Here is a 141,271-nt window from a genome sequence, read left to right as displayed (position 1 = left end):
CCGTGTTCCGTGCTTGAGGAGCATTATCCTGTGTCCTCCTCGCCCCTGTCCTATGAGCTAGGAACTACGCGTCCCCGATTTTACAGGTGGGGAGGCTCTGAGAAGTTAAGTAACTTGTCTGAGGTCAGAAGGTGAAGGAGGCAGGATTCTCACATGGAGACCTGTCAGAGGTCAAAGCCTAGTCTCTTAACCTCTCCACCGAGCCACCTTTGTGGTTGCCCAAAATGCCCTCGAGACAGGACTAACTGCTTTTTTGAAGTCCTGTTGTAACGTTCGCTGAGCACAGAGGCATGGACCAGGCGTTGGGCTTAAAGCTCGTCGGACGTTGTGGCACATTCGAGACCCCCTGTCTCCTAGGACAGATGTGGGAGGAAACGGGGTCTCCGAGAGGTTACCCAGCTTGTAAGTGGTGGAGGCAAGAGTTAACCCAAGTCCGTGAACCCCTGAACCCGCCCTCCCACCTGTCGTGAGCCCCCTCTGCAGTTTGCCGTGTCTGGAACTAGGGTGACATTCATCGCGGAGCCTGGAGATGCCCGTACCTAAGAATCTGTGATTTCTTTCTTTCTTTTTTTTTTTTTTAATATTTATTTCTTTTTGAGAGCTCAAGTGGGGGAGGGGCAGAGAGAGGGGGGCAGAGGATCTGAAGCGGGCTCTGCGCTGACAGAGGCTCGAACTCACAATCCGCGAGATCATGACCTGAGCTGAAGTCGGGCGCCCATCCGACTGAGCCACCCAGGTGCCCCAAAAATCTGTGATTTCTAAGCCGGTGGTGATTTCTAAGCCATTCTGCTTTGGAGCCGGGAGTAGCTATGGGAAGATAAGACACACGGGGCCTGGGCGAGCGTTACTTCCTCGCTCGGAGATCGTTTGGATGAGAAGTGAGACCCAGGTTGCTTTTAAGCACATTTTCCTTTTCTCCCCTCCCTCCCCTTCCAAATTAGGGTGAAGGCTGCCGAACTGTCCCCCTGGCTGGACATGTGGGGTTTGACAGCTTGCCCGACCAGCTGGTGAATAAGTCAGTCAGCCAGGGTTTCTGCTTCAACATCCTGTGCGTGGGTGAGTATTTCCATAGCAGGAAATTCTATTACAGAATATGGATCCTTAATGGCTGGATGTGGCTTTGCAGGTAATTAGGTTAAATACTGAGCCATTCTGATCTATTTGCAAAAGTGCTTTCCCAACTTCTTCCTCTTTTATCCCTCTGTTTGCTTTTGTAAGCAGCCGGCTTGTGATTATATTTTTCCCTGGCCAGACCAGAAGGCGTGGCCGTACCCTGGGGGAAACTGAGCGCTGTGACACCCTGTGGAAATGTGGTCAGGGTGCTGGCTGGCTCAGCTACAGCTGTCAAGTTCCTTTGGACTGAGAAAACCGGAGCCGGACAGAATTTGGGTGGCGGGGCAGGTAGTGGCTGTGGAAGGGTGCCTGCCCACCAGCTGTGGGCAGTGGGTTGGGGCTGTCTGTTCCTCTGCAGCCCTGTTGTGCTTGCCACAGTTGGAGCTCAAGTTCAGGGACCATACAGCCGAGCGCCAAGTTCTTTTATTCTCTTATAGCCTCTCTCCACCTGGACCTTTAGTCTCCAGTGTGGGGACCATGTCTTCTTAGTCACTTCGAATGTGCCAATCACAGCACAAAGAGAGCTCAGGAGCACAGCACAAAGAGAAATGAATGAATGAGTTAAGCCCACAGGAACCACTCGTTATCCCTGTCAAACACTTCAGCATGGTAGCAATTTGAGTCCTTACCAGGACTCTGCGAAGTGAGCAGAGGGAGCGAGTGACATTTGTATCTTCACGGGGCAGGTGGAGACCCAGACATTTGGGGAGGATTAGAGAGTCAGGGGAGGCAGCCCGGAATAAGTGGCGGAGCCAGGACAAAGCCCCAGGTCTGGCCCACCCCCTTGGCCCCTCCCACTGTTTCTCGAACTGCGGGGGGCGGGGGGGGGTGGGGGGGGGACGCGGCATCCTTTGAGAATACAAAGGCACTTTGGAGCCGAGGAGCAACAGCTCCTTGACAGTCTCTCAGAATCTCTCCTTCAGACCTTAAAAAAATCCCAAATTTGCAAACACAATCACAGCATATAATTTTCACTCCACAGTGCAGTAAAGTGTACCTGCGTATTTTCAGCGACCTACTTCTAAACCTTAACTGTTGTGTAAATACCACAATAGAGTCCGTTTTCCCGCTGGTTGGTACACTCACACACTTTGGCTAATTGCTCTTTCTTATTTTTGTAGCGAGTGTATGGGGAACTCATTCTCATTGAGGCTCTGAACCACTGCTGAATTGGATATTTTACTCTTTTAATGTAGTCTAAAGTTCTGTTTTCTTTCTTGTTTTTTATTATTTATTTTGAGAGAGAGCGAGAGAGCGCATGAGCCCGAGTGGGGTAGGAGCAGAGAGAGAGAGAGAGAGAGAGAGAGAGAGAGAGAGAATATTCCAAGCAGGCTCCGTGCTGTCAGTGCAAAGCCCGACGCGGGGCTCGATCTCATGAACCGTGAGACCATGACCTGAGCCGACATCAGAGTCAGACGCTAAACCCACTGAGCCACCCAGGCGCCCCTAAAGTTCTGTTTTCTGTCTAAGCTCATTCATTTTCTAGGACTTGTTATTTTTCTTTTCCTCTACCCTTAGCACCCTTTGTCAGATCGTTTTCTGTAGGTGAGTAACTGCCCACTGGAAGATGAAGAGAGAAGAAGGCCACTTCTCAGTATGGACGACAGGCAGTCAGCTAGGCTCACTCACTAGCCGAATGACTCACTCCCACACATCAGCTTGGGAGCCCGTGAGATGGAAATGTGTGCTTTGCAGAATGACGCGTCACGGGCCTTTAGAGTCCGCAGCGAGGCCATTAATTCTTCAAATGCCAGAAGCCTGCTCGTGGTTATGATGAGATGCTGTTAGGAGAAGGACACAAAATCAACAGAAGCCACGGTGATCAACCGCAAGGTGCTATCACATCCCATATTAGCACTGCCAAACCTCTCCAGTCTTTGGCTCTTGGCCAACTTATTTCGCATAATATTTGATTACTGAAAGATTTCCGCACAAACATATTGGACTCCCTTGGCATTCCTCCCAGAGCTCCGTATGACCTGTACTGAAGTTGAGGAGATGAAAGGTGAAATGACAGGCCCGCCCTCAGCAGCCTTTCAACCGAGTGCAGTTGGGTGGGTGAGTAAAGCTTCAGGAGGGAGGCCATGTAAATCAGAACGGCTCTCCGAGGGTGAGAGGTGAAGGGCAATGGGATCTGGGGACCACGGGCTCCCCTAGGGCCCAGAGGAGGAGGCAGCCGAGCTCCAGGCAGTGGGTGGGAGAAATAGTAAACCCCTGTCCTCCAGTTCCCACCCAGGTGCTGGACGGCTACAGCTGCTTCCGCGTACACCTGCTGGGGAACCGCCCCAGACCCTTCAGGAGGGGAGGAGTCGGAAAGAGACCCTCGCCCCCGAAGACCCACCCCCTCTCTTTCTTTCCCTGCTTGCCAGGTCTCGGAAATAGCCCTACGAGCCCCTCTCTTGGCGCCGCAGGCGCCTGCCTTGAATGCCCCCAACCTGGCCTGGGTTAAGTTCATTCCCCATCCCTGATCCCAAACAGCCTGGGATTCATGCATCCTGCTCTCTGTCTGTGTTCACAACCCCGTCATTGCTCAGAGAACCCACAATTTGGGCCAAGGTCACGTGTGGTTTAGAATGGCTCTAAGGCTGCAATCTCAGCTCAGCCATGGGGCCGGGTACTGTCACTGACTTGGTGAAGGGTCCGCAGCTTGACCGCCGAAGGTGACCTTTTCTCTCGCGGGACTTTCCGTGGCCATTCTGTCATGCTTACCGCCTGTGCATAACTATCAGGTTTACTCCCTTAATGACTGTTATAAAATGATTCCGTTGAGGCATAGACTATATGCCCCCAAAGGATTTTCTCTTCTTTTTTCATAGGGCATTTTTAAAAACGTTTATCTATTGGGGCGCCTGGGTGGCTCAGTCGGTTAAGCGTCCGACTTTGGCTCAGGTCATGATCTCAACGGTTCGTGGGTCTGAGCCCTGCTCAGGCTCTGTGCTGACAGGGCAGAGCTTGCTTCGGATCCTCTATTTCTCTCTCTGCCCCTTCCCTGCTTACGCTCTCTTCTTTCTCTCTCAAAAAATAAGTAAACATTTTTTGAAAAGTTTACTTACTTATTTTTGAGGGGTGGAGGGGCAGAGAGAGGCAGACAGAGAATCCCAAGCAGGCTCTGCGCTGTCAGTACGGAGACCGACGCGGGACTGGAACCCACAAACCGTGAGATCATGACCTGAGCTGAAGTGGGGTGCTTAACCGACTGAGCCACCCAGGCGCCCCATTTTTTTTTTTAGATACTTATTTTTATTTTGGGTTGGGGAGAGTACGAGCAGGGGAGGGGCAGAGAGACGGCGACAGAGGATCCGAAGCGGGCTCCGCACTGACAGGCTGACAGCGGCGAGCCGGATGTGGGGCTCGAACCCACGAACCACAGGATCATGACCTGAGTCCAAGTCAGACGCTCAACTGACTCAGCCACCCAGGTGCTGCACAGTTATTATTTTCAGAGGGCGAGGCACATGCGTGTGGGCATATCATGACTCCCCTCGAGCAGATTTTCTATGCTGGGCGATCATTACTGAATGGGATGAGGTTCCCCTCGCCCTCCCACTCCCCTGACCAAAAAAAAACCCCGCATACTAGTCGCTTAGCTTTGGAAATTGCAAAGGTCCCATGATCCTAGCTAGATACAGTACAGGAGGGCATCCGAGGAGCCGCCGGAACCAGCAGTACCCATGTTCTGGGGCCCGTTGCTTTGCACTGCTGGGAAAGAGCTCCGAAGAGACACAGCCTTCCGAATGTGCCAGCAGCAGGAATGCCTGTGAGGAGTGCAAAGAGTCATAATGATAATATTTACTTTGAAGCTGCTCGGGATTCCAGGCTCAACTTGGCTGTGTTGAACTTGGAATGGAAACGCTCGAGAGAAGCAGGATTGAGGCTCACTGGAGAGGCGGGGAGGGACAGCTAGCCTTCTGTCAAGGTCAGGGGCCGATGGCGTCACGCGTTCATCTCTGGGAAGGGCAGCCGCTCACCTGTCGAAGGCGGGCTGCGAGCCGTGGTGCGAGAGCGTGCAGCAACCCTCTCTCGGGGGAAACGCCGCTTTGGTTTGTAGCCTTTGCCCACTTCAGCTGATTTGAAGGTGCCAACGCGACGTGGTTGCACGAGGGGTTGGGACCGTCTGCAGGAAGCTGGGGGAGCAGCGCGCCCCTGTCGGCCAGGCCTCGGCAAGATCAGGAAGGAGAGAAGATCGGGAAGCTCACAGAGCCAGGCATGACCTTGTCCTTGTCCGTAGGCTCCCTAGAGTTCCTGGAGGGTGTCCTTTTGAACATCACCTCCTTGTTGAACTCCCGGGCCGCTCTCTTGGTTTATTCCAGTATTTGGAGCTGGCAGGCACTTTAGCTTCATGTGACCCTGAGCTCCGTGTGAACAGGGACTGTGGCTGTCCTGTTCATCGCTGTCTCTTTGGCCCCTTAAAATTGCGCGTGGCTCCTATTAGAGGCTCCGTGAACATTGGTCCAGGGACCAAACGAACCCCACCATGGCACGCCTGCGGGACGCACGGAAGGCATGTGGGTCAGAGGTATGGGCTCCAGTGTCAGACTGACTGGATTCAGTACCGGCTCGGTTATTTACTACGTCGTGACCCTAGACCAGCTCTTTCCTCCACATTTTACAGATGAAGAAGGTGAGGTGCGGAGAGACCGAGGAGTGGGGCGAATTCACGCGGCTGGGAAGCGGCTTGGCTGACTCTTATTAAGGGCAAACGGTAGTAGCTCTCATAGGTTTATTGTGGGGAATGGATAAGAAAATAGAAGTATCCCAGCAGGTGCTTGGCACATAGTAAGTGCTCCAGAAACCATAGCTATTATCATTACTCCAACCTGCTCATTTTATGGAAAAAGAGACTGGGGCCCAGAGAGGGGAACGCCCTTGGCTGGGCATCCGCCGACGACCCGGCTGGGACTCTGCATTTCCTCGCTTGCAAGGACTTATTTACACAAGGTGCCAGAGGACGCAGATATTAGCGGCGGATGAGGAGAAGGGCTAAGTAGAGAGGTCGACATCGGACGATCCCAGAGGGTATAGTTTGCGACGGCGTATGTCACACTACGTGTTGTAAACTGCAACTCTTTTCTAAAAAGCCTGGTGTTTCCAGAATACCGTCTACATTCAGCCAAGTGAGATGGAATCCTCCTGGCCAGTGGTGATGGCTTAAAAAGGGCTCAGAAACCCTGCCGTCTGTACGAGGAGGGAGGAGGAGAGAGAAATGGACCCCTCGGGGCTCCTGAGTTTTCCTGCTGGAATCTGCCAAGTCCCCACCTTCCTGCAGGGGTGTGGAGGCGGCTGACCTGATCTTCCTCAATGCTGGGCCCAGGGCAGCGTGGGAGGAGACAGCATCCTAGGCTCAGGCTGGGTCTGCGCCAACCATTAAGAGAGACCCCCCCCCCGCGCCCCCCAGGTTCCACAGTGATGGGAAATGGGAACGGGAGCGCTCGATAGCCGTGGCACCGGCTCGCTTGATTTTCTGCCCTCTTCTCATGTTGCATTTATCACGATTCCCTGGACACCCGCGGGTTCTTTTCTTCCACTCATCGTTGGGCATCTAATTTCCACAGCCCTTTCGTGCTGGCAGGCATTCGGGTGGTCATTTGTCCTGCTGCTCCTCCCTGCTGCCCTGCCCTGCCCTGCCTGGCCGGCCTCCATCCGTCCAGCTGTGCAAACAGAGCAGCCGGCAGGCAGTCTGTACCTTGCTCCTGACGCCTCTGTGTGCGCCCTGGTTGGGCGCGCCTGGGAGTGCGGGAACATGCCCCATCCTCCGGTCTCTTCGAATCCTTAGGATGGGGGGTGGGGGGCCAAGGAGCCAGCTCTGGGTGCGGGGGAGTCCAGGCCCACCACTCTAGGAGCTGCGGGGCATTCAGCAAAGAGCTCACAGAACAGAAGGGGGTGGAGGCGCGGACGCACATGGAAAAGTCATCAGGCACGCACAAAGATGGGCTCAAGGGGTGCCTGGGTGGCTCAGTCGGTTGAGCGTCTGACTTTGGCTCAGGTCATGATCTCATGGTTCGGGGCTTCGAGCCCCGCTTCGGATCCTTTGTCCCCCTCTCTCTGCCCCTCCCCCGGTGGTTCTCCCTCTCCCGGCTCCCTCCCTCCCTCTCTCTCTCAAGAATAAATACATAAACTTAAAAAAGAAAAGATGGGCTCAAATGTAGCTTGAACAGCAGCGCCCGGAGGGAAGGTGATTTAAGGGTGAGCTGTGTTCCCTCCTCAGAGGTGCCACACCCCCACCTTGGGCGGGGATGGGGGGGGTGATACATTCCGGTGCTTGGCCAACTCTGTCACCTCCCATTGCAAAGGCCCCACCTCACCAATTTTTTCTTGAGCCCCAAATACTTCCTGTTCCTTTAGGGAGGAAGAAAAAGGGGCCTCTTCTGGGAGAATCTTTGCAGCTAATAGGTATAGCAGACCTTGGCTGGAAACATGATCTGTGTGAGGAACCAGTTTCCTGCACCCTGGCAATCAACCACGTTAGTCAGACCTGGCTGTGGAATTGGGCTGGGGGGCTGGGGAGCTGGGCTGAGCTGAATGTTCTTCTTGTTCTCTCTCTCTCACCCAATCTCTGCACACACAGAAAGCTCTCTCATCGTTGACAGATACTTGAAAAAGCACGTCCTGCATTCAGAGCTCATTATTCATGATAGAAGGCATGTAAGATGGCCTCCTCCCAGAGGGTGGGGAGCAGACGGGCCGTTGTGCATTTATACACACTGTAGCTCCAACCCTGGCCATGGACCCCCCCCTTGCAGATTTGGACCGTCGGTCACAAAAGGGCGGGGGCGATTTGCCAGGCCAGGACTTGCCCAGTGCTGACCCACTGCCCCCTGGGGAGACATTGCAGGGGTGGGGAGGAGGGAAGGGGAGCAAAGGGTGAGGATACCGGAATAGCAGGGTGGTCTAGGTATTCCAGAGGCAATCCAGGGTAATTAGCTACTGACTCTTCTATTCCTGGCATTCCTGAATCGCCGGGCGTTGGGGCGGAGGCCCAAATACAGTCTGGATCCATGGAGATGATAAGGGCCTGTAGTACCCGGCCCACCTTGTGGCCTCATGGGACATTCTTGCCCAACTGCCATGCCACCAAGTTTCCCCCAATGTCTTCTTTCCCTGAAGACCCCTTAGCTCCTGGCAGTGGCTCGACATCCCCTCCAATCCCCCAGGAATGACCTCCCGAATGCTTTGCTGGTCCCCACGGCCTTTCCCCGACTCGTCTCCCTGGTGTGAAAGTCAAGACTTGAGATTCTTGTGGTTTAATTTATTAGTATTCTGCAGCCTGTTAGTTAAACAAACACATGACGGGTTTGTTTGAAATTGAAGGAGGAGAATTTGTGGCCTGCTAAATTCCCTCCCCATTAGCTAAAAACGCCCCCCCCCCCCTTCCTGGGGTACACGTCTGGGCATCCTCAGAAGATAATTTATTTGACAAGGGACCACTGTCCCTTTCTTTTAAAATCGAAAATAGCCCTTTAATTTTTCTTACAAAAGCTATCTGTGTTCCACATAGCCAACCTGGAAAATACACAAAAGCATTTAAAGGGAGAGATGAAAACCGAGCGTAAGCCCAGCACCCAGTGGTAGCCCTTGGTAAGAGTATATTGTATTTCCTTCCGGACTTTTCCCAGGTATAACCCTACCTCTCCATCACTGCCTGTACGTAGTTTCTTTTTCTGACTATAAAAGCAATGCGTATTAACCTTCAAGTAACACAAAAGTAGGAAGACTAAAAGGAGAATTACCCCAATGCCACTACCCTGAGATGCTACTGGCTAATACATCCCAGGGCTGTTGAGATCATGACCCGAGCAGAAATCAAGAGTCCGACGTTCAACCGACTGAGCCACCCAGGCGCCCCTGGTCTGTATAGTTTCCTACGCTCTTCATTTACTGTCTCATCGTGTACATGTTTCCATGTCAATGAAAAGACATCCAAAACCTGATAACGGAATGCGTGCAGGGTCCCTGTGTGAACAGACCGTCATTTATCCTTTTGCTTTTCAGGAGAGACAGGGTTGGGCAAGTCGACCCTCATGGACACCCTGTTCAACACCAAGTTTGAGGGGGAGCCAGCCACCCACACGCAGCCGGGTGTCCAGCTCCGGTCCAACACCTATGACCTCCAAGAGAGCAACGTGGGGCTCAAGCTCACAATTGTGAGCACAGTGGGCTTTGGGGACCAGATCAACAAGGAAGACAGGTAAGGAAAGCCATGGGGTGTGGAGGCTGGTGGGAAGCCACGGGGAGGCCCTCCCCACGGGGTCCTTCCTGGATGTCCCCCCCCAAATGGTGTGTGCAGGCTGCCGACGCAAGCGCCGCCTCCCCCCGGGGTCCCTGTTTACATCAACCATTCTACTCGGCCCGCTTTGCCAAAAGAAGGGTGTCTTTCCAGTATACGTGGGTGAGGTCTCCATTCCATTGGGTAGACATGCCGGGGCACTGCCATGCCCTGACAACCTAAAATGGAATGACTTTGTCTCTGCCCTTGAGGCAGTCACAGGGAAGGCTGGTTTTGAGCAAATAAGTTCCATCGAGTGCGATATGCTTTGTAAAGGACAGGGGACAAAGAGCTGAAGGTCAAGTTACCATGCGCACATGAAGGAGAGAAGAGTCAGTTCCAGGTGGGGACGTCAGGGAGGCCTTCACGGAGGAAGTGCCCCCTGAGCTGGCCCTTGAAGGATGAACTCTTGCCAGACAGACAAGGGAAGGGAGGGAAGGGCAGTCCAGGCTGGGGGGACTGTTTGTACAGAGACAAAGAAGTGTGGAAGAGGGGCGCCTGGGTGGCGCAGTCAGTTAAGCATCCGGCTTTGTGTCAGGTCATGATCTCACGGTTTGTGAGTTCGAGCCCCACATCGGGCTCTGTGCTGATAGCTCAGAGCCTGGAGCCTGCTTCCCATTCTGTATCTCCTGTCTCTCTGCCCCTCCCCGCTCATGCTCTCTGTGTCTCAAAAATAAATAAAACATTAAAAAAAAAAAAAGTGTGGAAGAACATTCTAAGGAACTGTCACTTGCTCTGTTTGGCTAGCTCAGAGGCAGGTTTACTGTGAAGCTAATGAGAGTTAAGCCTCGGGGCCCCCTCTTACACAGGCCCTTCCAAGGCCCTGTGACTGACTTGTAGTCATAATGTTGTTTTGCCTTTCTTGGGGGGCCTTTCCAATCGTGTAAGCTTTAGGTCCCACAGTACCTGGGTCTGCCCCTGGGCTAGTGCTTGGCGTGAGCTCGAGGAAAGTAGGGGGAGATGAGCCTGAAGAGGTCAACAGGAGTCAGATCATGGAGGAATTTCTAGAATGTGCAGACGTGGAGCCATTGAGTTTTATGAAGTAGAAGGAGATAGTCCGACCTTTGAAGAGGACCCTTCGGAAGGGGATGGAGAGTAGGAAGACCAATTAGGAGACTGTTGGACCAATCAGATCAAGGCCAGAGGTGACACAGATGCCGAGACAGGGAAAAAAAAAGAGGCAGATTTGGTAAATACTGAGTAGGTAGAATCACCAGGACTCGGCAGAGACCTGGTGTGGGGTTGTGAAGGCAAAAGAAGAATCTAGCATGAGGCCCAGATTTCTGGCTTTGGAGAGTCTACCAATGGTGGCGGTGTTCAGTGAAAGAATTAATATAAGAGACCAAGGGTCTAAAACAATCAGCTGTGTTTTAGACATGTCGAGTTTGAGCTGTCTGGGGACCGGGAGACCTGATGACCTCGAGGCGGAGGCAAGGGAACATACAGGGTTAGAGGTCAGCAGAGGGTCTGCACTGGAAATAAAGATTCGGGTTATCAAGGTATAGGGAGCTGTGTTCCAGCCACAGAGCCACGTAAGACCATCCAGGGATCAGAATGCTGGGCTAAAGACGAACACCTTAGGATGTTGACTGAGCAAACGGAGCAAAAGACATTCTGCAGAGAGACTGAGCGGGGGTTGTTACCAAATTTGACTATGATGTTCATATCAGCTTTATTCAGAATGGCGCGCGAGTGAGGGGTGGGGTGCCTCAGAGCTGGGGGTGTGAGGAGGGCTGGGGGTCTGGCACCATCTGGATTTAACTAGATGTCACATGGTTATCACACGTACCTGTCTCGGAAAAGGCCGTTCATCACTTTGAGAAGGGTCTGCTCGTCCTTTGAGGATTCTCTTGCTTCTTGGATGAACTGGATCCCCAGTTCTCCGATTTCTCTCTTGTTTTTAAATTTGTTTTTTCACGTTTATTCATTTTTGAGAGACAGAGACAGAGCACGAGCGGGAAAGGGGCAGAGAGAGAGGGAGACACGGAATCCGAAATAGGCTCCAGGCTCTGAGCCGTCAGCACAGAGCCCGACACGGGGCTCGAACTCACAAACTGCGAGATTCTGACCTGAGCTGAAGTCAGACACTCAACTGACTGAGCCACCCAGGTGCCCCACTCCTATTTGTCCCTTAAAGCTCCAACAGCCATATTCATTTCCTTCTAACGAACAAATAGATTTAGCTTCTTAGTGATTGAACCGAATTTTGGTTTCCATTTGAAATTCTAGGGGCGCCTGGGTGGCTCAGTCGGTTAAGTGTCCGACTTCAGCTCAGGTCACGATCTCACGGTCCGTGAGTTCGAGCCCCGCGTCGGGCTCTGGGCTGATGGCTCAGAGCCTGGAGCCTGCTTCCGATTCTGTGTCTCCCTCTCTCTCTGCCCCTCCCCCATTCATGCTCTGTGTCTCTCTCTGTCTCAAAAATAAAATAAACGTTAAAAAAAAATTTTTGAAATTCTAGACGGACACACCTCTGCTTTTTATGGGTTTGCTTATTGTGCTAATCTTGTTTGGTTGAGAATAAATTGGACCCTGGGGAAAAGGGGATATTTTGGGTCATCTCAGCTGCAGACTGCTCAGGATCTTTTCTATTAAATTTCTGGCAAGTCTCAGTAACACACATTCAACATATCTTTTTTTTTTTTTTTTTTTTAAGTTTAGTCATTATTTTGACGGAGAGAAAGAGTGCAAGTGGGGGAGGGGCAGAGAGAGTAAGCCGGGCAAAGAGAGATTCCTGAGTGGGCTCTACCACCAGCACCGAGCTCGACGCGGGGCTCAAAACCACAAACTGCGAGATCATGACCTGAGTCAAAGTCAGACGCTTAACGGACTGAGCCGCCCAGGTGCCCCCATTCAGCATGTCTAACATTGGAAACAGCCTTGGTAATGATGGTTTGGGAGGACCGAACCGACTACGGCACTTTAGAGGCTAATCTATTTCCGTTACACTTGTAATATCCTCATTGTTTTTCCTGATTATAAACATGATACATACTAATAGAAAATCAAATAATGCAAACTCGAAGAAGTAGAAATGAAAAGCCTGCCAGAAAGTGGGCTGGGGCGGAGTAAGATCCGCCCAGGGATGGAGTAAGGGTGGAGTAAGATCCAGGGATTTGTAATAAAAAGCGGTGTTTTCTCCATACTGACGGGGCCATCTGGGCACAGATATGTCCGTGCAACCTCATTAAAGCAGAACACCAGAATGCCATACTTTACTCAGGGTGCATGGTCAACTACAAAGAGCAGTGATTCAGGCCACATCCTGGGGAAAGCCACTATTTAAAAGATGTAGGAGCAGGGCACCTGGGTGGCTCAGACCGTTGAGCATTTGGCTCACGTCATGATCTCATGGTTCATGAGCTTGAGCCCCACATGGGGCCCGCTGCTGTCATCGCAGAGCCCGCTTCGGATCCCCTGCCCCCTGCCCCTCCACCACTCACGCTCTCTCTCAAAAATAAAGATTTAAAAAAAAAAAAAAAGATGTAGGAGCAAGAGGGAGATTGAGCCAGGCTAGAAAAAGGCGTGCTTAGGAACTTTCGCTTTGCTCTCAGACCCGAGTTCAGATCCCAACTTGCACTTACTAGCCCAGAGATCTTGGACAAACATTTTGTGCTGCTCTCAGCCTAATGTTGTGGCTGGTCCGGCCCCTGTGGTTCTTACGCTAACAAGATGCCTTCAGCAATCACCATCAGGAAATTTGAGGACCAAAAAGGTTTATTATTCACAGGTCCTCGTTCTGCTTTTATGTAGATGGGGGGTTTAGGCCCAGGCTTTGGTGGGCTCGCTCTAGATCGGTGACTTTAAAACATAAGATCGTGAATTTAAAGCGCTGGAAGAGAAAAGCGAATGGCCCAAATGGTCACATACGGAAATCAACCAAGATTTCTGAAACAAAGGAGCCCGGTAGGGGGTGGAGGGCGGGCGCGGAGGGGTGGCTGGCTCTTTACCTTTAGGTGGCTGGCAACCCGTGTTTTTTCGAGATAATCATTCATCTCTGAAGTGGATGTCTCCAGCACTTGCATTGCAAAAAAGAAACACCAACTCTCTGGAGCTTACACTGCAAGACGCTTCCATTCTTTTTTTTTTTTTTTCTTTTAGTTTTTTTGTAATGTTTTTATTTATTTTTGAGACAGAGAGAGACAGCACGAGCAGGGGAGGGGCAGACACAGAAGCCGAAGCAGGCTCCAGACTCCGAGCTGTTAGCACAGAGCCCGACGCGGGGCTCGAACTCACGGAGTGTGAGATCATGACCTGAGCCGAAGTTGGATGCTTAACCGACTGAGCCACCCAGGCGCCCCAAGACACTTCCATTCTTTAGGGCTCAGTTTTCTCACCTGTAAAGTGGGGATGACGATAACACCAGTGCCTACCCTAGAGGGTTGTGGTGAGGCACAGTTGACAGGTCTGGTGTGCAAAATGCTTAAACAGTGCCTGGCACAGTAACTCAAGAACAGAAGATATTGTTATGATCATGACTTTTATTGGTAGAAGAATCGAGGGAGAGTTGTACCATGTAGCATCTGGGGAGGGAATAATAAATGGAACTGAAAAATATCCACTGGGTTTGGCAACACGAAGATCACTAGTACATCAAGGAATAACAATTCCAGGGAGGTTGTGGGTAGAAGTTCAATTGCCATGAGTGAATGGAAGGTAAGTAAATAAAGGCATCAGAATAGCAGAAAGAGGGACGCCTGGGTGGCTCAGTCGGTTAAGTGTCCAACTCTTGATTTCGGCTCGAGTCATGGTCTCGCGGTTCCTGAGTTGGAGGCCCGCGTTGGATCCCCTGCTTGGGATTCTCTCTCTCTGCCACCCCTGCACCTCTCTTGTGCGCTCTCCCTTTCTCAAAATAAATAAATAAAACTTTAAAAAAAGTAGCAAAACGATAGAACAGGGGCGCCTGGGTGGCTCAGTCAGTTAAGCATCCGACTTCGGCTCAGGTCATGATCTCATGGTCCGTGAGTTCGAGTCCCACATCGGGCTCTGTGCTGACAGCTGAGAGCCAGGATCCTGTTTCAGATTCTGTGTCTCCCCCTCTCTCTGACCCTCCCTGTTCATGCTCTGTCTCTCTCTGTTTCAAAAATAAATAAACAAACAAACAAAAAAAAGCAATAGAACAGAAAAGTGAGACCAAAATCGAGTTCATGTTTACGTGGGAATTTGCATATCTAAGTCAGCAGGGAATGGATGGGCTATTCAGGAAATTGTGCTGGGAAAATAGGCCATCCGGGCTTCTCTTCTCGGTGGCTCAGTCAGTTAAGCTTCCGACTCTTGATCTCTGCACAGGTCATGATCTCACTGTTCGTGAGTTCGAGCCCCTTGACGGGCTCTGTACTGAAGGTGCAGAACCTGCTAGGGCTCGGTCTCTTTTCCCCTCCCCCCTCAAAATAAATAATCTTAAAAAAAAAAAAAAGAAAATAGGCCAGCCTTTAGGAAAAAATAAAATGAGACCCTCCCACACAAACACTGGCCACAAAAATAGATTCCAGTTGGATTAAAAACAAATTCTAAAAATATAAGAGAAAATATAGGAGAATATTTTTATAGCTTTAGGGGTAGAAAATGCTTTTCTAATTGTGACACAATCCAAAAACCATATAAGAAAAGACCGACAGATTTAAACTTACTAAAATTAAAAAACCACCCTTTGTATTGAAAGATACTATAAACAAAAGTAAGAACAGACTACACACGGGGAGGAGATAATTGCAACCTATACCACAGACAAAGGATCTTTCTCAATTGTAAAAAGAGCTACAATTCAATGAGACGCAGGTAATTGACAGAAGGGGCAACGTAAATGGCCAATTAACATATGAAATGATGCTCACCCAAGGTCACTTTAGGGAAGCGCAAAAGGAAACCATGAAATAGATCTTTCATCCATCAGATTTGCAAAAAATAAAAGATGATAATGCAATGGCTGCTAACACCAGCTGATTTCATTTATGTTGCCGGGAATGTAAATTGATACAGATTTTTTTAGAGGGCACATATGGTGAGATCTGTCAAAATTTTCAATGCGAAAACCTTATCCTCCAGCAATTCCACTTTTAGGTATACGGCCTAGAGAAATGACTGCACACTTCATGACAAGTGTATTCACTGCAGCGCTGGATAGGGGAATAAAAAAATCTTTTAAACACTTTAAATTTCCACCAACAGAGCCACGAAGTGAGCTGTGGTACCGCCGCCCCAGGGCATTGTATTTGGCAGTTGGAAAGAATGTGGTAGGTCTGCGTAGACTCACATGGACATGTCATTAAGTGAAAAGAGAAGTTACAGAATGAGACACAGATCGTGATGCCATTGGTATAAATCCACCTTTCACAATAAGACAGCAAACACATCCCCCACCCCCCCGCCCCGTATGAATGCACAGAAAAAAAGATCGGCGAGGAGAATCAACAAACTGAAAATAGTAGTTACCTCCTAGGAGAGGAGAGTGAGTACATGTATCGGTCACATAGTTAAAAATACATTTAGAACAGAGTGAAGTTTAAAAAAGGGAAGCAGATAAAGTGGGCGTAGACCGCTCGTTTAAAAAGCTTTCCTGGACTGGGAGAAAGAGATAAGGCACTGTCTAGGGGGAGGCAAAGAGGTCAGGGGTGACTTCTTTTTTGTTTTTTAAAGTTTATTTTTTGCAGTCCTCTCTGCGCCCAACATGGGGCTCGAACTCACGACCCCGAGATCGAGAGTCGCATGCTCCTCCAACGGAGCCAGCTGGGCGCCCCATGGGTGATGTTTCTGAGGCAGAGAGAGAGATGGTGATGATGATGATGGTGTTGAGGGCTTGAACAGGAGCAGAAGCTTTGAGGATGTGAGAGAAAGAATCCACAACACGGAGCAACTAAATCGTTGTGGGGGATCTAGCACGAGTTAGCCAACTGGCATACAGTGGGTATTCAGTACCTATCTGTCGAGTGAATGAAATCTATATTGATGGGAAACATAAAACAAAGAAAACCCTTCTGAGTGTTTACCTTTCAAGACCAAATGTATCCATCGAACCTGTCAGCTAGGATGCCGACGACGAGGGTAGACAATAGCCTACGACGTGCTGAGTGCAACGGAGATGAAGGTCTTGATAAAAGAGTGGTTCACATCGTGAGTTATGGGGTTCGGCCCGGGCTGAAGGACATGAGGCCAACAGGGGGCTGACAGCCTGTGAGATAAGAGTGGTCAAGGCCCCAGAGGACTCCATGAGGTGAAAGACCGGGTTTAGGAGGATTGGAGGGGCAAGGGGGTTGGAAAGATGTGAGCCTGTGGTCAGAGAGCGGGGTGTTAGAGGCAGGATGTCTTGGGAGAAGCTGGTCTGGCTAATGGTAAGGCATGGAGTTGGCTGGAGCAGGGGGAGGTGACAGTTGTGAAGTTCAGACTTGAAGGCATAAAGAGGCTAGAGGTTGATGGGTTGTCCGCAAGCACATTGCAGTCACCCAGAATGGGGACAAGGACTGTGGGTCAGGAGACACCAGAAGAGGGTGTCTGGGGGGCGGGGGCCGGTCGGTTAAGCGTCCGGCTCTCGGTTTCAGCTCCGGTCACGGTCTCACGGTTCGTGGGTCCGAGCCCTACGTCGGGCTCTGTGCTGACAGCTCAGAGCCTGCTTAGGATTTTCTCTCTCTCCCTCTTTCTCTGCCCCTCCCCTGCGCGTGCTCTCTCTCTCTCTCTTAAAATAGACTTTTTTTTTTTCTTTTTTAAGAGGAGGGTGGTGTGCGTGTCAAAAGGAGAAAGGGTTTTACACCGAGGTAGAGAGGAGTCCCGGTCCAGGAGTGGCACTGAGGGGCGGCACGAATGCCCACCCCGCTGACCCCAAGGCACACAGGCTGTGGGAGAACAAGCTGCCTGTGCTAGAGACGGCCGCCAGGTACAGATGCCCTCAGGGTTGCGGCATCCTGGGGTGGGGGGGGGGAGCCGCGGAATTAGGTTTCCATTAGGGCAAAGAGGCAGGCAAGTTCTCTGAAAAGGAAGATGACCTAGGCCAACACTGCTTACACTTTAATGTCACACACAAGGCCTTGAGGCTCTTGAGAAAATGCAGATTCTGGTCCTGTAGGTCTGGGTTGGGGACTGACTGCATTGCCAGCAAGCCTTCAGCTGATGCTCGTGCCTGCGGTCCAAGGACCTCATGCCCGAGTGGCAAAGCCGTAGGCAATTGTGTTTATCGTGGCTCAGTGGTGGTGGTGGGGGGGGGGTAGGGTTCAAAGGGCATAGTGGGAGAGTGTTTACAGGACGAGAGCTGGGGTGGGGGGGGGGGGGTGGGGATGAGTCCAGGGAGGACACAGCGGACTAGGGACGGGGGTAGAGGGAAGAAGAGGTGCCTGCAGGGATGGTGATAGACTGAATTAGCTGTTATCACTTTGGGCATTGTTCCAGTAGACTTGACCTTGTGCCACCTTGGTTTTGCTGTCCGAGATGCTTGTGCTCAAGCACGGTGTCTGTGACCAGGCCTCGTGAGTCTCTGGCAGGGGAGGCTCGGATGGCTGTGTCTGCACGGAGGACCGGCACACAGAGAATGCGTGTGCAATGCAGAGCAAGACACCAAAAGATGGCGCGGGATGGAACCTTCCAGACGGGCCAAGGTTTAAGGCGAGTGAGAAGAGTTATAGAGGCGGGAGATTCTGGTGGCAGTGAAGCTAGAGGGCAGTGTTTTTAAGAAGGGACTGGTTGGGGCGCCTGGGTGGCTCAGTCGGTTGAGCGTCCGACTTCGGCTCAGGTCATGATCTCGTGGTCCGTGAGTTCGAGCCCCGCGTCGGGCTCTGGGCTGACTACTCAGAGCCTGGAGCCTGTTTCCGATTCTGTGTCTCCCTCTCTCTCTGACCCTCCCCCGTTCATGCTCTGTCTCTCTCTGTCTCAAAAATAAATAAACGTTAAAAAAATAAAAAAAAAAAAAGAAGGGACCGGTCAACAGTGTCAAGGAGGACGACCACTGAAAAGTGCTCATTGAGCGGTAAAATCGTTAGTTTTCTACACTATGTTTAAGAAACCCAAGGTCATCTGAAAAACAATTTTTTTAAGTTTATTTATTTATTTTGAGAGAGAGAGAGAGAGAGAGAGAGCGAGCGCGCACACAAATGGGGGAAGGGCAGAGAGAAGGAGAAACAGAATCCCAAGCAGGCTCTCGGCCATCAGCGCAGAGCCCGATGCGGGGCTCGAACTCACAAACTGTGAGTTCATGACCTGACCTGAGCTGAAGTCAGAGGCTCGACCGACTGAGCCGCCCAGTCGTCCCTCATAATCATAACTGTTTGAAAGTGAACCATTCAGTGCCATTTAATACATTCCCAGTGTCGTGCAGCCATCACGTCTGCCTAGTTCCAAAACATTCTTATCCCCCCAGAATAACTCCCTTTCCCCTCTCCTCTTATTCCCTGGCAACTGCTATTCTGTTTTCTCTCCCTGTGACTTTGACTATTCTAGGCACACATCTAAGTGGAATCGACAATGTTTGTCCTTTTGTGTCTGGTTTCTTTCACTTGAAGGGTCTTTTCAAGATTCGTCCCTACGGCAGCGCATATCAGTCTGTTCTTCCTCTTAGGGACTCAGTAACATCCCATTGTTTGGAGATCCAACATTTTATTCAGCCAGCCAGCGGTTGATGGCCATTGGGTTGCTTTCACCTTTGGGCAGTTGTGAATAGCTCATTGTTCTTTTTCCGCTCCCAGCTAGCTCCCTTGCCTTCTACCTACTGGAAATCTCCCCTGGACCATTACCTTTGTTATTCCTCTCTGGAATGCTCTTCTCCCAGATCCTTCATGGCTCTCTTATTTCCATTGGTGCAGCTCAAAGGTCACATTGCCAGGGAAGCCTTCCTGGTCACTTTTGTTTATTTATTTATTTATTTATTTATTTATTTATTAGCATTTATTCATTTTTGAGAGACAGAAACAGAGCACGAGAAGGGGAGAGGCAGAGAGAGAGGGAGACACAGAATCCAAAGCAGGCTCCAGGCTCCGAGCTGTCAGCCCAGAGCCCGACGCGGGGCTCGAACCCACAAACTGTTAAGATCATGACCTGAGCCGAAGTCTGAAGCTTAACTGACTGAGCCAGCCAGGCGCCCCTCTCCTGGGCACTTTTTATCGCCATTATCTTATTGTCTTCACAGAACACATCACTATCTGAAAGGAGTAAGTAATAATGTCCAGGCAAGGAATTGTTTTGTGCTTTTGGCCTCCTTAGCTAGCCAGTGAGGCCTGGGGACTCATTCTTAGAATAATGGTTTTAAATGCCTAAAACACGACTCTTATACTAAAAATACAGTTCCCGAAATGTTTTCGAATTGTGACTTAGTAATCCACGTCCTTTATTAGTTCCCAGAATATCTATACACAGGTCCACAACTCTCATCATTTAGAAGGTGTGTAAGTATAAAGGCTATTTTGAGATATTTGCAACAACTGCGATAGGAAATCAACATATCGGTGATTTCCATTGACTGAAATCACACGTGCTCCTCAAATTCCTGTAGCTCGTTACGTACCCTTGTGCCTGAAGAAATTGCTAAGCTTTCGGGAGAGCTTAGTGGCAACGAGGTGGTTCTTTTCCTACCCCAAGTTCGTGGATCCTATGAATTCTATCCATAGGCCCCTTGGAGGTCCGTGGACCCCAGATGAAGAGCCTGTGCCCTAAAACATGAGTGACGATGAGGGGTGGGTTATGTTGGCGATGGGTTTTGGAGGAGATGGAAGAGATTGGAGGGAGGCGGGGAATGACGAGCAAGAAGAAAGGTGCCCTCTCCGCCCCTCCACAGAGCTCGGGTGTGAGAGATGTAGAACTGCCCAGCTGAGAAGGTTTATGAGGGAAGCCGCGTCTTTGAAGGGGAGTCAGGTATCACCCAGGAGAAGGGAACGTTTGTACAGAGACGGTCTCCGGGAGTAAGGGGTTTTGTTTATCATGGACTGGAGACCAGTGAGCACAGCAGAGTGGAGTGGAACGCTTACTCTATTCCAGATCAGCATGCTGGACACCGAGGACACACAGGTGAGTAAGACAAAGGTAGATCACCCCTTCAGGATTAGTCTAAACCGAACGCTGTGGGTTCATTGCCTGGTTTGGCTGGTCTGATCCAGGCACCGCCTCGGGGACCCCTAAGAGCCTGACGCAGGAGCTGAAAGAGAGGCCCAGGGTGTTACCAGGGACTGGGGTGGGGGGTAGAAAAAGCTCAAAATGCACTCTTTCCGCTCCTTTCATAGAACCAAAAAAATCAAGTAAAAAAAAAAAGAAAAAGAAAAGAGTTATATAATGGAGACAAATGAGCCCATCACCCAAAAGTTAATTAGATAAGTCTAAGGGATGCACCACCCCCCCCCCCACTCCTAATTCTCCAAGAACCTTCTAAGGATATCTGCAACCAAGAGATTCTTGGATGCTGTTACCCTTCAGAATGATGTTTGGCTCAGAGGGATCAAAGGAAGAAAAAAAAGGATCTTATTTTTAGATTGTTCTCTGGAGCTCCAGAGATACCTTGCATGGATCTCTCCTCTGTATGTGGCATTCAGAATCTAGGATTTGGTGATTCTCTTTTTTTTTTTTTAAAGCTATTTTCCCTTCTCTACCGGGGGATCTTTCAAAAAGGCTCAAGTTGGGGGCCTCCTGCATGTGGGAAGCGTTGGCTGGTCCCCGCACCCCCTTTGATCACCTTTCCATCAAGCAGTGGGATCTGCAAACTCAGTTCCCCGGGGCTGGATGACAAACCTCTTCTAGCTTGAAGGGAGGAAGCCCCGGACACTGCAGACAGACCGGGAGATCAGAGAGACAGATCAGAGAGACGGGGAGATAAGAGCAGAGGCAAAGCCGAAGCAAAGCTGACCTAGTTAGAGCAGAAAGAGGCTGCAGGGGCGGCAGGAGTGGCCTGGGAGAAAAGAGATGAGCTTCCCAGGACAGGGAGGAGCAGAGGGCTGGCTCTTGTTTAAGACGCCCTGGCAGGACTTGGGGTCATAAAGGGGATTCTGCGTGGAGACTCAGTGAGCTCTGTGTGTGTGTGTGTGTGTGTGTGTGTGTGTGTGTGTGTACGTACATGTGTGGAGGGTGTGGTGGGTGTGGAGGGTGTGGAGGGGAGTGTCTTTACCAAATTTTGTCCAAATGCTTAGGTTTTAAAGTCACGCTCTTGAAGGAAATGAGAACCAGAAAACTATCTGGCCCTCGGGGAGCCTCGTAGGCAGTGCCATGAACCCAGCAAGAGCGAGCAGAGCCCAGAGCCTTCTGCCAACATTCCCTGTCCTGGCCACCCCCTGGGACCCAGCTCCCATACTAGGCGCTGGGGGGAGACAGAGGAAGCAAAGATGGGGGACCCAGTCTGGAGCGCGATCAGCACCCCCCCCGACCCCCAGAGATGCCAGTGAGCGCCACACTGCATCGGGGCCCCATGGGGGACAGAGACGTGCCCGTCGTGGTCTCTGCCCCTCAGAGGGACGCAGTCTATTTGAGGGAACGGTGATCCTCGTGAAGCAAGAGTAAGCAATCTGAGGTCACAGAAGGGGTTTCTGGCAGAGGCGGGGAAGGCCGTGTGGGAGAGAAGGTGGACATTCCATGGCTCCTGAGGTCTGGGAGGGCAGGATTGGGACGAGAAGAGAGAAGTGGGGCATTCCAGAGTGAAGGTACACGGACAGGCCTAAGTTTGGCTCCTGCGCGGACCAAGGAGGTGGCCGGCCCGACGGGATCGGAGGCCCATTGAAGGGAGATGGAGAAACCTAGCAGGATGTGCAGAGTCAGATTACCGAGGGCATTTTAAACTTCTAAAAGGGCCTGGATCAGGGCGCCTGGGGGGCTCAGCCGGTTGAGCGTCCGACTCCGGCTCGGGTCACGATCTCACGGTTCGTGAGTTCGAGCCCCGTGTCGGGCGCGCCGCTGTCAGCCTGGCAGTGTAGAGCCCGCTTCGGATCCTCTGTCCCCCTCCCCCGCTGTGTTCTCCCCCGAATAAACAAATATTAAAAACTAAACTAAGATAAAAGGGGCTGGATCGAAATCCCAGCTTCGGCAGCCGTCACGCCATTTCCCTGCTCCCCCCTTTAGCTACAAGCCTATCGTGGAATTCATCGACGCCCAGTTCGAGGCCTACCTGCAGGAAGAGCTGAAGATCCGCAGGGTGCTGCACGCCTACCATGACTCCCGAATCCACGCCTGCTTGTACTTCATCGCCCCCACGGGTCATTCCCTGAAGTCTCTGGACCTCGTGACGATGAAGAAGCTGGACAGTAAGGTGCGGGGGCAGGGGCGGGGGCAGGTGGCAAATCTAGCTTGCTGGTCTCTTGTGCAACGCGGATGCCAGATTCCGGGAGAGGATTTGTGGCCTCCTCCCCCTCTCCTTCATTCCCTGTCCCTCAGACGGTGTCCCAGAAAGATGGTGTCGTGGACCCAGTGCCCGCGTTGAGTGCTTCGCGATCTGTTTTGCCAGCGCTGGGCGTGGGTTTATCCTGAGCCGTCTTTCGGCCCTGATCCCTCTTGGTTAGGACAAGGCTGGATACAGGCAAGGTGGCCGGCTGGGCCTAGGGGGCTCAGCCCTCGGCAACGGAAAGGTGTTTTTCCTTTGCTCCAGTATTCACTGGCCTGTCCTAGGATCAAACGTGCAAAACTTGACTTTGAGAGTTACTGTTCTCTATGATCCGTAATTATTTCAACAATGACCGCTGTTGCTTGTCAAATCCTCGTCCTATGCCACTCCCGTGTGGGGACCTCATGGAACATCTCCTTGGATTCTCACAACTCTGTAGGCAAACGCTATCATCCCCCATTTACAGAAGGGAAAACTGAGGCTCTAAGAGACTAATGACTTGCCTGTTGTCATATAGCCAGCTCCCGGCAGCATCTAGATTCGAACTCGGATCTGTGACACCAAGTTATATGACCTCCATTCCGGAGAAAGGTGGTGGTGGGGGGGGGGGCGGGTCAGGCACGTCCCGCTTTAAGAGAAACGGGAAAATGTAAGTCCCACACCAGATTGGACAAGAATTCTTCATGTGAAAGGATTATTTCCTTTCCGAAAGAATCGATGCAGGATTCTTTAAAAAAAAAAAATAAATAAAAACAAACATTTCCCCCCTGACACTTCATATGTGCCTGGCACTGGGACCAGTACATGAGATGCAATATTTTATTTTCCTCCTTCCAGTAATCCAGGATGGCAGATACTATTATTCCCATTCACTCATGAGAAAACTGAGGCACAGAGAGCCTAGTAGGTTGCTCCGGGTCAGACAGCTTGTGATAGGTCTACGATTTGGACCTAGCTCTCTCTGACTCCAAGGAGTTTTCACTTTACAAAAGTCTAATTTATATGCGCTATTTACTAGCACCTCAGCGCTAAAAACCGACATTCAGCTATGATCAAAACAGGAGTAATTTTTTTCATTTTTTTGCAGCACCGAGCTCGCCAACCCGTGACTAACTGCCTGCTCTGGATATGTCATCATGCCCTGCATGTCCTGTACAGGGCAGCAGAGAGCCACGCGCTGGTGGCCTGGTGGCTGGGTTGGGTTAAGTAGGCAGCCTTTGGCAGGTGTGTCTATGGGGACCAGGTGAAAAGCGACAAGGGGGATCTGCTCTGCCTGCTGTCCCACCTTGGCTTTGACCTCCCCCCAACCAGCCTCCTGAATAGACTTCAAGAAAGGTGCCTGCAGGGCCGGAAACTGGCGGCAATCTCCAGAGGTTCTCCTAAGGCAAAGTGCTGAGCAGGCAGAGTTCATCTTGCAAGTGTAGGGCTCCTTTCGGGGCCCAAGCACCACCCATGCTGCCGCGCCGGAGCCTGCTGGCAGGAACGCCTGTGGTCTCCGTGTGAACCTGAGCTTGGGTGTGCCCTGTCTCACGAAGGCATGTGCATTTCACGATTCTTTACTTTCCAGCAGCAGAAGCCTTGTGCCTTCTTGGAGTAATTTCAAGGAGCAGGGTTCAGGTGGATTGAACTTTGGGGTGGCCCTGGGCCCTCCCCCTGCTGTCTGAAATCAGGCATGTCTACTTGCTTGCTTTATGCGGAAACTAATCGTGGAACTCGGGCAGTATAACCCTTTTTGCATGAAGACTCGATCAGACTGTAACTGGGAGGGTCTCCTTCATCCAGCCGGGTTGGTCCATAAGTTTGCTGCCAGAAGGGGGCTGGGTGTGCATCTTTACCGAGCTCTGCCCTGCCTCCCCTCCGTGCCGTCACCCGAGTGGGTGGGTCACTGTCACAGTGACTGGGGCTAGCCTGCACTGGATAGGTTGGGACAATTCACTGTTAACAAGGAGTGGCCACCTCCCCCCTCATCAACCACAGATTCTCAGCTGTCATCCTTCTGCTTTGAATCAGCCAAGCAGTGGGGCGCCTCAGTGGCTCAGTCGGTTAAGTGTCCCACCTTGGCTCAGGTCATGATCTCATGGTTCATGGGTTCAAGCCCCGTGCCGGGCTCTGTGCTGACAGCTCGGAGCCGGGAGCCTGCTTTGGATTCTGTGCCTCCCTCTCTCTCTGCCCCTCCCCTGCTCGTGCTCTGTCTCTCTCTGTCTCTCAAAAATAAACGTTAAAAAAAAAAAATGAATCACCCAAGCAGTGCTATTGATATTAAGATATCACACAGCTCGTGAGCTTGGGTCTGAGCTGGTTAAGACTATGGGTTTAGGAATAAGGCTAAACTTGGATCTGGATCCCAGTTCTGCTACTTACCTGCTCTGTTGCCTTGGACAAGTTACTTAGCCTGTCTGTGCCTCAATTTCTCATTGTAAAACGAGAGGGTTGTTGTCAGGATGAGTTGGCTTAATCCATGTACTCAGCACTTAGCAAACAGCACCCATTGTCATTTATTCTCTTGTAACCTGGCTACAAGGGGGCCAGTCCCAGACCATTGGGTTTTGAGCTGTTCCTTCTGACAGCTGGTGGAGGTCCTCTGTCACGCTGCTCTCAGCCACAGATCACCAGCAATGATCCCACTTTGCTCCTTCCTTCCCTAGGTGAACATCATCCCCATCATTGCCAAATCAGATGCCATTTCTAAGAGTGAGCTAACGAAGTTCAAAATCAAAATCACCAGTGAACTTGTCAGCAACGGGGTTCAGATCTACCAGTTCCCGACAGATGACGAGTCCGTGGCAGAGATCAATGGAACCATGAACGTGAGTTCAACAGGGGTTCAACTTTCTGACCGTTTGCTGTTTATTTGTATTATTATTATTTTTACAAACTAGCCATTAGACATCCCTGTCCGTTTTAGTGTCTTCAACTCTCGATCATCTGAGTCTCAGGGGTTTGTGAGGAAGGATCCAGAACCAAAACAGCTCCTCTTCCCTAGTGGTGGCTGCTTGAAAGCCTCAGAGATGTAGAGATTAATTGCCAGAGACCGAGGGAGGGAAAGGGCAACTTCAGGAAGAGTCTGGAGCCGGGAATTTGGACCTCTCCGGCCACCCTCCTCTTTGATGCCGCCTTGGTCTAAGCCAGCCCCCACGGGACCGCCAGAAAGGCAAACGGTCTTCATCTCTGACCCAAACAATGCCATGGCAACCACGGCCAAAAAGTTGGCTTGCTCCCGAGACTGCAGGATAATCCGTACTCGGAGAACGGAGCCCTCTGCCCCCAGGAGGAAAAATGACATATGGCCTCCGATTTGTCTGGTGACTAGAGAAATGTTCTTTTTAAGTCTCGGGGTTATGCTTTGCTTTATTAAGTGTGAATGAATCAAAAAAACCACCCCGACTTGCCATCTTTCCTCTCCTTTCTCATTTCCGCCCCCCGCCCCCAACTGGAGGAATGAGTAACGAGGGACGGCGGGGAGTCCTCGTGCTTCTTTACAACGTGTTGATGCTGTTGCTGTGAAATCTTCAATGTTGTGATTTCAAGGAGACAGCTAATGGCTTTCAGAAAGCCTCTGCTTTGGGAACAGATTTTTTTTTCCCTCCCTGTTGAGAGGCATCAGTTTTTCCTGATGACATAACGCCTGGGTATAGCCAAACTCAGGAAAGCCTGGTAATAAAAGCCGTTTTTAGAAAACTTTTCTGCCGCCGCTGCCCCCAAGTTATCATTATGGCATCAGCTGCCCACCTCCTATGAACTGGCCAACAAATGAGCGTAGCGGGGCGGTAAATCATTGTCTCCGCCTGACTTCCTGCCCATCCGTACACCTGAGATATGTTCGTGACGAGGAGTCCCTCATCATCTCTGACAAATCTGGCCCCGAGAGCGAGGCTCTGTGGCTTGTGATGGGCGGGGTTCTATCCTCTGACCGATCTAAGCAGGAGAAAGAAGGGGGGGGGGGAGGTGAACAGAGAGATGGGTGCTTATTCTCTCAAGCAGTCAGGGCGTGTTGATGGAAGCCAGGCTCTGTCAAGAGAAAACCTGAAAGGGTGCCTGGCCTGCAGAACGAGGGGAGCCTAGAGAGAAGGGTCACGTGGTGTCACTGGCCCTGATGTCCGGAAACGTTCAGTCACCTCAGAGCATCAGGCCCCGTAGATAACGTTCAAACTTGGGTTCCCTGCTGGGGCGCCTGGGCGGCTCAGTCGGTTAAGCGTCCGACTCGTGGTTTGGGCTCAGGTCGTGATCTATCGGTTTGTGAGTTCAAGCCCCGCATCGGGCTCCACGCTGAGGGTGCAGAGCCTGCTTAGGATTCTCTCTGTCTCCCTCTCTCTCTCTGCCCCTGCTGTGTGTTCCCTCTCTCTCTCTCTCTCGCTCTCTCTTTTTCAAAATAAATAAAATAAACTTAAAAAATTATTATTTAAAAGAATTTTTTTAATGTTCATTTATTTTTGAGGGAGCGAGAGAGGGGTGGAGAGGGAGGGAGACACAGAATCCGAAGCAGGCTCCAGGCTCTGAGCTGACAGCACAGAGCCCGACGCGGGGCCCGAACTCATGAACCGCGAGATCATGACCTGAACCGAAGTGGGATGCTCCACCCACTGAGCCACCCAGGTGCCCCTAAACTTAAAAAAATTATTAAAAAAAACCCTTGGGTTCCCTACAGCTACCTACAGGTAGCTTTCAGGCTTGCGGTTTGCTTTGCTAAGAATAAACAAGGTAAAGCGTTCCCCGCAATCTCGAGGCGTCCCCCAAAACGACCTCTCACTCCTTTGCGGATCAGGAGTGACAGTCATTTGGGGCTCAGCTTCAAGGTTGGAAACTTCTCGCGCTCTGAAGCCGCAGTTCTCAGCCACGCTGCTCTGGCTTCGAAGAGGTTCTGGGTCGTTCCCTACAAGCGTGCCAGTGTTTCACTTTGAAAAACTAAATTTGAGCGGCTTTAGGGTTATCCCTATAATAACACCACTCAGCACCCATTCCCCGACATCCCGCTATGCTTTTTTGAGCGGGAAAGCACAGGCCTGGACTTGGGCAATGCCCACGGGAGGGGGGCATGCATGTGAATGCCCCTTGTGAGGGGCAGAAAGGGTGGGGAGTGGCTGCTCTGAAATACATACACGGGATGGCTCAGCCTGCCACTGGAATAGCCGTGTCGAAAGCCCCCAAGGTCTTCGGACAAGCTGTGGTGTACGGGGCCGTGTCATCAGAAACCCGGGCTTGGGTGGCAGGAGGGATGGGTGCTGGCCTTTCAATCCTGGATTTGACTCCAGCCCCATAGCCTCAGCCACCCCAGCCAGTTGTCACGGGGACTGGTTTGAAGGAAGTAGAAGAAGCCTCTTGCCTAAGTGGAGAAGAGTGTGCGGCCATCCCGCCGCTCCCCGCTAGGGATTTTCTAGGGATTTTCACGGCAGGAAATAAGAATAATGAGGTCACAGCCTCCGCCTTGGCTTATGGGTGGGTCTGAGAAACCACTTCAGATTGGGGGTCGGCGAGAGAAGGGCGTTGAGAGGTCTGGCTGCCCACCGCTTTCAACCCTTGATCTGCTAACTCTCAGAGTTGTGGACGTGAATACTAAAAATTGCGGGGCGCCTGGGTGGCTCAGTCGGTTAAGCGTCCGACTTCGGCTCCAGTCGTGAGCTCGCGGTTCGTGAGTTCGAGCCCCACGTCAGGCTCTGTGCTGACAGCTCAGAGCCTGGAGCCTGCTTTGGATTCTGTGTCTCCCCCCTCTCTCTGCCCCTTCCCCAGCCACGCTCTGTCTCTCTCTCAAAAATAAAATGAACATTAAAGAAATTGTGGTTTACGTACACAATGGAATACTACGTGGCAATGAGAAAGAATGAAATCTGGCCTTTGGTAGGAACGTGGATGGAACTGGAGAGTGTGATGCTAAGTGAAATAAGTCATACAGAGGAAGACAGATACCATATGTTTTCACTCTTATGTGGATCCTGAGAAACTTAACAGAAGACCATGGGGGAGGGGAAGGAAAAAAAAAAGCTAGGGAGGGAGGGAGCCAGACCATTAGAGACTCTCAAAAACTGAGAACAAACTGAGGGTTGATGGGGGGTGGGACGGAGTGGAAAGTGGGTGCTGGGCATGGAGGAGGGCACCTGTTGGGATGAGCACTGGGTGTTGTATGGAAACCAAGTTGACAATAAATTTCATATTAAAAAAAAGAATTAAAAAAAAATACTAAAAATTGCTACGTTGTTCAAATTGAAAGTTGTTCTCTGAATGGCTCAAACCACAGCCAGGGGCCAGGAAATAAGCCCAGCTACTTGACTCGGCTCGGTTGGCCATCTGTGAGGTCTTGGGTTTGGCTCCCCCAAAGGCACACGACCCCGTTGAGGGCACGTGGGTGACGTCACCAGTAGGGTCGCAGGGAGACCCACAGCCGGCAGCCTCTCCCTTCTCCTGAGGCGGCAGTGCCATTTCCAACGTTGGCGCGTCCTTTGGCGAGCATCACCAGTCAGAGCCTGAAATGGGAAATCTTGTCCACCCTGGGAGGAAGCCACTCCTGATCGGGTTATTATCAGACAAGGAATAAACGGTCCTGACAGTCTCCATTTCACCAGGCTGAGGCAAACGGTCATCCAGCCTCCCAAGCGTAATGGTTGTACTGGAGCAGGAATAGAACAATTCGTGCCAATTGGATCATCAAACACTTTATTTTTTTAAGTTAGGTTAGGATCCTACTTTTTTTTTTTTTAATTTTTAAAGTTTATTTATTTTGAGAGAGAGAGAGAGAGAGGGCACAAGCTGGGGAGGGGCAGAGAGAAGGAAAGACAGAACCTCAAGCCGGCTCTGCACCCTGAGCGCAGAGCCCGGGGTGGGCCTCGAACTCAGAAACCGTGAGATCGTGACCTGAGCCGAGATCAAGAGTCGGATGCTTACCTGACTGGGCCACCCAGACGCCCCGCACCAAGCACTGTAAAACGTACTGAGAGGAATTTAGGGTAGACACGAGGTGAATCTGAGAACAGACTCCCAAGAGGAGGCTTGAGAGTATCTCTTGGGTTTTCTGGGACTAGGGCTTCTGACACCTGGGGGGCAAATCTGCCCGTGGTTCAGCCACCGCACCAACTTGTGGCCTTCAGAGTCTCCTCCCTGGGCCCCCACGTACAAAGTGTCACCCCCGGGAGTGTGGTTGGTTGGTTTAGCGTCTCCCCGCTCTGCTCGACTTCCTCCTGGTTGTCAAAGCCACCGGGCTCTCAAGAGTGGCAGAAGGAGGGCCAGACAGAGCCCGGCCCCGTGATTCCCTGCCTTTCATGGTTAGCTGGCTTCCAGCGGATGCCATCTAAGCCAGGAGGCAGAGCGCAGGCTCCTGTGGGTGGCTGGGAGAGGCTGGCAGCTAAAGCGCCGTGTCCTTCCTGCCCCCCAGGAAGATTTGGGCCTGGGACTTAGGAACCTAGACAGGTCGCTTCCCCCAAATCATGAATGGGGTGTATGATAACCGCCCAGTAGGGCTGTTGAGACAAGCCAGTGAAATCTGCCTGGGGGCCCTCAGAAGTGATACCCTTGCACATGCTTATCCGGACGGACTTGGATGCCAGTTGCAAAGTGTGCTGTGGGAGGTCTCAGGAGCCCTCTGAAGCTGCCTTGGCGGGGGCTGTGTCTTGGAGCGGGGACAGATAAAATGACAGCGCTGTAAGGCAGAGGGGAAGCAAGTGACCCCGTCATTCTAACTAACAATGTCTTGTGGAGATAAAAATAACAGGCCCAAGGGAATAAAAACCTGACGTTTTTTACGCCTTTATTCTCTTCCTGGTGTTTTTTTTTTTTTCTCCTTTCCTCTAGAACCCAGAGAAGTTCCTCCCACTTGACATGCCCTCCTCCATCACTTTCAGCTGAGAGCCGGGGGTGCGTGAGAAAGATACAAGGCGGTTCTCTTTCTCACCTCCTCCCTCGGTCTAGCCCTCAGGCATCGCCGCCCTCTGGCACTTTTGTGTCACGTGGCTGAAGCTTTGGAACCTCTTCTGTGCAAGAGAGACAGCATTTTCCCAGAAAGTGTTGGAGGGTGGATTTGAGGTTCCCAACATGTCTTGGGGCCCTGAGTGGGAATGAATTGTGCCCCGATGTCCCTCCTACAAAGCCGGGTGGCAGAAGTCAGGGAGGCTCTGGCCCTTGGGCAGGGTTTTCAGGACTTCAGCGCCCCCTGAATTTTTCCAGAATTGAACTGCTTCTTATAATCTGGCCTTGCCCGGCCAAGTTCACCCCAGGGTTTAGAGTGCTCAGCCCATCTGCTGCTCGAACCCCCTACATGGGAGTGGCAGACCAGTGGTGGGCTTTGAAGCCAGATAGACCCTGGGTTCCGTCCCTGGCTCTGGTCCTTACTACGGTGTCTCTGCTGGCAACTGGGCCTCAGTTTCCTTCTCTATAAAATGGGGATAATAATACCTAACTTCGCAGTGCTGTTGGAAAGATTCAATTGTTACTACCTCCTCTGTGAAGCCCGCTTAGATTAAACGAAGTCAGCTGCTCCCTCCTCTGTTCCTGCAGCTCTTGAATCTCTGTTTATAATCTAGACTTCACTGTAGTATTGTTGCTGGCATGTCTTTCTCCCCTACCAGACTGTGCGCTCTCCAGGGGCAGGCTCTGAGCCTTCTCAACGTGGTACTGCTAATGCCTAGCACATAGCAGGGGCTCAGTAAATATTTGTAGAATGCATGAGGAAGCAACTGAGTCCAAATATCTGAGACTGAGGTCTATTTCTCCAAGCAGGCCAAGGAAGCTTCCCCCAGCGGACTTTTACTTGTCTGTGTAAAGCCCTTTTGGGTAAAGCCCCACCCAGGATCACCTGGTTTGTAAACACTATTTTATTCAGTGGCTCCACTTGGCCGGTGGTCCCGGCGCTTGTAACCTGGCCAGCTCCCTGGGAGACAGGGCGCTGTGTTCCCCAAGCTCCACGCTACCAGTTGGGGTCAGCTGCCTTTTCTCTGACCTACAAAACCTTCATCAACCGGACCTAGCTCCTCATTACCCCTGCAAGCACCACGCTCATACCCCTGTGTGTACTTTGTCTTTCTTTCCTCCCTACTATTTTCATGGCCTTGCGACTGCCATTCATGGAGTGTTTATTAAGCACCTACTATGTGCGGGCACGGGACCATACATTTGAACCTTTGGTCATATGCTGTCTTAGACGAGTCTGGGTATGTAATTCAGGTGCCCCCAACAAGATTGTAAGCTCCTAGAGGGTGAGGGAGTGTGTCTTCTACTTCTTTTGCCTCCCTTACAGCACAGTCATGGGCATGTGGGAAAATACTTGTGGACTTGACTTCTAGGCTCAAGAGTTCAGTGTGAGCTCTTGCTCTGGGGAAGGATGAGAACAAGGAGTGTAAAGCTCAGTCACCGGTATGTACCGGTTTCCAGGGGCTCTCACCCTCTGGGAGGGGGCGGTGATCCTAGCCCCCTCGGTCCCCTTGAGCCTCTCTATCCACACGTAGGTGCCTCATCCCACTCCCCCATCTTCCAAAGGCTTTCCCCATCAGCACCTGTGAATTCTGAATAACTAGCTAATCGTTGTATCTGCTCCTTATTCTCCTTGTTTTCCACCTTCGCGTGTTCTGTGTGCATTCAGCCATGTCAATATCACCTGCTGTGAATTTCTGAACAGGAGAAGCCTGGGTGAGGCCTCTTATGCCCACACAGCTCGGAGCTTAACAAATGCCTCTTGGGGCACCTGGGTGGCTCAGTCGGTTAAGCATCCAACTTCAGCTCAGGCCATGATCTCACGTGTTCGTGAGTTCAAGCCCTGTGTCGGGCTCTATGCTGACGGCTCAGAGCCTGGAGCCTGCTTCGGATTCTGTGTCTCCCTCTCTCTCTGCCCCTCCTCTGCTTGCACTCTGTCTCTCACTCAAAAATAAGTAAACGTTTTTTAAAAATTAACAAAAAAGAAATGCCTCTTGATGACGACAGGGAGGGACACCACGGTATGAGGGCCCGAGGCCCCAGAGCCAGGCAGCAGTCGTATGGAGGGACGCTCGGTGCCTTTCCCCTGGAGCTCTGAGCTTTGGTTTGCCTTCTATTGCAGGCGCACCTGCCGTTTGCTGTCATCGGCAGCACAGAAGAACTCAAGATAGGCAACAAGATGATGAAGGCACGGCAGTATCCTTGGGGCACGGTGCAAGGTGAGCGAGTCTCCAGGAGACCGGGACAAGGGAGCCCCTACCGTCTGCATCTTTGCTTGTCTCCAGCCTCTGTGTGACCAGTGTCTAACTTGTCCCGGGTCTCTACCCATTCGGCTTGGGCTTCAAACAGCCACAGGCAAGCTCTGGCCCCATACCTCAATTCTCTGCCACGAGCAAGCTCTGTTTGTCTCTAATGGAGAAAGCGTTCCCAAAACAAAAACAGATGTACGTGAAGCAAGGTAAGGAGCGTGCCAAGGGTGCATGTGTGTTGGCCCGAGTGTACCAGGAGATGTACCAGAATATAGCAAATGATTAACAAACAACCCAGATACCCGTCCAAAATAGATTGGATGAGCCGCAAAGCGTTCCTATAATGGGATATTAGACAGTGGTGACAACGCATGGATTATAGTTACTTCTACATAAATGAATCTCAGAAACATAATGTTGGATTAAATAAATCATAGAAGAATACATGATGCCATTTATATGAATTCCGGAAGTAGACAAAACTAAACAAGATAAATATATTTTTAGGAATTCATACATAAGTGCCAAAACTATAAGGAAAAATGAAGGACGATAAAGCCCAAAGTCGGGATAGTGCTTAAGTCCCGTTTCAAGACCAGGAAGGGACACAAGGTGTGGGTACTATTTCACCTGGGTTGTACATACATTGGTATTCATTTTTACTTCTTTATTTCTGTATATATAGGATTATTTTACAATTTAAAAACTGATGTATTGGGGTGCCTGGGGTGGCTCAGTTAAGCGTCCGACTTTGGCTCAGATCATGATCTCACAGTCTGTGGGTTTGAGCCCCACGTCAGGCTCTGTGCTGATAGCCCAGAGCCTGGACCCTGCTTCAGATTCTGTGTCTCCCTCCCTCTCTCTCTCTCTCTGCCCTCCCCCACTTGTGCTCTGTCTCTCTCTGTCTCAAAAATAAATAAACATTAAAAAAACAAACAAACAAACCCAGACGTATTGTGGGGCGCCTGGTTGGCTCAGCCGCTTGAGCATCCGACTCTTGATTTCGGCTCAGGTCATGATTCCAGGGTCGCGGCATCGAGCCCCGCTGAGCGTGGAGCCTGCTTAGGCTTCTGTCTCTCTCCTCCTCTGCCCCTCTCCCCCACTGGTGCTCTCTCTGTCTCTAAAAAAAGAGCCCAGATGTATTGCATGTACACTCAGGAAACTTCCTTTTGTGGTCTGCCTGACATGTTGTAAGTCGTCCCTGGGGCTAGCCAGTTCTGTGGATAAAGCAAGGCCTAGGCCACTGCCATGGGTGGAAGGTGTCTGGTCCTCCAAGTCTTCAGCTATAAGCTGGGTCTCTGAGCACGGGGGCACCGTGTGCCAGAGGGACGCTGATTCACAGTACACTTGTCCCTGCCACTGAGCAAACAACAGAAAGAGGGTGGGAAGTTGTCCACCCCCATGCAAGGCTGGCATGCTTTAGGGCGCACCAAAGACCCTCCAGTGATAGCTGGATTTTCCATAGATAGGACAAGACTGGTTATCAGAGCTGTGCTAGGTTGTGGTCCTTCTCTGCCATCTGGGGCTGAGATCCTCTGCTAGGAACATTTGTGAATGGTTCCTGGACTCACGGTCCTAACTGGGAATGAGTTTGTGGCCTGAGAGACGGGAACCTGAAATAAAATGAGGAGAAAGCAGCAGGCGTGGTTCCAGTGACTTCGTCCGATTTAGATCACACACACCTGACCAACAAAGGGATTTTCGAAAGTTTTTGTTAGAAGTTGGAGTTCGCTGTCGTGTTCGAGTGACCTGAGAGGTTGCCTGACTGATGTGATTTCTTTTCAGTGTTTATTTGTTTTTGAGAGAGAGAAGCAGAGAGGCAGACAGACAGAGAATCCCTAGCAGGCTCCCCGTGCTGTCAGCACAGAGCCCAATGCAGGGCTCGAGCTCACGAACTGCGAGATCATGACCTGGGCCAAAATCAAGAGTCAAATGCTTAACTGACTGGGCCACCCAGGAGCCCCTGATGTGATTTTGAATGTTAGCCTAGGTTCTATGGCAGCGAGGGGCTTTAGCCCCAAGGCAATGGGTCTTTTTTGATTTTTAAAAAAAGTTTTATTCAATCTCTACGCCCAACATGAGGCTCAAACTCACGACCCCGAGATCAAGAGTCACATGCTCTTTGGACTGAGCCAGCCAGGCGCCCCAAGGCAATGGGTCGTAAGCAGAGGGGTTATGTGAGCCCATCTGAGCTCTGACAAGGTTGCTCTGATGGCCACGAGGCAGTCTGCTGCAACTGTGCCCCACCGGTCGTCCCAGACCCCCTCCCCGCGCCCACTACCCTCTCCCAGGCCCAGTAAGACAGAACCTAGGGTGAGTGTGCCTGTTGGTTGTCTCAGACACCACCGTCCCCACATGGTCAGGCCAGACACTGCCATAGCAGCCCAGTGGAGCCATGCCTGGAGGAGACACGGGCCAGAGGCTGCTCACAGCCTGGCGTTCCAACCAGAAGTCCGCTTTGCTTTGCTTTGGTCTGTGTCTCCATCCTTCTTGGCCACTGCCCTGCATGCAGACCCTTTGCCATATGCCATACTCTTTTGAGGAGGGGGCTCGTTCGTTCAGGCCGGAAAGTGGGGTCCACTTTGTCCTAGCCACGTTGCTGCTGTCAGGCCATTATCCACCCCCTAAAAAACACCTCCTTTGAAGCTACTACCTACCGTCCAGATGGGCCACACCTGCGGTCCACACCCCTCCTTGTCACTGCCATCTACAGATGTCCTCCTTTAGACGTGGCACCTGCTCAGAGCCTTTGCCTGGCCTTTAGATTGCCTGCGTCTGAATCCTAACTGCAATTTACCAGCCACATAACCTTGCCTGCCCTTACCGAGGCCTTGCATGGGCTATTTCCTTATCTGCCTGATAAATTCTGATTCTTCCGTCGAGAGTTAACTTAAGAATTGCCTCTTTAGGGGCGCCTGGGTGGCGCAGTCGGTTGGGCGTCCGACTTCAGCCAGGTCACGATCTCGCGGTCCGTGAGTTCGAGCCCCGCGTCAGGCTCTGGGCTGATGGCTCAGAGCCTGGAGCCTGTTTCCGATTCTGTGTCTCCCTCTCTCTCTGCCCCTCCCCCGTTCATGCTCTGTCTCTCTCTGTCCCAAAAATAAATAAACGTTGAAAAAAATTAAAAAAAAAAAAAAAAAGAATTGCCTCTTTGGTGAAGGCTTCACTCTGCTAGGAGTTCTTAGCGCACCCCCCCCCCCCCGCCCCCTTCTTCTGGGCTTTCACTGTGCCTTGGCCATACACCATGTTGGTAATTTTTTACATTGTATTATATTCGTCTCTTTTCATCTACTTTTTCACTAAACTAAGCTCCTTAGGGCAAAACTCCATGACTTCGTTTCTGAATTCCCGGCGCCTCATACAATACTGGGAACAGAGATGCCGCAAATATGTATTGGGACAGATGGCTGAATGTGCATTCGCCATTATCCCCAAAGCAGTGCAGAGCAAACAAACAGTCCTGTGAGTGTCTGCTCCGCGAATTTGGGTCGGGGTGCTACGGAATGTCTTCCCAGGTATTTTTTGGCCGTCTTGCAATCTTCCCTTACTGTCATCCTTGTAACTCTTCACGGGCGTTTGCAGCGGGAAAGTGAATCAGGAGGCACATTCGCGGGCTCTGCATACGCGAGGTGGAAAGGCGATCTCGCTGTTAGGCGCCTGGCCTGTCGTTTTTGTCCGTTTCCGCTGCTCCTAGCCTGCCTTTCAGTGTGCTTTCAACGCCCCCGCCCCTGCCGTGCAGTTGAGAACGAGGCCCACTGCGACTTTGTGAAGCTGCGGGAGATGCTGATTCGGGTGAACATGGAGGACCTCCGGGAGCAGACCCACAGCCGGCACTACGAGCTGTACCGCCGCTGCAAGCTGGAGGAGATGGGCTTCCAGGACACCGACCCCGACAGCAAGCCCTTCAGGTACCTCTCTGGCCAGCCCAGCCCACCCAGGGGCTGCGGAAGGCTTGCCCGGGAGAATTCACACGGGAGGCGAGACGCGGGTGCCGAGACCTTAGAGCAGCAGGGCTGTCACCTGCCCGGTCCACTCTGTCGCCCCCGCGGCTGTGGCAGAGCAGGCTTGGCGAGCGCCCGGCCCCGGAGGCCCAGAGGACCCGGGGGGGGGGGGGGGGGGGGGCGGGGGGCGGGGGCGGCGGGCAGGGGGCGGGGCGCCCAAGCTCCTTGCTGCGCGCGCACATGCGCACTAGCCGCGGGCAACTCTAGCAGAGGGGACCCCGGAGCCGAGGCTCTTTTCCGCAACGTGGCAGTTTGTGCCTGTCCTCTGACCCACGTCCTTCAGCAGACTCCGACTGCCCCGCTGGGTGTCCAATCCGCTCCTTCCCCTCCTTCCCATTATCAAACCAGGTGGGACCAGGTGGCCGTCATTGCACGCGTATCAGTGAACTTCAGGCCCTTCAGGCGCTGTCCCCAGTGTCTGGCGTTCAGGCGCAAGTTTGGTTTTGACCACCGGGTGTTAATAACCATTGACGTCCGTCTCAAATCAGAACTTGAGGTGCTTTCAGAGAAGAGGACTGTTTTCAAAGCGGTTTGCTATGCCGACAGGAACCACACGCCAAGTATCATCGTCTGATCTGTATGCATGCGGCGTGACATAAGTCCCACATTAAAAAAAAAAAAAATTTCTTTTAATCTTTATTTATTTTGAGAGAGAGACAGCGTGTGAGCAGGGGAGGGGCAGAGAGGGAGGGAGACAAAAATGTGAAGCAGGCTCCAGGCTGTCAGCACAGAGCCTGGCGCAGGGCTCGAACTCACGAACCGTGAGATCATGACCTGAGCTGAAGTCGGACGCTCAACCGACTGAGCCACTCAGGGGCCCCAAGCCCCACGTTTTAAATTATCATGTGGTGCCCTTTATTACAGCTCAGTCCCCTCTCAGGAAATGTCAGGCCGCAATTAGGAAGTCAGGGAGATACTTGCGGGCTAAGAAAGCTTTCAGATGGGCTCCGAGTCCCATCTTTGATTTAAACTCAACGTTAGATATTCCTCCCCCACTACCTCCTTTCCGGAAATTCTCTCTGCCCTGGCTTTTCTAGCACCGACCTGTCTGGTTTGAGTCCTTCTCTCGCTACTCCTTCTTGGCCTCATGGCACGCTCATTTTCTTCAGCTTACTCCTTTTTTTTTTTTTTTTTTAAAGTGTATTCATTTATTTGAGAGGGACAGAGACAGCGCAAGCTGGGGAGGGGCAGAGAGAGAAGGAGAGAGGATCCCAAGCAGGCTCTGTGCTGTCAGTGGGACTCGAAGTCCTGGAGATGTGAGATCGTGACCTGAGCTAAAACCAAGAGCAGATGCTTAACCGACTGAGCCACCCAGGCACCCCCCGAATTATTTTAAAGTGCTTCCAAGCTCCAGGAGTTCTGCTTCCCTTACTGTTCCCTAACTTCCCCCAAATCCTCTGTCCCTACCAGCCCTTCACATTCAGATCCCATCATTTCTTTTTCTTTTTTCTCCTATTTCCTCCATACCCCACCCACCTCCTCTCTGGCAACCACCAGTTTGTTCTCTGTATTGACGAGTCTGGTTTTTTTGTTTGTTTGTTTGTCTTTTTTTTCTTTGATTGTTTTGTTTCTTAAATCCCACATGTGAATGAAATCTCATGGTATTTGTCTTTCTCCGACAGATTTATTTCACTTAGCGTTAACACCCTCTGGCTCCATCCATATTGTGGCAAATGGCAAGATCTCATTCTTTTTGTGTGTGTGTGTGTGTGTGTGTGGCTTTTTTTTGTGTGTGGGAGGCAGAGATCCCATCATTTATTTGGATTGTTGGGAAGTCTGTCCATCATGCAGCAGCCAGAGTGGTCTTTCTCATTTTCAAATTGCCTAAAAAAAAAAAACCAGTCCTCCTGCTTAAAACCCCGCAGTGGATACATGACCAAGTCTGTAACACAGCGTCCAACACCTACTCTCTCCTGTCAGACAGACTCAGGACTTGGCCTAGGCATCTCCCAGTAGACCATGAGTTCCTTGATGGTGGGCATAGTGGCTGTCCGCTCTAGATGTTGAGTGACTAGCATAGTGTCACTTAGTTCTGTGTCTAGCACATGATGGAGTCTCACCAAGTGTTTGAAATAGTTCATTAAGGGGCACCTGGTTGGCTCAGTCAGTTGACCGTCTAACTCTTGATTTAGGCTCAGGTCATGATTTCATGGTCATAGGATCGAGCCCACGTTGGGCTCAGCACTTATAGCATGGAGCATGCTTGGGATTCTCTCTCCCTCTCTCTCTGACCCTCCCCCCGTCAAAAAAATAAATAAATAAATAAACTTGAAAAAAGAAAGAAATAGCTCATGAACTATTATAGCTAGTTAATAGCTCATTAACTATTAACTCTGAAACTGCAGTCAGTTTCAGAGCCAGGACCTGGGAGCACAATGCAGAGGAAGGATCCAGATTAAGAGATGAGAGACCCAGCTTCCGGTCCCTGCCCTTCGCCTGACTAGCCGTGTGGTCTTGAGCAAATCACCTCACCTCTCTGGTCCGGTTTCCTCGCCTGTATAACCAGGGCACAGAAGCAGATGTTCTAAGTCCGGTTCCAAATATTGTGTCCGTTCACCAGGGCTGCCCTGTCCCCCTCAAGCAGCCCTGTGATCCTGCAGTCACATGCTAGGCAAGCTGCCTGCAGCTCTGCGGTTCTGTTTTTGCACCTGTCCCGGAATTGGGGGAGGCTGGGGGGAACCCGAGGAGGATCGCCGGCGCCAGTTTTCATTGAATGGGAACCGTTCCAGAGGCCGGGGGATTAACCTGACCGTGTCTGCAGCTTACAGGAGACGTATGAGGCCAAAAGGAACGAGTTCCTAGGGGAGCTCCAGAAGAAAGAGGAAGAGATGAGACAGATGTTCGTCCAGAGAGTCAAAGAGAAGGAAGCTGAACTTAAAGAGGCGGAGAAAGAGGTAAATGCAACCCTGAGTGCCCAGGAGGCAGGAAAGAGGGGGCTGAGCTTGGGCACAGCAGGGGCTTCTGCCCCAGGGGCACAGCCAGCTAGAGGCTTGCAGCTTCCAGGCAGGAAGGGGTGCGGTATCTGCAGCCCTGCCTTGGCTGGCACCGAGGGCACTGAGAGGAGATCTATGTCTTCTTCTTTTCTTCTTAATGTTTTTTTATTTTTGAGAGAGAAAGAGAGAGGGTGCACCCAAGTGGGGGAGAGGCAGAGAGAGGAGAACAGAGGACCCGAAGCTGGCTGTGCGCTGATAGCAGTGAACCCAACGTGGGGCTCCAACTCAAATGCGAGGTCATGACCTGAGCCGAAGTTGGGACGTTCAACCGATGGAGCCACCCAGGCAGCCCCAGATACATGTCTTTTTGATCCCTCATTCCCCAAGGCCAGGATGTGTTCTCATTCTCTGAGCTACGTAATTCTCTAGAGCTGCACACTCCCATATGGTAGCCACTAGCCACGTGGGGCTATTTAAATTTAAATGAATTAAAATTAAGTAAAATTGAAAACTCGGTTCCTCCGCATTTCAAATGCTCAGTCCTCATGTGACTAGTGGCAATTGGATTGGACAGCCCAGGTACAGAATATTTCCATCACCGCAGAAAGTTCTAGTGGGCAGCGCTGCTCAAGAATCCAGACGTGACCTACCCCCCTCAGAGTCAGGTGCAGACTCATTCTTTTCCCTCTTCCTGGCAGGTCAGAGCTCGGTAGGGACAGGTGATCACTTTCTTGGCTGTCCCACCCCATGCTACCTGCTCTGACGGCCACAGGGAAAGGTGTTCCCAGGCAGTCCTAAGTACCTTGCTGAAAACTACATCAGTGACAGCTGGGGCATTTCCCCGGTCACTTGGATATTCGGTCCCATTTCACATTAGCAGTAAGGGAACATCTGTGCAGCCCTGGCAAGTTTTTAAACTCCGGTTGGTCTATCTGGGTTTTCATCAGGTAAGTCATGGCTGACAGAGTGAAGTTCGTCCTCCAACCATTGCCTTGTCCCCAAGGTCCACTACCGGTTTGCCCGCTGCTGCCCAAGTCAGTGGCCTCAGCTACGGTTTTAGCCATCAGTGACTGCTTCATCTCTCTGGGCCTCGAGACCCATACAGAAGGGAAGGACTGGGGCGCCGGGGGGGCTCAGTTGGTTGAATATCTGATTCTTGATCTTGGCTCAGGTCATGATCTCACGGTTCATGAGACTGAGCCCTGCGTTGGGCTCTGCGCTGGGTGGGAGCCTGCTTAAGATTCTCTTTCTCCTTCTCCCTCTGCCCCTGCCCCATTCGTGCTCACTTTCTCTCTCTCTCTCTAAAAAAAAGTGGGGGGGGGGGCGCCTGGGTGGCTCAGTTAGTTGAGCAACCGACTTGGGCTCAGGTCATGATCTCACGGTTTGTGAGTTCGAGCCCCGCGTCGGGCTCCGTGCTGACAGCTCAGAGCCTGGAGCCTGCTTCTCATTCTCTCTCTCTGCCCCTCCCCCACTCATGCTCTGTCTCTGTCTCAGAAATAAACAAACATTTTTTAAAATTAAAAAAAAAATAAAAGGGAAGCACTTACTTCCCAAGTCTCTTCCCCCTGTCATCTGCTGTGGCTCTCTAGGGTCATCACCAAAGTCCATGGCATGGATATTGATTTTATTTCAGTGTCACTTTCCAAAAGAAAAATGTCACCCAGTAGTTTTGGAGGGAGTTGTGAGGAGATCTCAAAGATGGATGAATGAAAGGCCAAGGAACAAAAGCCAAGTTAGAGCAGCTGATGGGCAGGGCTTCCACCACCCTACCCCAAGTGGCTACTGAAAGCTGGTCTACACGGCAAGCCTGGCACCCACCGGCCCTCACTATGTGGCAGTCCGAAATACCTGTAGGACCTGGAGACCTGGCCCCCTCCGTCCTGTGCTTTGAGTGCTACAGAATCCTAAGTTCTCTCCAAAAGCGAGTGAGGTTATGCTTGGTCCATTCTTAGTATTCAGGGTAATCGATCACATTCTAGTTTGCCACCACAACGGCCTGCCGGAATATTCTTCCCATTCTCCTTTGGGTGTCTGATTCTTTTTTTTTTTTTCTTTTTAATTTACTTAATTTTGAGAGAGAGCACAAGCCGGGAAGGGGCAGAGAGTGGGGGGGGTGCATAGAAGATCCGAAGTGGGCTCTGCACGGACAGCAGCGAGCTCGATGCAGGGCTCGAACTCCCGAACCGTGAGGTCATGACCTATGCCCAAGTCAGACGCTCGACCGACTGAGCCACCCAGGTGTCTCCTGGGTGTCTGGTTCTATTCAGAGCTAGCTGGGTCTCCCCTTGGTCAAAGCTGAGGTCTCTGCACTCATTCTATTTTATAAAATTCTTTTATCTCCTTCCATGTCTGAGGACAAGTATTTTCTCTGACCAGCTTTGGCATTGCGGAAGTCTTCTCTGCAATCCTTGATGATCCTCCTTGATTAAAGGCACATAAGAAAAGGCAGGGGCCCCTTTCATATCGGGAGATCTCACAGTATCATCCTCTAAAGAATGGTTTCACCTTGGACAAATTCCTTAACTTCTTCAACCTTCTGTTTCCTCATGACATACAGATGATAACAGAAAGGCTATTGATACTCACAATTAATATGGCCAGTCATAGTTCCCTGCCCATATTCAAGACAGAAACGTGGAGGTAAAGTGGCAGGAGAAGGGAACTCTCCAGAACATGGTGCCCTTTGGTGCCCTCATAGCAGTTCCTGGCAGAGAGTCTCCTAAGGTCCCAGGGCCCTGAAGGACACCCCCCCCCCCCGCCAGTACCTACCCGCCCCGGGCCGGCTCAGCTGGGAACTCACTGTAAGCAAGGACTGTCCTCAGACTCCCTGTGCCCCCCGCCAGCTGCATGAGAAGTTTGACCGCCTGAAGAAGCTACACCAGGACGAGAAGAAGAAACTGGAGGATAAGAAGAAATCTCTGGACGATGAAGTGAATGCCTTCAAACAGAGAAAGACGGCGGCTGAGCTGCTCCAGTCGCAGGGCTCCCAGGCCGGAGGCTCCCAGACGCTGAAAAGGGACAAAGAGAAGAAAAAGTAAGTGCTAGGCTGCTCTGGGCTTCTGGCTTCTTTCTCCTCCTGCTCCTCCCTCCTCAGTGCAGGGCCTGGAGACAGATGGGCCTGAGGGCTGGTGGCCCGAGGTGAGCCGTGGGCTGACAGATGCACTTGGGGACCCAGAACTGGTCTCAGTGTCCCCTGAGTTTGGGTGACTTGAGAGTAGGGGACGGCTGACGTCCCAGAGGCCCGGCACCTGTGCTCGGCCGCTTAGGAAAGCCCTGCAAAGCTCTAGGTAGGGGGAGAGGGAGGGACAGGAGAGGAGAGGCAACCGGGATGTGGGAGGGGACAAAGAAGAAAGAAGGAAATCAAAAGAGCTCTAGAGTTGTAAGAAAGAGATGGATGAAAGGAAGGGTAGATAGAGGGTCGGGGGGAGAGAGAGCGCCTTGGCGGAGCCTCTGGGCACCCCCTTTCTCCCCAGAGGTTGGCGCCGATCTGGCTCACGGGCCGGCCTGCTCATCCTGTGTCCGAGGTGTTCACCTCCCCATGCCTGTAGCCACCACCCCCCCCAACCCCATTCTCACTTAGCTGCAGCCAGCAGTTGAATTGCAGCTACTGAAGGCTGCTGCCCAGTCCTGGTCTCCCACCCTGTGCTATCCGTCCCTCTTGGCTGCTTAGCTCTTTCAGGCCTGGGCTGCTGAGAACTTGGTGGGGAGACCTCAGATGCTAGTAGATTCCGTGTGGCCCACCCTCAAGGTGGAGAGTGATCGCACAGGGTGTCTAGGTCTCCTGGGATCTGGTAAGGCAGGCTAGCATGGATTCCCGCCTACGTGTGGGTCCGTAACCCTGACACAATGCCAGGCTTTGCTTGCCGAAGTCACCCATTTGTCATCCCGGAGCCAGAGGACAGGGAAGCATTTCCAGAGGGATGTACACAACACCAGGAACTGTCCGGTCGTCCCTTTTGCTCTAGTTTCTGCAGTGGGACTCGGGGAGCCCTTGGAGGCACTGTTGGGCGATGTCCTTACGAAAGGGGCCTGAGGGTCTGAAAGGTGTCCAGGGTCATTGCCTTCTGTTCTTAGCTACTTGTTCCTGACTCAACTGTTGGACATTTGCCGGAAGGAGGAAACCTCTAACTTGCCTCTGTGCCTGGCCAGTCGCTTAGGAGTGAAACAGTGGCTTCCGTACAACAGTAAAAGATCTGATATTTGTAGGCACTCAACTTGGCAATCCAATGACTCAAAAGTGTAATTTGAACACTTTCACCAATCAGTCCAGAGATGTTTGTTACGGAGTTAAAACCACTAGGTGTCAGATCACTGACTAATGAACTTTTTTTGGTGTTACCTGATGGATAAGCTTTAACTAGCCAGAAGAGAAGTGTCACTGGACACACTGATCTGGCATTGTGTGTTAGTTGCACCAGCAGGAATGGGTTCCTATTTTTAAGATCAGAAAAACCTAAATGTGTCTTCCGGCTCCAACCGGCTGCCTTCATAGCCTGTGGTATTTGTCAACTCAATCCCTGGGGCAGCTTCATGGCCCGCTTGCCGGAACTAGGAGATTCCTTTGTTTGGACCCCACTGACACTAAACTATAAATACTCCCAATTCAGTTATTCAGTGGAAGTTTCTGTCAGACCAGGTTCTCTCCTAGTTGTCTCACATGAACTGATCCCCCTCTCTCACTCCAGGCAGAGGACCCTATATAGGGAGGCGTGTCCCTCCAGTCTCCAGGAATATTTGGAATTGGTGACGGCGCCTTTGTCCAATTCCGAGACGTATGAAAACCTTGCTGGCGTGTGGGACTTCATATTAGCAATCAGGGCAAAATAGACTGTCGTCTCCCATCTTTCCAGACACAGAAATGGCCCAGGCCTGGGCTTCTTTTTTTGTTTTAATAATTCTTTTTAACGTCTACTTACCTTTGAGAGAAAGAGACAGACAGAGTGTGAGCAGGGGAGGGGGCAGAGAGAGAGAGGGAGACACAGAATCCGAAGCGGGCTCCAGGCTCTGTGCCGTCAGCACAGAGCTCCATGCAGGGCTTGAACTCACGACCCGTGAGATCATGACCTGAGCCGAAGTCGGACGCTAAACTGACTGAGCCACGCAGGTGCTCCTTGGGCTTCTTCTGTAATGCCATGAACAGTTGGTTAAATTCTGGAAAACCCTTCTTTAGATCTGGGCCACTCTGCTCCCATAGTGCTGCTGGTGGGCGGTGGGGAGGTTTGGAGGGTAGAGGCGGTGGCAGGAGGCACTTCTTAAGAGTTGGTGGTTGGATGTAATAGAGTCACGTACTCAGAATTTCCATTGGCTGCCCTGAAAGAGGTTACGAAAGAATATTGGTGTTCCCGGGGTCCCTCCCAGCCCGCCCTTCCTCCCCGCCCCCACTCTTCCTCATTTCCTTTGATCTCTAACCCGTCATTGTTTGTGTCAGCTCATAATATTGGATTTCTCCTCAAGCTCACTCCCTCTTCATCAGCTCTTACTGTTTTACAGTTAACTCTGCTGTTTGCTGCATGCTGCATGAGACCCAGGGTCCTGGTAAGCTTTATTAACTCTAAATAGAACCAGCAGTGGCTTCTAGAACACATGTCCCCACATCCCACTCCCCACCCAACATCTAATCACGCAAGAAGCCGCTCCACTGTCCTAGCTCTTGGGACTTTACAGTATGGGGACATAGTTTGCTGTGGTCTCAGGTGTACGTGTGGAATGTTTGCCTGCGTGGTTCAAAGCGGAGCGTTTTCAGGCTCGCTGCTAGAAGAGTTGAGTAGCGCAGGAGGATCCCGTGGGTCCTCAATATTTGAGGTTTCAATTGTGGCCGTTCTTTTTTTCTTACAAGTGCCTTAGTCATTGCTTTCAAAATTAACTAACGTGTAAGTGACGAGGGAAGCTTTTGGGTTTGCGAGGCTGTCCTACAATGTCACACTTGGCATTGACCCCAGGTTTGGGTATGTTCCAAGTCAATGGAAACTTGCTTCTCTATTTCCCTGTGGTGGCTGTTTCTTATTCAAGGGGTTCAAGTTCTCAAATTCCCTTTGGCTATGTGCACCCCTCCCTCCCCCCCAAAAAAACCCTATAGTAAAAGTGGAAGAAAAGAGATTTCAAATATTATAGAGACTTCCTCACATTTCATTTTATGGATACCAGCTTTCATGTACACCTTTGACAAGAAGGTAAGCAGGTAACCTTTGGTAACATGGATTCCTGAGGGCTAGGCGCTACGTCTACAGACGGAATAAAAGCCGTCCTTGACGTCATGTGGTTTATAGGTTGGTTGTAGCAATGATTAAGCACCTTCTGTCTATTCTTCTAGGCTCAGTGAGCAGGGAGGAAACATAAATATGTTTCATTTAACATAATTAGGCCTAATACTGTTTTTTACACTTTATCATAGAAACTTCCAAACAGGAACAAAAGAAGAGAGAAGATAGTATAACGCAGCCCCGTGTGCCCAAACCCTGCCCCCAAACAACTGTCAACATCTGGCCAGTCCCATTTCCTCTATTATCCCAAACATGCTGGAGCACTAGAAAGCAAAACCCACATCGTTTCATCTGGAAATACTTTAGCATGTAGCTCTGAGAGCCAGTGATGCTTAAACAAACAAACAAACAAACATAACCACTACGCTACCATTATCACACCTACAAAATTAACAATTTGTTAACATAAAATTTCTAGTCAGTGTTCAGAATACTCTAGTTGTCTCATAAATGCCTGTTCCACATGGTTTGTTTGGATCAGGGAATATAAAATACTGAGAAGACTTCTCCCCACTCACCAATGTAGTTTATGATTTAAATGGCAAGCCCGCTGTGAAGTCGCCAAACCGATGGCCACAGCTACTACTCTGGGGACTTTGGACAGCTGGCAAAACATCCTACTTTCCAGCAAATCTCAAAGAGGAAGTCCAGGCAGGCTTCTGAAACATAAAGCCCCTGAAACAGCCAAAGGGAACAACCCTCAAAGAACAACGAGACGATATATTGTCTGGCTGACAGGCGAGTCTCGGAGCCCCTGTTAGTTGACAGGAATGAAAGGGCCGACTTCCATTTAGGAAGGCCACGAGCTCCTACAGCGTGTGTCCGCTGCTGTAGTTCTGGTGCCCAGCCAAGTGGCTGACGCCCAGAGGAGCTCCGTTCTTTGTTCCCCCATTTTCAGTGAGGACAGCAGGAAAGCTGTATCGTGGTAGCTTAGGTCTCAGTTGATTCGGGTTTCGGTGCACGTGGCTTGTCACAACTCGGGTCAGGTTTCCCTGAGTAGATCGTTGTCGGTAGCCATTATGAAAATGAATTCTGGCGAAACAATCATTAAAGCCGCGCCGTACCAGTGAGAAGCAATTGGCACACGGTGGGAACAGCCAACCCCAACCCCGAGTGTCGGCTTCTCCTGGCAGGCTTCTCCCCAGTAGACCGCGAAAGTGGTTCCAATCCAAATAAGGGAGGGAGGCCTTGGCCCTGAAAGCCACAAAGGAAGCCTGTCCCCTCCCCAAAGCCCTCGGTCCAGGGGCGGATCACAAAGGCCACCCCTCATTAACTGGAGTGCCAGCAGAGGGAGGCTCTCTGTTTCCTCACTGCTTTCGAAATTGCTTGAGGTGCTGCGGCCTGCTGTCTGCAATTGTAAGAGAAATTCCTCTGTGACCCATACGCAGTCGCAGATACCGTATGTCGGTGGCTACTGGCCCCTTGACCCGTGTGTGGGGGGGGCGTGCAGCACGTGGACAGTACACACATGCCCAAATATATCCACCTTCCCGTGCAGCCCAGAGCATAGGCCATCGCAGTGTTGTTGAGGCCTCTCTTCCCCTCGGGAGTAGACAGACTAAAATAAGAGGTGAGCATTTTGTATAGTGTTTTAACACTTTCCAGAGCGTGCCTCCAGACGCTATGTTCTTTTCACCTGGCAACAATCATGGGAGGTAGAGAAATAAGGAATAATCTTCAGTTTGCAAGATGAGCAAATGGAGGAGTGAGCAATTTCGGAGCCTTACCAGGGGTCACACAGTGAGTTAGTGGCAGAACTGGAACAAGAATGCAGAACGCCTAATTTCTGGTATAAATGGCTATTCACACGAGAGGGAGAGAATGTGTGGGTGTGTGGATATGTTCACTCTGAGGAAGTGACTACAAATATACTCACATCTCACATCTGCATATGCTTTTAACTATCCCTCGCAAATATCTAATAGCCTTTATTTAATGAGATAAACGTATTCTTTGCGGGTAATAAAACGGAGGCTAGAAACACAGGCAAGGGGTTGTCAGGAACACGTCAGTGTGATGGAAAGAGTCTTGATCAAAGAGCCAAAGGATTCAGGTTCTGATCCTGTGACTCTTTCTTTGTGACCACAGTAACGTCCGTTGGTATCTCTGTTCCCGTCTCCTCGTAAGTTTCAAAAGGGGATTGATCCTACTTGCTCTGCTAATGTCACTGGCATGAAAAGTTTAAATGACAGCAAGGTGAAAGTGCTGGGCGAACGCAAACCCATAATGGATTTGCTGTAGCTCAGGTTTGTCAGGTAACTGTGGTCTGGACCCTATTGCAGAACCCCTCAACCATCCCCGGATACTTCTCGAACGGTTGGTCTTGCCCCGGGGCACCAGTCAGTTGACTGGGGCTGCTCCCAAGTAAGCTCCACCCCCTCTGCTTCCCCTAAGGGACAGCGCAGTCGGTGGCTGAGAGCCTGAGAGCCTGGCGCTCTATCCAGTGGCCTGAGGCCACCTGGAGATTTGCTGACCGGATTCCTGTAGTGTCTGCGTGGGGGGGGGGGGGCATTAGGACCTAGTAATTCAGAAGAAAGTATTCTGGTGGCTGTTGATAATGATTTTGCCAGCTTAACGCCACTGTCCTGCCATTCAGAGGTGTGTGGGGGTGTGTGAGAGAGAAAGCATGTTCCCAGGAGCCAATGCAGTAAGACCCTATTCTAACATAGCTGTATTCTAATTATCCATTAGTCGTCATGACAATTTTCTTCTAACCTTTTTTTTTTTTTTTTTTTTTTTTTTTGGTACATTAATCCATCCGTTCATTAACCCAACTTCTCTTTTCATTTTCAGTTTGGGCTTCCTGTAGACGCCCTTTTCCTGCGCAACAGAGCTGGGCCTCCCTTTCTCTAACTCCCCCTTAACACGTCCGGGGGAGCACGCCACCTGTGCCCTCCCCTCTCTTCCTGCCAAAGTTTATAGAAGCCCGGGAGTCTGAGGATGGTGTCTGGCCTCTGGTCGAGAAGCCAGCGGTCGCCGTGGTTCGGAGATGCCTGGCGCATCCCAGCCCCCCTCCTGGTGCCTCCCCCGCCGGCCTCTCCCCGGCCATCTTTGCCACACTGTGACACGTTCCTTGGTCCCATCTGCCCTTCCCCACCACCAGATTCCCTGCTCGTGACTGCTGCTTGTTCCCCTGAAGTATTTGCGTCCACCGTGGCCGGGTCAGAGCCAGTCAGCACGGCTCTTCCCCTTGGTCCCCAGGCACTGGGCCACGGCCCCTTCTGAGAGGGCTCCAGTAGGAGGTCCTCCGGTGCCTTTTCCCTCTGGCCTCCAAGCCCGGCCCTTTCCAGTTTTGAGTTGCTCCGAGTAAGTGCACTCAAGTTGTGTTAAAAATCCAGAACGCGTTTAGTTATGCCGAGGCCTTTCCAGAAAACTCGACTGCTGAAGAACATAGCATAGATTTCTCCTCTCTATAATGCCGGGTACCCCACAAATGCAGAAGGGAGAATAAACCTGAATATTCTCACCAGCCTAGTGTCTTCAATGATAGACTTCTGGAATTCTTCTGAGGTGTCTCAGTATCTTTGTAATCTCCCTTAGGGCTCCACACCACCCCCAATCAGGCAGAGCCAGTAGCAGGCCCACTTTGGAAACTGCCAAACCGAGTGGTCAAAGAAGCAATGGCTTCAGTTTTGCACTGATGGGTCTTCCCGTCTATTTAGCGCATGTCAGGAGTTTTAATCTGTATTTTGCATGGGTCCCCCCTCCCCCCGCCCCCATAAGAAGAGGTGAGACAATCGGTTGGGGAGGCAAACACCAGGTGTTGTGCTTTGGAAGGTCCCAAACCTTATCTCCAGTCTAAAACTGTTCCAGCCCCAATTTTTATCACGGGCCCATCTGATAGTGACTTTGGGAACCCGTGTGAGGTAAAGAGCCCTCCAACGTCAGGGCCACGAGGTACAGTGTGGCCTTTGGTGTTTGGCCAGCGAGAGCGAGAGCGAGCGAGCGAGCGAGCTGAAGGTCACCTGGCAATGATGTGTGGCTAACACGCCGTTTCTCTGCCCTTCCTTTGCAGTAATCCATGGCTGTGTACTGAATAGTATCCCCTGCTACAGCTGGACTGGACTCCATTTAGCCTTTTAAAGCCAAGGCTCCTATTTTAACTGACAGCTTTCCTTTGGGGTGCCAGGCAGCATCCCCCACCCCTGCCGTGTACTTCACTTTGAGCCCCATTTCTTCTTTTGAGTTCTGCCTCCGAGTCCACTGGCACTGATCATGACCTTCTTTTGTATTTTTGTTTTTTTTTTTTTTTTTGAGGTTTTTTTTTTCCTTATCGCCTTTTTTTTTCCTTCTTCTTCAAAAACACACAGTTAAACCAGGCTATGCCAAATTTTCCAGGCTTTTTGCAGTGTTGAGAATGGGGAGGGGGTTTCCTCTCTTCCATGGTAGGAAGCGAAAAGTAGAAAAAACAAACACACACACACACACTTTACATTTTCTTGCTGGCAGAACACGCGCGCAGTTTTGTTGTGTATTGTTTGGTGAGTCACTGATTGGTTAGTGACCAGAGGCGAGTATGAAATATAAGCTAGTTTCTTGAGAAACTAGAAAGGGCCTTTAGAAAGTCTCATCGTGGAGCATGTTTGGAGACCCCGTGCTTGGAGGTTCAAAACAGTATAAAACACACAAAAACGTGGATACTCAGCCAGTAGCTCAGAGAGATGCTACGTTAAAGCTGTCAAGTCTCCTTGGGAAAGGCATCCTATTTGCAGCTTTGATGTCTCCGTGTCCGGTTTTACAGCTATTTCCGGAGAACCTCAAACTTAAACAACCAGTGGACCCCCATTATTCTGGGTTATTATTTGCATTACAAGTAGGAGGCCCCCTCATTTACATTTGTTTACGGATTAACTACTTGAGACCTGAGGAGTTCCGAAAACTTCAAAAGTAGTAGCCCACCCAGCCTTTGGGAGGACTTCAGGGACTAGGCAGAAATTTCGCCTCGAGGGAGAAATTTCGGTCCATTAAACATAATGACCCGCTTCGCCCGCCCCTCCCCGGTAAGGGCAATTGAGGCCCAGAGAGGTCCAGGGACTTGCCAGATGTCCCAGTTCTGTTTCACAGCGGAAGCCAGGCGACATTCAGTGTGTCCTGACTCCCGATCCGTTTCACAACTGGATTCAACCTGTTCCTATATGTTCCTGGAGACCCAGGTCTTTTGATGTTCAGAGAAAATGAATAGTTAGCATTACAGGGCCTTTGAAGGGTTTCTCCCCCCCCCCCCCCAGAGAAAAATATCTGAGGATGGATGGGTAGGGGCGGGCAAAGCAGCGGACCAGGCCAGCTCCTGAACTGAGTGTTTCTGCTGACGGTGCCTGTTGGCTGGTCGGCTTTCCTGGAAGTCTGGAGTGGGGCCCAGGCCTGCGAATGTTTACCAGGTGCCCTAGATGATCCTCGTAATCAAGGAAGTTTGGTAAACAAAAAATCTAACCTGGGAGTGAACATGAGGCCTTTAGAAAGCCGATTCAAAGGGTTAAAATAGTTATTTTATTGGGTAGCTTTTCTCACTGTAGACAGAAAGGGGTTTCTTTTTTCCTTCTGCAGTGAAAAGGCTATTAAACTAGTACAATGGTTATTGTTTTTCTTAAGTACCCTAAATACTCTGTTAACTTCAGGTGAAACAAAACCAGTCATTAGGAATGGTCCGAGCTTTCCTGGAAAATCCCCACATGTGATCACGATCATGATCACACACACACACAAACACACACGCGCACACACACACACACACACCCTCATTTCTCTTAAGCCGAGAAGTTTGCTTTTCCTACCTGAGGTGCAGATCACTTTTGGTTTTGGTTTTGGTTTTAATCATTTGGCATTCACATGTGGCTGTTTTTAATTAAAACAAGAAGCTTTAAACTGGTGTGTGGTGTTCTTAAAAACCTTCTCGGCAGATTTCCCAGTGTTTGCCGTCTATCAGTGTCCCCATCTCTAACCTGTCTTCTCCAAGTATAATCTCTGCTACCTCGCACTGCCCACTCCCCTTGCCTTGTCTTACTTTGGATGTCCTTTTTCTTCGGCTAATTTCGTGTTTTCTTTCTCTTTTCTCTCTCCCTCTCTAGCTTTTTTTAATCTTGTCTCCAGCAGCTGCACTAAGTCTAAAGGAGAAGACTGCCATTATAGAAGAGTTAGGGTTCCATATTGTCTCAAACCAGAAACCAACCAACCCCCTCTCCCCTCAAACTGCGCGCGCGCGCACACACACACTGCACACTCCACAAGTGTTCATGTGTCCCTGTGTCCAGGCAAGAAGCTCTCTCCTGACTTACTTGGTATTTTAAATGGAAATGTCCTAACCTAACAAGGCAGGAAAAGAACCTTCAGAGCTGGAGAATGGACCAAATGTGACCTCAGAGAGACAACTGCAGACGACTCACCCAAGTGTAAGTGACTGGGGCCGGAGACCTCAGCTGTGGGTGTGGATGTGCTGTTCACAAGTTTTCTGTTTTTCCTCTTTAAATGCCAATTCTCCGGTTCGATGGGTTGACTGTCTAAGGCCACTATTAAACATCTTTGAATACGGAAGAGAAAGCCACGCGACAGTCCTATCTTCAGCATTCACAGACCTTCTGCAGACCTCCCCTCCCAGCAAGGGGGGGAGTGGATCCACTAACACTCAGGTGGGGAAGGGAGAGACAGGAGGTGGGTTTAAACTTAGAGCAAAATGACTTCATTCAACCCTCCAAGGCCAGTTGGGGTTTTGAGAGAGGGTTCTGTCCAACCCGGGTTCTGCAAGGAGAGCTTTGATGTTGAGAAATCTGCCTTGAATTCATTGGTTTAACTTGCATCAAAATACCATGTATGTGAGTGTGCTTATTCCCGTATAGCCCTACCACCATCGCCATTCCGCTGTCCAGGGTCTCCTGAGAGAGCCTCTTTGCATGTTTTCCAGAATCTGTGTTTGTTTTTCCTTTCTTCTCCTTTGTTCCCCTTTTTTTTTTTTTTTTTTTTGCTCAAGAGTGTGACCAGTCACTGCCCCTCTGGGGCTTTCATTCGCCAGGAGAAACCTCCCGAAACCAGCACTGTTTAGCTTGGTACCTTTCTAATGTCCATGTCAATTTTCAATAAAATTCAAAGAAATGCTCGATGGCTGTGTGATCTGATCTTAAATCCTTAAGGGATGCGTTCCACCACGGCTTGCCCTGGGCAGAGTGGGTGGCTGCCTCCCAAGTGGATGACTTAAGGGGCTCAGGGAGGCGAGCCCGTGTGCAATCTTAGGAGGTGGGCCCTGCTGTGCCCCTCCTCCCCATTTAGGCCTGAAATTCCCACGGGGCGGGGTGGGGGTGGGGCAGGAAGTCCTCTACTTTTCCTTCATTAGCGTGGATTTAACTGCTGCATTGAGCTGATTATCCTCCAGGATAAAAGGTGTCTTGGAAATGAAGTGCCAGATCCTCCCAAGATTCTGGGATGAGTTTTGATTCCTGAAGCAAATTCAGGGGCGCCTGGGTGGCGCAGTCGGTTGGGCGTCCGACTTCAGCCAGGTCACGATCTCGCGGTCCGTGAGTTCGAGCCCCGCGTCGGGCTCTGGGCTGATGGCTCAGAGCCTGGAGCCTGTTTCCGATTCTGTGTCTCCCTCTCTCTCTGCCCCTCCCCCGTTCATGCTCTGTCTCTAACTGTCCCAAAAATAAATAAACGTTGATTCCTGAAGCAAATTCAGAACTCTGCGCCGCATGTTTTCTTTCATGTAACCCTGTGATGTGAGCATCCCGAAAACTCATGAACATGACTGTTCTTTATGACTGGAAAAGCATTCTATAGATAGCAAGTAGGACTTTATGTCCTGGGTCTACCAGGGAGGGAAGCCTTCTGTTGTCCCCAGCATTAAAGTAGACAAGAGGAGAGGACGGTCAGTTTTCGACAATTCCGGTTGCAGTCCAGGTAGGGTTTTCTTTTCCTCGGCTTCATTTTCCTATTGGTCAGATGCGGGAGACCCTAGCGTGGTCCCTATCCTCTCTCTCTGTACCGGAGGAAACGACACTGGCCTGCGTCTGCGCAGCTCGCACACTAGGGGGCAGTCGAGAGAGAGAGAGAGAGAGAGAGAGAGAGAGAGAGAGAGAGAGAGCGAGAAACACTCGCTTATGACGTCACTGAGCAGGGGCGGGCACTTAGGTGTGGAAAAATACAGGCTCTGGAGCCAAGCACCCTTGCTATCCGTGTGTGCTCCGGGGCAAGTTGGGTTAAAAACTTCTCTGTAAAAGGAGAATATAAGTAATTCCCTTGCAGGGTGATTGTGAAAGCTACGTGAGCTAATGTAACTTAACGACCTGGTTGTTCCATAAGCCACAGCCCTTATTAAGGATGGAGTTTTCCCTTTACTTGGAGTACTTTAGGTTCCTCTAATCTAGGGTTTCTCAACCTCAGCACTATTGACTTTTGAGGCCAGAGACTTATGTGTGGTAGGGGCTGCCCTGTGCATTGTAGCCTGTTTAGCAGCGTCCCTACCTACTAGAAGTCAGTAGCACCCACCTCTCCCCCCAAGTTGTGATAACCAAAAATGTCTCCTGATGTTGCCAAATGCCTCCTGGGGGGCCAAATCGTCCCATGATGAGAACCATTGTTGTAAGCCAGGGGTCAGCAAACTTTTTCTATAAAGGACCAGCTGGTAAGTTATTTTAGGCTTTGCAGGCAATGTGGCCTCTGCAACCTGTTCAACTGTTACTATAGCACAAACACAAAAGCAGCCATAGATAACTATGTAAAAGGACTGAGCATAGGCTGGGTGCCAATAAGACTTTACTTATAGATACTGAAATTTAAAATTCACGCGTGAGGGGCACCTGGGTGGCTCAGTTGGTTGAACGTCTGACTTTGGCTCAGGTCATGATTTTGCGGTCTGTGAGTTCGAGCCCTGCGTCAGGCTCTGTGCTGAGCCTGGAGCCTGCTTCAGATTCCGTGTCTCCCTCTCTCTCTCTGCCCCTTCCCAGCTCGTACTCTGTCTCTGTCTCTCTCTCAAAAATAAAGAAACATTAAAAAATAATAATAATAAAATTCACACGCGAATTTCATTTTCCCATGTCCTGAATTATTGCTGTTGATTTTGTCCAACCATCCAAAAATGTAAAAACCATTTTTAGCATGAGGGCCTTTCAAATGCAGGCGGTGGGACCAGTTTGGGCCTGTGAGCTGTAGTTTGCCGACCCCACCTCTAATGCATTTTAGTGCTTAGTGATGCATCAACGAACCCAAAGGTATTAGAAGTAACTGGCCAGTCGAAAGAAATCAGAAATAAAGACAAACGGCTGAACACTTAATGCAAGGTAGTGGGGGGTGGGGTGGGGTGGGCGTGGGGGATGGGTTTAACTAAAATGTGCATACAGTTTTGCTGGAGCATCGGTGGGGCCAGGGGCCTGCTGTGGCCATGAGGGCGTGCTCCTGGGGCACTGCTGAGCAGGTGACAATGCCAACTGCTTCTAGGGAGAGAGCTGGGCCCCTAGAACCCTCAACAAAGACCTAGCAACCAGGGCTCCAGTTGTAAGCCCTGAGATCAAGCAGTACCCTCTGCTATCTGAAATGCCCCCACTTAGGGAGACTCCTCTCTTTGCCACAAGCACAGCTTTCTTGCAAAGCCACTCTTTTCAAGTGTGGGTACCCCTTGAAAGAGTTCTGTATCAGAACAGTGGTACCTCACGGTGGTTTTGCTGCCTGGTCCTACCTTACACTGGTGTCTCTCCAGATCCTGCACCGCCTCCTAGCTTGTTTGGCTTGGGCTTTAGAAAGGCCCTGCCCTGGGCTCAACACCCGTAAAAAAGTATACGTCTAGGGGCGCCTGGGTGGCGCAGTCGGATAAGCGTCCGACTTCAGCCAGGTCACCATCTCGCAGTCCGTGAGTTCGAGCCCCGCGTCGGGCTCTGGGCTGATGGCTCAGAGCCTGGAGCCTGTTTCCGATTCTGTGTCTCCCTCTCTCTCTGCCCCTCCCCCGTTCATGCTCTGTCTCTCTCTGTCCCAAAAATAAATAAACGTTGAAAAAAAAAAAAAAGTATACGTCTATCTGTTATGTATAGACTTGGGGCCAAACTCCTTATTTGGGGTTTGGGCTTAAATTACTTGTGCTCAATCTAACAATAAGGATCTACTGAACACCTTCTGTGGGTTCGGCCCAGTGCCCTATGCTATGGGGGATACTTTTGCACGAGATCCAGTTAGGTTCTGCTTTTGAGGAACTTACAGGCTAGCCGCATCTCATCTACTCAACCAGATGCTTCAATCCTTCCTGATACCCAGTCTTCATTCGAGTCCCTCAGTCTGCACAGGCCTCTCCTGGAGTTACAGAAACTATTTGGTGACTTTGTCTAAAATATCCTCTACTGATTTAAATCCTGCTTTCGAGGCTCAGGCCCTACCTTCTCCTTGACGTCCTTCTTGACCCCATCCACGTATCCTGATCTCTTGTCCATTTTCAAACTTCCTAGTTGAACTTTTATCTTTGCTGCCTCCTGTTTCAGAGACATCCCTCCCCAAGAGATGTTAAGCTTCCTAAGGGTAGGAACATCATTTATAGCGCTTCAGAGAGCCCAGTAAAGTTGGACACACAATAAAAAGTAATTAAGAGGTAGCTAGATTGAGATTTTCCAACAATGTAGGGAGTTATTGCACTTTTCAAACATTTAATTTTGGAATTAAGTTATGAGAGTACTATAAAGTATATCCACACACTTGAGGCACCTGGGTGGCTCAGTCAGTTAAGTGTCTGACTCTTGGTTTCGGCTCATGTCGTGATCTGATGGTTTGTGAATTCAAGCCCCGCAATCAGGCTGTTAGCACAGAGCCTGCTTGGGATTCTGTCTCTCCCTTTCTCTGCCCCTTTCCTGCTTGCTCTCTCTCTCTCTCTCTCTCTCTCTCTCTTTCTCAAAATAAATAAACTTTAAATGAGACAAAATCTTAAAAAAATCGATTATTTTCATTTTAGGTCAAGGTGTTGCCCACTTTCTCCACTATATAATTACTGGGGCTTTTTCCCCCATCTTCGCTACTAATCTGTGGGGGGAAACCATAAGTTCATGCACATATCCTACTGCTCCTCAAAAACTCCCCCCTAGATTTAGCATCTATTGATAATTCTTGCCTGAACCAATCTGCAAAATGACGATTTTCCAACTCGAGCACTCCCTTCATCTTTACTGGTCAGCACATAGTAAGTGAGGGCATTCCCTTCTCCCACGTGACTTCCTTATCTACTTCGTATCGCTGTGGACTTAGGGCTTCCTATTTTTTCAATAGTTCATTGCTGTCCTTAATAATTTTGATGCTCAAATTACCAAGAGTTGATCAGTGGGAGCACTCAGCTATTGCTTTTGATCCACTAGGAAACATTCCGCAAGAGGATATTGTAGTGTAGACTACTGTGGTCAAGAATTTTCGGTGATCTAATTTCTGGGGTCGTTTAAGGGGGTGGGGTAGGGCCAGGCTCCAGGTTTCCCTCTTTTCATCACTCACTGACTCCCCCACAGGAAAGGGCAGGGAAAGGACAGCTCAGAGCTGTTAGTGTGTGTGTGTGTGTGTGTGTGTGTGTGTGTGTGTAGTGTAAAGACAGTGGCAAGGGCCTGTGTTAGAGCAGAGAAAGATGACGGAGGAGAGGACGATGGATGATTACACCAAGTTTCTGGATCATTTTAGGATTGTGATGGCTGCCTTGGGGCACCTAGGCGGCTCAGTCGGTTGATTAAGCATCTGACTTCGGCTCAGGTCATGATCCAGTGGTTCATGGGTTTGAGCCCCGCATCAGGCTCTGTGCTGACAGCTCAGAGCCTGGAGCCTGCTTCGGATTCTGTTTCTCCCTCTCTCTCTGCCCATCCCCTGCTCATACTCTGTCTCTGTGTCTCTCTCTCTCAAAAATAAATAAAACATTAAAAAAATTGTTTTAAAAGATTGGGATGGCTGACTTTATCATTGCTCCCTCCCACACCTCCCTTCAACCATTGTTCAGATAATTCTGCTTAGAGGTTTCAGCTCTTACTCACTGGGCTGAAGATAGGTTGGCCGAAGGATTTTTTGATCAGAAGGATTACCAGGGAAAGAAGGTCATGGAATATCATGCAAGTTTTTGTTTCATTTTCTAGAGGATGGAAGTGTTTTTTTCCATAGTGGGAATTACAAATGGAATCCAGTTATGGTGGTCCCAGGGGAAATGGCCCCTAACATCAGTTTCATTGCCTTTCATTTTTTTTGTAACTTTATTTATTTTGAGAGAGAGAGAGAGAGCGGGGGAAGGACAGAGAGAGAAGGAGAGAGAATCCCAAGCAGGCTCTGCAGTGCAGAGCCTGATGCAGGGCTCAAACTCACGAAAGGCAAGATTGTGACCTGAGCTGAAGTCCAACACTTAGCCAACTGAGCCACCCAGGTGCCCCAGCCTTTCATTTTATAACCCAAGTTCAAAACTCAGACTGCAATTATTTGTTGCTATATGGTGGGAAAGCTTTAATCCAAGCTGAGAGGAAGGAGTTTTTGTTTTTTTCAAATCTCTTTCTAGGAGAGATGTGTATTGAATACAATGCTGATTTTGATAAAAGTTGGCAGTTTAGGCTGAAATTAACCCAGCTGTGAAATAATAAATCGGCTTAAAATGTAAGCTCCAAAAAAATGAATTTCACGAGATTGGGACAATGGGAAGAGCCTTCATTCATTCAGCAATTCATTTAATTCAACAAGTCTACAGGAGCCAGGTGTTGGTGGTGCTAAAACCGAAATGGATGAGTTTCTTGTTTTCATGGAGCTGCCATGGTTGGGGGAAGGCGGGAATAGCCAAGCTGTACAAAATGAATTTCAAAAGGTGATACATTCTGTGAGGAAGAAGAAAAAAACAAAGCAAAACAAACTCAGGGCAGTGCAAATGACTGGGGGAGCACTGGCTAAGGAGTCAGGTGACCGAGATTCTGATCTCAGCTTTGCCGGGAACGGTCTACACCCTTCAGCAAGTCACTTTACCTCTCGGGCCTTATTTTTGTGACTCATACAAGGGTGACTTGAATGTATGAGCTCTGAGCTTCCCTCCTAGTATCGTGTTCTCTGACTTGATTTGAAGACCACCATGACGTCGATAAATCTGAATGCTTACCATTGAGTGAGAAACCAAGCGCACTCTGTGTAATGGGACAGACGTGGAAATAAATCATTATGAAACTGTAAAAAGTGCTATATCTTCTTGGTCCATACACCCCTACACATTAGATGTGTCACGCAATGAGAAATATGTCATTTAAAAATATATACAATTTAGGGGCGCCTGGGTGGCTCAGTCGGTTAAGTGCCCACTCTTGATTCGGCTCAGGTCGTGATTTCACGGTTGGTGGGTTCCAGCCCCGCGTCAGGATCTACACTATTTGGCATTCTCTCTCCCGATCTCTCTTTGCTTGGGATCCTCTTTTTCTCTTCTCTCTGACCTGCCTGCTCATGCTCTCTCGCTCTCTGTCTCGCTCAAAGATAAATAATATTTTGAGCGTGAGAGAGAGCACGAGTGGGGAAGGGGCAGAGAGAGAGAAAGAGACACAGAATCCGAAGCAGGCTTCAGGCTCTGAACTGTCAGCACAGAGCCCCACGCGGGGCTCGAACTCACAAACCACAAGATCATGACTTGAGTCGAAGTCAGATGCTTACCCCACTGAGCCAACCAGACGCCCCTAGATAAACATATTTTTAAAGTATGTCATTTAAAGACTTAAAGAGGGCAATGGGTCAAAGTCACCTCATCCAACGGTCCTGCCAGCGGGACATTAAGTTTTACGCAGGACTATTTCCCCCCCCCCCCCCAACCAAGACTGTAATCAGTTCTAGGATAACAGAAACACCCCTGTTCCTTTTTCCTTTGTATTTCCATTATATTGAGCATACATTAGGTGCTGTGTAAATTCCCGCTGAGAGACACTTCTTGATTACTTGAATAGCGCGGGTTGGCGGCAGACACTGAGGGAAGGAGCTCCACAGGTAGAGTGACACATTTCACCCCAGAGTTATTTAGCCATTTGCTACTGTGCAGCTTTTTTCCCCCTCTTCTTTCGGCCCCTTTTGGAATGCACTATGTTGCGCGTTTTAAATTGGTACATGGTATACGGAGTTGATTGCAACTGCGGTCAGCACCGTGTCAACATGGTGTCTCCATTTGTCCGCAATTGGAATGGCGTACGGACGATACAAGTGGCTGGCTTGAGACGCGGCGCTGTGGATGATTTTCTTTGCAAGCGTGACCTTTCCCCTACGTTTTCACAATAAAATACAAAGCTAATGACGCACGGGGCAGAGGTTTTCAAGCTAGCCTCTGAAGAAGAGGCGCCTGGGCGAGCTGACTTTTTTTTTTTTTTTTTTTAAGTGTGAAATCCAAACCGAAGTCCCTCCCCAAAGGGCACGGTCCCACTGTCGCACCCGCTCGGAAACCCAGGCCAAAGCGTCGGCCGAGCCGTCGTGCCAGCAATCGTCAGCGGGCGCCTTCCAGGGATTTCACGGACTCAAGTTCCCGAACGTCGGAGAACCTTCCAAAATTCCCTTCCCGAAGTCCCCGCCCCCCGCTCGTCTCCGTAGTGCGTCAAAGGCCCGTAGTCGTCATAGGAGGAAAAAAAATGTACGTCGCGCGAGATTCGGCGACGGGATTTCGAAGTTAGGGAACAGCCGCGGCGCACGCGTACTGGCCTCACAACCTCGGGGCGGCACGCGGGTAGGTAGGCTAGAACCCAGAGGAGGGGAGGCAGAGCGTGCTGGTGTCTCCCCCGGTCGCCGCGCAGTGTGTGGGTCTGCGGGTCGCTGGAGGTGCGGAACACCGGGCCTAGCCTGGTCTCCCCGGTGCGCGTGTGACTGCGGCGGGCGCCGTCCTGCGCCTCGGACAGTTGGAGGAGTGCCGCGGGCGTGCGCCCCGGCGTCGGAACGTGAGCGCGTGCTCGCCGTTTCCTTTTTAACGGTCGCCCCCACGCACACACTCCAGTCCCCTGAGAGTTGGTCTTCGCGCCTCGGCGCACCCCCTCCTCACCCGGCCCCTCCCACCGACCCCCCCCCCCCCACCCCGTTCCCGCTCTCTCCTGGTAGGTAGCCGGCTTCATCCCCGGGGTCCCTGCTTGGGGGCGGAGAAGATGGCTGGCGGACGTCTGCTGTTGGGGGGCGACTTCCTGTCGCCGCCGCCGCTGCCCCCCCTCCCGCCGCCGCCGCTGCCGCCCCTCCCGCCGCCCCCGCCCGAGCCAGTGCTGGAGCAGTGGCGCTATAGCCACGAAAGTGACTGGCAGTGGGCTCTGCGGCGCAGCTTCATCTGTCGGCACCTGCACAGCTATCCCGGGGCTGCCCTGGACCAGCTCCTCGCGCTCTCCGCCGCCTGGACCAACCACGTTTTCTTGGGCTGCAGGTGAGGAAGGTGTGAGGGTCGGGTTACGGACCGGGGCAGGGGGCTCGGTGATGGGGATCGGGATAGAGACGGGGGCAGGATACGGATGAGGACTTAGAGGCTGGATGGAGATTGGGAGGTGCTGGAGGACTCCAGAGGGTTCGGTATTGGTCTGGGGGGTTGGCCGCGCGAGGTGGTAGAGGGTGCGGGAATCGCGGGAGCAGCTCCTCCAGGACCAGGGATGGAAATAAAGCAGCACCTGGAAGACGACTGATGAGAGGTGGTCATTGTGGTGGTGGTTTGGGAGGGCGTGGGAAATGACGGATAGCAGAATCTCGGACCTGCGTAGGACCTTCCAAGGATGCGGTAGCCGCAGAGATATTCGACAGTCGGGGCTTCGAGGGTCTGCTGGGCGAGGGGGAGGGGAGGGATCCCTGCTAGTCTCCTCCTGACCACTCCCTCTTTCCAGCCCCATTAAATAAAACAACACCAGCCCCCCAGCGGGGTTTTACTGTGTTCTGCTAGGGAGGCGGTTTGTATGAGGTCTCTTAGCTGCAGGGTCCGCCTTGCTTGTAGATTTGCGCATAATGTGCCTGGACGCAAACAAAGAGATGGATATATCTATTCTAAAAATGGATTGCTCTCCTTTCACCTTGCATGTGATCAGAAGGATTAACATTTGGCCTGTGGGTGAGGTTTTAGGGGTGTGGGTGGGTGTGTGTGCGTGTGCGTGTGTGTCTGTGTCCCTTTCCTAGAACCTGGTGCATGTTCTGAACAGGCCTCTTTGAAAGCTCTTTGCATTCAATGGAGACTGCAGTATGGTTCCAACGCATTAAAACAAAACAAAACAAGACTACTTGGACCTGTGTCCTTCGGAACCCCCCAAACTGATCATTCCTTTGGTAGACTTGAGAGGCTTTTTTTTTTTTTTTTTTTTTTTTTGACACTTCGGGCTTACGGTGAATTTTTTATTAGGATGAGAAATTCTGGAAAATGATCGGATCAAATTGAGCCAATTCAGTTCTAGGAATGACCATAACAGATACAGAAAAATAGGATTGTCCACATCTACCCTTAATTGTTGAACGTAGTATCCAGTATATACTTTGTTTTGCTCACTATTTTTTTCGATCACTCTTTTTTTCCTATCTTCTCTAGGTTAGTATAATTTCTGCCTCCAGAGACCATGATTTCACTGGAGGAACTGGTTACAACTGGGGAAGCCTCAGTTATTAATTTAGATAAATCTAATTGACCTTCACTTAACAATATTGTTTGCAGTTGAAAATGTACTTTTATCCTGTAATTATAGATCTCCTTGATATCATAGAAAGTCCCAGGAAATCTGAATCCTGAAGAAAAAATGTACATGGGGGAGAACAGCTATCCTTTGTGTTAATAATAAATCTTACCTTCTCTCTAGAATGTGAGCTCCTTTGGGGAAGAGGTCTTTACTTTCTTGTTCACACCTTTATCCTCAGTGCCCAGAAGAGTGTCTTCTGCGTAATAGCCACTCAGTATATGTGTGGAGTGAACAGATGAATATAGCTTTATACTGTACAAAATGTATTCATTATTTATGTCTCTCATTTACTACAACAGCCTTGGGAATTAGGTGGTGTCTCATTTTTACAGCTAAATCAATGGAGGCCAAGAAGTTAAGAGACTTTTCCAAGGTCCCGCAGTTGGGGCCAGTACCCAGGTCTTCTGATGCTCTTTCCACTGAGACACAGCTGCCATATTTGGGAAGGATGGACCAGGAGTGAGAGCAAGTAACTGACACAAGTCACATCATTATTATATCTCAGGATTTCTTTCCAAGAACAACAGCCCTTTATGTAACTAGGGCATTAAACAACACGAAACAGGCCAATGGTAGTTGGTGTTAAAAGCTCAAGCATTCAGGACATTTTGTGTGTGTGACATCATTCTTCATCATGTCACATTTTAGTTAAGTCAGTTCCATCCATACAAGAATTGCCATAACATTATCAAATAGCTTAACTGAAGAATAATGTTTGCATTATATCTGATCACATAGATACAGGAGAAAGGGCAAAGGCAAGAAAGAATCTTGGAAGCTAGGGACCAAGTGCCGTTTTCCACTTGAGTCAGGCTTTATGTTAGCTGTCATCTTCAGGTGGGTAAAATCTATATTCCAGTACTTGTTAAGGTTGATGTTGGCAGAGCTCATTTTCTGGTCTCTTCCATGAGAGAAGACTGTTTTGTCGAAGGAACTGCAGAATACATGATGAAACAGCCCGTTCTAAATTTAAATTAATTTGTTGCTGTTCAAAGTTCATCCTTTGACTTTTAGAACAGGTTGCAAATAATAGCACTTTTATTCCCCCACTGGAGGACTTTCTGTGTTCTGTTTTAGTTGGGGCTGAAATAACTCCTCCTAGGTCAAGGATAGCTTTGAAAACTTCTTGATCATAAGACCCAGCCAGGAGGAGCTCCCACATGATCAGGGAGGCAAACCATGTTTCATTCCTTTTGGTGATAGTAGTGATTTTCCTCACAACAAGCTTGAGTATCTTGTAACAGTGGTTCTCAAACTTCAGCCTCAGAATCACCTGTCAGGCTTGTTAAAACACAGATTGCTGGGCCCCACCCCCAGAGTTTCTGATTCAGGAGGTGTGGGGCAGGACCCCCAAGTTAGCATTTCTAACAACAGCTTTATAGGTGATACCAGTCCACACTATGAGAACCACTGCTTTATAGGATAAGCAATGTTTTCCAGTCAGCTTTTTCATCATTTTCCAGGCAGCCAGGAAGCTCAAATAGCTGAAATTATTTCTCTTCACTCTTATTTGTCTGTTTCATAAAAGTAAACAACCTCTCAAGATTTGTTTCTGCAGGCAATTTCTAAGATATGTCCTGTGGCTAAAGAAAAGTTAGCACAGTCTTCTAATCAGCTGTACGTACAGCACTTATATAATTGTTTGTATGAATGCCTAGGGAACCGTGCAGTGTTTTACTTAAAAACTGTAGATAATGCAACAACCATATTTAATAAAGCAGAATGTTTGGTTAAGTGGAGCATTCTCTTTTCCAATCGTTCTTCATCGATAGGATCAGAAGAAGAATCCTGGCCTATTGATCTTTGATGAGATGTTAATAGGAAAAAATATATCTTAAGATGAAACCAGGTGTGCCACCTTGATTATTTGTCTCTTCCTTGTTGATAAGAGACTGGTTTCTGGAAGGTAGGTGGCCAGTTGCGTTCACGTTGTGAAAATAACTTTGCACGTCGGTAGCATGCATCAGCCACCAGCTAAAGAAGTGGGAGTGGGAGCTTTCAAAAGATTGATCAATAATCTGGTTGTGTGTTATTCACTTACGATGTTAGGAGTCTTATTAATAGTTTTGAATAAATAATTTTATACTTGGGAATTCTGATCTTTGCTTAGTTTTGAAACCTCAGATTTTTTTTTTTTTTTGAACCTAGTAGAGCAATTTAATAATTTTTTTTCAATTTTGGAAGCATTGAGGCACCTGGATGGCCCAGTCAGTTAAGTGCCAGACTCTTGATTTCGGCTCAGGTCATGATCTCATGGTTCGTGAGTTCAAGCCCTGTGTTGGGTGCTGTGCTGACAGTGTGGAGCCTGCTTGGGATTCTCTGTCTCCCTCCTTCTCTGCCCCTCCCCCACTCACTCTCAAAAATAAACCTTAAAATATAAATAAATAAAATTTTGGAAGCATTGCTGAATGTTTGTTAAATTTCAAGTGCCACTGTAGATCTTAAGTATGCACCTATCTTTTTTTCACAAATGTAAAATTCATGGGGCACCTGCCTAGGTGGCTCAGTTGGGTAAGTGTCCAACTGTTGATTTTGGCTCAGGTCATGATCTCAGGGTTTGTGAGTTTGACAGCATGCAGCCTGCTTGGGATTCTCTGTCTCCCTCTCTCTCTGCCCCGCCCCTGCTTGCTTGTATTCTCTCTCTCTCTCTCTCTCTCTCTCTCTCTCTCTCTCTCAAAATAAATAAAAAGAATGTAAGATTCATAAGGTGAAATGTTTTTGTCTGTTATAAATCCTCTTTATGTATGCCAGGCATGAGGGGACTTGAATAATGTCCTGATTTCCAAAAGCGTCGTACATAATAAGCTGTCTTTGAAAACTCTGAAAACCTGCCGAGGTTGTTTGGTTTTGTTTTTTAAGCATTTATGATCAAGTGGGTAAATTAATAGACATAAATATATAATACGCATGCATCTTAAAATCACTTGATTAGATTTGCCTTAATGACCTTTATTTACATCATGGTCTCTCTGTAAGAGAATATTGTATAGCCATTAAAACTCATGTGGTAAGGGGCGCCTGGGTGGCTCAGTCGGTTAAGCGTCCGACTTCAGCCAGGTCACGATCTCGCGGTCCGTGAGTTCGAGCCCCGCGTCGGGCTCTGTGCAGACGGCTCAGAGCCTGGAGCCTGTTTCCGATTCTGTGTCTCCCTCTTTCTCTGACCCTCCCCCATTCATGCTCTGTCTCTCTCTGTCTCAAAAATAAATAAATGTTAAAAAAAAAATTAAAAAAAAAAACTCACGTGGTAATGACGTAGAAAAAAACCTATTCTAAGAACAATGCTGTCACCCTACCAGATTGTATATAGATGATCTGATAGGAATTTTTTGGGGGGTGGTATGGAAAGCATAAAAAAGGAATAAAAAGTAAACTCCAAAATGCTAATGAAGTTATCAGTGGTTGAATTTGCAGGTGCTTTGCTTGGTAGATTCTCTAAAATTTCTGGAGTAAAGGTGTTACTTAAATCTACAGAGGTGCCTGGGTGGCTCAGTCGGTTAAACATCCAACTTCAGCTCAGGTCATAATCTCACAGTTGGTGAGTTTGAGCGCCTGCATTGGGCTTTCTGCTATCAGCGCAGAGCCTGCTTCAGATCCTCTGTCCACCCCCCACCCTTCTTCTGCTTTCTCTCTCTCTCTCTTAAAAATAAGTTAAAAAAAAAAAAAATATATATATATATATATATATATATATATATATATAAACCTACAGAAAGAATATAATGGAAAACAGTAATGAAAGCTTTACTGGCTTGGCTTATTTACAATTTGTGGAACCAGGGGCACCTGAATGGCTTCGTCGGTTGAGTGTCCGACTTCCGCTCAGGTCATGATCTCTCGGTCTGTGAGTTCGAGCCCCATGTCAGGCTCTGTGCTGACAGCTCAGAGCCTGGAGCCTGCTCCGGATTCTGTGTCTCTGTCTTGTTCTGTCCCTCCCCCACTCACACACTGTCTCTCCCCTTCAAAAATTAAACATTAAAAAAATTTTTCAGTTTGTGGAACCAGGGGTGCCTAGGTGGTTCAGTTGATTGAGAGTCCAACTCTTGATATCGGCTTAGGTCATGATCCCGGGGTCATGGGATCAAGCCTTGCATCCGTCTCCATGCTGAGCATGGAGCCTGCTTAAGATACTCTCTCTCTCTCTGGGGCACCTGGGTGGCTCAATCAGTTAAGCATCTGACTTCAGCTCAGGTCATGATCTCATGATTCATGGGTTCGAGCCGTGTGTCAGGCTCTGCTGACAGCTTCCAGCCTGGAGCCTGCTTTTGGATTCTGTGTCTCCCTCTCCCTCTCTCAAAAAAAAAAAAAACAAAAAAAAACAAAGATATCCTCTTTCTCCTTTCCTGTCTCTCTCTGTGCCTGGGTGGCTCAGTCAGTTAAGCATCCAACTTCAGCTCAGGTCATGATCTCATGGTTCCTGAATTTGAGCCCCACATTGGGCTCTCTGCCCCTCCCCTGCTTGCACACATGCTCTCTCTTTCTCTCAAAAATAAATAAACATCAAAAAAAATTTTTTTAAAGATTCTTGGGGTGCCTGGGTGGCTCAGTTCAGCGTCTGATTTCGGTTCAGGTCATGATCTCACGGTTTGTGAGTTTGAGCCCCACATCAGGCTCTGCGCTGACAGCCTGCTTGGGATTCTCTCTCCTTCTCTCTCTGTCTCTCCCCCACTCATGCTTGCTAGGTCTCTCCCTCAAAAATAAATTAACATTAAAAAAAAAAAGGTTCACCCCTGCTCACGCACTCGTGCTCTCTCTCTCTCTCTCTCTCTCTCAAAAATAATAGGGGCTCCTGGGTGGCTCAGTTGGTTAAGCACCAGACTTTTGGTTTCAGCTCAGGTCTTGATCTCACAGTTTGTGGGATTGAGCCCTCCGTCAGGCTGTGCACTGACAGGGCAGACCCTGCTTGGAATTCTCTCTCTCCCTTTCCCTCTACCCCTCCCCTACTCGTTCTTGTTCTCTCTCTCAAATAAGATAAACTTAAAAAAAACAGGAAGTAATTTATGGGAATGCAATCCTAAGGGTCTTGTTAAAGACTCTAGGTTAATATTTGCATTGTTCTCTGAAATGTTGAGAGTTAGGGACTATACAGTCTTTCCCATTATTATTTGAGCTGGTTGGGTTTCCTCAGTGTTATGACTAATACTAAGCTGTCTGTTCACAACCTATGCAAAGGTTTATTTTTATAGCCCATGGGTGATGTTGAATTTTGTGGCAGACGTAATGAACAGGGAACAGCAAGTAGGTATAATTATTACTACTGTTGGAAGAAACCCGAGACAAAAGTGAATGGAATGAGCACCGGATGCATGCCATTTACAGCTGTACAGCATATTTGGAATCAGGCCGGAATTGAAGGTCTGGAGGGTATGCCTGGAACTCAAGGTGAGTGGCTTGAGTATAGTACCAACTCAGGTAGCAAAAGTGGCATTACAGGTTTAAGATTTATAGACTTTCATTTTCACAGTCATTTGTGTTCATCCTATACCTTGGAAATTGAACTCCCAAATATGGATGGAAGTGATACATAGAAAGTACAGCGTTTGAGGCTCTACTTTCTGCTGTTTAGATAAGGATAAGTGAACACAAGGTTGCTCTTGGCATTTCAATACCGATTGCAGCAGCAGTAGCAATTATCGGTGGAGAGTGCAGGTTACGACTGAGCTAGCTTGTGGTAATCTGTCTGTGAAGGCCGCCGCGTCTCGATGCTCCGCTTTGCGAGGAAAGCTGTCCGATGGGTGTGGAACCGGTTGTGCCAAAAGTGGGAAACGTTACCCTCCTTCAAGTTCAGAACCTATTCATGTAAAGGGGTGATAGTTACTCGTATTCAGAACTTTCTTCCCAAATGGCACCCAGAGTCTCTCTTTTGGTCATTGGCCAGGAAAGGCTCTCAAGGTAGGAAGGGTGAGTAGGTCCCCATGATAACAAAAACTTTACTTGAGCCCGTATGTTTGTTTCTCTGCAGTTATACGATAGTCTGTCAAGCAGCCAATCTACTTTATAAGGAGCCCTTTTAAAAATCGTTTTGGGGTGCCTGGATGGCTCAGTCGGTTAAGCGTCCGTCTTCAGCTCAGGTCATGATCTCATGGTTCCTGAGTTCAAGCCCCGCATCGGGCTCTGTGCTGACAGCTCAGAGCCTGGAGCCTGCTTCGGATTCTGTGTCTCCCTCTCTCTCTCTGCTCCTCCCTGACTCCTCGTGCTGTCTCTCTCTCTCTCTCTCTCTCTCTCTCTCTCTCTCTCGCAAAAATACACATTAAAAAAATTAACACACAAAAGTAAAAGACCTTAATGGACCTCCACGTGCCCATCACCTGACTTCAGAAATATCAACAGTCTGTCATGCTGTCCTTCTCGTTTCATCTATTATGCCCCCCGTTCCTTGTGGGAGATAGTCTGGAGTATATTAAAATCTTGGGGTACCTGGATGGCTCAGTCAGTTGAGCATCAGACTCTCAATTCTCTCCCTCTCTGCCACCACCTTGCACTCTCTCTTCTCTCTCTTTCTCTAAATGAATAAACTTTCCAAATACTTCAGTATGTATCTGTACCAGATAATTTTTTTAATTTATGTTTTTTAAGTTTATATGTTTGAGTGAGTGACGGAGAGAGAGCAGGGAAGGGGCAGAGAGAGAGGGAGAGAGAGAATCCCAAGCAGGCTCCACACTGTCAGCACAGAGCCCGATGCAGGGCTTGAACGCATGAACTGTGAGATCATGATCTGAACCGAAATTGAGTGAGATACTTAACCAACTGAGCCACCCAGGCACCCCAAGAATTTTTAAAAATAGAGTTATAACGCCATTATTTACACTCAACAAAATGAGCAATAATTTCTTAGAATCATCCAATGTCCATGTTCAGTCTTCTCCATTTGTCTCAAAATGTATTTCTTTTAGGATTTTAAGTAATCTCTACACCCATCGTGAGGCTCGAACTCACAACCCGGTGATCAAGAGTTGCATGCTGTACCGACTGAGCCAGCCAGGTGTCCCTCAAAATGTGTTTTACAGTTGGTTTGTTTGATTCATGGTCCAGACCAGGTCCATACGTTGTATTTGGTTGATCTGTCTGCTTTAACCTGTAAACCCATTCCCCTGTCCTTTTTATTTTCACGCTATTTGATGAAGAAATTGGATTGTCACATAGTGTTTCCTTCGTTCTGGATTTGGCTGGCTATGTTCTTGTGGTGATGTTTAACATATTCCTGGGAATTAGGGGCTTGATTAGGTTTGCGTTCGATTATTTAGAGGGCCAGAATACTTTATAGATAGTGTTTTGAAATTCCTGTCATCACATAAGGGGACACATGTCTGCTTGTCTCATTTTTCGTGATACTAAGATTATAAAGTTCCCATCCACTTTTTTGAATTGAAATTTTCATTGAGATCATTGTAGCTTCACACGCAGTTGTAAGAAATAATACAGAGATGCCCTGCATTCTTTATTCAGTTCCCCCAGTGATAACATTTTGCAAAATTATTGTGTAATATCACAATCAGGATAATGCCTTTGTTCACAATCCACTGATTTTATTCAGATCCCCCCAGTTTTACTAGTACTCGTGTGTGTACTCAACTTACTTAGTCGAGTACAGTTTATTACATGTGTAGGTTTGTGTAGCCGCTACCATAGTCAAGATATTGAACAGTTCAGGTACCACAAGGATCCCTCTCGTGACCCTTTTATAAGCACATCCCTTTCCTTGCCCCTCGTATGCAATATTGTGTGTATCTGTTTATTCCTTTTTATTGCTGAGTATCGTTCTGAGGTGTGTATGTACCAGAGCTTAGCCACTCGCCTGTTGAAGGACTTTTGGGCTGACTGCACGTTTTGGCTGTTACAAATAAAGCTGCTGTAAACATTCACGTACACGTGTTTGTGTGAACATAAGATTTGATTTCTCTGAGATAAACGGCCTAAAAAAAGTGCAGTTGCTAGGTCCTGTGGTAATTGTGTGTTTAATTTTGTAAGAAACGTCCAAGTTGTTTTCTAGAATGGCCGTTCCAGTTTACACTCCTACCGGCAGCATATGAATGATCCGCATTCTGTGTCCTTGTCAGCGTTTGATGTCGCTGTTTTTTTACTTAGCCATTCTGAGGGTGTGTTGTGATACCCCGTTGTGGTTTTAAATTACATGTTCTCTGACGATTAATGGTGTTGGCCATCTTTTTGTGTGCTTATTTGCAGTGCGTCTGTCCTCTTGGTTAAATGTTGTTCACGTCATTTTGTTCATTTGTAAATACATGTTTTTTTGTTGTTTTTTTTTTTAATTTTTTTTTTCAACGTTTATTTATTTTTGGGACAGAGAGAGACAGAGCATGAACGGGGGAGGGGCAGAGAGAGAGGGAGACACAGAATCGGAAACAGGCTCCAGGCTCTGAGCCATCAGCCCAGAGCCCGACGCGGGGCTCGAACTCACGGACCGCGAGATCGTGACCTGGCTGGAGTCGGACGCTTAACCGACTGCGCCACCCAGGCGCCCCTGTAAATACATGTTTTTTATGGTTGCAGTTTGAGAGATGTTTGTACTAGATACTCGTTTTTTGTCAAGTGTGTGGTTTGCAGATATCTCTCCCAGTCTGTAGCTTGTCTTTTCATCCTCTTCGCAGGGGCTTTAATTTTGATGAAGTCCTTCTTACCAATTTTGCCTTTTATGGGTCATACCTTTGGTGTCCAGTATGAGAACTGTTTGCCTAGCCCTAGATGCTGAAGATTTCTCCTGTATTTTTCAATCAGTTTTGTAGTTTTACATTTTACATTTAAGTACATGATACATTTCAAATGAATTTTTGGATGAGAAGTAAGGTTTAGGTTAAGGGTTTGTTTTAAACATTTACTCACTTTTGGGGCGGGCGCAAGGGGGGAGGGGCGGAGAGAGGGCAACAGAGGATCTGAAGCGGACTCTGTGCTGACAGGCTGACAGCCCGATGTGAGGCTCGAACTCACGAACCGTGAGGTCATGACCTAAGCCAGAGTCGGATGCTTAACCGACTGAGCCAGCCCGGGGCCTGTAGGTTGAGGTTCTGTTTGTCGCCTAGAGATGCCCACTTACTCCAGCACCATTGGTTGAAAATGCTGTCCTTCCGCTGTTGAGTTGCTTTTGCAGCTTTGTCAACAATTAGTTGAGCATGTTTCTGGGAGTTGTTTCTGGATTCTTCCCCATCAACTTTTTACCTAATAGATTTAGCAGCCGTTGCTGATTATTTCTTAGTTGCTCAGAGGTACGATTTATACAGGAAAATTCCAGATAAATGCTTGCTTTCTTCCTTTAATACTACCTGTTTTGGAATAATGACTTGATTCCCTTACTGATGCTCAAGTTGTCTCACTTTGCCGGTAGTAGTATATTCAGATTGGCTTCTGAGTCCATTTGACACAACCCATGAGGTCTTTCATAGCTTTCTTGTTTTCAAGCACAGTAATCTCTCCCACGTTCATCTTGTACATTTCCTGCTCCAGACTTGGAATCAGCCATTCCTCCAAGGACCCCGGTTCCTTTTTGTGGGAAATGGTAGAGACCACAATCTGGATGTTAACATCCCAGCCACTCTTAACACTCTTAGTACTTCTATAAATATATAAAGTGGTTATTTACATATAGTATACATATATGATAGAAAAAAATGAATCATGAGTCTATCTGACTACTTGCAAATCAAAGATAAGATCTTCCCCTAAATATTTTAAAGTTTATTTATTTATTTTGAGAGTGAGAGAGAGTGCAAGTGGGTGGAGGGGAACAGAGAGAGGAGAGAGAGAATCCCAAGTAGGCTCTGCGCTGGTAGTGTGGGCCTGAATTTGACGAAGTGAGATCGTGACCTGAGCCGAAATCAAGAGTCAGACGTTTAACCCACTGAGCCACCCAGGCGCCCCCACTTAAACTTCTTGATTTTATGTTTTGTGTCTTCTAATGAAATAACATAATTACTCATTTGATAGGTAAATGTTTTAGAGTAGATTCTTCAGTTTTATAGCCAAGATGCTCTGTTGATAAAGTCCTCTGGGAGCAATTACAAGATTGGCTCATTTAGAAGCTTTTTTCAAAATGACATTCTTGTCTGTTTTAACTATAGATTATATTAATTTAAATAGGTACAGCCCACGCCTGATGGAAAAAATTCTGCAAATGGCTGAAGGTATTGATATTGGGGAGATGCCTTCATATGATCTGATGCTGTCCAAACCTTCCAAAGGTCAAAAACGTCACCTCTCAACATGTGATGGTGAGTATGCTTGTTTCTGGAAGGTGGGATTTGAAGAAACGACATGGCTTTTTCAGAATGATATGAGCGTGGTATGTGATTTTAAATAACATGGGTAACATTGGACTTACGTAAAAGAGTTTTAACTTTTTAGTTACGTACAGTATTTTGTTGTTGTTTTTCCCGAGGATGCTAAATAGAACTGAAAACTAAGAATACTGAGGTCACACGATAATGCTATCCTTGAAGTCCATGCCATGGAACCTCCCTCCAAATAGAAGAGCCTTATTACTCTGATCATTAGAACATCTAAGTAACTAAATCCTCCTGGATGGGTCCAAGATGGACCAGCTTTCTACTGAACGGTGTTACAGGGAGGAAGCTCTAGTGTCTGCTATAGCCTCGACAGAGAGTTCTTCCGTAGCTTTAAATTTGATATCCCCCATAAATCATTAGTTCCCAGCTGCTATTTGTTCTGGAAATGAAACATAGCAAACCGCCCTTTTGTGCTGAATAGGTCGGAACTAAGATTTTGACTTGAAAACCTTTGGGGTCTTTTGATGATTATTATTCTTTGAGTTTTAGTCACAGCTCTGTAGAGAACGATCACAGAGTCACTCACCCCTGGTACCAAAGAGAGAGGCTGTGTAAACGCCACTGGCCGTCATCTCTTTTGCATCAGAGCCATCTGTTCCATTTGCAGGTTTTCAGAAGGGCGCCTTTCAGCACAGGTGGTGTGAGAGTATACTGGAACTACCTCTTCCTCAGTGCACTTCACCTGTGCTTGAACTCATTGGCTACAAAAGTTTCCACCAGTCATGTGTGGTGGTGCCCTGCGTACTTGATGCAGTGGCATATTTTCTATCAAGTTTCTTCCCTTACACTTAGGACAGGGAACATCCGTCCTTATGCTGGAATCCTACGTTGATACTTGAGTCCCTTTGCCTAGATGACCTGAAGTTTTTGTGATGGGAAGTATCTTGTACCGACAGTGCCACTTGCAAATAATACAGTTGGTGCTCTTTTCCTGTTTGCTTCTTTTGAAATATTCCCTCTTTAATGAATTGTAAATTTCACTCATTCTATAGGTCAAAATCCTCCTAAAAAGCAAGCCGGTTCCAAATTCCATGCGAGACCTCGTTTTGAGCCTGTACATTTTGTAGCTAGTAGTTCAAAAGATGAAAGACAGGAAGATCCTTATGGCCCTCAGACAAAAGAGGTAAATGAACAAACACATTTTGCCAGCATGCCGAGAGACGTCTACCAAGATTATACTCAAGACTCTTTCAGTATACAAGATGGGAATTCTCAGTATTGTGATTCATCGGGATTTATTTTCACAAAAGACCAGCCTGTAACAGCCAACATGTATTTTGACAGTGGGAACCCTGCCCCAAGCAGTACATCACAGCAGGCAAACTCTCAGTCAGCTCCTGAGCCTTCACCGTCACAGACATTTCCTGAGTCAGTGGTAGCTGAGAAGCAGTATTTTATTGAAAAATTAACAGCGACTATCTGGAAGAACCTTTCTAATCCAGAGATGACTTCTGGATCTGATAAAATTAATTACACATATATGTTAACTCGGTGTATTCAGGCATGTAAGACAAATCCTGAGTATATATACGCTCCTTTAAAAGAAATCCCTCCTGCTGACATCCCCAAAAATAAAAAACTTCTAACAGATGGTTACGCTTGTGAAGTTAGATGCCAAAATATCTACTTAACCACAGGTTATGCCGGCAGCAAGAATGGGTCCAGGGATCGCGCTACTGAGCTAGCTGTAAAACTCTTGCAGAAACGTATTGAAGTTAGAGTTGTCCGACGGAAATTCAAGCACACGATCGGGGAGGACCTTGTGGTGTGTCAGATTGGCATGCCTTCCTATGAATTTCCTCCAGCTCTGAAACCACCAGAAGAGCTGGTGGTGCTGGCCAAAGATGCTTCTGGGCAGCCGATTTTTAATGCTTCCGCCAAACACTGGACCAATTTTGTCCTTACGGAAAATGCAAACGATGCCATTGGCATCCTTAACAATTCTGCCTCATACAACAAAATGTCAGTTGAATACAAATACGAGATGATGCCAAATCGCACGTGGCGTTGTCGAGTGTTCTTGCAAGATCACTGTTTAGCTGAAGGTTACGGAACCAAAAAAACAAGTAAGCACGCAGCTGCCGATGAGGCTTTGAAAATCCTTCAGAAAACACAGCCCACTTACCCATCTGTCAAAAGTTCACAGTGCCAAACAGGTTCTTCACCCAGGGGATCTGGAAAGAAGAAGGATATAAAGGATCTCGTAGTTTATGAGAATTCTTCGAACCCGGTGTGCACGCTGAACGACACCGCTCAGTTTAACCGGATGACGGTCGAGTACGTGTACGAAAGGATGACGGGCCTCCGATGGAAGTGCAAGGTGATTCTGGAGAGCGAAGTAATTGCAGAAGCAGTTGGGGTGAAGAAAACCGTCAAATACGAAGCTGCTGGAGAAGCTGTAAAGACCCTCAAAAAGACCCAGCCGACCGTCATTAACAACTTGAAGAAAGGAGCTATTGAAGATGTGATTTCAAGAAATGAAATCCAGGGCCGCTCGGCAGAGGAGGCTTACAAACAACAAATCAAGGAAGATAACATAGGAAATCAGCTGCTGAGAAAGATGGGCTGGACGGGTGGCGGGTTAGGTAAATCTGGCGAGGGCATTCGGGAGCCCATCTCCGTCAAAGAGCAGCATAAGCGAGAAGGGCTGGGTCTCGATGTAGAGAGGGTGAACAAAATCGCCAAGAGAGATATTGAACAGATCATCAGAAACTATGCCCGCTCGGAGAGCCACACGGATTTGACTTTCTCTACGGAGCTGACTAACGATGAGCGGAAGCAAATACATCAGATTGCCCAGAAGTACGGTCTTAAGAGTAAGTCGCATGGGGTAGGCCACGATAGGTACCTGGTGGTAGGTAGAAAGAGACGGAAGGAAGACCTCCTAGATCAGCTCAAACAGGAAGGCCAGGTGGGGCATTACGAGCTTGTGATGCCTCAAGCAAATTGAGATGTTGCTAATTTATTTTGGAAATGCCCGACGAGGCAGATTTGTGAATTACAGAAATGCTACATGTCCTGACTGCAGAGTATATTCATTCTTAAGATGTTTCACCTTGTTCATTTCATATAGTGCTTTATTAGGTATTGGAACCCGAAGAATTCGGTCCACTTGTATTAGCTTCATTCAGCAGAGGATACTGTGCGGTTATTGTTTGTGTCTCTGATATCGCTGTGTCCCTCAGATTTTGCTAGTTTGTACAAAGCAAGAACACACGTCCAAATGGAATTTCACCCCGAGAAAGAAATTCTCATTTGAAAGGGCATAGCACAGCAATCTGCAACAATATGTAAAGTTGATATCGACGACAATAAAACTACCGTCTTAATTCCAGACTTACTGAAAATGTCAGATCGTTTTGTATTACTATTTTCATCTTTGTGTGAAGCCAGTTAAAGAATGTTTAACAGTAAATTGTGCTGTACGTGTAAATGTCCTTACCGACTAAATGATGTAAAACTTTCTTAAAGTAATTTTAGTGTTCCTTTATTTATAACTTCTACCATGTGGTTTCCAGAATATTGAAAGTGATTTACTGTATCTTGTGATATAGGAGTTTTAACCAATTCTAGTTTTCATGCTGAGAGAGCACTACTTGAGAGAGCAGTTGAAAAGTTTCAAAAATTTTGATTCAGTCTGAAGAAAGGAAGCTGGAGCTGTTTGTTCTTGGTGCCTTGCAGAGAGACTCACAGCAACTCTCCGTTATAGCTTTTTCACACGGTTTGGACGTACCGCACGTCCAAGGCGGCCACAACCGTGGTAGAACTTGGTAAAAAGACTGCAGTTACATTGGTGCTTTGATGAAAAGGTCAGTTGGCCAGTCCCTCTCTCAAAAAGCTTACCAAGCCCCAAAAGCCAACTTTGTAACATATTTAAAACTGCTATTTTCGCTTATTTCTGGAATGTAAAAAAAAAAAAAAAAAAATGTATAAAAAGAATTAGCATATGCTTCCTGAATAAAAAGGAGCCAAAGTTGATCAAAATGGTGGCGTGCTTATTTCCGGGCAGCAGCCTAGTGGCGACACTTTGGATCTTTGGAGGGGGAAGTGGTGTTTGCACAAAATATTTCCACCCCAGAGCGCATGTGGATGAACATAAAAGGACTTGGCAGATAGGAACAGCTAGCCAGTCACCCGTCACGTTTTCCTATGGCCCAGCCTGCTGGCTGCAACCAGATCTCAGGCTGTTTGTTTACTTTTACGTGATTTGGGTTTTGTATCTCAGAGCAGGTATTAATATTTACAGTATTACTATTTAGAGAGGACTATTCATATCGATAGTTAAACACTCCCAACGAAATGACAGGGCAGTTAGGTTGCTCACAGTGTCTTAAAACGTTTAGCACCGTATCTGACATGCAGTCGGCCCACCATAAACAGTAATTTCCTTTCCCCTCTATTTTGCATGAAGAAGCTGTCCATGGTAGTTAAACCGATATTTTAAACATCTAAAGGGATTCACTTTTACACCTGGATCTCCATCTTTTAGTCACCCACGGTGATTAACTGTGTGTGATGTTTGCTTCTCACTGACTCCCTTTCTTCCTACAGTGGGTGGCCTTTCCTGACGTTGGTAGAAAGAGCAATGAGGTGTGCGTTCTGTTTTGGCCCTTCACATTTTAACAATAGCAAAGGGAACAGAAGCCGGCATGTTTATGGATTTTACAGGATTTTTTCTTTTTTTTTTCACCCCACAAGGCTCATGCCAAACTTGAGAAGCTGCAGTTCAGCTAGTGAGTTGGAAAAGCCAGCCTTCGTTCCCTTGAGTAGGAGTTGGCTTTGGGGATCAAGGGGTGTGAGAGAACTCCTTTCTCTCTTTACATTGCTTTCCTCTTCCCAGCATGATTTTGGGGGCGGGGCTGGGTGGGTGGGGTGGGAAGTAGGGAAATGTTATCTATGAATCTGGTTTACTTAGATTAAGTTCAACGGAACAGAATATTAATGTGGTCACAGTTAAGGCTCCCAAATAATTGGGCCAAATGTGTGTGTGTGTGTGTGTGTGTGTGTACATATACATACATATGCATACATACACAATTTGTGTGTGGAGGGTGGGGGACAAGTATATATTTGGTTCTGGATTTGAGGGTCCAGATTTCCTAACTTCTTAGGTTAGCTTTCCTATTGACGTGGAATTAGGGTGAAGTCACTTACCTCTGTTTGAAAATAAAATCTGTTGAGAAATGGGTTTAATGAGAATGAGCTGTTGGGCAACCTTGCTGCTCTATTTTGTCCCCATTCTGTTGGCTCCTGTATTTTCCCTTTCTTCAAAATTGCAGTCATTTTTAACTCAGTACCTTTGCTATAAATCCAGCACGCATACATGAGCTGCTTCAAGTTTTATTTGAATTACTTAAATACGTTATACTGAGGAAGTAACTCTGTCAGTTATATATAGCCTTGAGTCTCACAGATTCACTTTTTAGATTTTTCTCCTCCCCTTTGATTGCAAAATGAATGGGAATTTCATGCATTCTGTTGGGATTCTATTTTTAGTAGAATACAATGCATTCACTTTGCTGTGATAACCCCTGAAGCTAGAGATGGGTCCTAAATAAATAAAGGACTCTTGATTACAACTTTGGTTCTTCTCATACCCCCACCCCGGTATCAGCAGGTGCAGAATTGACTCCAGTTCAAATCACACTGTCATTTTATAAAGGGACCTCCAAATCTGTTTTAACTTGTTGGTTATAATTATATGCAGGCAGCCTGTGGTATTTGTAAAAAAAAAATTTGTAAAGAAAAAAAGGCAAATTAGCATTCAATGTTTGAATGAATGGTTTTTGTAGTGCCTTTGACCTCGAGATACGATGCTTTTCAGAGATCAGCTTGATCAGCTTGTTGACTCGGGTGTAAGGTTTTCAAAGGATTATCCCATGAAACAAATTGGGAATAGGGTTTCTCAGGAGGTGTGTGAAAAGAAAACAAAAATTAAATCTGCGCACTCCGCGTCTCACCTTAATTTTTTCAAGTGTGACGAACAGTGTCAATATTTAAGGTACGCAGCCACGGTAGGGTGAAAAAGTTCATGTCAAACTAATCTACCAAATAAAGAGCAATGTAACGTGGCTCTACTTCGAAGCAGAAATGGACTTAAGGGAAAATCGTGAGCACATGTAAGGATGCTGCCGCCTCTGACTCTGACGTGTTGAACGCTCTCTGCCACGGAGGCCCCTCTAAGTGCCACGTCTTAAAGGCTGAGTGAGTACACACACCGTAAATACCGTTTAATGTCATCTCGCCCCTACCCCGAACGAGAGAGGAGAGTTTCTACGAAGTCACTGCTCTGGCGTCTTTAGCGTGAGCTAGGCTGCTCCTCGGGAGAGAGCGGTTTTGTTTAAACAAGGGCAGACTGAGGCTACCTGTACGCCCCAACTTCATGCGGGGGTTGAAGTACCGTTCTAGAGTAGTTCGGTGCTATTTGTTACAAGCCAGAGCTTTTGAAAGGGGTGGAATGTCAGGATCGACAAGTTAGGTCTCGGTAGGGGAGGGTGCCGGAAACACCCAGGTGTGTCGACGCCCCCCCCCCACCCGCTTCATTCATTCGCTTGATTGACCATACTGTATGCTGAAGGAACTTTGTTTTATTTAACAGTTTTACATTCTTGTTAAAACGTTAAAAAAAGAACAGAGCATTAACACTTATGACAAGAAAGAAGGTCCTCTCCAACAAGATCTACTCCTCTTGTTCCTCTCGCAGAGTGTTGTAATTTTGCTTTCACCATGTTTATTTCAAGGGGGAAAGTGAGTAGCTGTGAGATTCCAATAAGTTAATACTAAAAGTTCATAGTGAGCTAAAATATAATTATACCTTGACTACAAAATTTTAAGGTTATTTTTATTTACAAGTTTTGAAAAATGTACATTTTTTTACATGGGTTACTTGTGCAAAGTTTGATTTAGAAGAGTGACAAATGCACAAAAGGTGACGATGGAACATTAGACGAAACATGTACAAGCCTTGTCCCACGCTGCTGCTGAAACGTACTGTCTATCTAAAGTATAAATATCCACAGAAAGAACGTTAAGGTTCTTATAATACTGAAAGGGAAGAAGAAACTAAAAGCATGCAGCATGAACTCAGGAGTCGAGTGGAAAAACAGTTTGCCACAGACAGGCTCCCTTCCTTGGGCTAATTAAAACTCTAAAAAATGATGGGGGATTAGAAGTCTATCTAGGGTAGCACTTCTCCTTTAAAAAGATTAAAGGATCTCCAACGTTCCCTAGCTTCAAACTAATGATTGTTTCCATTCCTCTGCTCCCACACCTCTTCAAAAAGCAAAAACCCAGAAGACGACCTCGGTCTTCTGAAACTTAGCATGGGTGAGCCCGGCGAGCATCCCGCAAGGAGAGGACGTGTCAGTTACGGGCGACTGCTGCGCGCCTGTGGCGGAGCCCTTTCACTGACCGTTCCCTTCCTACCGGTAAAGACCATCTTGTAATTCGTACTGGTTGGACCTTACCATCCTAGCGTTTTGGGCTTCCACTGCTCTTTCAAAATGGGTGTTTACATGGATCTGTTCCCCCGTTTTCCATAGGCCATATTGCAAACATTCACGTCTAAATCCAACACGAGTGAAGGGCCGGCCAGGATGAAACACTTCAGCAGTCATTTTGTTAAAAATAACATCCTGGTCATCGAGCTGTGCGCAAGCACCACTTGTGTAACGGTTCACTTTAAAAGCTCAGTGTAAAGCACGGTAGCACAATCCTGCCCTAAAACTGGACATGAGACACAACAGAAAAGGAGTTGAGCATTAGTCAATTTTGCACGTAACCCAGGTACAGTACATTTGATCTCCTAGAGGGTGTTTTCTGATGTTCAAGGAGAGGGGAGAAGGGGTAGGAAAAGCTTGGCGAGGGAAGATGGAAACAGCACAACAGCTATTTTGCTTTTAATAAAGTAAATGTAATGACACTGAAGAATAGGGAGGTGACAAACACATCAATATAGATTTTTCTCTTGACCGGCCTCTTCTTTCACTGCACCCGGGTCAACAATCACGCCAGCTCTGTTCTACTATCGCAGAGACACGTTTTTCATATTCCCGCTTGTTCTCCTGGTACAGCTGAGCAGCCTGGCTGTTTGCTGGACTATTGGGATTGGGTTCATCCAATAGAGACTATAGAAACAATTTGTAACAGGTCAGTCCCTCGATGCAAAGAAGTATATATTCCAAACAATCCGCTGAACTGTCCTAAGTAACGACTACATTCGCTCTCTTAGCATCCTAACCTAGAGTACCATCAATCCGCTGCTCGCTAGGCGAATACGGGAGGGAGGGATTTCGGGGCGCTTGGGTCTTAATGACCCGCCCTTTGCCTTAAGGTAGGACTGTCAAAAACAATTCAAGTGCTAATATACACACAGCAAAGGCCATAGGTGGTCACATTAAAGAACAATCACCTGTATGGATGTTAAAATGGAAGACACGTCATAGGTTGGACTCCAACGGTTCTGAAGTATGTCCAGACATATACTACCATCTGCATAGACTGAGAGCACAGAAGTGGTGCGTTAAACACAATAAAACCCGTTAATATCGGAACATAGTCAAGACAAGTATAGTCAAGAATACTTTGCTTGTGACGTTTAAAAAGCCTCCTAAACTGCTTCTCACTTAGCTTCCTAAAAAGAGTCCTCATCACTGCTAGTGAAATAATCCGAGAATGTCAAATAGAATTGGTATAAAACTAGAAGCTACTTTGTGTGCTCTTTCTTCTGAAAAGACTGCCGTATTATCCAGGATATCACACACGTTTTTCCAGCAGGGTCCCTAGGCATCCCGATTTGTGGGAAATTTATTCCACTAAACGTGTAAACTCGGTCTCTTATCTGAAATAACAACAGATAGCGCAGAGTTCGCAAAGTCTCATTTTTGACATGAAGATAAGAATATCTGATATCCTGGAAAATACTTTACTAACCTGAATAAAAAGCAAGCTGTTCTGAGGCTTACTACGAGGAGAGAAAGGGGGAAAAAAAAAAAAAAAAAAGGCAGAAGGTAAGTTAGGGATCACCTGTGCTGCTTTTCCGATACACTGTAGCCCCTCAGCCACAGAATCGAATACTCACTGGCTCTGGAGTGGGGCCAAGGCATCTGTATTTTTGCAAACGTTCCACGGTAATTTTGATCTGCGTCTAAATTTGAAAACTGTTGTTCTAAACAAATAAACTGTTCTAACGTGAAAATAGCCACGCCACAAGACTACCCCAAGCCCAGCCTGACATTAAAAGGAAACATCAAGAGCATCCTTATTTTTGTGCAATAAGTGAATGATAAAGATCATCAGCACCAGGCGGCTTGCAGGCTCCAAGCAAAGGCAAAGTGCCTTCACTGCTTCAGTTCTGTGACTAGAGATCAAGACAGCAACAGACCCTCACGGACGAGTTCAGTTTTCAGGAAACAGCAAGATGCCTAAACAAATGCCCAGGTACCATAGACCCATAAGTAGGAAACGTGAGACACCTCCATAATTAACAGTGTACCCGTTTAAAATGTTGCATTAAGAGTGCTACTTGCCATTTGGATGGAACATCTTAGAGACAAATCTAACCGTAGGTGGCTTATTTGGATACTCTTCAGTGAATTCTATTGTAAGCTTGAATGTTCCTGTAGTTGGAAAAGAAAGGTTTAAGAAACAGATTTATCACTTTGTTCAGTAGCACTTTCTTTTAACGCTACGTGGCATTTTTTTTCCAGTATTAAATGAAATAATGCAAAGGTATATTGCAGAGAGGAAAGAGAGGCCAGGTAGGGGGGAAGGCAAGATCTCCAGAAACTGCTCTAAAAATAGATAGGGTAGGAACCACCGCCCAAAGGGGATTTTGTTTTGTTTTGTTTTGCCATCATTCTCCCCCGAACTTAAACACAGCCATCTTAAACGCAAAATTATGGCCTGCAGGATAACTTTAGCCACTGTACATTTTGAAGACATCCTCAAAATGACCAGAAACAAGAGCCAAAATTTGGCCTTCTTCCCTTAGATGGCTGAAAGGCCTCAAAGGCCTGTTTTAACCAGCCTCCATCTTGAACTCTCCGGTGATTTGGAAATGGACTAGAAAAGAACGGAGTACAGAGGTTCCAGAATCCATGCTAGAAATACAAATCGATAACCAAATTATTTTTTAACATGGAAGGGAATAAGTATACAAGTGTTCACTGGCTCCTTTTCGTATAATAGCAACACTATAATGAAAACATAATTGAACGCAAGCCAGGAAAAACTTCACAATCTCTCTCAAAAGTCCTTAAGTATGACTCACGAGGTACTTCACTATAAAATCAACTCAATTATTCACACTAATAGAGGGAATTAATGGCAGAAATAATTAAAAAATCACATTAGATTGCATCCACGTCTCCGGCAAATTTACCTTTCTAATGATGTTTGTTTAGGCCACTAGTGAAATGAATTTATTTCCCTTGAATACGCGTCAACGAAGGTAGCAGGAGGCCCTAAAGTATACTATAGACTTATTTATAGGGAATGAACAAACTGGATCTCATTCAAGAATCATAGGATGTTGTGATTGGGGGAGACTATTTCCTCCAAAACAGTTTTTAAATTGGGTTTAATAAATTCAAGGAAACAATTGGGCGATTGTTTTTTCCTGACTGAAATCTCTTCAGGTTATCTTAAGGAATCAGTTACTGTCTGGCCTAAGGTGATGGATGTTCTACTGTATTACTCTGGTCCATTGAATACATTTATTCTGATACCACAGACCACCCTTCACGTGGAGTATACTCTGTTAACGGTTCCTTTAGAGTTGGCAATTTATTTCCTCCCTCCGTGAATAGGTGTATCCACCACTTAAGAAAAAAAAAAAAAAAAAAAAAAAGACTACATTCTGTTGCTAGATCTGTTACATGTAACAATACCAAAGTTTGTTCTCTAGCAGCACACTGCTAGGAAACAATTTGGTAACAAAGCTGCCCTTAGTATAAACATGTCTCCGGAAGTTTCAGAATAATTTAAAATGTAACATAGACCTATTCCCCCAAACTACTGTTACTCCCTAAGCTGTGTGCAAAGCCAGATCTGAAGATACTATGCATTATAATTAAGAGCAAAAAGTAAAATGTGTTGGAATGGACAAACATGCTATACTCCATCCGAACCTACTTTACTTTATTAACCTACCACCTGGTCATAAATCTTCCTATTTTTGAGGGAAAAAAATAGCGGTTCTTCCTTGTCAGTACTACTGATATTAAAATACGCAGGAGAAAGTGGGAATGAGTGTTAGTCCAAAACTTTGAGCTTCCTTAGGTATCTCAAGTATAAACACATTGGCTCGATGTTGAAATCTGATTATAGGTAAGAAGAGATTTATCATCAAGGAATTGCTCTAAAATTGGGTGGATTTAATAGCACGCAGAGCTCCCAGGTACTTTAGATTCAAGAGGATAGCCTAAAAGTGGTAAAGCAACGCATAAGGCGGGCGTGCGTGGAAACAGTAGAGCATAGTGGGGAAAACAGCATCTTTGCACCAAGACGGGGGCTCAGTTCCTTGCTTTGCTACTTACTAGTTGGGAAAGCCACTCAACTCGACTAAACCTCAATTTCCTCATCTGTAAAATGGGATCAAGAACAGTAACCAGCAGACAACATTGTTGGGAGGTTTAAAGGAGGGGAAAATACGCACAGTAACACGAAGTAAGTGCTCCATACATACCGTAGCTATAAAAATTGCAAACGCTCAACTGAAGGAGGCAAGAACCAAAAATCCAAACTTCACCATCAGTAAGAAATATACAAGTAATGAATTCAAATCCTAAACAGTACTTACTTTCTGACCTACACCAAACGCTCACAGCTGAATTCAAGGTGAGTATGTATGTTGGTGGCTCTCAAACTTTCTCAAAAGGTCCTTGACTTGAATGTTCTGCCTAATGCTCGCCCAGAAGTTCAACAAGGTGGTTACCTAGCTAGCTACCAAAGAAGTTAATCAAGTCTTTTAAAACAGCCCGTTTAGGATCTTGAGTAGTGAAGCCACCTGCTTACGTGTACTTGAATACAAATTAGGACTTACCCCCAAATCTGATACTTTTAGCCACATTAAACAATCAGAATCTCTTTAATACAACCCTCAATGCCATTTCGGAGAGCCGAAACAAACGTTAAGGAAATTTAAAATCTTAGAACATTATGCAATTGAGACTAGTGCTCTTATCCTCTGGATATTTAGATTAGGCTTTAAATTAACTGAAAACTTAAGCCTCACCACTGTACACAATCGGTACTGATTGTGTTCATCTTCCTGAGGAGGACAAAACGTTGTACGGAAAGTATCAGTTAATCCGTCTATACGTAGGGGCTGGGAAATTATATGTATGAAATGGCTGGTGTATGGCAATAAGGAGTGATATCGTTAAACTAGAGAGTGTATGTTGTGCTAAAGACATTTACAAACTCAGATTTTTGGAAATACCATGTTGGCCAAAGGAAACACCTCGGCAGGTGTTTTCTGCCATTTGGCCACCAGTTTGTGACCCCGGAGGAGAAAACAAAGTACATGCTTCTGTTTCGTTTTGTTTTGAACTGGAAATTCTGATTTTTAACATAATACCTCTTCATCATAGGATGTATTTACCTTAAGAACACCCTCGGTGAATTTTAAGGGATTCATTTTTAAAAGACTTACATCCAAATTCTTAAGAATACACCTATTGTGAAAAGCAAATACTAGTATCTTACTGTGTCTATTAATAATTTTTAGATGATGCAAAGGAGAATACTTTTTTCCATAGTCTTTGAATTCAGCATACATACTACGATATTCTGATGAGGAAGCATTGCCCCCCCCCCCCCCAGTGTTTTGTTTGGTAGCAAGGTAAGTTCTTGGGAACATCTTCCTCTTACTTTAAGTGTGTGAAGTTAAATCAAAATACCTTGAAGGGTTCCTTTTCTTAAGTCTTCATCTCTTCAAGTAGGGCCTGGCTGTTTCAGAAATTTCCACCACAAAGCGTTTACAAGGAAGCAGCAAAAGTAGTTTTGGAGCTGTTGATTTATATACTACATCGGAAACCTCACAACCAATTATGACACTTGTCCTTAATCAGTCTTTTCTAGTAAATTCCCTCATTGCAAACAAAGCGTATTAAAATATGGTCAAAATATGTTTTGTCCCCACAGTCAGTGTTCTAGACACCCGAGGAAGCATCCACGGATAGCAGACTGCTCGAAAGAATGAATCAGAGGAGGGTATTGTTATTTAGCTGGAGTAATTCCTTTCCGTAATGCCAGTATGGATAGGCACATCATCAAAAATAGAACAAGTGATATCAACGGGCAAGATTCAGGTAGATAATGGATTCCTTAAGTACCTTCTCATTTCATACCACTTAAAACAAGTGAAGCACCCTTGAAATATTTAAGTAGCCAGTCCTCCGGCAAAGTGATGTACTATTAATAAAGCTGTGCCCAGCATGAAGCTGTCGGAGGAAAATCGGGGGGGGGGGGGTGGGGAGAAAGCCGATGAAAACAAAGTCTGCTGGAGCTAAAGCAAAGACACAGTTAATCTGCACACAGTGCCCAGGTACAAAGAACTAGCCCCTGTCTAGTAGAGGAAAATGAAGTCTAGCTAGCTCTTGCTACGTATGGATGTGCTCAAATGATCTACTGCACCCAAGGAGCGTGCCTTCAGAATCACTCACTCTTGCTGTCATTTCTTTTCCTTGCGACACTGAGGAGCAGTGATATTTACACTCAGGGGGTGGAGGAAGTATTCAGGCGACTGTCCACAGTCTCCTCGGGAAACCTGAGTATTTCGGGCGAAGTACAAAACTGGCCAATGTTGCCCCATCTCACAACGTCTTGTAGGCTGGTAGCATCAAAAGGCAATCCAGCTCAGTAACAGAAGTATATACTTAGTAGTTTGCAGTAATATTTTTGTTCCTACTTTCAAACGGGGTTATGTGCATGCACGTGTGCACGTGTGTGTGTGTGTGTGTGTGTGGCAACTGCTAAATGAGTAGAGATGGTCATTGCAAAAAATAACAAAGGTTCTTCTGTTTTGTGAATACCTCAAGTATTAAAGATGTCGCTCGGTAGTTCAAATACTTTTAATCATGTGTTAAATGTTTTAAGCTTTCAGAAAACAACCACACATACATACACGCACACAACTGGATGCACATAAAACTCTTATCGGTGTCAATTTCCCGGTTGTGATATTGTAGGATAGTCATTCAAGATGTTACCAGAGGGGTGGAGGAATGGGTGAAGGGTAGACAAGGTCTCTCTGGAGTATTATTATTAATTACAACTGCACATGAATCTATAATTATCTCAAAAGAGAAAAAAAAATTTTTTTTAAATCCTTAAAAAGCAACTCAAGTGTTTTTAAAAGTCAAACCTGAATCCATGAAAACTCACGTACCTATAGGTACACATGGTGCCTTCAAGTAGGCTGGACATTGAGGATACCCTCAATTGTGAAGCTGCTTGGAGACCTACTCACCGTAAAGTCTTGATAAAAGCACACTGAAAACTCATTTTAAAACGAGAAACAATGTTATACTCAAACTGGCCATGAAAGACCACGGTAGACACCCAACAGTTCTGGGCAAGGGATTCTTGCACCCCTCCAACATCCGGCCAACACGAATTAAGCACCTGCTGAACACAGTTCCTGCCCTTGCGGTAGAATTCTGAACTAGGCGGTCCCTGGGGTCTCTGAGTCTATCAGCAAGTCGCTGGGTTGATACTAACTCAGTATCTTGGGAGGGAGCTGAATTTAACAGGATCACAGCCCAGACCTCAAAAATCCTTAACATCGGTGCTATGAAGCTCCTTTCAAAAAGCGGCTGCCTTACCCAGATTTTTTTTTTTTTTTTTTTTTTTTAAAGAAACAAGCAAGGAAAAAGGTGCAGTTCTAGTCAAGCGGACAATGGTCAGAACCACCGGCCACTTATTGGATTCCAGTCAAGCCTTTAGCAGGCAGAGGCTAGGGAGAAGCGGGTTCCTAAGTAGGAGGCACTTCAGGATGACCGGGACCCCTTTCCCCCAGAGACGACCAGGCTCCTGAAAGGTGGGTAAAGAAACTCTCTTACCATCCTCAAACGGGGTCCCTTCGGGCCTGCAACACAGAGAAAAACAGTCAGTTCCCGCTTAAGGGGCTCCCTTCTCCCTTAAGAGGCTCATCTGAAGAGATGGCTATTCCAAGCTCTGCCAAGTAAACCTCTGGTAAACCGCTGCTTCCTGGGTCAGAAAAGCCAGTCCAGATCCATGTTTCGGGCTCCGAAGCCCGGCGCAGGCCGCCGCGCCTGACCGCCACCACTCCCCGCTCCGCCCCCCTCAGAACCCCAAACGGTTCCCCTGGCAGCGGGAACGGAGCTAATCGAGGCACAGGCTCCGGGGAGGCGCCTAGGCCCAGCCGGACCCGAACATTTTCCCTCTCCCCTTCCGCCCTCGCGAGGGGGGCCGGTCCCCGAGGGCAGGCTGGGCCGGCCCGCGTCCCCCGCCTCTCGCCACCATCCGGAACGCAGACTCACCCGAAAATGACCGCGTTCCAAACCATTATGTTGTTCTCGGACGGAGCCCCGCTGACTCCAGCCGGAGGATCCTCCTGCAACCTTCAGGGAAACAGACAGGGGCTCCGCAATCCGGCCCCCGCGTCCGCTCCGGGCTGCCCCCTACCGCAGCCAGCCCGCCTCGGGACCCGCCCTGTGCCCCGCCTGGCAGCCCCCGGCCTCGGCGCTCCCTGTGCTTTACCTCTTGAAGTCCCGCATGAGGCGCCGCCGAGCCGGGGTGGACATATCTTTAGCGGGGTCAGGGGTGGGGCATACACCGACGTCTCGGGTCCCGGCGGAGGCTGAAGAGGCCGACGAGGCCGAAGGAGCCGAAGCGGCCGCCGAGGAAGCGCCCAGAGGAACGGCACTGCCCCTCCGAAGTCGAGGGTCGGTCTGGCGCCGGCTAAGCACCACCCCAGAGTAGACGGGGGCTGAACCAACCTGGAAGGAGAGGGGGGGGGTGTGGAACGCCGAACGCCGGACAGGCCGTACCAACACCGGGCGGGGAGGGGGGTGGCAAGGAAAGTTGCTTAGGTCATTAAACCCCAGCGGGAGGCGGGGAGCGCCCTGCTCGGCTCGTGCCGGGGTGAGAGGCAGGCTACGGGCCGCGCGCAAGCCCGTAATTCACTAGGAATTCGTGGTGCAGTGGGGTCCGTCTCCACCTGCCCGGGCTGAAACGAACCCCGGGAAGCTTTTTTTCTGTCCCCCCCCCCTTTTCTTTCTTTCTTTTTCTTTCTTTCTTTCTTTCTTTCTTTCTTTCTTTCTTTCTCTCTCTCTCTTTTTTTTTTAAGAGATCACTTCTTACAGTACTGTACGCCCTGTGGCTGCCGGGCAGGTAGCGAGAAGGGTGGAAGTCCCTAAGTAGAGAGGAGACAGAGTGGACGGAGGCAAATCTAGTTCTCGAAAAGCGGGAAATCTAGGGTGTAGACCCCCTGTGCACACGGGAGAAGGCGGGGGGGGGGGGGGGGGGGAGGAGGCTGTGTGACTGGTTAAAACTACTGCAAAGGAAAAGGATAAACCGGCCCCGACTAGGAAAGGGAGCTGTGGGTCCCTTGTCTATGAGACGAATGTGCGGCATTCCGGTCCCAATGTTTAGGCCCGTGATCACCCCCAAAGCAGAATAAAATGGTGGCGTGTGTCCTGGGGGAGGGAATGAGAGCTTAAGGCAAGCAGAATGAGGTTTTAGCTCTGGGCACTCACAATTTGGCTCTGGAACCACATTTCCCCTTGGCACGTCAACAAGCCAAGCGGCTACTATATATTCAGAAGAGTCCAAGGTATGAGAATATCCGACTGCGGAGAATTGGAAGGGCAGAGAGTCTGAAGTAAAAGTAACGGTAAGACGCACGTGAAAAAGCTGCAGGTTGCAGAGAAGAGTCACAGGTTAGTATGTGGAACCTGCAAAAGCAATAACAGTTTTAAAGAATAATTTGTTAACGTCAACCCAAAGTAACTTACAAGGTCGGCAGAACACTCATTTACGAATTTGTGAAAATATGAGAAAGGTAAGTTTGGGTTCAATCATAGACAGCTTCGAACGCCAACCTAATGGGTTCTTTGGAAGGTGGCTGAACATAATTAGAACCGAGCTAGCCAGAGACTGGTCCCAGGAGAGCAGCTAAGAGACATTGGAAGTAGTCGAGGTGAGAAATACAGAACTAGGCAGTGACAACAAAAATGGAGAGGAGGGGATGACTGGAGAGGACTTGGCAACAGATTGAACCTGGAGGCAAGAGAGAGGAAGGAGTCAACAATGGTTGGAGTTTTAAGCCCCAAGATAACTGGGGGTTTGAAGGTGCCATGAACAGAATTGGGGAACAGAGTGGGGAGGGGCAGTTTGGGGAGAGAAAGTTTGGGGACTTCTTGAGTTCATGGGACTGGTGAGACATCGAGCCATGATATCCATAAGATGTCAGATGTGCAGAAATTTGTTACTAAGGTGGGAGGCGGGGGATGCTTGGGAATGCTAGTGATTCTAGCTGCTGCAGTCCCGGACAAGGATTTATATCTCCCACCGACTCCAACACATCAGGAGTTAACGCAAGTGTCCCTAAAAGCATTGCACAGTGAGTGTGGTGGGAAGTAGGTACAAAAAATAACTTGAAAATTTCCTCTCGTATAGTAGCTTGCAGTCTAATACACGCATATGTAATCTACAAAAGCGAGTGCGTTAGTTTTCTATTGCTACTCAACAAATTCTCCCAAGCTGTTGGCCAAGTTCAGTTCCTTGGGGCTGTAGGACTGAGGCCCCCATTTGCTCACGGGCTGCCAGCCACCCACCATTTTCAGCTCCTAGAGGTCACCCATATCCCTTGCCACATGGCCTACTCCATTTTCAAGCGAGCAACAGACAACTTGTCTCCCATTAAATCCCTCTCAAGCTCTGACTCTTTCTTCAGGAAGAGCCCCGTTCACATTCTGGGCTTATCTAATTGGGTCAGGCCCACCATGGGGGAATCTCCTTATCTTAATATCATCTGATTTGGGACCTTAACTGCAACAGCTGCAAAATGCCCTTACAGCAGAACCTAGATTAGTGTTTGAATAACTGGAAGAAGGTAGGTGTACATCAGTGGCCAGGAATCTTCGAATTCTGCCTGCCAGAGCGGCCACAAGATACACAGCAGAAGCATGTGAATCTATCAATGCTGAGGGGCCACCCGGGGTGGGGTGGGGGGTGGGGGGAGTCCTCAGTCTGGTGGGGTTAGAATGAGCTTCCTGGAATGGGTCAGTTTCAATTTTCTTTCAAAACAAGCAACAGCACGGCTTGGAGAGGAGTCAAGCACTTTCTATGAGAACAACAGCAGAAAAAAAGACACGGGGCTCAACCATGTTCTGGGGATATTGGGCAGGTTAGCAGGGCTAATGGGGGATGCCGAGACGTCTGCCTGGAAAAGTGGGGGTGACAGAGTTGATTAAATGCCCTCAAATGCAAGGATGAGGGCTTTAGGCTTGATAGGCAGCTTTGACAGGTTTTAGAGGTATAGCTTTCATAGGTGCTGAGAAGCTGCTATCATGTACTGGAGAGCAGGAAGGAGACTGGGAAGCTCCTGCCGCTGGAAGTCAATGTCTGAAATTCACTGAAGGCCAGAGATGTATCTGACTTTGTTGGAGGCCTGTTTATTTTCTGAAACTCCTTTGCTCTAGCTGATGAGTAGCTCTTTGACTACCTAATCAAGAAAACTCAGGGACATGAACCAAAGCAGTTTGGGAGCCCCGTGGCAGCAGGGTACGGGGAGAGCACGCCCTGACTGCACTGTGGAATTGCATTGCAGAAATACTGTGCCCTCGCGTTCCTCATCAGGAGCATAGCAATCAGCAACACAGAAGATTGCTCTCTAGCACAGATGATTATCAGGGTAGAACATACTAGCTATAGCATAGTTGGCCAAGCATTCCTTCCATCCCCTTTTCACCTTGACATCTTGAAGAAATAACCCTCTTCACAGCCAAGCATCACTCCCCTCCCCAAAAGCAGGGGTCAAGAAATAGAAGTCTTCTTCAGTGCAAAGAAAAGCATGTTAGCAATGCAGCTGCAGGAAAGATAAAAAGTTCCAAACCATCCATAGGCAACGATCTGAGAATTTTCCTGAAAGGGAGGACTGTGAAATATGGGAATATATAACTAGGGAAATTGTGGAATTGCATTCATGAAGCCTTCAAAATGCAGACTGGATTGTGATTTTCCTGAACTATTTTGGGTTGGAGAGAGAGACTGAATACACTATCATTTCCTGCCTTATGAGGCTCTGAGTTTGTACTCCTGTTAGCCAGTGAAGGCAAGGAATTTTATTTTCTTATAGTTCCCACTTCTATTGCTAAAATTTAGTACAAACAGGGGCACCTGGGTGGCTCAGTCAGTTAAGCGTCCGACTTCGGCTCAGGTCATGATCTCACGGTTCATGAGTTCGAGCCCCACATCAGGCTCATTCCTGTTAGCATAGAGCCCACTTCAGATCTTCTGTCTCTCTCTCTCTCTCTCTCTCTGCTCCTTCCCTGCTTGTGCTCTCTCTCTCTCTCTCTCTCAAAAATAAATACATCTTCAAAAAATATTTTAAAAATATTTTTAAAAAGTCCATCTTGACTCCAATAACCTCAGAAGACAAGTCAAGAGAATTGCTTATAGGAAACAACAGTTGTCACAGTGAGTGCTCTTGGCAGTAAAAGTAATAGTCCGCTGTCCGTCGATAGCCTCTAGGACATAAGGAGAGAAAGAGAGAGGGAGAGAGAGGAGAGAGAGGTAGTGATGTTTAGAGAAGTGAGGAAATTAGGGCCATGAACATAAAATTTCACTACCTGCTAAGTTGCAGAATCAAAAATAAAGGCGTGGCTTGCTGGGCTGAAGAATGCACCCCCCTCCCCAAGATGTTCTCGTCCTCATCTCTGGAATTTATAGATATATTACCTTATTATGGCACAAGGGACTTCGCAGATGTGGTTAAATTAAGAATCTTGAGATGGGGAGATGATCCAGGATAAACCCAGTGGGCCTGATGTAATCACATGAGTCCTTATAAGAGGGAAGAAAGTCTGAATTCAGAGAGAAGGCCACGTGACCTGGAAGCCGAGATTGGAGTGATACAGCCACGGGCCAAGGAGCCAAGGGATGGCGGTAGCTTCTAGAAGCCGGAAGAGGCAAAAATGGGTTTTCCCCTGGAGCTGCTAGGAGCCACCAGCCCTGCTGACCTCTTGACTTTAGACCAGTGAGGTTGATTTTGGGCTTCTGATCTCCAGAGCCAGAAGGTAATACGTTTATGTTGTCTTAAGCCATTAAGTTTGTGGTACTTCATTACAACAGCAATAGGAAACTAATATACATGGCTGCAATGTTGGGTGTAGGAATTCAATCCAACTGGCCACATCCACTGGCAAACCCCAACCAAATCCACCCTGCCATCTTTCTCCTAGGGCCTGCAAGCTAAAAGTGATTTTCTATATTTTTAAATGGCTGCAAGAATCAAAAGGAGGATATGTAATAATATTTCATGACACAGGATGCTACGAAATTCAAATGATCAATGTCCGTAAATAAAGTTTCGTTGGGACGCAGCCATGCTGTTTCATTCCTGTATTGTCTGTGGCTGCTTTTGTGCTCCAACAGCAGAGCTGAGTAGCTGTGACAGAGACTGTATGTGGCGCTGTCATCACACCGTTGCTGGGTGTACCACAAATTGCGGTAATGCAGCTGTAACTCGACAGCATTTTGAAGGCCACGTGTACCACCATATCAAGGCATTTTTTTTTTTTTTTAATTGCAAGTGCCTACCTCTCATGTCAAAAAAAGAAAAGTGGGTTTGGAATGTCATGCTTTGTTTTTGGTTTTTTTTTTTTTTTAATTTTTTTTCAACGTTTATTTATTTTTGGGACAGAGAGAGACAGAGCATGAACGGGGGAGGGGCAGCGAGAGAGGGAGACACAGAATCGGAAACAGGCTCCAGGCTCTGAGCCATCAGCCCAGAGCCCGACGCGGGGCTCGAACTCACGGACCGCGAGATCGTGACCTGGCCGAAGTCGGACGCTTAACCGACTGCGCCACCCAGGCGCCCCTGGAATGTCATGCTTTGTAAGGCACAGGGAAATGGAGATTACTTGGTTATCACATTTGATGTCAGAGCACTGTGCTTATTCCACATGACACCGTAGCATTGCTGAAACAATCCGCTAGGCGACGACATTACCAAAAGAAGTGCTCAGGGCAATGTTCCCAACTCCCAGGAAAGCAACGGTTAGAAAAATTCGAAAGGTTAAAATGGGATATCTCATCATAGCAGAATTCTTCACAAAAACGAAAATGAGGCTGCAACCACAGTAATTTTTCTGAGTGGCTCATTTGTTAGCCAAGCTAGGAAAGCTGTTTACTGATGATGAGTTAATTAAATCGCGTTTGATTGCAGAAGCCAAGGAAATAGGCCCAGGGAAACTTTGCAACGACTGTTAGCCTTCCCAGCAAGAATACTGGCTTAAAGAGTTGAGGACATTGGAAGCAACACCAACAGTCATTTAAAAAACAGGGCGGGGCGCCTGGGTGGCTCAGTCGGTTAAGCGCCGACTTCGGCTCAGGTCCCGATCTCGCGGTTGGTGAGTTCGAGCCCCACATTGGGCTCTGTGCTGACAGCTCCGAGCCTGGAGCCTGCTTCGGATTCTGTCTCTCTCTCTCTCTCTCTCTCTCTCTCTCTCTCTCTGCCCCTCCCCCACTCATGCTCCATCTCTCAAAAATAAACATTTAAAAATTAAAAAAAAATTAAAAAACAGGGCAATGAGGTGGCCATACTGTTCAGTTGCTGCATTTCACTCAAAGAGTTAATGCTGAGTTTAACGTGATGGCAGAATTGGCCTGTGTGGATAGTCTGTGTGGAATGACTCAGAGGAGAGTCAAGAGTTTTCAAAGAAGTCAAGAAAATACTAATTCGGTACAACCTGAAGTAGAATCTGCTAAGATGTGTTGCAAACACGTGCGGAGCAGAACAAGGCTTCGTTGGAGAAATGTACAAAGCCCAACCAACAGCAGTGGTAAAGTTTTTCTCCGTCAAAAAAACCCAGCCTTTTTTTTTTTTTTTTTTTTTTTTTGAGCTCGAGGCTGAGACCGAACGTTTTCTGAATGAAAAGAACCACCTGCAACCACTATTAAACACTGGATGTTTTTTTTTTTTTTATAAATTAGCTTTTGCTGTAGGCTTAATGTTACTTAATGCATTGAGACTAAAATTACAAGGCAACACCCTGCTTGTATGTGCAACTTGTATTTCAGTAAAGTCATTTCAATGACAACGAACATTGTTTGAATCACAAGTAACGCCTTTACTTTGATCTCTTCCTGCGCGGTCAAAAATGAAAACAAAAATCGGGATTTGAATTCCCTCACCAATTTGCAATGAATACATTTTCTGAGTCCAAATTTACAATTCCAGTGGTGTTTTTCGGAACTTGATGCAAAGTGCAACGGAAATTTCTATATTTAAAAATCAGTTTAACTGTGCATCTCGGGAGCTTCCACCTAAATTTCAGTTGGAAGTGATTGTTCCGTAATGTAATGCCGCACCAAAAAGGCAAATATCAAGAGAAGAATCCAATTGAATTCTATAAGTTCCTTCTAAAATATGAATATGTTCAGTTGAAATCAGATATTTGGTATCAGTATTTGGCAGTGTGTATCTGGGTTAAAATTTGTTTTCAAAGATGAAATACATAAAATCTCACTGCAGGTAAGTATTAACAGAGGGATATTGGCGACCGCTTTATTTCAGTAAGACTTTTATTAACAAGTGCTTTCAGTTTGTTGACTCTTGGAAAAAAGCTGTAAACTTTCATTACAAAATCAAAATGAGGTTCTGAAAACTCTCACCTTGACCAGGTGTATTGAGACTGCAAGAGATTTTGATGATAGAGAACACTCACTTTGAGCCCTAATTAAGTGAAATATTATCCCCTCTATAAAAGAATACTATTCTTCTCATTAGCAGACCTGTATCACAAAAAATTAATTACTTTTATATTTTGAATTTCATCAATAACACATTTGTGGAAATTTGTTTTCTCTCGCTATAGAAGTACCTGAACCAGAAGTACCTGGTTTTGCCTCTCGGCCCTCCAAAGGCTGAAATATTTATTTCAAAAGTTCACCCGGCCCTGCATTTGACTATGGCACACGAGGGGGTGAGATTATTTATAGGTGATCACTATACAACTAGTACATAGTGCACTGCCTGACACACAGCAGAGGATCAATAAATACCAAATAATATGAAATCATATGGATGACATTGGAGTAAGACCTAAGGAGCATACACTGTGATTCTCTAAGACTTGAATTGATTTTTTAAAATTTGTTTTTACATTGATTTATTTTTGAGAAACAGAGTGAGACAAAGCATGAGCAGGGGAGGGGCAGAGAGAGAGGGAGACACAGAATCGGAAGCAGGCTCCAGGCTCTGAGCTGTCAGCACAGAGCCTGATGTGGGGCTCGAACCCACGAACTGTGAGATCATGACCTGAGCCGAAAGTCGGACGCTCAACCGACTGCGCCACCCAGGCGCCCCTAGCAGATGCCTTTAAATTCCCTTGGTTTACACCTTGTGTGTTTTGAACTTCTTTCAGCCAGCCAAACTGTCAATTTTCTAGTCACATGCTCCTGCTGCCTTCACTAAGTTCTGTGTTAAAAATCCACTATTTTGGTGTTGTCACTTGGATTTTTGAAGTTATCCAATGTGAACTGCCTCAATGTCCTTATTCCGGATTGCTCCAGGCTCTCGTCCTCCACAAGAACATTCTGGGGCAGTTTCTGGGTTGGGGAAGGAAGGGTGGAAACTGTCCCCTTATGACCCTGGCAAACAGGATTATTAAGAGGCCTCTGTTTGTAAGTCATTTGCATGATTAGGGTCTAGTATCTAGAAGGTATAACAAACTCTTACAATTCAGCAATAAGATGACAACCCGTTTCAAAATGGGCAAAGCATTTGCATAGACATTTCTCCAAAGGAGATACATAAACGACCAACAAGTGTGTGAAAAGGTGCTCATCATTAACCACCAGGGAAAGGCGAGTCAAAACCACAAGGAGACGTCACTTCACACCCACCAGGATGGTCATGATCAAAAAGACAGACAAAAGTAATTATTGGTGAGGCTGTGAAGAAATCAGGCCCCCTCCCCTGTGTATTTGTAGTGGGGATGCAAAACGGTATGCACCGAAGAACACGAAAAACGTTCGTCCTCACAACAACTTGTATGCCGACGTTCATAGCAGCGTTAGTCGTTATATCCAAAAAGTGGGAACAACCCAACTGTTCATCGACGGCCGAGTAGATCAACAACATGCGGGATAGCCCCACAACAGGATATTCAGCCGTAAAAAAGAATGAAGCTCCTTTTTACTGATTCATTACTGCTGTTTACCCATTCACGCTACAACACGGGATGAACCTCGAAAACACGTTGCTGAGTGAAAAGAAGCCAGACATCAACAGCCACATGTTGTATGATTTCATTCATATGAAACGTTCAGAAGAGGCAAATCCACAGGGACAGAAATTAGACTAGTGGTTGCCGGGGGGGGGGGGGGGGGGGGGGGGGGGCGGCGCTGGGAAAAGGTGGGGAGTGACTGCTAACGATATGGGATTTCTTTGGGGGATGATGAAAATATTCTGGAATTCTGCAGGTTGCACAGCTTGGTGAATATACTAAAAACCACGGCATTATACACTTTTTAAGGGGTGAATGTTATACTACATGAATTATATCTCAACTTTAACGTTTATTTATTTTTGGGACAGAGAGAGACAGAGCATGAACGGGGGAGGGGCAGAGAGAGAGGGAGACACAGAATCGGAAACAGGCTCCAGGCTCTGAGCCGTCAGCCCAGAGCCCGATGAGGGGCTCGAACCCACGGACCGCGAGATCGTGACCTGGCTGAAGTCGGACGCTCAACCGACTGCGCCACCCAGGCGCCCCATCTCAACTTTAAAAAGATATCTCTACTTCATTAGGTTCTCATCCTGAATACAGCCATTAAAATCAAAACCATATTTAGATGCACACCTAAAATCTGTATGAAGCCGGTAATGTGCACATATAGTTCTTTGTTCTCTCTGGTTTCATATATCTGCATATACAGACGTGTATACCAATATACATGAATTAACTTCAGCAGTATCAGGACTGTCCCAAGCAAAGAAGTCCCAGCTAACTCAGGCCAAGGCAGAGGAGGTTCTGAGCGCTTCAGGGCGCCCCCCCCCCCCCCCCCCCGCATCCTGGTCGAATGGAACCACCCGGAAGTCCACGGGACTGCTACTGACACGTGACCAGCCTTCCGGCTGGGAAGAGGCTCGAGGCACGCCTGTGACATCATTTCTGCGCGACCCTTCTTTTTTGGCAAGAGTTTTCCTGCTGCTCTTCAGAACTATGCCTAAAGTAGTGTCCCGGTCGGTAGTCTGCTCCGACACCCGGGATCGGGAGGAGTATGACGACGGCGAGAAGCCCCTCCACGTCTACTACTGTTTGTGTGGCCAGATGGTCCTGGTGCTGGGTGAGTGGTCGGGGAACTGGGCGGTGTCTGCAAGACGGGAAACTTCGGGATCTAGGAGGCACGTCTCTTTGAAGAGTGGTTTTCCTCGCTCTCCATCCCTGCCCCGCCCCAGGATAGCTTTTCTGTTTTCTGTTTAACTTTGTGAGTGTATCCAGGCTTCCCTCAAAAGTAAATTTCTCCTTCAGGAAAAATAAACTGGCCATCTCCCTCTCCTCCCAGTCCGCCTCTACAAACTTTGTAACCTTTCTGCCGGATGCTAGGATGCTACTATGGCTCTTCCTCTTAAACCAGAATAAAATCCTCCCTTGATCCCTCCATTTTCTTCCAGCTGTATCCCCATTTCTTTGTTTCTTTTATAGCAAGACTTCTAAAAAAAAAAAAAGCTGCCTATATTGACTGTCTCTGTATCCTCACTTCCCATTTCCATTCCTGTTGAGCTAATTTCAGGCAGGCTTTCCTTCCTGCCCCACCACCGAAACCGTATTTGTCAAGGTCGGTGACTGAACGTGTTACTAGCCCCAGTGGTCAGTAATCAGTGCTCATTTTGGTCCACATCTTAGTGTCATTTGACAGAGATGATGATTCCATCCTTCTTAAAACACTTTTTTCTTGGCACCTGGGTGGCTCAGTCGGTGAGACCTCGGACTTCGGTTCAGGTCATGATCTCATGGTTTGTGAGTTCCAGCCCTACTTCGGTTCAGGTCATGATCCCATGGTTTGTGAGTTCCAGCCCTGCACGGGGCTCTGCACTGACAGTGCTGAGCCTGCCTGGGATTCTCTTCTCTCTCTCTCTCTCTCCCTCTCTCTCTCTTCTTCTTCTTCTTCTTCTCGAAATAGAATAAAACAAAAAACACAACAACAACAACACTTTTTTCTTTTACTTCCAAGACTCCACAATCTCCTGATTTTCCTTCTACCTTGATTTTGCCCCTTGTCAGTGTCTAGTTCCTTTTTCTGACTCAGGTTTTTAGGCATCGCAAGGCCCTAGGGCTCAGTTCTCTTACCTACTCTCAACCCATACTCACTCTCTAAGTGATCTCAACCAGTCCCAAGCTTTAAATACCATCTCTACGGTGATGACTCCCAAATGTTCATCCTTCACCCACACTTCCCCTCAAACTCCAGCTGCCTGTTCCGTGTCTCCACTTGGATGTCTAATGGGTCTCTCAAAGAGATCATGTTCAAATTGGCTTCATGACCCCCTACTTCCCACTCTCCCCTATTCGCCCAGAATCTCAGAATCATTCTTGACTTGTCTCTTTCTCATACCTTCGATCTATCCAATCCATCAACACGCTGTGCCGGCCCTTCCTTGAAAAAACCTATCCAGGGGCGCCTGGGTGGCGCAGTCGGTTAAGCGTCCGACTTCAGCCAGGTCACGATCTCGCGGTCCGTGAGTTCGAGCCCCGCGTCGGGCTCTGGGCTGATGGCTCCGAGCCTGGAGCCTGCTTCTGATTCTGTGTCTCCCTCTCTCTCTGCCCCTCCCCCGTTCATGCTCTGTCTCTCTCTGTCCCCAAAAAAATAAATAAACGTTGAAAAAAAAAAAAAAAAAAAAAAAAAAAAGAAAAAACCTATCCAGAACCTTACTGCTTCTTACCACTTCATTTCTGCCACTCTAGCCCAAGCCTCCGTCGTCCCTCACCGGGAACTGCCACGATAGCCTTTTACCCTCCACTCTTTGTTTCCAGGGGGCTTTTTCCCACACAGCTGCTAGAGTCCTGTTCCAAACTTGGTGTTTTCCTATAAAACCAAGAGTAAAACCAAAGCCCATGCCTAGACCCTGCATGATAAGATCCTCAACCACCTCTCCGACCTCATCCCCTACCCCTCTTCCCCTTGCTCACTGTGCTACAACTACAGTGGCCTTTTTGATTTTTCTTCATCGCGTCAAAACCTTCTGCCTCCCAGAGCCTTTGGGATTGGCATTTTTTCTGCCTCGAACACTCTTCCCTAGGTGCTTCCTTATTTCATTGAGGGCTCAGCTGAAACGTCTCTTCATTTGAAAAACTCTTCCCTGGGGGCTCCTGAGTGGCTCTGGCAGTTAAGTGCCAGAGGTTGGCTCAGGTCATGATCTCGGTCATGATCTCCCACGAATCCCAGTTCGTGGGCGAATCCCAGTTCGTGGGCTCGAGCCGGCATCAGATCAGGGTCTGTGCTGACAGCTCAGAGCCTGGAGCCTGCTTCGGAGTCTGTGTCTCCCTCACCCTCTGCCCCTCCCCCACTCACGCTCTGTGTGTGTGTGTGTGTGTGTGTGTGTGTGTGTGTGTGTGTGTCTCTCTCTCTCTCTCTCTCTCTCTCTTTCAGAAATAAATAAACATTAAAAAACCCCAGAAAACTCTTCCTTGGCTATCTAAAATAGCACCCTTGTTACTCTTTGCCCTCTTAACTCTGCCTGATTTTTCTTGGTAGCACTTCTCCCTGAGATCACTGTCCATCCTCTTAATATCCGGCCAGGTTTTTTTATGGGCACTTATCATTATCCAAGGTCATATTTTGTAATTCTTAATTTAAAAATTTTCTGCCTCCTCCACTAGAATGTAAACTGCATCAGGGCAGGGACTTGGCTCTGTTATTTGCTGAAATCCCCAGCACTACGTTTGAACGGCACCTGGTACTTTGAGGGCCCTCGCCTATTCATCGAATGAATGAATTCTCTTTTGATCACCTAGAGTTGAGTCTGAATACTTGTTGTCCTCAGTAAATGCACACTCTTTGGCAGCCTCAATTCCCTCACCTTTAAACTCTGAATTGGGCTACGAAATGTCTACTCCAGCAGGTCATTGTGAAGACTAATCAACATGCAAACTGCCTGGCGTTCTCTGACTCCCCCTCCCTCTCTTCCATTAATCTCGAATCACTGTGGTCACTTGACTTCTCTATGACCCTTTAGGTACTTAATTTGCATTATATCAGTTTCCATCTGCTTTGTAACTGCACCTCATTTATTTCCTGCGTGTTTTCATTGTTTTCAGACGGAAACGCCTCTAGCCTGGCTTGGGTCATTTGCATACCACTTGTAGCATAGCACCTCCCCTGTCTCTCTCCTTTTGTGACCACCGATCCACCCTTCCCAATGCCTTCCTAAACGAGGCTTGATGACGATGTCCTTCCTGTCTGATTCTCATGCATTATATCCACCCTTCCCAATGCCTTCCTAAACGAGGCTTGATGACGATGTCCTTCCTGTCTGATTCTCATGCATTATAACACGAGCCAAGTGTCCCACGGTCACAGAAACACTCATGGAAAACTTGCAGTGCTGGGAAGGACTTTTGAGACACTGTGGTCTACTCATCCTTCAAATAAGGGGGGAAAAAAAAAACCCAAAGGAAGTTGCCAAAGATCACCAAGATGGTAACGTAACAGCTGCGGGTGTTCTGACACCAAGTCATTTTTTCGTTGGGGAATCCAATAATAGCCATCAATAAGCATAGCAATTATAGTGCAAAATTACAGCGCTAAGGGCCCCACTGAAAACTTGTGATTGCCTCCAGGTATCTCTCAGTGGCTCCTGTGACCGAATCTTTCTCCATTTCTTCAGACTGTCAGTTAGAGAAACTGCCCATGAGGCCCCGGGATCGGTCCCGGGTGATCGATGCTGCCAAACACGCCCACAAGTTTTGTAACACAGAAGACGAGGAGACTATGTACCTTCGGAGGTAAGAAGCGGATGCTCTCTGGAATTTCCTTTCTGTGCCGCAGTCGGGTTCTGAGGAATATAAACACCCCGTCTAGCGCTGAACGGGTCATTCTTGTGGGCCTGACGCTTTGACCTTTGCGTTGGCCCTAACTTCTGCGGACACAGCAATATCTTCGCTGTGCTCTGTTGAAATGCTGCGGATATGCGCTTCTGTTGCCATTTGATAGCTGTAATTTGGGGGGATTTTTTGCAAGTAGAATGAGGTCATTTAACCTGTAATCTCTGGGAGCATGCCATGTGCCAAGCACTGAGCTGGGGACTGGCTCTGGGAAGGTGGATAAGGTATTGGGGCGCCTGGGTGGCTCAGTTGTTTAAGCATCCGACTTTGGCCCAGGTCATGATCTCGCGGTTCGTGAGGTCGAGCCCCGCGTCAGGCTCTGTGCTCACAGCTCAGACAGAGCCTGGAGCCTGTTTCGGATTCTGTGTCTCCTTCTTTCTCTGCCCTTCCCCTGCACTCACTCTCTCTCTCTCTCCCTCTCTCTCTCTCCCTCTCTCTGTCAAAAATAAATAAACTTACCAAAAAATTAAGATGGATAAGGTACTGCCCTTACCATTAAAGAGCCCATCCCTCATCGAGCGGACTGGTTGCCTGTTGCGTTAGGATAAAATGCTGGTGTGGTGGACAAAAGGCTATGGAAAAACAGATGGGAGTGGGTCATTCTCCTGAAGGGTGATCAGGAAAGGCACCGAAAGATGATGGCATTTGTGCGTGGCCTTGAACTAGGATTTCACCAACTAGATGAGGGGGTTGAGGAGCATCCCAGGTGGAAGGGATATGGAAGCATTGAAAGCATCACATATGGTGTGCTTGGGAAATTTGAATGGTCCTTGGTGACTATAGCCCAGGTTACTTTACAGGAAGGGGTTCGTGCATCCTGGGATGGGGACAGAGTAAAATGCCGAAATAGACAAATTTGGACTTTATCTGTCGGCAATAGCTTGTTCTCTTTTTTAGGCAGGAGAGTGACATGGTTAGATCCGTTTTAGATTGGGAGTCCTTGCTTGAGATGGGGAATTGAAGCCTGGGAAGGGCCAACGTTATGTGGAGTGCGGAGCAAGAAGAGAGAGGACTCAAGATACAATCCTGGGAAAACACTGACGTTTAAAAAGCAGACAAGGGGGGATGCACCTGGGTGGCTCAATCGGTTAAGCATCTGACTTCGGCTCAGGTCACGATCTCACAGTTCGTGAGTTCGAGCCCTGCGTCGGGCTCTGTGCTGACGGCTCAGAGCCTGGAGCCTGCTTCGGATTCTGTGTCTCCCTCTCTTTCTGCCCCTCTCCTTCTCACGCTCTGTCTCTGTCTCTCTCTCAAAAATAAACAAACATTAAAACAGTTTTTTTTAAAAGGACGCCTGGGTGGCTGTCTTGGTTAAGCATCCGACTTTGGCTCAGGTCATGATCTCACAGTTCATGGGTTCGAGCCCCGCATCGAGCTTGGTGCTGACAGCTTGCTTTGGACTGTGTCTCCCTCTCTCTCTGCCCCTGCTTGTGCTCTGTCTCTCTCTTTCAAAAATAAATAAGCATTAAATAAAAAATGAATAAAAAAAAACCAGACAAGGGGGGCACCTGGGTGGCTCAGTCGGTTAAATCCGATTTTAGCTCAGGTCATGATCTCATGGTTTGTGAGTTCGATCCCCCCACATCAGATGAGTTTGAGCCCCGCTTCAGGTGAGCCTGAGCCCTGCTCTGGGCTCTGCACTCTCTCTTCCTCTCTATATCATGTGGGATTCTCTCTCCTGCCCCACCCCTCACCTCCGCCCCTTGCTCACTCGTACTCTCTCCCTCAAAAATAAATAAAATTAAAAAAAATAAAAATAAAAAGCAGACAAGGGGTGTCTGGGTAGCTCAGTCGGTTAAGCATCCAACTCTTGATTTCCGCTCAGGTCATGATCTCATGGTTCGTGAGTTTGAGCCCCGCACTGGGCTCTGCGCTGTCAGCACGGAACCTGCTTGCGAGTCTGTCTCCCTCTCTCTCTGCCCCTTCCCCACTTGCACGCACGCATGCGTGTGCGCTCTCTCTCAAAATAAATTACACTTAAAAGAGCAGACAAAAATAGTTGGGACCTGGTGACGTGGGAACCGAGAGGAGAGAGCATCAAGGAGTGTGTATATCAGGAGACAGTGGCCCACAACAGGTGCCTGATACCACAGAGAGGTCGGTTGTGGGGAATTAAAAAGTCCATACGTCCCTTCACGTATATTTTATTTATTGGGCCCCTCCTGTGTGCCAGGCACTGTCCTAGAAACCTGGGATGTGCCACTGTATTCTTTTGCGAGGGCTGCTGTAACAAAGTACCACAAACTAGGTGGCTTAGCACAACAGAAACTGCCTCACATTTCTTCTGAGTCCTAGAAGTCTGAAATGAAGGTGTTGGCGGGGCCGTGGTCTCTCTGCAAGTTTGAGGGCAGGATCCTTCCTTGGCCCTTCCCAGCTTCTGGTGCTTGCCGCTGGTCCGTGGCGTTTCTTGGCTCGTAGATGCCTATATTATCACGTGGTCTTCTCCCTGGGTCTCTGTCTCTGTTTTTCTTCTTTTCTTTTTATAGGGACACCAGTCATATTGGATTAAGGGCACATCCTACCCATCTGCATGACCTCATCGTAACTAATTATATCTGCAAGGACCCTCTTTCCAAATAAGGCCACATTCTGAGGTTACTGGAAGGACATGACGTTTTAAGGGATCCATCCAACCCATCACGACCAGTAAACAAGCAAAGCACCCTGCCTGTATGGAGCTTGTGTTCTAGTGTTGAACTGGGAAAAGCTACAAGCTGACATCTTACTATGTTAATTTAAGAAACCAAACTGCTGTCAGCCCGCACTAACAAAGAGAAGCGGAAATACTGCTAGGCGATTCGGTAGCAAAGCAGGCATCAAGCCCCATTGGGACAACTGGGTTTCTAAAATGGTGTAGCTGGGGGCGCCTGGGTGGCTCAGTTGGTTAAACGTCTGACTTCTGCTCAGGTCATGATCTCACGGTTCGTGGGTTCGAGCCCCGCATGCTTGCTTGCTTGCTCTCTCTCTCTCTCAAAAATGAATAAGTGTTAAAATTTAAAAAAAAAAATTTTTTTCCGTGTTTGTTTATTTTTGAGAGGGAGCAGAGTGCAAGCTGGGAAGGGGCAGAGAGAGAGAGGGAGACACAGAATCCGAAGCAGGCTCCAGGCTCTGAGCTGTCAGCACAGAGCCTGACACGGGGCTCGAACCCACGGACTGTGAGATCATGACCTGAGCCGAAGTCAGACGTTTAACCAGCTGAGCCATCCAGGTGCCCCAGTGTTAAAAAAAAAAAAACTTTTTTAAATACAATAAAATGGTGTGCCTGAAGTGACGACAATTGGTTCTATAGGAGATACAACTCGAGGCCAATAATACGACCAGATTCTAAAATTGATGAGATCTGCAAAGGAAGGCCCTTCAGGAAACATTGGGGAAAAATACTCCAAACACTCCATTATGGTATACAGGAGGCTTTACGAGGAAGACACCCTGTCCCAAGCTAATCCATTGTTTTGTGCTTTTTCTCCCTCCGTTAACCTTTATTTAATTTTCTGATTTTGAAAATGGCCAACTGACTGTCTTTAAGATCACCAAGATATTTATTATGGATTTGTTATATGTATTGTAACTACATGTAGTAACGTATAATTGTATTGTATATTACATGTATCGAACGGATGTATATTACTCAGTTAATACAGAAACTGACCTAACCACACAGCTAGGCCACAGGCCCCTATGGCACTAAAAGGCAGATGCCCTCCCCTCTGGGCCAGAAAACTAAATGGCCTTAGGCTGAAGTAGAAACCCTGGAGTCCAATCAGCCTGGCCCTAGAAGCGAGCCAGCTCCGGGCCTAACCTTAGGACCAGGTAGTTCTTAGAGTTTACCAACGAGGTGTCGTCTGCTTCCCCCCCCTGTTGGCACTGTTCCCTCTCTAATCAACAGTCTTTCCAATGGCCCGTTCTCGGGTGCCCCTCTGCTGGCCAGGGTGGAGTTTTGCTCTGCTCTTCTGTAGCCAAGCTGCGTGGGAGAGCACGGGTTGCTGAACACGTGGCGGCCTGGCCACCATAGGCCTGGAGCCTGTCGCTGTCTACCTCCAAGTCACGCATTCTCGAGTCCTTCTCTTTTGGCACTGCCGTTCCCAGGCGCCCCTTTCCCTCCTCCGCCGCTCGCACAGTTGCAAGTCCGGTGCTTTTCTGTCTGGATCTCTGTTGACCATGCCTCCCTGGTTGCTCTCCTTCCTTGATTTCTGTGAAGCCGTTCTGGAGATTCTCCTCCTCCTTTGGCTTTCTCAGTCTTCCGGATTCTTCCTCTGCCTGCCCGTTAAATGTTGGCATTCCCCAGGGCTCTGACCTCCCCTCTTTATACTCTCCTGGGACATTCTCACCGCCTTTCATGACATCAGTTACACTTAGGTGCTGAAGCCTCACAAAGTCTCCCATCTGCCTGCATTTGTCTCCCGTACTCAGAACTGTGTACCTCACTGCCTCCTCTCCTTCGTCGCCTGACGTTCTCTCTCAGATCCAACAGGCTCCATCCAGGCTCTGAGCTGTCAGCACAGAGCCCGATGCGGGGCTCGAACTCACAGACTGTGAGATCATGACCTGAGCTGAAGTCGGATGCTCAACCGACTGAGCCACCCAGGCGCCCTGTTTTGTTTTTTTTTTTTTTTTTTTTTCTTTTTGTAAGTAAGCTCTACACCCAGTGTGGGGCTTGAACTCGTGACCCTAAGATCAAGAGTTGCACGCTCTGCTGACTGAGCCGGCCAGGTTCCCCTTGATTTTTTTTCTTTAAACACAACAACATTTACCATGTCATTTAGTTTCTGTGGGTCAGGGATTCAACAGCAGTTTAGGCGGGTGGTTCCCGTCTCTTCGTGAGGCTGTGGTTACGAGGCCGACCAAGGGTGCAGTCATTTGAAGTCTCGCTTGGGGCTGGCGGTCCCACTTCCAAGGTGGCTCACTCACAGGGTTGGCAGCTGAGTGCTGTTGGGGAGGAGCCCCATCCCCTCATCACAAGGGTCTGCCATAAGGCTGCTTGAATATCCTTGTGATGGGACAGCTGGCTTCCCACAGCATGAGTAATCCAAGAGAGAGCAAGCCACAATATCTTTTGTGACCAAGACTCAGAAGTCCCCATCATTTCTGCAGTGTCCTTTTGGTATTACAGGTCAGCCCCCCTCCTTTTGGGAGGGGACTGTGCAGGGCGTCAATACCAGGGTGCAAGGATTATTGGGGGCCATCTCAGAGACTGCCACAACCAGGGAGAATGTGTTGCGTTTTGTTTTTGGCCTTCCCTCCCTCACATATTCCTAGAGATTAAGGGCAGGACAGAAAATCAAGGTCAATTAGTCCAGCTAGCTAGCTCATGTTAATCACTTCCTTATACCAGTTAAGTACCTTGTCTCCATATCAAGGTGAACTTTTCGAGCGCAAGAATCCTGCCTTATACTTCCAAAACCCTTAGTACATCTTGCCTGCTTCTTGGCACATAGTTAGGAATAGATAAGTTTTTATAAACTTGACAAAATCCCATCTGTCACTGGTATTTGAAGGTTAACTCATTGAGAAGTATACAGTCCCCTTTATTTGAAATCCTGTGGTTTGAAAGCTCAGGCTTATGAGATTGACCGACTTCGGGATTCTAGAAGTGGCTTGCGTGGCGAATCTCTCCGCTTCAGGCTGAGGTTGGATTTAGAGTCCCAGTAGGAACCAGAAGTGGTACACGGAACCCAAAATATTGCCAAGGCTCTAGTCGCGTGATGTTGGCGAATGGTGGCGCGTTTGACACAAGCAATACTTGTAAGAGAAATGGAATGTTAAAGATGGCACAGACTTCGGAGTTCTACCCCAGGCAGGACCGCTTTGTGACTTTGGGCAAGTCACCTAAGCTTTTTGGGCCCGTTTCCATGTCCCTCAACTGGGAGAATAATCATCGTCAGTCTCTACAGTCTCTATTCCTCAGCAGTTCTGCTCTTCGCACGCACCCTCACGTAGTGACTCTCCCCCCTGGCTGTGTTAGCACCATCCCGGGGACTTTGTTTTGTTTTGTTTAAGTCCTGATGCCGGGGCGCCCGGTGGCTCAGTCGGCCGACTTCGGCTTGGGTCATGAGCTCGCGGTTTGTGGGTTCGAGCTCCGCATCAGGCTCTGTGCTGACAGCACGGAGCCTGCTTCGGAGTCTCTGTCTCCCTCGCACTCTGCCCCTCCCCCGCTGGCACTCTGTCTCTTTCTCTCTCTTCTCTCAAAAATAAATAAACATTAAAAAATTTTTTTTTAAAAAAGGCACCAGAAATATTGTAGCTTTTTATGTCTAGCATCTTTCATTTAGCATGTTTTCTTTCTTTTTTTTTAAATGTTTTTATTTATTTTTCTTTCTTTTTTTTTTTTAAATGTTTTTATTTATGTTTGAAGGGGAGGGAGAGAGAGAGAGAGACAGAGCATGAGTGGGGGAGAGAGAGGGAGACACAGAATCTGAAGCAGGCTCCAGGCTCTGAGCTGTCAGCACAGAGCCTGACGCGGGGCTCGAACTCATGAACCGTGAGATCATGACCTGAGCTGAAGTCCTACGCTTAACCGACTGAGTCACCCCGGCGCCCCTGTCTTTCTGATCATGGTGATCCTAGTGTGCGTGAAGTGGGAGCTCATTGTGGTTTTGATTTTCATTTCCCTCCTGGCAGATGATGCTGAGCAGCTTTTTCATGTACTTTTTGGTCATTTGCATATCTTTGGAGAAATGTCTATGGATTTTTTGCCCATTTTTAGCTGGTGTATTTGTCTTTTTAATTGTTGAGGTGTAAGAATTCTTTTTTTTTTTTTTTTTTTTTTTTTTTGTAGTTCAAGGGTTTTAATCCAATTCTATCACATATTAATTCTTTGACCTTAGGCAGGTTACTTAACCTTGTTTTTTTAAATTTTATTTGTAATTTTTTAAAATTCACATCCAAATTAGTTAGCATATGGTACAACAATGATTTCAGGAGTAGATTCCTTCGTGCCCCTCACCCATTTAGCCCATCCCCCCTCCCACGATCCCTCCAGGAACCCTCAGTTTGTTCCCCATATTTATGAGTCTCTTCTGTTTTGTCCCCCTCCCTGTTTTTATATGATTTTTGTTTCCCTTCTCTTATGTTCATCTGATTTGTCTCTTAAAGTCCTCCTATGAGTGAAGTCATATGATTTTTGTCTTTCTCTGACTAATTTCACTTAGCATAATACCCTCCAGTCCCACCCACGTAGTTGCAAATGGCAAGATTTCATTCTTTTTGATTGCCGAGTAATACTCCAGAGTTGTAAGAATTCTTTATAATGGATACTGGCCTCCTATCAGATAAATAACGTGCAAATATTTTCTCCCATTCTGTGGATTAGCTTTATACTCTCTTGATGATATTCTTTGAAGCATAAAAGATTTTAATTTTAATCAAGTCCTATTTATTTTCTCTTTGATTGCTTGTGCTTTAGGTGTCATGTCTAAGAAACCGTTGCCTAATTCAAGGTCTTGAAGGTTTATGTCTACATTTTCTTCTAAGAGTTTTATAGTTTTAGTCCTTTTTAAAAATTTTTTTTTTCAACGTTTATTTATTTTTGGGACAGAGAGAGACAGAGCATGAACGGGGGAGGGGCAGAGAGAGAGGGAGACACAGAATCGGAAACAGGCTCCAGGCTCTGAGCCGTCAGCCCAGAGCCCGACGCGGGGCTCGAACCCCCGGACCGCGAGATCGTGAGCCTGGAGCCTGGAGCCTGTTTCCGATTCTGTGTCTCCCTCTCTCTCTGCCCCTCCCCCGTTCATGCTCTGTCTCTCTCTGTCCCAAAAATAAATAAACGTTGAAAAAAAAAATTAAAAAAAAAAAAATTTATGTATTTTGAGAGAGAAGGAGAGAGAGAGAATCCCAAGCAGGCTGGCTTCATGCTGTCAGCACACCCGATATGGGGCTTGATCTCACAAACCGTGAGATCATGACCTGAGCCAAAATCAAGAGTTGGATGCTTAACCAAGTGAGTCATCCAGGCACCCCTTTATAGTTTCAGTTCTTACGTTTAAGCCTTTCATCCATTTTGCGTGAATTTTTTAGATGGCCTGAGGTAAGGATCTAATAAATTCATAAGAGACTCTGAAATACAGAGAACAAACTGAGGGTTGCTGGAGAGGGGGTAGGTGGGTAGGTGGGGTTGCAATGGGTGACGGGCATTAAGGAGGGCACTTTCTGGGATGAACGCTGGGTGTCATATGTAAGGGATGAATCACTGGGTTCTACTCCTGAAGCTAAGACAGCAGTGTATGTTAACGAACTTGAATAAAAAATAAATTAATCAATCAGTTAATTCATCCTTTTACATGTGGATATCCAGTTGTCCCGGTACCATTTATTGAAAGAAAGAATGTTCTTTCTCCTTTGAATGGTCTTGACACCCTTGTCAAAAATCCAGGGGTGCCTGGGTGGCTCAGTTGGTTAAGGGTCTGACTTTTGGTTTTGGCTCCGGTCACGATCTCACAGTTCGTGAGATCGAGACCCCTGTGGGGCTCTGCGCTGATAGGGAGGAGCCTGCTTGGGATTCTGTCTCTCCCCCTCTCTCTCTGCCCCTCACCTGCTTGCACTCTCTGCCCATCCCCCCCCCATAGATAAATAAATAAACATTAAAAAAAATCAGTGAACCAAATATGTGTGGGTTTATCGTGGACTCTCAGTTCCATTCCATTGCTCTATATTTCTATCTTTTATGCCAGTACCACTCCGTCTTGATTACTGTGGCTTTTGTGGTTTCAAAATCAGCAAATGTGAGTCCTCAAGCTTTGTTCTTTTTCAAGATTGTTTTGGCTATTCTAGGTTCCTTGCAATTCCATGTGAATTTTGGGATCAGCTTGTCAATTTCTGCAGAAAAAGCCAGCTTGGGGTTTGATAGGGATTGTGTCGAAGGTGTAGATTCATTTAGGGAGTATTGCCATCTTAACAATAGGAAGTGTTCAGTCCACAAATACGGGATGTCATTCCATGTACTTAAGTGTTCTTTAATTTCTTCCAGCAGTGTTTCATAGTTTTCAGTGCACAAGTCTTGCACTTAATTTGTTAAATTATTCCCAAGTATTTTGTTCTTTCTGATGCTATTGTAACTGTTTTCTTAACATTATTTTTTATCGTTCATTTTTAGTATATAGGACTGCCACTAATTTTCATATATTGATTTTGTATCGTGCAACCTTGCCAAATGTATTAGCTTTAATTGTGTGTATGTGTGTTCTGAAGGGTTTCTACATGTAAGATCATGTCATCTGCAAATAGAGATGGTTTTACTTTTTCCCTTCCAATCTAGATGCCATTTCTTTCTTTCTTTCTTTCTTTCTTTCTTTCTTTCTTTCTTTCTTTCTTTCTCTCTCTCTCTCTCTCTCTCCTTCCTTCCTTCCTTCCTTCCTTCCTTCCTTCCTTCCTTCCTTCCTTCCTTCATCTAGTTGCCCTGGCTAGGCTTTGTGTAGTGTTGAATAGAAGTGTTGAGAGTGAGTATCCTTGGCTTGTTCCTGATCTCAGGGAGAAAACTTTCAGTCTTTCACTATTAAGCATGATATTAGTATATGTAGCTTAGGGATTGTGGGTTTTTCACAAATGCCCTTTATCAGGTGGAGGAGGTTCCCTTCTATTCCTAGTATATTAAAAGGGTTTTGAGTTTTGTGAAAAGCTTCCATTTGGGGCCTATTGAGATGATCGTGTGTGTTTTCTCTTTTATTCTATTACTGTGGTGTATTATTGCTTTGGTTAATTTTTTTTTTTTTTTTTTTTTTTGTATGGTGCACCAATCTTGATTTCATGGGATAAATTCCACTTGGTCATGTTATATAATCTTTTTTCTATGTTGCTGGATTCAGTTTGCTAGTATTTATTTTCATTTGAGGATTTTTGCCTGTGTATCAAGCAGGATTGATCTCTGTTGTGTTGTTGTACCTTTGCCTGGTTTTGGCATCAGAGTGATACTGGCTGCATAGGATGAGTTGGGAAGTGTCTCCTCCTCTTTTGAAAAGTTTGTGAAGCACTGGTATTCATTCTTCTTTGAACTTTTAGTAGAATTTACCAGTGAAGCCACTGGTCCTGGGCTTTTCTTTGTGCAGGTTTTTGATTACTAATTAAATGTCTTTACGTGTGATAGTCCATTCAGATTTTGTTTCTTTTCTAGTGAGTTTTGATAGTTTGTATTATTCTGTTGTTTTAGGAGTTTGTCCATTTCACCTAGGTTATTTAATTTGTTGCCATACAGTCATTCATAATGTAATCTTACAAGTCTTTTTATGCCTGTCAGATCACTAGTACTCCCTTGATTTTTTTTTTAAGATTAAAACAAAAATTTTTATTTTTGAGAGAGAGAGGGAGGGACAGAGGGGCAGTGAGAGAGAGGGAGATACAGAATGTGAATCAGGCTCCAGGCTCTGAGCTGTCAGCACAGAGCCCGACATGGGGGCTCCAACTCCCAAACCACGAGATCATGACCTGAGCTGAAGTCGAACACCCAACCAACCGAGCCACCCAGGCACCCCACTCCCTTGGTTTTTTAAAGTCCTGATAACATTAGACTATTTCCCTGAGTATGCTATACGGTTTTGGCTTTGCGCATAGTATTCCCACTGCTTGAAATACTACTTTGTATCAGGAGTGTTGGCTTGAAATCGCCTCCTCACAAAGCCTTCCATGACTGCCTCAGACAGACTTGGTGTGCCCACCTCTGTGTTCCCATTACAAGGCATACATTTTTCCATTTAAGAACTTCCCTCTATGATTATAATTTTTCTCACTAAAACCGAATTCTTAAAAGGATAGTTTCAACCAGTATTTATTGCATGCCTACTTTGTTTCCAGTGCTTTGCTCAGCTCTGGGAATAGAGTGGTCAGATAGGCATGGTCTCCGCTGCTTTCGGAGCCCATGGACCTTACAGTCTAGTGGGCTGACAGAAAAATAATTATGATTACAGAAAGTTCTGTGAATGAAGCCAAGGGCTTATACAGGGTATCTCACGAAAACTTCTCTGAAACGGTAGTCGGGGAGGGTCTCTGTGACTAGGTGATATTTGATCTGTGACCCCCAAAAAATGAGAATCAGAAAGCAGGGAGAAGAGCATTCCAAGGAGAGAGAGAAGGGTGTGTGTGTGAAAGGTCAGAGGTGGGAAAGCGCTGGTTTGTTCCAAGAATAGGAGGGAGGGAGGGCATCTGTGGAATGAGGCAGGGGCCCAAGCCGGTGCTCAGTTGGGGCCGGGTAGGCCGTGGTAGGGAGTTTGGATTTTCTTCTAGGTGTCTTAGGAAGCCACTCCTGCTTCTGTTTCAAGAATGATTTGTAGTGGAAGCAGGTTCTAGAATAAGCAGTAAGAGTTTGTATGTTAGGTATGAACTTAGGATGGGGAAGGCCTAACTAAATACCACCCCCCCCCCCCCACACACACACACATGCACACATACTATCGATTTGACTGCACAAAAATCTAAAATTTCCACACGGGTTAGGAGGAAGTCAAAGACAAATGTCAAACTGGGGAAAAAATATTTGCAAGGCCCGTTAACATTGGCAAGTCTCAATAAACAAAAGATGTGAACTGACCACTCACACAAAAAAAGAAAACACAAATGCCCGTTAAATATGTGAAAAGATGCCTGACTTCACTCCTTAAAAAAAAAGAAATGCAAATGTTGAGATCACGGTTTGCTCGAGCCAGATTGGCAGCTGTGCATTTTATTAAAAAATTTAACTTTTTTTATTTTTTATTTTTTATTTTTTTTTTTAGAATACCAAGCAGCCTTGGTCTTTTTTTTTTTTCCAACGTTTATTCATTTTTGGGACAGAGAGAGACAGAGCATGAACGGGGGAGGGGCAGAGAGAGAGGGAGACACAGAATCTCGGAAACAGGCTCCAGGCTCTGAGCCAGCAGCCCAGAGCCCGACGCGGGGCTCGAACTCCCGGACCGGGAGATCGTGACCTGGCTGAAGTCGGACGCTTAACCGACTGCGCCACCCAGGCGCCCCTATTTTTTATTTTTGAGAGAGCAAGCAGGGGAGGGGCACAGAGAGAGGGAGACACAGAATCCAAAGTAGGTTCCAGGCTCTGAGCTGTCAGCACAGAGCCCGACGCGGGGCTTGAACTCACGAACTGTGAGATCATGACCCGAGCCGAAGTCGGACGCTCAACAGACTGAGCCACCCAGGGTCCCCAGCAGCCTTGCATTTTAATAACATACCTTGTTGGTGAGACTGTAGAGAAACAGGAACTTTCACATTGGTAGTGGGGATGTAAGTTGGTTCAGCTTCTCTAGAGAGTAATTTGGCAGTATTTATCAGAATTTAAAGTGGATACACTTCTAGGAATTTATCCAACAGGTAAAAGACACTTTGGCACATCCACGCACAGGACTACAACGCAGCCCTTAGGAAGAATGACGCAGCTCTTTGTCGATTGATAGGGAAGGGTCGCAAATATATGTTTTCCAACCAGGATACATTTTTAAGTGAACAGAGAAGTAGAGAACAGTGTAAGGTGTGCTCTCTTTGTCTAAAAAGGAAAAAAAATCTGTTTTCTTTTTTTTTTTTTTTTTAATTTTTTTTTTTTTTCAACGTTTATTTATTTTTGGGACAGAGAGAGACACAGCATGAACGGGGGAGGGGCAGAGAGAGAGCGAGACACAGAATCGGAAACAGGCTCCAGGCTCTGAGCCATCAGCCCAGAGCCTGACATGGGGCTGGAACTCCCGGACCGGGAGATCGTGACCTGGCTGAAGTCGGACGCTTAACCGACTGCGCCACCCAGGCGCCCCTGTTTTCTTTATATACCTATAAGGATTTTTTGCTTGCATCGGCAGCTGTCTCTGAGAGGAACAGAAGAAACCAGAACAGTATTTGCCTCCGGGGAAGAGAACTGGGTGGGTGAAGGGTGGGGGGGATGATGTTTCCTTTTCTTTGGACCCCTATAGGGCACCCCTATATTTGTACCGATAGGTACCACGCATACATACTGCCTATTAAACATTTGAAACCAACAAGGGGAGGGGGCGTGAGGAGACCAGTCTGGAAGCTGTGACAAGTCATCCAGGGAAGAGACGCTGGTGGCCTGGGCTAAGACGGGGGCAGGAAGGTGGAGCAAAGCAGATCGGTTCAAGAACTTTTTGGGGAGGAATCCAAAATCTACTGATGGAGTAGATGTGGGAGGTGAGGGAAAGAGAAGAAACAAGGGTGAATCCTAGGTTTCTGGTAAGCACCTGGGTGGGTGGAAAAGCCGCTTACCTAAGGCAGTGTTGTGGGCTCTTGAGCTGGACGGGCCTGAGCCTGAAGTCAACCTATTCTTTTTTTTTTTTGTTTGTTTTTAATTTTTTGTTTTTGAATTCAACCTATTCTGCTTCCTAACTGTGACCTGGGGCAAATCATGTGATTGGTTTGTACTTAGGAGCCTTCATCTATAAAATGGGAACAATAATATGACCTACCTCACAGAGCCACCGTAAGGACTAAATGACTTAATACATGTATACTTGAGGGGCGTCTGAGCGGCTCAGTCGGTTACGTGTCTGACTCTTGGTCTCAGCACAGGTCATGATCTCACAGTTCGCAAGATCGAGCCCCCTGAGTCAGGCTCCGTGCTGACAGTGCGGAGCCTGCTTGGCATTCTCTCTCTCCCTCTCTCTCTCTCTCTCTCTCTCTCTGCCCCTCCCCCACTCATGCTCTCTCTTGCACTCACTCTCTCTCAAAATAAAAATAAATAAACATTTTTTTAAAAATTAAAAAATACGGAGCGCCTGGGTGGCTCAGTCGGTTAGGCATCCTCCTCTTCGTCTTGGCTCAGGTCATGATCTCATGGTGGTGAGATTGAGGCCCCCACCCCCCCTTTCTCCATGCTGGGCACGGAGCCTGCTTAAGATTCTCTCCCTCTGCCCCCTCCTCTATGCACTTTCTGGCACGCACGTGTTATCTCTCTCTCTCAAAAAAAACAAAGATTAAAATGAATACAGGTTTAACTAACCAGTCAATCTAGGAAATGAAAATTTTTGAAAGGCCCTATTACCATTTGAAGAAATGAGGTAGTGAGGTGGAGAGGTTATGAGATTTGTTCATATCTTTTTTTTTTTTTTTAATTACATTTTCTGCGCAGGCCTGAAGGCATTGAACGACAGTACCGGAAGAAGTGTGCCAAGTAAGTATTTAACTGTGGGTTTCTCCGAGCATAAGAAAGTAGAGGCAGCAATGTGTTTGGAAAAGAATTATTGGATACAATTCTCTGTTGTATCTTTATCCTTATAATCTCCATTGCCTTTGAACTCCCACTGCACAACCACCAATATGCTCCCCAAACAGACTAGTCAAAGTCACATCCCTGACCAGCTGGCCACAAAAATGTTTTTCTATTTTATTTTTTTTTTCAACGTTTATTTATTTTTTTGGGGGACAGAGAGAGGCAGAGCATGAACGGGGGAGGGGCCGAGAGAGAGGGAGACACAGAATCGGAAACAGGCTCCAGGCTCCGAGCCATCATCCCAGAGCCCGACGCGGGGCTCGAACTCCCGGACCGCGAGATCGTGACCTGGCTGAAGTCGGCCGCTTAACCGACTGCGCCCCCCAGGCGCCCCTGTTTTTCTATTTTAAACCATAGTATCAATTTTGAAATGGAGATGTGAGACTGCTAAACTACAGTAAGTTTAATCTTCCCGATGTAGGAGAATTAAGGCAGGGAAATGGCCAAGAAGGCATTTTAGTTCACAGCCACACTGGATTCGTTAAATTCGTTTTAGCATGTCTCATGGGTCGACTTCATGTACCTGAAAACAAGTCTAATAGAAATGACCGACCCCCATCCCTATCAAAATAACACCAGCATTCTTCACAGAGCTAGCACAAACAATCCTAAAATTTGTGTGGAACCAGAAAAGACCCCGAATAGCCAAAGCAATCTTGAAAAAGAAAACCAAAGCGGGAGGCATCACAATCCCGGGCTTCAAGCCGTATTACGAAGCTGTCATCGTCAAGACAGTATGGTCCTGGCACAAGAACAGACCCTCAGATCAATGGAACAGAGTAGAGAACCCGGAAATGGACCCACAAACGTATGGCCAAGTAATCTTTGACAAAGCAGGAAAGAATATCCAACGGAATAAAGACAGTCTCTTCAGCAAGTGGTGCTGGGAAAACTGGAGAGCGACATGCCGAAGAATCAACCTGGACCACTTTTTTATACCACACACAAAAATAAATTCAAAATAGACGAAAGACCTAAATATAAGACAGGAAGCCATCAAAATCCTTGAGGAGAAAGCAGACAAAACCCTCTTTGACCTTGACTGCAGCAACTTCTTGCTCAACATGTCTCTGGAGCCAAGGGAAACAACAGCAAACGTGACCTGTTGGGACCTCGTGAAGATAAAAAGCTTCTGCACAGCGAGGGAAACAATCAGCAAAACTAAAAGGCAACCGACGGAATGGGAGAAGATATTTGCGAACGACATATCGGATAAAGGGTTAGTATCCAAAATCTATAAAGAACTTATCCAACCCAACACCCAAAAAGCAAATAATCCAGTGAAAAATGGGCAAAAGACATAAATAGACCCTTCTCCAAAGAAGACATCCAGATGGCCAACCGACATATGAAAAAAACTCATCACATCACTTATCCACATCACTCATCATCAGGGAAATACAGATCAAAACCACACTGAGATACCACCTCACCCCTGTCACAATGGCTAACATTAACGACTCAGGCAACAACAGATGTTGGCGAGGATGTGGAGACAGAGCATCTCTTTTGCATTCTGGGTGGGAATGCAAGCTGGTGCAGCCATTCTGGAAAACAGTGTGGAGGTTCCTCAAAAAATTAAAAATAGAACTACTCTAGGACCCAGCAATTGCACCACTAGGTATTTATCCACGAGATACAGGTGTGCTGTTTCAAAGGGACGCATGCACCCCAATGTTTATAGTAGCTCTATGGACAATAGCCAAGGTATGGAAAGAGCCCAAGTGTCCATTGATGGATGAAGGGATAAAGAAGATGTGGTCTATATGTGTCAGCTCAGGTCACGATCTCGCGGTCCGTGAGTTCGAGCCCCGTGTCGGGCTCTGGGCTGATGATGGCTCAGAGCCTGGAGCCTGCTTCAGATTCTGTGTCTCCCTCTCTCTCTGCCCCTCTCCCGTTCATGCTCTGTCTCTCTGTCTCAAAAAATAAATAAACGTTAAAAAAAAATTTAAAAAACCTTAGACCAGTTACCCAGACTCTTGGAAGAATGGCAGCAACTATGTATATATAGTATGTTTTTAGAAACTTCTATTACTTTAAAAATTTTGTTTATTTTTTAAGTAACCTCTACACCTAACATGGGGCTCGAACTCTCAACCCTGAGATCCAGAGTCGCATGCTCTACCGACTGAGCCGGCCAGGCGCCCCAGAACGGCAGCAGTTGTAACTGGAAAGCCGTCAGTAGCAGGAGCCAGCATTTCCCAAACTTGTCGAATGAGAAGAATCACTTGGGATCCTGAGGGAAATGACAGATGCCGGGGCCTCAGCTCCCCGATTTGCTGAATCAGGATCTTCTGGGGGAGGGACCTGGGAATCTGAGCAGCAGTTTTAACAAATTCTTGCTTGTAAAAGTGATCCCTCAGTGATTCTTAGGAAGTAGTTTCGGGAAGTAGTGGAAGGAGCGGATCATTCGTTTATGCCACAGACAAAACTATTCCCAGGATCTGAGCACACTTCGTGAATCCGTGTCTTGGGGGATTTGTATTCTGAGCTCCCCAAAGATTCATTCTGCTGTTTGCAGGTGTGGACTGCCACTCTTCTATCAGTCCCAGCCGAAGAACGCTCCTGTGACCTTCATCGTGGATGGAGCAGTGGTCAAGTTTGGCCAGGGTTTTGGCAAAACAAATATCTATACCCAGAAACAGGAGCCTCCTAAGAAGGTAACTATTGACAGACGGGTTAATATAGCTACAGATCGCCCTACATTTTTCAATAAGATTATAATGAGAAATCGCCCTTTATGGACGCATTCCTTATTAAGAGAATGCCATTTTCATGTATAAGCAGATGTTACATGTGACACATCCATTCTGTGTTCTTTTTTTCTTTCCTAGAGCTGTCCTCTGAGTAAAGTGAGAAGTTGTATGGTTTTAATGACCATTTATTTCCTTTGAAATGTCTTCCTTTTTCAGTGTGGACAGTGTATTATGCTGCGGGGAATAAGTCAGAGAAAGGAAATAATAGGATTTCACTCATGTGGAATTTAAGAAAACAGATGAACATAGAGGAGGGGATGGAAAACTAAGATAAAAAACAGAGAGGGAGGCAAACCATAAGAGACTCTTAAATACAGAGAACAAACTGAGGGTTGCTGGAGGGGTGTTGGGTGGGGGGGGGTGGGCTCAATGGGTGAGGGGCTTTAAGGAGAACACTTGTTGGGATGAGCACTGGGTGTTACATGTAAGTGATGAATCACTAAATTCTATTCCTGAAATCATTATTACACTATATGTTAACTAATTTGGATTTACATAAATAATGAAATAAGTAAAAAAATAATGAAATGAATCGGGCTAAGTTTTAAATATACTTTTTAAAGCCTTGATGGCAGATGTTAGAAAAACATAATCCAAATAAAAACCATTAGCATTTGTAGATAGGCCAGCCTGTCCCAAAGAGGGGAGTGTCCCCTGCCCCAGCCCCCACCCCCTGCAGTCAGGCATGTGTGCCCGCAGAGACACACGCGCGCGCGCACGTGGCTCACAGAGCCAACTGCAGTGAATGAGACCGAGTCCTCCTCCTGTGACTCCAGGTGATGATGACCAAACGGACGAAAGACATGGGCAAGTTCAGCTCTGTCACGGTGTCTACGATTGACGAAGAGGAAGAGGAGATCGAGGCTGTGAGTGCTTCTGCTCTCAAGGGATCTGGATGGACAGGGGGTGGGCCCGGAAGGAAGGGGGACTCTAGAACCAGCCCATTCGAGTCGCAGCATAATTAGAAACTTCGGTCATAGGCCTTACTCTGCTGGTAAGGGACTAGAGAACGCAGGGCTAGTCCCTGTCTCCCTGGGTCTCAAGGACATCCGCACGGTGAGAGCCAGGGAGTTGGGCTAGCTCAGTGCTTGGTGTCCTACTGTGTTTTGAGCCGCTTTCAAGGGGGCAACCCCCTCATCCCTCTTCGGTTTCAAAACTATTAGACTCAACAATTTCAGGTCCCTTCCATTCCGGCTCGAGTGGTTTGTGTGGCTCTCCTTAGCGGTAGCGGCACTTACCTTTACGGTACTTGAGTATAACGAGGTTTGCGGAGAGGTGTGATCTGGTTTTCAGCCGCTTTCGCTGCGATCTGCGATCTGAGCTCTTCGGGATTTACTGAAAACCCGAATCCTTTGAAAGGGGACAGAGTCCGTTTCGGTACTTTTGGAACCGGAGGAGTCTGCTGCTTAAGGGCGACTTAAGGGCTCTGTTGCTCGTGGGCAAGACCGCTGGTTTAAAGGTGCTGCTGCTTCACCCGCAGAGAGAAGTCGCTGACTCGTACGCGCAGAATGCCAAGGTCATTGAAAAGCAGCTGGAGCGCAAAGGCATGAGCAAAAGGCGGCTGCAGGAGCTGGTGAGTGGCCCGGGCTGGCAAGGGTTTCTTGGTCTGGAAGACCCTCGGACGCTCAGGGAGATCCTTTCGCAAGTCTGTCAGGGGCTACCGGCGTGGTGGGCTGCCAGCGTGAACCCCGCTCTGGTGACCACAGCGTCCAGGCCCCCCGGTCAGAGTCCTGGTGAGATGGCCCCAACCAGAACGATACTTCACTCTGCTGCCTGTGGTCCAAGGTCAGGAGTTAACGGATCGGGGCTCCTGGATGCTCTCCCAGGATGCGACGGCGGGCGGCGTTGCTACAGCGACAGTACCGGGACCGGGGCTTCGGCACTTGTGAGAGCACGCTCCGGTTTCTGTGTTATCCACGGGCTCATCGCGGAGCACGCACGTTTATATCCGATGGTGCCCGCGTTTGTGTCTTCTTGATAGTAACGTGCTTATGCTATTGCCTTAAAATCCGACACCACTGTGCCTCCTCAGAGGGTATACCAGTCTGTTCGAATGACCGTAGAGGATTTTTTGGCGACAGAGGTGGGGGGGGGGGGGGCGGGTCTCGGGAGCTGCATGACCTTACCATAGTGTCCAAAGCAGTGCTTACCGAATGTTCTGAGGTGAAGGGCCAGTGCTTGCTTTTTTTTTTTTTTTCCTAATGTTTACTTATTTTTGAGACAGAGACAGAGCATGAACGGGGGAGGGGCAGAGAGAGAGGGAGACACAGAAGCCGAAGCAGGCTCCAGGCTCGAGCTGTCAGCATGGAGCCCGACGCTGGGCTCCAACCCACAGACCGTAATATCATGAGCTGAGCCGAAGTCGGACGCTTAACCGACTGAGCCACCCAGGCGCCCCCCCCCCCTTTTTTTTTTTTTTACAGTGCTTTCTTTTTTAAATTTCCAGCTTGTCAAGAGCAAGTTTATAATTTATCAAATGCAATAAAAATGAATTTGCCTCAGTTACTTCTATCAAATTACTTGATTTTGTTATCCCTGTCAAATGGCTATGCAAGTTGCAGAATGCTTGCTCTCGATTCTCATACGTATCTTGCACGAACCAATAACAAACGGTTCGTGGGCAGCACAACTTGAAGTAACACTGTTCTAGAAGAGCATTTCTTCCTGTTCTGCCGGGAATAGGATACCGGTATGCCACGATAAATTGCTTCCCTCGGCCCTTGGAGGAACTTGGGGCTGCAGGAGCCCTGCACTGATCACCTTTGACCACAGCCTTGCACACCGCCCCCATTTTGCCACGCAGACGTCATCATTTCCTCTGTGAACCGTAACATCAGAAACGTTGGAAAGCAGCTGCTGGACACCGCCCTTCTGGTTGCTCTGCTGAGTGAGCACGACAGGATAGAGTTTGGGCAGTTAGAGTAAGGAAGGCAAGTACGAATTTCACGTCACGTATCAGGGCGTATGCTTTTCTTCCTCTCCAGGCTGAACTGGAAGCCAAGAAAGCGAAAATGAAGGGGACCTTGATTGATAACCAGTTCAAATGATCAGGACCTTTCTCTCAACCCACACTGGAGATCGCAAGGAAAAAGAACTTTTTCTTGACTGCATGGACTGCTGTCTACCTTTTTGCCCCCGCAGAAGGCTTTCCATTGCTTTCCATTGCTTTCCATTGATTTCTCCTACCTTCAGTGAGGTCTTTGAGTCCATCTGACCTGCTTTCTAGAGATGGGGTTTTTTTCACCAAATCTTTCTGTATATAGGTCCTCCGTACTATTTTTGGTCCATTTGATATAAACTTCTTCAGCTGTGTAGAAACTCTCTGAATACATCAGTGCTTGAGAGTCTCCAGTTTCTTTTTTTTTATTTTTATTTAAAAAAAAAATTTTTTTTTTCAACGTTTATTTTTTTTTGGGACAGAGAGAGACAGAGCATGAACGGGGGAGGGTCAGAGAGAGAGGGAGACACAGAATCGGAAACAGGCTCCAGGCTCTGAGCCATCAGCCCAGAGCCCGACGCGGGGCTCGAACTCACGGACCGCGAGATCGTGACCTGGCTGAAGTCGGACGCTTAACCGACTGCGCCACCCAGGCGCCCCCAGAGTCTCCAGTTTCTAAAGTAGCTGTTCTCATACCTTCTTCAAAGTTAATAAAATGTTTAAAGATTTTTGAAAAAGATACTATGATGTGTCACAGAAGAAAGTGGCATGAATTATATTTAAAGCCATAGCAAGTCAGACTCTTTGAAGTGACTCTCTTCTATTCTTAGACTGGCAGGTATCAGCTCTGGTTTGAATCTCTCTGCTGTCGGAAGAAAATCCATAAAAAAGCCAGAATGTACGTAGAGCTTCCTTTACTTGATGTTCAGAGAAACTTGCCCAGTCACAGACTCCAGAAACAGCACAGCCTTGCTTCCTGTACTTCAAATATTAAAGCTCTGGGTGAGTTCTTCCTTCTCAGACTTTGTACTTACGAAGGAACAGCCAGATTAGAGTGGGCGGGGGCAGGGCAGCTCGGCTCCAAATGGAAATGGGGTCTCGGTAAGCAGCCTCAGCTAATAACTGCCCATCCCTTCACGCAGCTGACAAGAGTATGGGAGGGAGACGTAGAGGAAGAAACGATACTGACACAAAGGGGCCTGTCGGCCATCGGGTATTTCACATTCGCTATCCGTAGAGGAGTGTTGGATAGTTAGACACTTAGTGCCCCGCTCTTTTGGTGATGTCAGTACGTAGTGTTGTGTACGTGGTTTTATCTGTTCCCCGGTATGACGAGCTGTCGGGGCAGGAAGGGCACTTTAACCTCGTGGCGTCGTCTGCCGTGGGTTCAGTCGCCCCGGACGTGTGTGTGAGGTGCTGTCGGGAAATAATAGGACATTTTTCTCTGCCTTTTTTTCCCCAGCTTCCTTATTTGGAAGGAGAAGTAGGTTGCAGTAGGGGTGGACGGGAGTTAGCAAGAAGTGGGAGAAAGGCGGGGGGGGGGTGGCGGTCCGGGGACAGCCCCGGGCGGGGCCGTGTTTCCATCTTCCCAGTTAGCCTCCTGCACCCAGCGGGCTCTTTGCATCTGAGGCGTCCCTCCCCACCTCATTTCCTGTCCTCACCCTGAGAGGTGCTTAGACACCATGCGGGTGGTCGGCTGTAACCTCCGCACAGTTCCTTGACTTCGCCTCCAAACGGTGACCTTTACCTTCACGCTAGCCACGAACCGCCATGACCACAGCCCGGCGGGCCTGTCCCGCCACCTCTGAAAGCCAAGATTCCTAGAGATCCAGAGCTCTGTTCTGGGACCACAGCCTCCACTTCCTCTGGCTTCCACTAGCCCTGTTCTGTTTGGTTTTTGATTTGAAGGGTGGTTACTTCCTCATTTTACAAAGGAGTATCTCAGGCTCTGGGAGTTATAAGTTTCCCGAGATCCCATAGCCATCAAGTGATAAAGCCAGAAATCTGACTGCAGAACTAGGCTGAACTGCCTCTCCTGGGGGACTTTTAAGAAATATATTGTTGACAACAGATAGCAGTTTCATTTTGAGAAACCAAGTAAAATGCGTTGTAAAGACTCTTACGTGGGGGGCTCCCTGTAGGAAATGTGTCGTTACCTTTCCACACATTTTCTGAAATATTCGTCCTTAGATACTAGCCCTAAACCATTGGAGCATCTGGTTCAAATTGTGCATTTTGCTTCATCTTTAAGACTGCCAATCATTAGGACATTAGCACTAGATAAGCACGTGCCCTTTAGTGTTTTATTCTCTCGTTCTGAAATGCTTATTGACATAGTTTCTCTATTACCTTTATTTTCTTGTAGAATGTGAGCAGCAAATACAGGGTTTTAGTGTTAGGATAAAGAGCCATGTGGAAATTTTGGAGTCTTACTCTGTGTGTGTGTGTGTGTGTGTGTGTGTTTGCACATTGTCAACTGTCATAAAATAGTAAAATGTAAAATGTTTAATAGCTGTAATAATTGGTGACATTTGGAAGTGTAATTATACTGCATGAGAGAAGTTAAAATGCTTTTTAAAAACTAGCTTGCCTCGACCATGTGGGGATCCTTATCACCGGGGACCACCTCCTTTCCGTAAGGAAAAAACTTCCCTTTTTGTCTTCCTTGATGTTTTGTTCTGCCGCGCCTTCACCTGTCTGACTGCTCCGAGTTTTCACTCACTTCGAACAAAGCACAGTCCCTCACACTTGAGCTTTTAGGATTTGAGAATTCCTCCAGGAAAACGAAAAGCATCACGTAGAGTGAACTGAACCGGCTTCTAAACTTCGTAGGACCCCGATCCTCCTGTTTTCTCCCAGTGTTGCCATTCTGTCACTACCTCTCTTCCTTTGGGCCCAGCCTGATCCTCTGCTTGGGGATCTGAAGGCCCCTCACCTTCAACTCTTCTCACCTTGAGTTTGTGTGTGTGTGTGTTTTTTTTTAAGTAGGCTCCACGCCCAACGTGGGGCTTGAACTCACGACCCTGAGATCAAGAGTCGCATGTCTACCAACTGGGCCACCCAGGTGCCCCTAGTTTTGTTTCCTAAGTAAACTCTACGGCCCAACATGGGGCTTGAACTCATGACCCGAAGATCAATGGCCGCATGCTCTACCGACTGAGCCAGCCAGGGTGCCTGGCCTTGAGGTTTTTTACCTTAGAAAAAAACCTTTTTTTTTTTAATGTTTATTTATTTTTGAGAGAGAGAGAGAGAGACACACACACCATGAATGAGGGAGGCTCAGAGAGGATGGGAGACACAGAATCGCTAATGCCAGCGCCGCCTCTAGCTCGCCGAGCTCCAAAGGAGAAGGGGATTAAGTAGGGAGGTCTCCCCACCGTTGCTTGGACAAAGCAGGCTGCACGCGAGTCGACCGGTGCCACCGAGGAAGCAACCGGCTACAAAAGCCGCTCGCAAGAATGCGCCCTCTACTGCAGGGGTGGAGAAACCTCATCGTCACAGGCCCAGTACCGTGGCATTCCACGAAATTACAGGTTATCAGAAGTCCGCGGAACTTCCGATCCGCAAACTTCCTTTCCAGCGTCTGGTGCGGGAGATCGCTCAGGACCTCGAAACAGATCTGCGCTTCTGGAGTGCGGCTGGCGGTGCTTTGCGGGAGGCAAGCGAGGCCTACCTGGTGGGCCTCTTGGAAGACACCAGCCTGCCAGCTGTCCGTGCTAAACGTGTAACAATCATGCCCAGCTAGCACGCGGCATACATGGAGAACGTGCTTAAGAATCCGCTCTGATGGAAAACGTTTCATTCTTTCATTTAAAAAAAATTCTCTTCTTCCTCTTATTGGTAGATATTTTTTTTTTTCCTATGGGGTCAAAGGTACCTAAGTATATGATTGCAAATGGAAAAACGGGGGACAGAAGTAGGTATTGGCAGTTTTTCCATTTTCATTTGTGTGTGAATTTTTAATACAAACGTGGGGACACAAAGCATTGATGCGAGTCAAAATGTTGCGGTGAACACATTTCAGCAGTTCAACTTTATAACCATTATAAATAAACCTGTTACATTTTTCTGGACAGTGCCAGCGTTTGGACTTTTTTTTTTTTTTATTATTTTTTTTTAACGTTTATTTATTTTTGAGACAGAGAGAGACAGAGCATGAACGGGGGAGGGGCAGAGAGAGAGGGAGACACAGAATCGGAAGCAGGCTCCAGGCTCTGAGCCATCAGCCCAGAGCCCGACGCGGGGCTCGAACTCACGGACCGCGAGATCGTGACCTGAGCTGAAGTCGGACGCTCAACCGACTGCGCCACCCAGGCGCCCCTGGACTTTTTTTTAAGACAAGTAAATTTCTTATCGATGGCAAAATCAAATACATAAATACGTAAAATTTAAAAATTAAAAAAAAAACCTTTGAATAATTTGAGATGTACAAAAAAGTTCCAGAGATCGTTCAGAGAGTTCCTGTATACTCTCCACTCGGTTCCCCTAATATTAACATCCTGTATAATGGTCCGGGCTGAACTGTGTCCCCTCCAGAATTCCTCTGTTGAAGCACTAACCCCACAGCGTGATGGGATTCGGGGGATAGACCTTTGGGAAACAATTAGGTTTAGATGAGGTCATGAGGTGGGACCTTCATGATGGGATTAGTACCCTTAAAAGAAGAGACCAGAGAGCTCTCTTTCTACCTGTCTCTCTCTCTCTCTCTCTCTATACCACGGGAGGACACAGCAAGAAGGCGGCCGTCTGCTAGCCAGGAAAAGAGCTCTCCCTAGGAACTGCATCAGGTGGCATCTGGACCTTGGACTTTGTAGCCTCCAGAACCGTGAGAAAAAAAATGCCTGTTGTTAAAACCACTCGGTCTGTGGAATTTCGTTACAGCAGCCCGAGCAGACCAGTCCGTACAAAACCATAGCACAGTGGTCAAAACCCAGAGATTAACGCTGGGACAATAACGTCAAACTACACACTTCGTTTGGATTGCACCAGTCGTTCCACTGTGTCCTCTTTTCTGTTCCAGGACCCAATCCAGAATCGCACACTGCGTTCTGCTGTCGCGTCTCTTTAGTCTCTCTCTCTCTCTCTTTTTTTAATTTTAAGTAGCGGGGCCTAACGCGGGGCTTAAACTCACGACCCTGAGATCAAGACCTGAGCTGAGATCATGAGTCAGAGGCTTAACCTACTGAGCCACCCATGTCTCTTTAGCCTCCTCTGATCTAGGACAGTTGCTCAGGGGTATCTTGTGCTTTTGATCTGCGTCTCCCTCATGAGAGGAGGTCTTTGCACCCCTGCTCTCGATGCTTCAGGTAAATACCCGGAAGTGAGGTGTTTGGATCAGACGGTAATTCTGTGTTGGGTTTTTTGAGGAACCACCATATGGCTTTCCACGGCGGCCGCCCCCGTTTACACTCCTACCAGTAACGTCCAGGGCCCCCATTCCTCCGCATCCTCACCAACACCGCTTACTTTTATTTTCTGTGTTTGACGGCAACCATCCTAACAGGCGTGAGGCTGGACTTCATGGTTTCCGTTAGCATTGAACAGCGGTGTTGAGGAACTTTTCGTATGATTCTGAGCCATTTGCATATTATCTCTGGAGCAAGGTCTAGTCAAGTCCTTTGCCCATTTTTCATTAGACTATTTGATTTGTTGTTGTTGTGAACATATTTGTGTTAGTTAATTTGCCACCTGTATATCTTCTCTGGAGAAGATCTGTTCAGATCTTTTGCCCATTTTTTTTTTTTTTTAATTTTTTTTTTTCAACGTTTATTCATTTTTGGGACAGAGAGAGACAGAGCATGAACGGGGGAGGGGCAGAGAGAGAGGGAGACACAGAATCGGAAACAGGCTCCAGGCTCTGAGCCATCAGCCCAGAGCCCGACGCGGGGCTCGAACTCACGGACCGCGAGATCGTGACCTGGCTGAAGTCGGACGCTTAACCGACTGCGCCACCCAGGCGCCCCTAGCTGTGTCCTTTTTAACATTTGTTTTGGTCACTCTAGTTCCTTCGCCTTTCTTTCTATGTTTTATTTATTTAAAAACATTTTTGTTTTAATGTTTGTTTATTTTTGAGAGAGAGAGAGAGAGAGAGAGAGAGCACGAGCAGGGGAGGAGCAGAGAATGAGGGAGAGAGGGAGAATCCTCAGCAGGCTCCACGATGTCCGTGCGGAGCCCTCAGAGCCCAGTGTGGGGCTTGAACCCACGCATGCCACGAGATCGTGACCTGAGCCAAAATCAAGAGTCAGACTCTTAACCAGTCGAGCCACCCAGGCACCCCACGAGTGGAATTTGACACTGTCCCGATAGCTAGCCAATCCTGTGTGTTTGGGGTCAGCAACCCTCCTGTTCCCCCCTGGAACAATTTACAGCCTCCACCACTTTGCCCCAGCCTCTCTACCTGTGAGCCCCCTTTCTCCCAACAGACCTTTTTCTCCCCAGAGCACCGAGGACACAGGGGCACCCATTAGTTTCATCTCTTTCCATCCTTTTCTCCTTCCAGTCCCAGAGGAAGAGATGGCCCTCTTCCTGCTGAAGTTCATCTGTTACCTTACTCCGTGAACTTACTGTATACCGAGTAGCTGCTCCGTGCCAGATTTTGCAGTAGGAGCTGGGGACAGAGTGGAGAACAAAGCAGCTCATGTTCTGGGGGCAGGGGTGCCAGACAAACAAGGGAACAAGAAATGGGTCAGTTACAATAGTGTGATGTGATGGAGAATGACAGGTGGTCAGGGATGGACTCCGGGGCGGGGCCGTTGAGCCCAGGGGACCCGCAGGACGAGAATGAGCCAGCCAGGTAAGGACGGGTGGGGGAAGCAATCCGGGGGAGGCCAGCAGAAAATACAAAGGCCCCGCGGAGGGATAAGCCTACCGTGTCGGAGGAACAGAAAGGCCAGTGTGCCTAGATTGTATTGAGCGAGAGAACGAGCAAGCAGCAAGAGGTGGTCAGGGGAGTGAGCAGGAGCCAGGCCGTGTATGGCCTTGCGGGCCCAGATAGGGAGTTTCCATCTCAATGGCACAGTGGGAAGTTGGAGACTTCTAAGCAGAGGAGTAACATGGTTTACGCTTCCGAACGGTGCTAGCTGTCACGCACAGAATGGCTTGTCACCGGGAGGCCAGAATGGAAGCAAGGAGACCCATCAGGGGACCCCTGTAGTAGCCCGGGAGAGAGAGGAGAGCGGTCAGCCCAGGGTCGTAGAGGAAGAGTTGGAGAAACTGAAGGGAGATGTGTTTGGGAGGATTTGTTATCGGGGCAAAAGCCGATGGGTTGGATGTGGGAAGCGAGGGGAAGAAGGGAATCCAGGACGACTTCTTAATTTGTGGCTAAAATAACTGGGTGAACCGAAGCGCCATTTACTGAGATGGGAGGAACAGCTTTGAGGGGGGAAGGCCAAGCACTCTGTCTCAGACATGTAAAGTGCAAAACGCCTGCCGGCTGGCAAAGTGGACACGTCAAGTAGGCAATATGCAGTCCGGAGCTCAACTGGGGAGGTCTGGCTAGAAGCTATCAATGTGGGAGGTTTTGGTGTATAGATGTTCTTCAAAGCCACAAGACAGGATGAGATTCCCCCAGACATACGTGTACACAGAAAAGAGAGCTGGTGCAAGGATTGAATCCTGGGGCGCCTGGGTGGCTCAGTCGGTTGGGCAGCTGACTCTTGGTTTCAGCTCAGGTCATGATCTCACGGTTGTGGGATTGAGCCCCACATAGGGCTCCAACCTGTGCATGGAGCCTGCTTGGGATTCATTCTCTCTCTCTCTCTCTCTCTCTCTCCTCCCCCTTCTCCTCTTTCCTCTCTCCTCTCTCCCCCCCGCCCTTGGTGTTACTCAAGTCCAGGATCAGGGACCACCCAGAAGCAGGAAGGCCGGCCCAGCAGGAGCTTGGTCCATGGAGGGAAGGCCTGTCCCGGGGGAGCCACAGAGTAGATACAGTCACTGTTTTAGAGATGACACTCAACACAGAGGGAAAGGAAGGGGGTACCGCAGCTTCCACTCTCCAGTCTTCAGCCAGTGATTCCCATTAGCCAAACCCATCAGGAAGTCAGAGGGGAAGGGCGCCTGGGAAATGTAGTCGTCCGTTCCACACAACAGAGCAGAAGAGGGAAAATGGCTCTGAGAGCAAATAGGCAAATGACCAGCACGCGGAAGAAAGACGAGGACTTGGGAATGAGTATTGCATTTAGTAGAGGTCATTGGTGACCTTGACAAGAGCAATTTAATAGAGTGGTATGAGCAAAAGCCTGACAGGAGTGAGTTCAAGAGAGAACGGGAGGAGAGGAATCAGAGGCAGCGAATACAGATGATTGCGGGTTGTTTTTGTTTTTTGTTTTTTTTGAGTTTTGTTGTGAAAGGAAAAGGGAAATGTGGTGTGTGTAGTGGGAAGTGAGAGTGACAGTAGGTGTTTTCTGTTTTAAAAATTTTTTTTAACATTGGGGCGCCTGGGTGGCGCAGTCGGTTGAGCGTCCGACTTCAGCTCAGGTCACGATCTCGCGGTCCGTGAGTTCGAGCCCCGCGTCGGGCTCTGGGCTGATGGCTCAGAGCCTGGAGCCTGTTTCCGATTCTGTGTCTCCCTCTCTGTCTGCCCCTCCCCCGTTCGTGCTCTGTCTCTCTCTGTCCCAAAAATAAAATAAAAAAAAAAGTTCAAAAAAAATTTTTTTTAACATTTATTTATTTTTGAGAAACAGAGAGAGCATGAGCAGGGGAGGGGGAGAGAAGGAGGGAGATACAGAATCCGAAGCAGCCTCCAGGCTCTGAGCTGTTTGTCAGCACAGAGCTCAATGTGGGGCTCGAACTCCCAAACCACGAGACCATGACCTGAGCTGAAGTCAGACGCTCAACCGACTGAGCCACCCAGGCGCCCCAGTAGGTATTTTCAAGACAGGAGAAATAACAGCATATTTGAATGCTGATGAGGAAAAAGCCAAGAGAGAATGCAGGAGAGAGAGAGAATTACCAGGGCAATGTACCTGAGGAGACAGGAGGGGATAAGGACCCAGTGCAAAAGTGATACAGTAACACAATTTGTAGAAAATCAGTCCTAGTATCTTCATCACTCAAGGGTGGAAAACACCTTAAGAAATCATGAGCTCTAACCTCCCACATACAGGAATTCCCTGTGCCACTCCCCCAGACACGTATTTGGTCCAGCCTTTGCTTGAAAGTCTCCAGTCTTACCCCTCTTTAATATAGCAGTGCTCGCAGGTGTAAGACAAATAACAAGCTTTCAAAACACACAAGGGACAGAACACTAGCCCAAATGATGAAACGGAAGAATTCTCCTCACAAGAAATGACAGCTAAAGAATTGATAAAAAACAGGTATAAACAACGTAACGAACCAGGATTTGGAATGATAGTCATAAGATTAATCGTTGGGCTTGAAAAAAGCATAGACGACAGCAGAGAATCTATTGCTGCAGACATCAAGGAACTAAAAAATACTCACGATGAATTTGAAACTGTTGTAAATGAGGTGCAAAATAAACTAGAGGCAGTGACAGCGAGGATTCAAGAGGCAGAGGGGAGAATAAGCGAAATAGAAGATAAAATTATGGAAAAATATGAAGCTGAGAAAAAGAAATTCTGGACCACAAGGGGGAGAATTAGAGAACTAAGTGACTCAGTGAAATGTAATAATATCTGTATCATAGGAGTTCCAGAAGAAGAAGAAGAGAGAGAAAGGGGCAGAAGGTGTACTTGAACAAATCATAGCTGAGAACTTCCCCAATCTGGGGAAGGAAACAGACACTGAAATCCAGGAGGCACAGAGAACTCCCTTCAGACCTAACAGGAATAGATTTTCTGCACGACACAGAGTGAAATTGGCAAAATACAAAGATAGAGAGTTCTGAAAGCAGCTAGGGACAAACGGGCCTTAACCTACAAGGGTAGACATGTAAGGGTAGTAGCCGACCCATCTGCTGAAACTTGGCAGGCTAGAAGGGAGTGGCAGGAAATATTCAATGTACTGATAAGGAAAAATACGCAGCCAAGAATCCTTTATCCAGCAAGCCAGTCATTCCGAATAGAAGGAGAGATAAAGGTTTTCCCAGGCAAACAAAAACTAAAGGAGTTCATCACCACTAAACCAGCCCGACAAGAGATCCTCAGGGAGACTCTGTGAGTGAAATGTTTCAAGGACCACAAAGTATCAGAGACACCACTACAAGCATGAAACCTACAGACATCACAATGACTCTAAACCCGTATCTTTCAGTAATAACGCTGAATGTAAATGCACTAAATGCTCCAATCAAAAGACATAGGGCATCAGAATGGATAAAAAAACAAGACCCATCTGTTTGCTGTCTACAAGAGACTCATTTTAGATCTGAGGACACCTTCAGATTGAAAGGGGACGGAGAACTATCTACCATGCTACTGGAAGGCAAAAGAAAGCTGGAGTAGCCATACTTCTATCAGACAAACTAGACTTTAAACTAAAGGCTGTAGCAAGAGCTGAAGAAGGGCATTATATAATAATTACAGGGTCTATCCATCAGGAAGAGCTAACAATTATAAATGTCTACGCACCCGATTCAGAAGCACCCAAATATATAAAACAATCACAAACATAAACAATCTTATTGGTAAGAATGTGGTAATTGCAGGGGACTTTAATACTCCACTTATAGCAATGGACAGATCATCTAGGGAGAAAATCAATAAAGAAATAATGGCCCTGAATGATGCACTGGACCAGATGGACTTGACAGATATATTCAGAACTTTGCACCCCAAAACAGCAGGATACACATTCTTCTCGAGTGCACATGGAATATTCTCCAAGATAGATGACACACTGGGTCACGAAGCAGCCCTCAATAAATAGAAAAGAATTGAGATCATACCGTACACATCTTCAGATCACAATGCTGTGAGAAAAAGTTTGGAAAGCGTCCAAGTGCAAGGAGGTTAAAGAACATCCTGCCAAAGAATGAATAGGTCAGCCAGGCAATTAAAGAAGAATTTAAAAAATATATAGAAACAAAAAATGAAAACACGACAGTCCAAACCCTTTGGGATGCAGCAAAGGCAGTCCTAAGAGGAAAATACATTGCAGTCCAGGCCTATCTCAAGAAATAAGAAAAATCCCAAATACAAAATCCAACAGCGCACCTAAAGGAACTAGAAAGCAGAACAACAAAGAAACCCCAAGGCCAGTAGAAGAGGAATAATAAAGACCAGAACAGAAATAAACAATACAGAATAAAAAACAAACAGTAGAACAGATCAATGAAACTAAGAGCTGGTTTTTTGGAAAAAATAAATAAAATCGATAAACCCCTAGCCAGACTTCTTAAAAAAAAAAAAAAAAAAAAAAAAAAGAGAGCGGACCCAAATAGAATCACGAATGAAAATGGACTTATCACAACCAATCCCTCAGAAATACAGTCATCAGAGAATACTGTGAAAAATTATATGCCAACAAACTGGACAACTTGGAAGAAATGGACAAATTCCTAGACACCCACACACTACCAAACTCAAACAGGAAGAAATAGAAAATTTGAACAGACCCTTAACTAGTGAAGAAATTGAATCAGTTATCAAAAATCTCCCAACAAATAAGCTTCCCAGGGGAATTCTACCAGACATTTAAAGCAGAGTTAATACCTATCCTTCTCAAGCTGTTCCAAAAAATAGAAACGGAAGGAAAACTTTCGGACTCATTCTATGAAGTCAGCATTACCTTGATTCCCAAACCAGAGACCCCAAAAAAAGGAGAATTACAAGTCAATATCCCTGATGAACATGGATGCAAAAACTCTCAACAAGATACTAGCAGATCGAATTCGACACTATATAAAAAGAATTCACCATGATCAAGTGGGATGCATTCCTGGGCTGCAGGACTGGTTCAGTATTTGCAAATCAATCAATGTGATACATCATGTTAAAAGAAAAGAACCATATGATCCTGTCAATCGATGCAGAAAGAGCATTTGACAAAATATAGCATCCTTTGTTAAAATTTTTAATGTTTATTTTTTTGAGAGGGAGAGAGACAGAGTACGAGTGGGGGAAGTGCTGAGAGAGAAGGAGACACAGAATCTGAAGCAGGCTACAGGCTCTGAGCCGTCAGCACGGAGCCCTACATGGGGCTTGAACCCACGAACCGCGAGATCATGACCTGAGCAGAAGTTGGGTGCTTAACCCACTGAGCCACCCGGGTGCCCCTAGCATCCTTTCTTTTTTTTTTTTTTTTAATTTTTTTTTCAACGTTTATTTATTTTTGGGACAGAGAGAGACAGAGCATGAACGGGGGAGGGACAGAGAGAGAGGGAGACACAGAATCGGAAACAGGCTCCAGGCTCTGAGCCATCAGCCCAGAGCCTGACGCGGGGCTCGAACTCCCGGACTGCGAGATCGTGACCTGGCTGAAGTCGGACGCTTAACCGACTGCGCCACCCAGGCGCCCCTAGCATCCTTTCTTAATAAAAACCCTCAAGAAAGGATAGAAGGACCGTACCTAAACATCATAAAAGCCATTTATGAAAAGCCCACAGCTAATATCATCCCAGTGGGGAAAAAGAGTTTCCCCCTGAGATCAGGAACATGACAGGGATGTCCACTGTCACCACTGTTGTTTAACATAGTGTTGGAAGTCCGGGCATCAGCAATCAGACAACAAAACGAAATAAAAGGCATCAAAACAGGCAAAGAAGTCAAACTTCCACTTTTCACAGACGACATGATACTCTCCATGGAAAACCCCAAAGGCTCCATCCAAAGGCTGTAGAACTGATACATGAATTCAGCAAAGTCGCAGGGTACAAAATCAATGAACAGAAATCAGTTGCATTTCTATACACAAATAATGAAGCAACAGAAAGAGAAATCAAGAAATTGATCCCGTTTATAATTGTACCAAAAACCATAAAATACTTAGGAATAAACCTAACTACAGATGTAAAAGATCTATATGCTGAGAACTATAGAAAACTTATGAAGGAAATTAAAGAAGACACAAAGAAAGGGAAAAACATGCCCGTGGACTGGAAGAATAAATATTGTTAAAATGTCAATACTACCCAAGACAATCTACACATTCAGTATAATCCCAATCAAAATTGCACTAGCATTCTTCTCAAAGCTAGAACAAACCATCCTAAAATTTGTATGGAATCACAAAAGACCCCGAATAGCCAAAGTAATATTGAAAAAGAAAACCAAAGCGGGAGGCATCACAATCCCAGACTTTAGCCTCTACTACAAAGCTGTAATCATCAAAACAGTATGGTACTGGCACAAAACCAGACACATAGACCAATGGAATAGAATAGAGAACCCAGAATTGGACCCACAAATGTATGGCCAACCAATCTTTGACAAAGCAGGAAAGAATATCCAATAGAAAAAAGACAGTCTCTGTAACAAATGGTGCTGGGAGAACTGGACAGCAACATGCAGAAGGTTGAAACTAGACCACTTTCTTACACCATTCACAAAAATAAAGTCAAAATGGATAAAGGACCTGAATGTGAGACAGGAAACTATCAAAACCCTAGAGGAGAAAGCAGGAAAAAACCCTCTCTGACCTCAGCCGCAGCAATTTCTTACTTGGAACATCTCCAAAAGCAAGGGAATTAAAAGCAAAAATGAACTATTGGGACCTCATGAAGATAAAAAGCTTCTGCACTGCAAAGGGAACAATCAACAAAACTAAAAGGCAACCAACGGAATGGGACAAGATATTTACAAATGACATATCAGATAAAGGGTTAGTATCCAAAATCTGTAAAGAACTTACAAACTCAACACCTGAAAAACAATCCAGTGGAGAAATGGGCAGAAGACACGAACAGACACTTTTTCAAAGAAGATATCCAGGTGGCCAACAGATACATGAAATGATGCTCAACGTCATTCATCATCAGGGAAATACAAATCAAAACCACACTGAGGTACCACCTCACACCGGTCAGAGTGGTTAAAATTAACAACTCAGGAAACAACAGATGCTGGTGAGGATGCAGAGAAAGAGGATCCCTTTTGCACTGTTGGTGGGAATGCAACCTGATGTAGCCACTCTGGAAAATAGTATGGAGGTTCCTTAAAAAATTAAAAATGGAACTACCCTACGACCCAGCAATAGCACTGCTAGGAATTTACCCAAGGGATACAGGAGTGCTGATGCAGAGGGGCACTTGAACCTAATGTTTATAGCAGCACTTTCGACAACAGCCAAATTATGGAAAGAGCCCAAATGTCCATCAACTGATGCATGGATAAAGAAGATGTGGTTTATATATACGATGGAATAGTACTTGGCAATGCGAAAGAATGAAATCTGGCCATTTGCAGCAACGTGGGTGGAACTGGAAGGTATTATGCTAAGTGAAATAAGTCAGTCAGAGAAGGACAGATATCATGTTTTCACTCACATGTGGATCCTGAGAAACTTCACAGAAGACCATGGGGGCGGGGGAAGGGGGAAAAATAGTTACAAACAGAGAGGGAGGGAGGCAAACCATAAGAGACTGTTAAATACAGAGAACAAACAGGGTGGATGCGGGGGGAGAGGGGAAAATGGGTGATGGGCATTGAGGAGGGCACTTGTTGGGACGAGCACTGGGTGTTGTATGGAAGCCATGAACCATGGGAATCTACCCCAAAAACCAAGAGCACACTTTGCACACTGTATGTGAGCCAATTTGACAATAAATTATATTAAAAAATAATCATGACATATTAGACAAAAAAAAGAAAAAGTCTCCAGTCTTACAATTTCCCAACACAGCCATTTCCATTTTAAGACAGATATAATTGTTAGAAAAATTTTCCTTTTCTTCTTTTTCCATGTTCAGATCTCCTAATATTTTATTGAACTTCCACCTGTTGTGTTGTATATTTCATTCGCAGGGGTTTTTTTTTAGTGGTTTCAGGACTAGAATTTAGGACTCATCACTCACATATAACACCCAGTGCTCCTCCCAAAAAGTGTCCTCCTTAAGGCCCGTCACCCATTTAGCCCATCCCTCCCAGCCACCACCCCTCCAGCAACCTTAAAATTTTCCTTTTCCAAACCAGATGCAATTCATGCCTTTCTTCTAGATTGGGTGATGGTGTGGACCAACCAGCTGTCAGGCTCATTTCAGGGTCAATTGGGAAAAGAGAAATATGTGATACTAGATGAGATGAAAATGCGTTAAAATGGTGGAGGTTGTTGGCGGAAGAAAGCAGCTGGCAGAACGGTAGACGGAGTGATCCTATTTGGTTTATTATATATCTGTTCATGTGTGCACACACCCGTACACGGGGCGGGGGAAGATCCGGAAGGAAATGCAGTGAGATATCAACCAGTGGTGATCTCTGGGTGATAAGAATATGTCATTGAGACCTAGCAGAACTTCAGTGAACAGATAGTTCTTAAACCTTCAGAGAATAGAAAGAGATCATTTCCCCCAATTCCGGACCAGTCTCACCAAAAAATACACATATAAAAATCCTGAATATAGATGTGCTAAGGTTCTAAAAAAATATATATATTAATAAATGGGACACCGCAATCAGTCGGTTGAGCGTCTGATTTTTTTATTTCAACTCCGGTCATGATGCCAGGGTCGTGAGCTTGAGCCCTGTGTTGGGCTTCATGCTAAGTGTGGAGCCTGCTTAAGATTCTCTCTCTCCCTCTTCCTCTGCCCCTCTCCCCCACTGGCACATACTCTCTCTCTCTCTCAAATAATAATAAAAATAATAAAATAGGATTTAGATGAAATTCTAGAGGCATTTTCTTTTCTTTTCTTTTTTTTTTTTTCAACATTTTATTTATTTATTTTTGGGACAGAGAGAGACAGAGCATGAACGGGGGAGGGGCAGAGAGAGAGGGAGACACAGAATCGGAAACAGGCTCCAGGCTCTGAGCCATCAGCCCAGAGCCTGACACGGGGCTCGAACTCACGGACCGCGAGATCGTGACCTGGCTGAAGTTGGACGCTTAACCGACTGCGCCACCCAGGCGCCCCTAGAGGCATTTTCTTTAATGTCAGGAATGAGACTAGGATGCTTGCCATCATTGCTATTACTCAATATTATTCTGGGATGAACTAAGCAAATGGAGAGGTATCAATCTTTAAAAAGGGGTGCCTGGGTGGTTCAGTTGGTTAAGTGTCTGACTCTTGATTTTGGCTCAGGTCATGATCTCAAGGTTTCTGAGATCCAGCCCCATGTTGGTTTCTGCACTGAGAGTGCAGAGCCTGCTTGGGATTTTCTCTCTCGCTCTCTCTCTGCCCCTCCCCTGCTGATTCTCTCTCTCTCTCTCTCTCTCTCTCTCTCTTTCTTGCTCTTTCAAAATAAATAAATATGAAAAAATTTTTTTCAATAAACATACTTAAAAGAAAGTGACAAAATGATCATTGTTTTAATCAGGCTTCTTTGGATATTAGGAACAGATACTCAAGTTATCTTAAAGAATAGGCATTTATTGTAAGGATACATATGGGAATAAGGGTCTAGGAATGGACGAAAAATTCTTAATTATGATAAAAGCCAGCTATAAAAAAAACTGTAAAGCAAGTTACATACTTAAAAGCTTGCCTCCAGAAATTGGAAATGAGGCAAGGATTCCCTCCATTACTAGAGTATTGGAAATCTTAGTGCAATAAAAGAAGAAAAAGAAACAAAAAGGTTAAAGATCTGGAAAGGAACAAAATAACACTGTCATCATTTGTAGAAAACACAATTGTGTACAAAGAATATCCAAAAGAATTGAAGGATAAACATTTGAATTGATGAATGAATTTAGATAGGTTGCTGGACATGTGGTCAATATGGAAGGCTAATTGTATTTCCCTATATAAGCAACAAGCATTTGGAAACTTAAAGTCATTATAATAGCATAAAAAATACCTAGGCTTAGGGCTGCCTGGGTGGCTCAGTCGGTTAAGCGTCCAACTTCGGATCAAGTCATGAACTCACAGTCTGTGAGTTCGAGCCCTGCGTTGGGCTCTGTGCTGACAGCTCGGAGCCTAGACCCTGCTTTGGATTCTGTGTCTCCCCCTCTCTCTGTTCCTCCCCTGCTCGCACTCTGTCTCTCTCTCTCAAAAATAGAGATTAAAAGGGGCGCCTGGGTGGCGCAGTCGGTTAAGCGTCCGACTTCAGCCAGGTCACGATCTCGCGGTCCGTGAGTTCGAGCCCCGCGTCGGGCTCTGGGCTGATGGCTCAGAGCCTGGAGCCTGTTTCCGATTCTGTGTCTCTCTCTCTCTCTGCCCCTCCCCCGTTCATGCTCTGTCTCTCTCTGTCCCAAAAATAAATAAACGTTCAAAAAAAAAAATTTTTTTAAAAATAGAGATTAAAAAAAAAAAAATTTTAAATACCTAGGGATAGATCTCCTAGCACAGAGCCTGCTTAGGATTGTCTCCCTCTCTCTCTGCCCCTTCCCTGCGCGCTCTCTCTCTCTCTCTCTCTCTCTCTCAGAATAAATAAACATTTTTAAAAGAGAAAAGACTATAAAAGATTATTGAGAAAAATGAAAATCTAAATAAATGGATGGAGTGATATACTGTATTCATGGGTTGGAAGCCTTGATAACATTGAGGGGTCAGTTCTCTGCATAGCGATTTGTAGATTCAATGAGACCCCATTCAAAAATCTCAACAGTTGTGGGGCGCCTGGGTGGCGCAGTCGGTTAAGCATCCGACTTCAGCCAGGTCACGATCTCGCGGTCCGTGAGTTCGAGCCCCGCGTTGGGCTCTGGGCTGATGGCTCAGAGCCTGGAGCCTGTTTCTGATTCTGTGTCTCCCTCTCTCTCTGACCCTCCCCCGTTCATGTTCTGTCTCTCTCTGTCCCCAAAATAAATAAACGTTGAAAAAAAAATTAAAAAAAAAAATCTCAACAGTTGTATGTGCGCGTATGTGTGGGGGAAGACATGGCAAGGCAATTTAAGTTCTATGGAAACCGTCCTAGAATAGCCAAGGAACTCTTCAAGAGCTAGGTGGAAAGATAGGTCTAGTAGATATTGTCTTATTATAGAGTGAAAGTAATGAAAACAATATGATATTGGCCCAGTGGTAGGCAAATAGACCAACAGAAGAGAACAGGGAGTCCAGAGACAGACCCACACAGGTAATAACAGATATATAACATAGGTGCCACTGCTCCTCCGTAGGGAAAGGATTGTCTTTTTCAGTATACTTTGCTAGGACAATTATCTCCCATATGGCAAAAAGAAAACTTGACCACTGTCCCACATCATTCACAAAAAATCACAGATCTACATGAGCAAGATAAAAAAAACTTCTAGACTAGGGGATGCATGGCCGGCTCAGTCAGTAGAGCAGGGGACTCTTGATCTCGGGATCATCTGTTCAAGCCCCACACTGGGCATAGAGTTTACTTAAAAAAGAAACTTCCAGGGGAGCCTGGGTGGCTCAGTTCGTTGAGCACCCAAACCTTGACTTTGGCTCATGATCTCACAGTTCGTGGGACCCAGCCTCAAGTTGGGCTTGGTGCTGACAGCATAAAGCCTGCTTGGGATTCTCTCTCTCTCTCTCTCTCTCTCTCTCTCTCCCTCTCCCTCTTTCTCTGCCCCTCCCCTGTGCTCGTTCTCTCTCTCTCAAAATAAATAAATACTCTCCAAAAACTTTTTAATAAAAAAGTTTTTCTAGAAAACAACAGAGCAAAGTGTTTTCATTATCTTTGGGAAATGAAAGGCCTTTCAATCAAAACACAAAAAGCACTAACCATAAAAGACGTATACATTTGACTACATTAAAGCTAAGAGCTTCCGTTCATCAAAAAACACCATTAAGAGAGTACGATAGCCAAGTCGCAGAGTGGGTAAAGATATTTGTAATACGGAAACGTGCAAAGCTCGTGTGCAGAATCTCCAGAGAACCACACGTCCTCTTCTAGATAAGAGAGGGGGTTTGACTTGGGAGTCTCTGGGGGACAGTGAAGGCCACAGGCCTCAGACACAGACGCCCCAAAAGGAGGGCAAGGCCAGTTCTCCTTGCCTCTGAAGGCAGAACCAGAGCGAGGGAGGGAAGGGGGACAGTAGGACTTTGAAAGAGAATTGGCTGTTTAAAGACGCTGACTGAAAGGTGTTTTTCTCTCAGGACGACCAGAGGGAACAGGTGGCCCCAGCCCATCCTGCCCTCCCTCTTAGCGTCCTAGAGGACAAGGGAATTGAGTCCTTGTTTTGTTTTGTTTTTGTTTTGTTTAGGCATGCTCTACCGACTGAGCCGGGCCAGGCGCCCCTAAAGGTCCCTTCTCAGTTCCCCG

At 47.4% G+C, this 141,271-nt stretch overlaps 4 protein-coding genes and 1 pseudogene across 17 annotated transcripts in view; 4 read left to right on the top strand and 1 right to left on the bottom strand.

Moving 5' to 3' along the window:
- Positions 1 to 53,061, top strand: part of SEPTIN6 (septin 6) — a 67,416-nt gene extending 14,355 nt beyond the window's left edge. For 3 of the 9 annotated variants that reach the window (XM_045473095.1, XM_045473094.1, XM_045473088.1), the window contains 9 exons: positions 942 to 1,056; positions 9,103 to 9,298; positions 22,385 to 22,571; positions 25,289 to 25,450; positions 32,656 to 32,752; positions 36,519 to 36,687; positions 39,542 to 39,674; positions 42,557 to 42,747; positions 49,989 to 53,061. In XM_045473095.1, the coding sequence (XP_045329051.1) occupies positions 942 to 1,056; positions 9,103 to 9,298; positions 22,385 to 22,571; positions 25,289 to 25,450; positions 32,656 to 32,752; positions 36,519 to 36,687; positions 39,542 to 39,674; positions 42,557 to 42,747; positions 49,989 to 50,013 (1,275 nt within the window). In that variant the 3' untranslated portion in view covers positions 50,014 to 53,061. Of the gene's footprint in view, positions 1 to 941; positions 1,057 to 9,102; positions 9,299 to 22,384; positions 22,572 to 25,288; positions 25,451 to 32,655; positions 32,753 to 36,518; positions 36,688 to 39,541; positions 39,675 to 42,556; positions 42,748 to 45,203; positions 45,249 to 48,766; positions 49,443 to 49,988 lie in introns of those variants that run through there. The other 6 variants (XM_045473098.1, XM_045473091.1, XM_045473097.1 and 3 more) reach the window with 4 other exon arrangements.
- Positions 53,062 to 60,583: 7,522 nt separating this feature from the next.
- NKRF (NFKB repressing factor) lies at positions 60,584 to 76,850 on the top strand. The gene is made up of 3 exons (XM_045471087.1): positions 60,584 to 61,292; positions 72,661 to 72,791; positions 73,859 to 76,850. Exons 1-3 carry the CDS (start codon positions 61,027 to 61,029, stop codon positions 75,814 to 75,816), a joined length of 2,355 nt encoding a protein of 784 aa, XP_045327043.1. The 5' UTR covers positions 60,584 to 61,026; the 3' UTR covers positions 75,817 to 76,850.
- A 2,585-nt stretch (positions 76,851 to 79,435) lies between these two features.
- Positions 79,436 to 88,897, bottom strand: UBE2A (ubiquitin conjugating enzyme E2 A). The gene is made up of 6 exons (XM_045470769.1): positions 88,593 to 88,897; positions 88,373 to 88,453; positions 87,932 to 87,957; positions 82,394 to 82,483; positions 81,277 to 81,365; positions 79,436 to 80,992 (listed from the first exon to the last, which is right to left on the bottom strand). Exons 1-6 carry the CDS (start codon positions 88,634 to 88,636, stop codon positions 80,864 to 80,866), a joined length of 459 nt encoding a protein of 152 aa, XP_045326725.1. The 5' UTR covers positions 88,637 to 88,897; the 3' UTR covers positions 79,436 to 80,863.
- Positions 88,898 to 98,194: 9,297 nt separating this feature from the next.
- STEEP1 (STING1 ER exit protein 1) lies at positions 98,195 to 126,124 on the top strand. 6 transcript variants are annotated; one of them, XM_045470680.1, is made up of 8 exons: positions 98,195 to 98,411; positions 101,953 to 102,070; positions 104,656 to 104,745; positions 116,217 to 116,258; positions 118,879 to 119,017; positions 119,890 to 119,979; positions 120,594 to 120,686; positions 122,882 to 126,124. In XM_045470680.1, exons 1-8 carry the CDS (start codon positions 98,288 to 98,290, stop codon positions 123,305 to 123,307), a joined length of 1,122 nt encoding a protein of 373 aa, XP_045326636.1. In that variant the 5' UTR covers positions 98,195 to 98,287; the 3' UTR covers positions 123,308 to 126,124. The 6 variants fall into 6 exon arrangements, with proteins under 6 accessions (XP_045326636.1, XP_045326638.1, XP_045326637.1 ...); XM_045470683.1 differs by lacking the exon at positions 122,882 to 126,124 and adding an exon at positions 122,098 to 122,470 and having other exon boundaries at positions 98,206 to 98,411; XM_045470681.1 differs by lacking the exon at positions 104,656 to 104,745 and having other exon boundaries at positions 98,197 to 98,411.
- On the top strand, positions 123,334 to 126,124 carry LOC123594433 (annotated as a pseudogene).
- Positions 126,125 to 141,271: the final 15,147 nt, after the last annotated feature.

The sequence above is a fragment of the Leopardus geoffroyi genome, chromosome X (assembly GCF_018350155.1).
Source record: "Leopardus geoffroyi isolate Oge1 chromosome X, O.geoffroyi_Oge1_pat1.0, whole genome shotgun sequence".
NCBI lineage: Eukaryota > Metazoa > Chordata > Mammalia > Carnivora > Felidae > Leopardus > Leopardus geoffroyi.
The sequence above is the reverse complement of the archived record's forward strand: the minus strand, read 5'-3'. Positions and strand labels throughout refer to the sequence as shown.

Excerpts from the sequence above, each read along its gene's own strand:
- NKRF (XM_045471087.1), top strand. The coding sequence starts at position 61,027 with ATGGCTGGCGGACGTCTGCTGTTGGGGGGCGACTTCCTGTCGCCGCCG. Across the intron at positions 61,293-72,660 it reads CACGTTTTCTTGGGCTGCAG|GTACAGCCCACGCCTGATGG; the intron begins GTGAGGAAGGTG and ends TAATTTAAATAG. Across the intron at positions 72,792-73,858 it reads TCACCTCTCAACATGTGATG|GTCAAAATCCTCCTAAAAAG; the intron begins GTGAGTATGCTT and ends CTCATTCTATAG.
- UBE2A (XM_045470769.1), bottom strand. The coding sequence starts at position 88,636 with ATGTCCACCCCGGCTCGGCGGCGCCTCATGCGGGACTTCAAGAG. Across the intron at positions 88,454-88,592 it reads CTCATGCGGGACTTCAAGAG|GTTGCAGGAGGATCCTCCGG; the intron begins GTAAAGCACAGG and ends GTTTCCCTGAAG. Across the intron at positions 81,366-82,393 it reads TAAGATGTTCCATCCAAATG|TCTATGCAGATGGTAGTATA; the intron begins GCAAGTAGCACT and ends CTGTGCTCTCAG.
- STEEP1 (XM_045470680.1), top strand. The coding sequence starts at position 98,288 with ATGCCTAAAGTAGTGTCCCGGTCGGTAGTCTGCTCCGACACCCGGGAT. Across the intron at positions 116,259-118,878 it reads TACCGGAAGAAGTGTGCCAA|GTGTGGACTGCCACTCTTCT; the intron begins GTAAGTATTTAA and ends TGCTGTTTGCAG. Across the intron at positions 119,018-119,889 it reads AACAGGAGCCTCCTAAGAAG|GTGATGATGACCAAACGGAC; the intron begins GTAACTATTGAC and ends CTGTGACTCCAG.